Here is a 115,386-nt window from a genome sequence, read left to right as displayed (position 1 = left end):
ACTTCTGACCTTATGATGGAAGGAAAGTCATTGATGAAGCAGCTGAAGATGTTTGGGCCCAGGACACTGCCCTGAGGAATTCCTGCAGTGATGTCATGGAGCTGAGATGATTGACCTCCAACAACCACAACCATCTTCCTTAGTGCTAGGTATGACTCCAACTAGTGGAGAGTTTTACCCCTGATTCCCATTGACTCCAGTTTTGCTAGGGCTTCTTGATGCTACACATCGTCAAATGTGGCCTTGATGTCAAGAGCAGTCACTCTCACCTCACCTCGGCTGTTCAGTTCTTTTGTCCATGTTCAAGCCAAGGCTGTTGTGAGATCAGAAGCTGAGTGACCCTGGTGAAACCCAAACAGTGAACAGGTTATTACTAAGTAAATGCCACTTGAAAGCATTGTTGATGACCCCTTCCATCACTTTACTGATGATGCAGTGTAGACTGATGGGCAATAATTGGCCAAATTAGGTTTGTCCTTTTTGTATGGGACATACCTGGGCAATTTTCCACATTGCCGGGTAGATGCCAGTGTTGTAACTGTACGAGAGCAACTTGGCTAAGGGCGTGGCAAGTTCCGGAGCACAAGTCTTCAGTATTATTGCTGGAACATTGTCAGGGCCCATAGCCTTTGCCGTATCCAGAGTCTTAAACCATTTCTTGATATCAAATTGGAGTGAATTGAATTGGTTGAAGTCTGGCGTCTGTGATGCTGGGAACCTCCGGAGGAGGCCAAGATGGATCATCCACTCGGCATTTCGGGCTGAAGATTTTTGTGAACACTTCAGCCTTATCTTTTGCATTGCTGTGCTGGATTCCTCCATCACTGAGGATGGGGATATTTGTGGAGCTGCCTCCTCCAGTGAGTTGTTTAATTACCCAGCACCATTCAGGGCTGGATGTGACAGGGCTGCAGAGTTTAGGTTTGATCCGTTGGCTGTGTCTATCACTTCCTGCTTACGCTGTTTGGCATGCAAGTAGTGCTGTGTTATAGCTTCACCAGGTTGACACTTCATATTTAGCTATGCCTGGTGCTGCTCCTCATCTAAGGAGGCTTGCTGAGTTCCTGCAGTGCATCTTGTAGATGGTACACACTGTTGCTACTGCACGTTGGGTGCTGGAGGGAGTGAATGTGAAAGGGGTGCCAATCAAGTGGGCCGCTTTGTCCTGAATGATGTCAAGCTTCCAGTCTTGAGTTGCTAGATCTGTTCAAAACCCATTCCCTTTAGCGCGGTGGTAGTGCTACATAACACGATGGAGCGTATCCTTAGCGTGAAGATGGAACTTCATCTCCACAAGGACTGTGCAGCGGTCACTCCTATCAATACTGTCATGGACAGATGGATCTGCGGCAGGCAGGTTGGTGAGGATGAGGTCAAGTATGTTTTTCTCTCTTGTTGGTTCCCTCACCATCTGTTGCAGACTCAATCTAGCAGCTATGTCCTTGAGGACTCAGCCAACTCGGTCAGTAGTGATTCTTCTAAGCCACTCTTGGTGATGCACATTGAAGTCCCCCTCCCAGAGTACATTCTGTGTCCTTGCCACCCTTAGCTTCCTCCAAGTGGTGGCCAACATGGAGGAGCACTGACTCATCAGCTGAGAGTGGGCAATATGTGGTAATTAGCAGGAGGTTTCCTTGCCCATGTTTAACCAGTTGCCATGAGACTTCATGGGGTCCAGAGTCAATGTTGAGGACTCCCAGGGCAACACTCTTCCTGCCACCTCTGCTGAGTCTGTCCTGCCAGTGGGACAGGACAGGGCTGGGTTTGCTATTGCCATTTCCAGTGCCTAGGTTGATGCCAGGTGATCTGTCCGGTTTCATTCCTTTTTATTGACTTTGTAGCGGTTGGATACAACTGAGTGGCTTGCTGGGCCATTTTAGGGGGTATTTAAGAGTCAACCATATTACTGCAGATCTGGAGTCACATGTGAGCCAAACCAAACGAGGACGGCCTATTTATTTCCCTAAGGGACATTAGTAAACCAGATGGGTTTTTACGACAATTGGCAATGGTTTTGTGGTCACCATTAGACTTTTTATTCCAGATTTTTATTGAATTCAAATTCCCCCATCTGCCATGGTGGGATTTGAACCCAGGTCCCCAGAGCATTACCCTGGGTCTCTGGATTACCACTATGCCACTGCCTCCCTCTACTGCATAATTCTATTAATATTTACAAATGTAGGTTTACAAATTCAGTTGGAGAATACAGTTAGAACCATAGAAATGTTACAGCACAGAAGGAGGCCATTTGGCCCATCTTGTCCATGCCAGCCCGAGGACACCCAGGTGCCCTTTCTAATCCCACCTTCCTGCACTCAGCCCATAGCCCTGCAGCTTACAGCACTTTAGGTGCAGATCCAGGTACTTTTTAAAAGAGTTTAGAGTTTCTGCCTCTACCACCAACTTGGGCAGTGAATTCCAGACACCCATTACCCTCTGCGTAAAAAAGTTCTTCCTCATATCCCCCCTACACATTCTGCCAATTATCTTGAATCTATGTCCCCTGGTTCTAGAATTCTCCATCAAGGGAAACTATTTTATCCTGTCCACTCTATCTATTCCCCTCATAATTTTGTACACCTCAATCAAGTCACCTCTCAGCCTTCTTTGTTCTAAGGAAAATAACCGCAACCTATCCAATCTCTCTTTAAATTGATAGTAAAAATTGATATGTTTTTAAAAACATACTTTAATAATTAAAATCACAATCTAATACACGGATAGTATTTAAGTAAATTGGAGTCCCATGCTGTACACAGGACTATAATGGCATTTTACTGGCCAACTGGGAGGAGGGTCTGATCTGGAGATAAGCACTGAGTTTTTTGGGACGAGGAAGAGCAGGAGCATTCCACAAAAATGATGTGCTTCCTGAACTCTGCCCACTTCTACACTACCCTATATTGTGCCAGAATGAGCGCTACATCGGGATGCTTATTCGTTTTGTTCTTAGAGGTACAACCAATGAAATGAACCAGGCATCCTGTTTCAGCTTAGTCAGGGGTGCAGTCCACATATTCTGCTGCCCAGTTAGCCCCCAGTTAAAGAGCACTCTTTGTAGTTAAGTGAGAGTAGCTATAAATAACTCTGATTTTTCCCTCCTCCCTTTTGGGAAAGCTTTCACTCAAGTTTTCTAGACAGCCTCTGTAAAATTGGGACTTTGGAGAACAGTTGAATTAAATTTCCTTCAAATCATTGCCTAGCATGTTGGTGAACAAGCCAATAGTCTAACAATTCCCAATTATCACTATTCACTGGAGTTGTTTAACCATTTTTGAACTAAAATTTGGCAATGCCCTACAATTTCTTACATTTATATGCCCTCTCCCCAAAAAAATGGAATTTCTAAATTGGTATTACTCAAGTGTGTACAGAGCCTTGACATGACATGTAGTTGTAGTAATTTTACGGGACCATTTTTTGCCCTTGAAAGTTGGAATTACATTCTATGCTGGAGATTACATCCATGTCCACTGGCACTCCTGCAAAACTATACATGGATTGAAAAGATGACCCGCCCCAAGTCACTTGTGCTCTGTGTTCCTGCAGACAGCTGTGTAATCCAAAAAGGATCCTTGTAGTTTATGTAAACAAATACAATGTTTTTGTTAATTGCTTTTACAGCAGTTGTTTTGTTGCTACGTGTCATTAGTTGTAGTTCAAAGTTGTTCACTATGTCATAGTATTGGTCTTTGCCTGCCCCAAGTCAGATCACAACTTTGTTTTAATGCTGTATCACTCTATGCTGTGACTAAAATACTACTGTTACCCATCCAATGAATACTTGACATGCTTGAGCTCAATGCCTAGGGAGATAATTTGGATGTCTGTAATTATCTAAGCCAACATCACATCACACAAAAACAGAATTACCTGGAAAAACTCAGCAGGTCTGGCAGCATCGGTGGAGAAGAAAAGAGTTGACGTTTCGAGTCCTCATGATCCTTCAACAGAACAGATCACACACAGCCCAAATGTGCTTAATTATATAAATGCAATTTGATTTCCATAATTCAACATGCAATTGTTAATTTGTTCCTTTGTGACATGCAAGATGGTTTGATGGAACTGGTTGATCTGTCAATCAAACTAATAATGTGCACCTGAAATCTTAATATTCACTTTAACCACATGTAAAACAGTCACTGGACTGACTCCTGACCCAGCTGTGCTGACCGCCTCTTCTCAACTTGATCTTTAAGCACAAAAGTCTCTGCTCAGGTATTGCTCTCCATGACTTCCAAAACAGCTCTACTCATCTCCCTCTTTAAAAATTGCTCGGTAATCTCCAATTACTGATTCATTTCTAACCTTTTAAAGATTGAATATGTCATCACAATCTTTCAGTTCAAATACCTTCAGTCTGATTTCCATCCTGCCCACAAGTCCTCATCCTACCTAGTCAAGGATATTCTGTGTAGCTTTAATCATATTATCTCTCATAATCTGTGACTTTTCAAACAATCAACCACCGCATCTCCTTCACACCAATTCCAACTTGGTGAGCCCACCTTTCCATGGTTTCATTCCTACATATCCCAATGTTGCATACACATTGCCTGCAGTGGAGTTTTCTCCCATGCTCATATCTGGTTTGCCCAAGCTTCAATAAGACGTAGGAGCAGAAATAGGCCATTTGGCCCATCAAATCTGCTCTGCCATTCAATGAGATCATGGCTGACCTGGTAATCCTCAACCCTACTTTCCTGCCTTTTCCCTATAACCTTTGATTCCCTTATTGATTAAAAATCTGTCCATCTTAGCCTTGAATATACTTAACAACCCAGCCTCTACTGTCCTCTGTAGTAAAGATTTCCACAGATTAACTACCCTCAGAGAAGCAATTCCTTCTCATCTCTGTCTTTAAACGGGCAACCCCTTACTGTGAGATTATGCCCTCTGGTCCTAGACTCTCCCACGAGGGGAAACAACCTCTCAGCATCTACCCTGTCAAGCCCCCCAAGAATCTTGTATGTTTCAATAAGGTCGCCCCTCATTCTTCTAAACTAGAATGAGTACAGGCCCAAAACCCACTCAACCCCTCCTCATAAGTAAATCCCTCCATACCTGGGATCAACCTAGTGAACCTTCTCTGGACTGTCTCCAATGCCAGTACATCTTTCCTTAGATAAGGGGGCCAAAACTGTTCATACTATTCTAGGTGTGGTCTAACTAGTGCCTTGTATAGTTTCAACAAGACTTCCCTATTTTTATACTCCATTCTCTTTGAAATAAAGGCCAACATTCCATTTGCCTTCACTATTATCTGTTGAACTTGTTATGCTAGCTTTTTTGGATTCATGCATGAGAATGTAAGAAATAGGAACAGGAGTAGACCATTCGGCCCCTTGAGCGTGCTCTGCCATTCAATAAGATCATGGCTGATCTTCTTGTGTTTCGATTAACCTTTGATTCCCTTGCCTAATAAGAACCTATCCACTTCTGCCTTAAAAATATTCAATGACCCCATCTCCACCACGTCCTGAAGCAGAGAATTCCAAAGTCGCACAACCCTCAGAGAAAATAATGATTTTCATCTGTCCTAAAACAGCGACCCCTAATTTTAAAACAGTGCCCCCTGGTTCTGGACTCACCCACAAGAGAAAACATCCTTTCAACATCCAACTTGTCAAGGCTGTTCAGGATCCTCTATACCTCAATCAAATCATCCCTCACTCTTCTAAACTCCAATGGAAACAAGCTCAGTCTGTCCAACCTTTCCTTAAAAGACAGCCCACTCATTCCAAGTATCAATCTAGCAAACCTCCTTTGAACTGCCTCCAATGTATTTACATCCTTCCTTAAATAAGGAGACCAAAACTGCACACAGTATTCAAGGTGCAGTCTCACCAATGCCCTGTATAACTGTAGCATAACATCCTTACTTTTATGTTCAATCTCTCGCATAATAAAGGATAGCATTCCATTAGCCTTCTTAATTACTTGCTGTACCTGCATACTAACTTTGTGTGACTCGTACTAGAACACCTCGATCCCTCTGCACCTCAGAATTATGCTGCCGTTCTCCATTTAAGTAATACTGTGCTTTTTTGTTCTTCCTGCCAAATGAAACAACTTCACATTTGCCCATATTAAACTCCATTTGCCAGCTATTTGCCCACTCATTCAACCTATCTATATCCATTTGCAACTTCATGCCCTCTTCACAACATACTTTCCTTTCTATCTTTGTGTCATCTGCAAATTTAGCCATCGTGTCTTCACTCCCCTCATCTAAGCCATTGATGTAAACCGTAAAAAGCTGAGGGCCCAGTACTTATCCCTGTGGGACTCCACTCATCACATCCTGCCAGTCGGAAAAAGACCCACTTATGCATTCTCTCTGCTTTCTGCCAGCCAGCCAATCTTCTATCCATGCGAATATATTACCGACTACACCATGCGCTTTTATTTTCCGTAATAATCTTTGATGTGGCACCTTATCAAATGCCTTCTGGAAATCCAGGTGCAGGATGTCTACAAGCTCTCCTTTATCCACTGCGCACATTACTCCTTCAAAAAACTCCAATAAATTGGTTAAACATGATTTTCCTTTCACAAAACCTTCCCTATTGCCTTGAGCTCTTCTAAGCGCCCAGCTATAACCTCCTAAATGATCGATTTTAATATCGTTCCCATGACAGACGTCAAGCTAACTGGCCTATAGTTTCCTGTTTTCTGCCTCCCTCCCTTCTTGAATAGAGGGGTTATATTTGCTACTTTCCAATCTGATGGAACCTTTCCCGAATCTAGCAAATTTTGGAAAATTAACACCAGCGCATCAACTACCTCATTAGCCACCTTTTTTAACACCCTAGGATGTAGTCCACCAGGACCTGGAGACTTGCCAGCCTGCAGCTCCATCAATTTACTCAGTACCGTTTCCCTAATGAGTTCAGTTTCACCAAGTTCCTTTCTCCCAGTCACTTCCTGATTTGCAGCTGTAACTGGAATGATTTTTGTGTCATCTATAGAGAACACAGAAGCAAAATATTTGTTCATTTCTTCCGCCATTTCCTTATCATCCACTATTAACTCCCTGCTATTACTCTCTCGAGGACCAACACTCACTTTACTTACTCTTTTCCTTTGTAAATACCTGTAGAAACTCTTACTATCCATTTTTACATTCCTAGCTAGCTTCCTCTCATACTCTAATTTCTTTCTCCTGATTAACCTTTTAAGCATTCTCTTTATATTCCGTTCAATGATCTGTCTTGCCACTCATCTTTGCAGAGTTGTATGTTTTTCCTCAAGCTTGATGCTTTCCTTAACATCATTCATTAACCACAGATGGTGGGTCCTCCCCTTAGAATTTTTCTTTATAGTAGGAGTGTACTTATTCTAAATATTCTGAAATATCTCCTTAAATGGCTGCCACTGCTTCTCTATTGATCTATCCTAGTTTCCCGCTTCACTTCAGCTAGCTCAGCTTTCATCCCCACATAGTTGCCCTTATTTAAGTTTAAGATACTAGTCTTAGGCCCACTCTTCTCCCTTTCAAACTGGATGTAAAATTCAATCATATTGTGGTCGCTGTTACCTAGTGGTGCCTTTACTCTGAGGTCATTAATTAATCCTGTCATGTTACATAATACCAAGTCTAACATAACCTGCTCTCTGATAGTTTTTTTAGAGCAGCATGTTCTGGAACCAATCTCAAAAGTATTCTAAGAACTCCTCATCCAGACTACTACTGCTAATCTGATTTTTCCATTTTATGTGTTGATTAAAATCACCCATGATTATTGCCCTCCCTTTATCACAAGCACGCAATATTTTCTCTTGAATACTTTGTCCTGCACTGTGACTATTGTTATGGGGCCTGTAGACCACTCTCACTAATGACTTTTTCCCACTGCTATTCCTCAACTCCACCCAAACCAATTCTACATCCTGATCTCCTGAACCAAGGTCATCTCCTGAACCAACAGCATTGCACCAATGCCCTCTTGGATTAACATTGCTACCCCTCCACCTTTATCTAGCTTCCTTTTCTTCTTGAATGTCTTGTACCTTTCAATATTAAGGACACAATTTTTGTCGTCCTGCAGCCACGTCTCCGGAATTGCTCTCAGATCATATTTATTTATTTCAATTAGGCCATCAATTCATTTACTTTGGTATGAATGCTACTTGCATTCAGATAGCGAGCCTTCAGTTTTGTCTTTTTGTTACCTTTGTAACACCTAGTCATGACTGTTGATGTTTTCTTAGGTTTTTTCTCTCTGAACCTTCCTGCCATTCTTTGACCCTCATTTCTCATATTACTATTTTGCTCTCCTGTCTTGACTCTACACCTTGAATTGCTACCTCTACCGAAGCTTGATCCCTCATCCCTTGTTTAGTTTAAAGCTCTCTCTACTTTCCTAGTTATGCGATTTGCGAGGACACTTGTCCCAGCGTGGTTCAGATGTAAACCGTCCCAACAATACAGCCCCCACTTTCCCCTGTGCTGATGCCAGTGCCCCACAAATCGGAACCCACTTCTCCCACATGAGGACTCACAAATCCCTCTGTGCTGCAGTTTTTCTCCATTTAATTAATATTCAGTCCTTCTATTCTTCCTGCCAAAGTACATAGACTCAACTTCTCCCACATTATGGCCTGGGTTTTTCAGTCGGCAAACGGGCTCGGTGGGAGCAGTCGCGGAGCTGACCACCGCCCGTGATCGGCTCCGTGCTGCCATTTTATGTGGGCGGGGCTAATTAAGGCCACCCAGGGTAAGATGCGAGCCCTAGCACTCACGCCACCTATGCGGGCAGGGGGAGGAGGGATAGTCGGGGCCAGCGCTCTTTTGCGTATGTGCACGGAAGAGCACTTCAATCTCTTTCAGGCAAGGAGCTGCCTCAGGGAGATTGCAGAGCTTTTGAAATAAATAAGTGGTTTAAAAATTTAATTAAACATGTCCCCTCACATGTGACTGTGTCACATGAGATGGGACACGTTTTTATATTTCAGAACATTTTTGTTCTTGTGGATGAGGTTTCCTAAAGAACGCGAAGGCCGCTTGGCTTTTTCGCCTGCCCGCCGACCTTAAGGCTGGACAGGCAGCGTAAACAATTATATTAATTAATTTGTTAATGGCCTTAATAGGCCTACCAGTTATTGGCAGGCGCACAGCTGACTCTGGCGTGCGGTCATCGAACAAAACATCGAGAGACAGCGCGATGACGTTGGAAAGCACGCCCGATGTCTTCGCATGTCATTTTATGCAGCGGCATGTTGGGCCCACCCTCACACCCCGACTGAAAAATTCAGGCCTATATCCCATCTGCCAAGTTTTTGCCCACTCACTTAACCTGCCTTTTGCTCCTGTAGACTCTTTTGTGTCATCCTCACCACTTGCCTCCCCACCTATTTTTGTGTCATCCGCAAGGTTACCCTCATCCAAGTCATTAGTATATATTGTAAATAACTGTGGCCCCAGCAATGATCCCTGTGCCACTCCACTATTTACAGGTTGCCATCCTGAAAATGCCCCCTTATCCCAACTCTCCGTCTTCTAATAGTTAGTCAATCCTCTATGCTAATATACTACCCCCAACACCATGGGCCCTTAACTTATTAAGTAGCCTTATGTGCAGTATCTTATCGAATGCCTTTTGGAAATCCAAATATATTACATCTACTGGTTCGAAACGTGACCTCTCCAATTCCTTGTATACACACTGCCTTTGAGAAGCAGGGCCACAAGCATGTGTATTAACACTATTTTACTTTGCCCACTCAACTGCTATCATGGTGCTATTTGACATCAATTTCGTGGATGACTCATAGCTTCCAACTAAACACTGGCAAGACCAAAGCCATCCTATTTCTTACCAGAAACTGGCCTGCCCTTGCTACTGACTCGGGCTAAATCAGATGAAGACAACATAAAAAAAGTGACCAAAAGCTTGTCAAAGAGGCCAGCTTTAAGGAGAACCTTAAAGGTGGAGGCAGAGGGATTTAGAGAGGAATTTAAAGAATCTGATCCTGAAAGGGTTGGGCTAAGGATGCACAAATGGGAGCAACCAGGAAGGAAAGATTGGGACAGGGAAAGTTGTAGCACTATATGAAGTAACAGAGATGGAGGTGGGCAGAAACAGGGGATTGGAACACAAGAGTGAGATTTTAAATTGGAGGACTGTGAACAAATGGCAAATTGTGATGTTTCACAATGCAAATCCTTCAGAACAGTTCAGTTGAAACATACACATCCAAAATGTCAAAACCTGCCTTTCCTCTGCAGATGGAGGGGGATTTAAAGGTCTGTTTTGATAAAATAAAATACAATGATTTTCTCATAAAAGAAAAATGCATTGAACTTGCTTTAGAATCAAATTTAATTTTTCATTTGGGTACAATATATATATAAAGAAGACAGCATTAAAATACTAGAAACAGAACATTCCTATGCTCAAAGGAATTTATGTAAAGCACTTTAGCTAAAGCTAGTGAGTGCATTAAGAGCCAATTTTGTAGAAATCAATTGCTACAGTTCAAATGAACTGAGCAAGACAGGCTGTTTGAAATACGTTTTGATGGGAAATGAGTATAGCACCCCCTGTTGTTCATTTGCCATAATCTATCAAAATTATTAATTTTTAGTGTCAAAGTTTATTCAGGGTTTCCATGTGATGCTACATTATAACAGCAATATTTTTGTCAAGAATCTAAATATATTTATCATAAATTTTAAAAAAATCTTTACTGGTTCAAATTTCCTGAAACCAACATCAGCTTTAGCTCTCCTCCAATGACTTGTTGGAACAAATGTCTGCACTCACAATGTTGAAAAACAGTCTCAGTAATTCTGTAGTTTTACTTAACCTGTAAAATAATTATTTCAACATCTTTTGCATATAATTGCAACACTATTCTACACAAACCACACTTCAATGTCTCACTCTACAATCAAGGTACATAAGAATACAAGAAGCAAGAGACCACTATATGGCTCCTGGAGTCTGCTCCTCCATTCATTAAGATTGTGACTAAACTTCAACATCAACTCCACCTTCATGCCCTATCTCCATATGCCTTGATTCCCTTAGTGCCCAAAAATCTGTTACCTTAGTCTTGAATATACACAGTGACTGAGCATCCATCCATAGCCCTCTGTGGTAGAGAATTCCAAAGATTCATAACCCTCTGAATGAGTCAACCCCTTATTCTGAGATTGAGATTCCCATCTTAATTCCCCAGCCAGGAGAAAATCTCCCAGCATCTACTTGATCAAGCTCTCTAAGAATTATATACATTTCAATGAAATTATATCTCATTCTTCCAAACTCCCATAGAATATAGGCCCATTTTACTCAATCTCACCTCATAGAACAGCCTTCTCATCCCAGAAATCAACCTAGTGAACCTTTGTTGCATCCCATCTAAGGCAAGTATCTCTTTCCTTAGATAAGACCACCAACGTTGTACTCCAGGTGTTCTCTCACCAAAGCTTTATGTTGCAACAAGATTTCTTTACTCTTATACTCCAATGCCTTTGCAATAAAGGTTAACATACCATTTGCTTTCCTAATGCTTGCTACGTTTCATGTTCAGGGGCCCCCAAATCCCTCTGGATATCTACTTTTTAAAGGGTAAATACTAGCAATGGGTTTGTTTTTCCCATTTTTCTAATTTAAGTGGATGTTTTCACATATTCCCACATTATACTTCATTGCTATGAACTTGCCCAGTCACTTAATTAGTCTAAGTCCCTTTGCAGCCTCTTCCCGTTCTCCTCTCAGCTTGATTTCTTAACTATTTTCTATCAGCAGCAAATTTACTTATATTGCACTCAGTCCCCTAAAAGTCATTGATATAGATTGTAAATAAATGAGGTTCAAGCACTGATCCTTGTGGTACTTCATTAGTTACACCCTGCTGTCCTGAAAATGACCTTCTAGTCCTTTGTTTTCTGTTAACCGATCCTCAATCCCATGAGTCCTAACCTTGTATAACAACCTGTGTGGAACCTATCAAACACCTGGTGAAACTCCAAATATACAACATCTGCAACATCTTCCCCTCATCTACCCTGCTAGTTATACCCTCAAGACCTAACAGATTTGTAAAACATAATTTCCCTTTCATAAAACCGTGTTGACTTTGCCTAAGCATATGATCTTCAAAGTGCCCTGCTACTTTGTTCAAAATAATTTTTTTCTACTACTACTACTGTCAGGCTAACTGGTCTATAGTTCCCTGTATTTTTAACATCTCCTTCCTTTCTTGAATAGGAGGCTTACAGTTACTACCTTCCAATCTAGGGGGAGCATTCTAGAATCTAGGGAATTCTGGGTGAACGTTTAAAACTCACTTTATCCAATTCAGGGTCACAGCGAGTCAGAGCCTATCCAGACGGGCAATGGGTGCTAGGTGGGGTACATCCAGGACAGCATGCCAGTCTATCACAGGGCACACACACACACACACACACTAAGGGGCAATTTAACCATAGGCAATCCGCCTAACCAGCACATCTTTGGACAGTGGGAGGAAGCCAGAGCACCCAGTGGAAACCCACACCGACACAGGGAGAAAGTGCAAACTCAGTCACCTGAGGTCAGAATCAAACCTGGGTCTCTGGAGCTGTGAGGCAGCAGCGCTAACCACTGCACCACCATGTCACCCTCAAGTTTATAACAATTAATTGTAATTAAGTTTCATTTATTGAGCCCATATTTATCCCAAACAAAAATCTTGGGAGTTCAGGATGTGTCTTGATACCATTCAATCTTTATCCTTGCGTGTATCATCCTAAGCCCCTGCCCACATCAGTCATATCTTGGAGGTCAATCACACAAACATATATATCACCTAAATGATGTTCAGAATTTCACCTTCATTTACTTCCACTTTGATAACAGTCCCTCATATGCTCAAGTCAGTTTTAGTGTACAGATTGCAGCCAAAACAAAGTAGTCATAAAGCAGAGACAGTAAGCATGGACTATCCCAATTAAAAGTTGCATGCACCTATCACCTTGTTGAAGGCCTGCAAGGTCAGCTGTTGCAAGGTATTGGAGGAGTGTGCACATTTTAATAGATTATCACTTCTACAATGTTGGTCCTGGTTTGCCACGAGCTGATCAAGTTTTCTTTCATGGAACGGGTATGCTGCAGAAGCAATGCTTTTGTGTGCTGCTGCTTCTCCATAATGCTGTTGCCATGGTTACAGATGACATTCAGTACCTGATGGAGAGAGTGAGCACACAGCTGCTGGGTTTATTTTTAAACTTCAGGTCACTTGGAGTTGGAATACTGCTGCATGCATGAAATGGATTCTACATTCCACACACACTATGTAAACATCCAACAATATGTTGCACATATATGGTGCACAATAGATTCTCCCTTTAAGTCACCTGCTCTAACAGAACAGATTTGCTTATGGCATCGTGAGAAAGCGAAGTCTTTACTTATTCATGATTTAAACACAGCTAACAGTGACTCAAATAATTTTACTATTAAACTGGTTTAAATGTGGCCTTCTTCAGTAGAAGAAAATCAGTATTAAACCGTTTCCTACTTTAGCATCAACTTCAGAGCTAGTCCCATTTTCAATTACAGCAGATCACATTATTATATCACATTATACAATTAATAATTCAGGAATATCAATATGCCTTTTAAAATTTTAAAAAGCTACAAGATTCTCAACTTCCAGCAGGATGATTTACATCAACATTTCTCAAAACTCAGTTTTGTCTTGACAAAAGAGTGTTCCTCTTTGGCCAGAGATAGTAAATAACTAAAGTTCTTCATTAATTAAACTTGGTTTAAAATCCCTTGATGGAACAGATCCACTCTATATTGAATTACCAGCCACAGCAAAGTTTCTTTATGGCATGAGTCACTCGAATTTCTAATTCAGACGGTGGTTTATTGAATTTCATTATAACACTTCATGAAATATTGTTTCACTGCAGATGACCATCCACTGCAATCATGATTATCAATGATACGTACATTTTTTTTGAATATTCTAATTATCTCAATTACCTTCTTTCTATACTAACCCACATGTTGTATGTACAAGTCAACAAAGCAATATGGAGGTCATGATCAAATATAGACGAGTGTTTGTGGGAGATGTTTATTGCACTAGTTTCTGGAACCACATTTATCATGCGCTGATGAGGCTGGGTGAAGATCCACACAACTGCATTATCAGCAGGTTTCTTCAGTCTTACTCAACAGCAATATTTAAATGAAAGCATATCTGTTATCAGTTTCTCCATACACAGCATAATTGAGGCAGACCTTGAACATGATAATGGCAGTACATCAGAGGTATGTGAATACACTGGCGCAATAAAGTGGGAAAAAAGAACCACCTTCAATGTGTTATGCAAACGGTAAAGTTTGATTGCACCCTTAACTGAACCACTTGACTGACAATGTTATTATGGGAACAACACTTGACAAACTTCAGAAATATAACAGCTGAGTTGAGTCACCTAGAAGGCTCAAGAAAGAACAAACTTCTAATGTAGTCTATCATGAAATATTTAATGTTTCAACAAACGCTGAAAATACAGTGATGCTACACTGAATATTTCATCATCAGTGTCAAAGGCAAAGTATTAACAAACAGGAAATAAGGTGTAGATGCAGATTTTGATCCTGAGAATTTTGAGTGTGACACTGGAGGATGAGGAGAATGATTAGCACAAATCACAGTAAATTTTGCAAATCTAATTAAACAAGAGTCAAGCCAAGTAAATGAAACTAAATTTAATGTGGAGAAATATTGTTAGATACAGTAAAGAACACCTTTTGCGACTTCCTTGTTTGTGTTTTCATTTACCTGTGCTTTGAACGATGCATCGCCCATCACGAACAATGTTCGCTTATCCATATTTGAAATGTTCAAATCTCTACACTGATTCTTTGACAGGTACACCCTTTGAGCACAGCTCAAGCGTGGGATTGGTTAATTTACTACGAGAGAGTAGGAATAGACTAAATATTAGGTGATTTGTCTTTTCTGAGAGTAGTGAGGCTCTGGAATATAATACAGGCTGGTGTGGTAGTTGCCCACTCTCCGAATACTTTCGGAGGGAACAGGACTAGTTCCTGCCAAGGACAGAAATCACATAAAACGGACTTTAAGAGTCTTTATAAATCTTTGTAATCCTTGGTTCATGTGGCCACATTGGCTGGTTTCAGTGACCTGAGTGGGGGGATTGGAGAGGAATTTTCCAGGATATATTTTACCCCTTGTTGGTCCTGGGTTTTTCTCTTCTCCTTGACCATGATTTTTAAATGTGTTGTGGATAAACCTGCCAGTGCTGGAAATTGGAAACAAAAAGCAAAAATTGTGGGGTATACACAGCAGGTCTAACAGCTTCAGTGAAGAGAAACACAGGTTATCGTACTGTAATTGCCCAAACCAATGCTGCCCTCGCATTGCTGGAGCCTATCCAACTGAGTCCCATTGAAAAGTATGTTCCTCCTTCGTGATTTCGCTGTTTACAAGGTTTCACTGGAACGTAACCCCCTGCGAACGGTGAGACTTTACGTTTTTGAGTATATTGTATGAATATAGGTATTTGTATCAAATTTGTGGCATTAAAATTGTTAATTAAAATGTGAGAAAGAAAGTAATTAAGTGAATTATTGAATGAAATCTGTTGGATTTTAAAAGGCTTCAAATAAATTACTTCGTAGAAACATTTTTGTGGTCTGATTTTCAGCTTTAATACCTATCTCATTCAGTCCATATGCCTGTAGGGCAAGTATATCAGCTTATTACTTCATAAAGCATTTTACCTTATTTTTAAAATATTTTTTTAACTTTCATCCCTTTATTTCCATGAGATAGGGTGGGTAGCTTGTATAAAGGTAAGTTTAAAACCAACAAACAAAATATGTCCAATCAGCTCCAGCTTGATCCACTAATTGTTAGCCATGGCTCAGTGGTAACACAGACCTTCAAAGCACAAGGTTGTAGATTCAAGTATCACTCCAGAAGACTAAGCAGATAATCTAGGCTGATACTTAAGCGCAGTTTTATTAGAGGTATCATTTGCAGCTGATTCGCTAACCCAAAGCTATATCTGCACTCTGAAATGAATGCAATGTCTCAAAGAGGAGCAGGGGAGTTTTTCCCAGTGTGCTGGTCAATATTTATTCCTCAGTCATCAGTAAAATAGATTATCTGATCATTGTGGGACTGCAGCTTTACATAAACTGGCTGCTACATTTCCTGAATTAAAAGTGACTAAACTTCAAAAATACTTCATTGGCTATAAAGCATTTTTGGGATGTTCTGATATCATGAAGGGTGATTTTTCACTTCATTTTCACTCATGCTACTCTTTCTATTGTTTACCATTTTAAAGATACCATGGAAGGCGATCAACCTAAACATACCATGAACATCAAGGTCTTTGTAGCACTATTTATTAACCCATATCTTTGTATATAGAGAATAGTTAAAAAGACTTCATATGTGCAGTGTTAACAAAATCTGTGGTAGTGATGAAAGAGTAAATGTGTGATATCCCCTGGACCTGTAGTGATATTTTTGTTTACATGTATCCACAGTTTCTTAAAGAAGCCTCTTAAATCAGCAATTAGTTCTGTGCATCATCACACTAATACTTTTCATAAATAATGCCAAATTCATCTCAATTCAATGGTCATTAAAAACTATCTAAAAGAGATTGTATACTTTGTCATACACTTTGTAGTTCCCTGTGCACTAGGGTTATACCAGGGTTCCTAATGTAATACCGTTACTAGTGTATTTACATAAACCCCAGGGAGTGACTAGTTCAAGAAAATGAATCCAGAGATGCACTCTAATACAAACAGGATATCTTACATGCAGTTATTCTTTTTACAAAGTGCTTTCAGTTCTTGCTTGCGTATAACAGGGAAATCTATTTTCGAATTCTGTCACATTTGTGGACAGTGCTGTTTGATCCACGCTGCTTAATTTTTCTAACTATATTGATCTTCTGTTTTGAGCCCTGTAATTTATATACATGCAGTGGGATAGTTTCTTCAACAATGTGAGAGAGTATACACAAAATACGTAAAAACAGACAAATTTATATCGCTTTTAAAAGTTTCTTTTTAATCCTTTTCTTCCTCATCCTAAATATAATGTGAAACACAGTAGCAGGGATCAAAATTCACAGTAATCCAGTAGCTCCAGGCTACCAAAATATCTCTCAAGCCACTGAATTATGAATATCAGAAGTCCAGTTGGCTACTCAGTTCTAATACATGACATTCTAATGAACATTTATTCTCTTTTCTACAAGCCCACACAAAAGATAAAACATCATTATCTTACTCATACACTGCTCTCACAGAGCAGAACTAGGTGGGTGTACACGTTCTTAGAATTGATGGGGCAGGGGTAGAGATCTTAGTGAGGTTAGTAACTGTTACAAACAGAAATTTGGAGTGTTATGAACGATTTCCTCACAGATCCCATCCCGCCACCCCCCCCGCCTCCACATCTTTTCTCTACCACTACTTTGGCGTTTGGGTTTCCCAACAATACACCTGTGTAATTACTCCTCCTCAGAGCACAGTTTCAAAGATGTAACATGGTTATAGAAAAGGTACAAAAGAAGGATTTTTAATATTGCATCATCATCTTCTCCTCATGCCGTGTCTACATCCTTATCTAAACTGATTGTATGATGTAGAACCTGGTGGTCCCATCCTGCAGTGCTGAGCAGATCAGAATTCAGAGGTGACCAGCATACACTACGAACAAAGTCCTTGTGTGATTTATTCCTAAACCTAAAAAATAATTTTGAAAAGGATCAATTTTTATGTTCTACTTAATTTATGTACAAAAAAGATTTTTTTTTGCTACCAGTTAAAGTAATATATTTCTGCACAGACTGCAGGTTCTTTAGTCACTTACACTTCTGAGAGGTTGATGTCAACAACAGCCAGCGAACAGTCCTCACTGACTGAAGCCAAAAGGGGAGAGCTGCAAAATAAAAGGTGAAACGTCACTCATTACAAGGCAAAAGGCTTTTATTTATATCTCTCTTATTTTCTCAAACGTTAGCTGAACAGCAACCCTATGTGCATTGAACATCCCCTGCAACTTTTAATATAGGTTTTTGTCAAAGGTCTGGAACAATAATTTTCTGTGGACTTGTGTGAAATATTGAATGCACTTAAATAGGACATTGCTTATTTTGGCCAGAGAACACTTACCGTTAATCCTAAAATTTTTCTTCTCTGCATAAGTGATATTACTGCTTTGATGTTCTCAAGTTTTAACTTATGAGGGAAAAAATGCCAGGAGCGACTTCGCTGTAACTCATAGCACAGCAAAACATGGCAGTATTTTATAAAATAAAAATAAATCCTTACCACTAACTAGTTCCAGCTGTCCTTTTATTAATACAAAACAGAAGTCAGAGAGGTGCAGAAATATTCATTCACTATAAATCTTTTAGCAAGCTATCCAATATTTATGAAAATAGCAATCAGATTACCTGTGAGAGGAAAACTGTAGCCCAGAAACAGTCCGCGAATGTACTGCTGATGTCTGAATGGAATCAGCCTGTTTCTGTAAGTTTTTTACACCAACAATTCCATTTTCAGTTCCTATTAAATTAAAATTAGCATTAGAAAACTAACAGAACTACAATGTTGCTTTCTGAATAGATCCTACACAGATTGAGAGAAAAAAAAATTAAATATGCGGCTTATAACTAAAAGCAGTATTAAAGATATATGTTGACCAACATATTTTAAGTTGTGAAAAAAAGCATTATCTTTTGTTAAAAAAAAGTCGATAAAATATTTAAAAGGAAAACAGCCTATTACCATAATTGCCCTCACATATTAAAGTTATGAGTTCTATTAAGTATAGAAGCAAACTGTTTTATAACAAATATAAAATGGCCTAGATTCTAAAGGAAATCAGATCATTTAAGTACAAGATAATGTAGATTAAAAACATCTCTAAAACATGAGTCAGAGATTTGCTGATTATTGCAGAAATAAAATGTCATTTTACACAACCTAAACATTTTACAAGGTATTAATTCCCCAATTAGATCAAGTATTAAATGTGGTTAATCAAGTGTGTCAGGAAGTGCAAATTCTGAAAGGTCTTTGGAAACTCAGGCCCGATTGGTCTGACTGAGAAAATAATGACCAAAAAATGGTAATTCTCAAATTTAATTCTTTACACTTTTGAACAAGGAATTGTTTCTTCTCACAAATGCAAATTCACAATTAAATAATTTAGTGAATTAACACTGTCAAACAAATTGGGTAGATGTTATGTTGTCACAAAAACAACAGCAATGGATAATTAAAAAATAACAATTTAAACAGAAATGCATATATTCATAAGTGAATAGCAATAATGAATTTAACAGTGCATATTCACCAAGAGTCTAGCACACCAGGATTAGTTTACCGGAACTTTTTCCTTTTGTCTAATCACACACCAAAAGCTTATCTTTCTAATTGCCTAACCTCTATTAATGCAGATTGATTTTGAAAAGAAATAAACAAGCACAAATTGTAGATTTGGAATCACATTACCAAAAGCAAAGACTTGTTCTTTCTGTGGATGCCATGTAACAGTGGTTGGAGAACAGCGCAATATTCCCATTTCTGAAATCAGATTTAACATTTAGAAAAACTTGTCATGAACTGGATTAACAGTTAAACTCAGAATACAACAGAACTCCACTTCCACGCGTTGAAATTAGCCTATCTGAATAATTCCTTCTGAGGACATTAAAATTGTTAAAACCCTATGCCTTTCATTCTTCCTTTCCATTTAAAACCCAAGCTTGGCATTGGCTAAGCACTACTTCCCAATTTATCCTTCTGCTTTTTTCATTTGTAACACAAACTTTGGTCCTGCTTTTAGAATTCTCAATAGCAAAATAACAGACCGCAAATCCAAGAACTGCTTGCACTGGTCTCTCTTTATTCCGTTTACAATCAAGTCTAGAGTCAATCTATTCATGATGAAAGATGTATGGATATTGCTCAAATAGTTCACAATAGTGCAACAAACTCTGCTATGGTCAATCTCCACTTAAGCTGAGGAAAACAGTAATTATCATTTTATCCAACTACGGAACTTTGCAATATTTTGCTGGCAGTTTTGTATTTAGAAAACCATTAATGCAAAATTAGTAACCAGGGATGGGGAGGAGGTTTCTACATATATGACCTAGATATTAAAACATCCCAACCTGTCTTGTAGGCAGTATGAACTAACATGAAATGCAGATAGCAAGACTGGAAGCTGAAATTACTATTGATCAAACACAGACATCACTAAATGGAGGTAAGATACACACCAATCCGCAATGCTGGTTTGGAATTTCTTCTGTCCCATAGTAAAAGTCTCCTGTCCTGAAAGAGGAAAATCAATCGAAAAAGAGGGATTGTTTTATTTAAAATATTTGTTGAGTTATATCCCTGTTGGCAGACAGGGTTCAACTAAGGCAGGGGTACACAAATAGCACACCAGAATCAAAACCTACAGTGTTATGGGGTTTATTATTTGGACATGCAAAAAATTCGACTCATACCTTTTATAGACTAATTTTGATAACCCTTTTGTTTGCATTTAAATTTTAAAATTATTTTATTTTCTAAGCAGAACTTCAAAAGGTAAGAAACATAATGAAGTTTTTGTTTGGTGGAATATTATTAGCTCCCATTACTATGTTATTCTAACATGCACTTTGGATCTCAAATTAAATCCCTTAGTACATAATCAAACAGTTTGATTCTTAATTCAACTAGACAGGAGTTGACATGCAAACTTATGATGTTAAATCAGAAAACAATCATAATTCAATTTGTATTAGTCCTCACTACGTTAGAGCAGAACATACTTTTCTGTCCACCACATATATTGATGGTTACCTTTCAAGAGATGACAGCATACATCAAAATGCTAATTAAACAGTTAATCTGATTATAATTTTAAATACCAATAGATTTCAGCAAAGTTAAAAATGCACAAGTAAGCATGAAAATAATTTAAACCATGTAATTATAACAAAAGTTGTAAGGTTATTGTGGAACTATGTCTTTAAATTTAGGCTAAAATAAAGGAAATCATATGACCTATTCTGAAGTCTGCCTGACAGTAAGCATGGGTGGTTTGCTTGTTAAAAGTTCAAAGGAAGGCAGACTTGACTGGATGACCGCTTTGCGGAACACCTTCGGTCTGTCCACAAGCATGACCCAGACCTCCATGTCGCTTGCCATTTCAACACACCACCCTGCTCTCATGCCCACATGTCCATCCTTGGCCTGCTGCAATGTTCCAGTGAAGCTCAACACAAACTGGAAGAACAGCACCTCATCTTCCGACTAGGCACTTTACAGCCTTCCAGACTTAATATTGAGTTCAACAACTTCAGATTATGAACTCGCTCCTCCGTCCCCACCCCTTTTCCGATCCCCCCCATTTCTAATTACTTATATTTTAAAAATATATTCTTCTTTTCCCATCTATTTTCATTATTTTTAAATGTATTCCCATCCACTGTTTCATCTCCACCTTTTAGCCTATTTTGATCCCTTCCCCCCACCCCACCCCCACTAGGGCTATCTGTCACTTGCTCGTCCTGCTTTCTACCCTTAATGTCACCATTAGCACATTTCTTAGTCAATATCACCGCCGTCAATACCCCTTTGTCCTTTTGTCTATTACACCTTTGGCAATCTCTTCTTTGCCTCCAGCTGTCACTGGCCCTCTATCCAGCTCTACCTGTCCCACCTCCCCTCAACCCCACCTCATTTCTATTTTTCCTCAGTTCCGATGAAGCGTCATATGGACTCGAAACGTTAACTGTATTCCTCTTCGCAGATGCTGTCAGACCTGCTGAGTTTTTTCAGCTATTTTTATTTTTGTTTCAGATTTCCAGCAACTGTAGTATTTTGCTTTTATCTTATATTATTTTACTGGGAGGAAGGTGCAAGGTATTTATGCCTGGAGAAGATGGCAGCAGTTTCCGAGTTCCCAATGGGTAGATTACAAGCCTCCTAAAGTCCCAGAAAGGTGTTATAGGTGTCGGCTTATAAACAGTTGTGATGTAAACTGTCCATTTACTACTAAGGTGAAAACGTTGGAGTCAAGAATAGCTAATCAGTACGTCTATCTGGATATAAAGTTAATGTATTGCACATTGTTATGGGGAAGAGGGCAGGGGAAGCCATTTTTGAGATCAGGTTACAGGTTCTCTACAAATCAATGAATATCATAGACTGACAGGAGTTGGCCGTGGTCAGAGAGAAGAGGCTGCTTGGCTGTGTGAACTACCACAGATGTATGTGGGAGAGAGACTGTATCTCATCGAAAAGACATCACTCAGACACCTAAGGGTTCTGGGAGATTCGTTCTGGTGTGGCAGAAGGGAAGGATTATCAGGGCAGGTTTTACTGCTGGTAGAGGATTTATGAAACTCTGAAAACTAAGGAAAGAGCCTGGAGGCAGTCAATGTCACTACCTGGCAAAATGGTAACATGGGAACCCACTGGAAACTGGGAGCAACTAGGGTCTGCTTGCTATGGGGACTGTAATTCCATGGAGAGTGCAATGTGTGGCAAGTATAAAAGGGGCTGTTTAAAATACATTGCCTACAAAATTAGTGTTCAGTCAATAGTGTTTTAGTCATTTGTTGCAATAAAGATCATAAAATGTAAAATCTTGTCACTTAATACTTTTCAGCTATTAACTGCAAGTTTGAAGTTCTTTTTAAATGTTATTGGTCTCTATAGAGATTTAACACTTTTGCCAGTGACAAAATATTCCTCCCCACATGGATTTTTTTTTTAAAAGCCCTGTGTTATGTATTTCCTCAATATAAAATGTTTTCTGTGCCACGATGCACCATATAAGCAATGTAGCTGGAAACTTAAAACTTAAAGCTTCACAATTAGGCATGATAGGTAAATAACACACATATGTACAGTACAGTGCTTAGCCATATTGAACAATCAAATAGGAAGATCCTAAATCTACACTAAGTTATGGATGCTAGCCAAGGCAGCAGTGAGATCATTAAAATTGGCCTCAGCTGAGGAGAGGGTGGAGGAGGAAGCAATCCAGGATACTCAATTCGCATCACTACTAAACATTCCCTGCTGATGAGAGTAAACTGATTTGAGTGTCTGCGAGGAGACAGGAAGGTTGGACAAGGACAGATTCAGTCTTATGACTAAATGAGCTGCCAAATTGCAGTCTTAGTTCGCATGTGAAGAATGATCACGTGTCTGAACACGATCAGTGCCACTGAAACCATACAGCATTATGAATTATCACTTGAGGGGAAAAAAGAGAGAATAGGATTTGGCTGTCAGTCCCTTGTGCCTGTTCTACCATTTTATTAGATCATGGCTGGTCTGTACCATAAACCCATTTGCCCAGCTTTGTTCCCTGTCCTTTTATACCCTTACTACCAATAATCTGTCGGTTTCTGGCTTCACAGTTGCAGGCGTTCCATCATCCACACCCTGTTTTTGGTGTAGGCAGGAGTGAAAGAGAGAGAGAGAGAGAGAGAGAGAGAGAGTGTGTGTCTACGCTACTATTCGCTCCCTGCATGAAAAATTGCTTCCAGATTTAACTCATAAATAGTCCAATTCTAATTTTAACATTATACCCCCTTGTTCTGGGTTATTCCACCAGAGGAAATATTTTCTATGTATCTATCCTATTAAATCCTTTTTTCATTTTAAAGAACCAGATGGATCATCCTTCAACTGTCTAAATTTGAGGAAATACAAACCCAAGTTTATACAATCTATTCTTAGAATTTAACACTTTCAGCCCCTCCAAGGCCAATATATCCTTTGAGAGGTGGTGCTCAAAATGGAAAGCAATGCTCCAGATCAGCACTGGCAAATGCCCTGGACAACCAAGAAACATAACTTCTTCACTTTTGTATTATGGCCAACTTGAGTTTGAGTAAGTTTCTCCACTTTTCTAAGCTTTTCCCACTGAATCTCTATAGTTTTACCCATCAATAATTAAGCCCAGTTTATTGCAAGTCACTTCATGTCTTCAAAGTTTGAATTGCTTAAATTTAAAATCCTAGTTTGTGACTTGCTCTTCTCCCTCAATCCTGGTATCAAATTGTATCATATATTGTCACTATTTGCAATGAGGGCGGATGGTGGAGTTGGTGAAAACAATAACTCGATCATGCACATTCATTGCAATGAGCACGCTGTTTAGAAGTAATTGCAGCCAGCAATGTACCAAAATATATGGGTCAGATTTTGAGGCCATCAGCAAAGCAGGAGCACTCACCACTGACCTTGATGATCTGTGGCATGGTTTTCCCTTTTCCTGCCAATCATAATCTGGCATACAATAGTAATGATGTCACAGCAGGCAGGTAAATAGCTAATCACATTGAAGTAGTCACACAGAAAAAACAGGAAGTTGAAAGCATCAATATCCTTTACTTTTAATCTTCAGACAGTGAACCAAATTATGAGAATTTTAGGTTTTCAATCCAAAGATAAACAAACTGTAAAAAAAAGTTTTTTTTTTAGAAGTGGGACTTATGGAGAAATTTGACATTTCATAAAGAAATATAAAATTAATTTTTCAGGGTCAGTGAAGGCATTTGGTATTTCAATGAAAACCCAGTTACACCTCATTCATCCCACAGATTTTTTACTGCACAATAGTGGAAGTCCTTGCCAATTGAATTGATTTCCATCAATTGGAGAAATTCTGGTGTGGTGGGAGGGGATGGTTGCGTGAGGGCAAGGGCACCTCAACAGTGAAACCTCTGGAGAAGTGTAGGATCACTGACTTCAATTTTTGGATTTCCACATTATTTTATTCATGTGTGGCCCCCAGAAGTTGCTGTCAGGTTAAGTGATGATGGTAAATGTCGACAGTTGTGACATCATTACCTCATACCAGGGTTCCTAGCATCACAGATGCCAGTCTTCAGCCAATTCAATTCACATCATGTGATATCAAGAAATGGTTGAAGGCACTGGATACAGAAAAGGTTATGGTCCTGGCAACATCACAGCTGTGGTACTTAAGCCTTGTGTCCTAGAACCAGCTGTGCCCCTAGCCGTGCTGTTCTAGTACAGCTACAACCCTGACATCTACTCAACAATATGGAAAACTACCTAGGTATGTCATGTCCACAAAACAGAACCCAGCCAATTACTGTCCCAATGATCAAAGTGAGGAAAGGTGTCATTCATAATGCCATCAAGCCGCGAATATTCAGCAGCTTGTTTATTGATACTCGGCCTGGGTTCCGTCGGGGCACTCGGCCTGGGTTCCGTCGGGGCACTCGGCCTGGGCTCCGTCGGGGCACTCGGCCTGGGCTCCGTCGGGGCACTCGGCCTGGGCTCCGTCGGGGCACTCGGCCTGGGCTCCGTCGGGGCACTCGGCCTGGGCTCCGTCGGGGCACTCGGCCTGGGCTCCGTCGGGGCACTCGGCCTGGGCTCCGTCGGGGCACTCGGCCTGGGCTCCGTCGGGGCACTCGGCCTGGGCTCCGTCGGGGCACTCGGCCTGGGCTCCGTCGGGGCACTCGGCCTGGGCTCCGTCGGGGCACTCGGCCTGGGCTCCGTCGGGGCACTCGGCCTGGGCTCCGTCGGGGCACTCGGCCTGGGCTCCGTCGGGGCACTCGGCCTGGGCTCCGTCGGGGCACTCGGCCTGGGCTCCGTCGGGGCACTCGGCCTGGGCTCCGTCGGGGCACTCGGCCTGGGCTCCGTCGGGGCACTCGGCCTGGGCTCCGTCGGGGCACTCGGCCTGGGCTCCGTCGGGGCACTCGGCCTGGGCTCCGTCGGGGCACTCGGCCTGGGCTCCGTCGGGGCACTCGGCCTGGGCTCCGTCGGGGCACTCGGCCTGGGCTCCGTCGGGGCACTCGGCCTGGGCTCCGTCGGGGCACTCGGCCTGGGCTCCGTCGGGGCACTCGGCCTGGGCTCCGTCGGGGCACTCGGCCTGGGCTCCGTCGGGGCACTCGGCCTGGGCTCCGTCGGGGCACTCGGCCTGGGCTCCGTCGGGGCACTCGGCCTGGGCTCCGTCGGGGCACTCGGCCTGGGCTCCGTCGGGGCACTCGGCCTGGGCTCCGTCGGGGCACTCGGCCTGGGCTCCGTCGGGGCACTCGGCCTGGGCTCCGTCGGGGCACTCGGCCTGGGCTCCGTCGGGGCACTCGGCCTGGGCTCCGTCGGGGCACTCGGCCTGGGCTCCGTCGGGGCACTCGGCCTGGGCTCCGTCGGGGCACTCGGCCTGGGCTCCGTCGGGGCACTCGGCCTGGGCTCCGTCGGGGCACTCGGCCTGGGCTCCGTCGGGGCACTCGGCCTGGGCTCCGTCGGGGCACTCGGCCTGGGCTCCGTCGGGGCACTCGGCCTGGGCTCCGTCGGGGCACTCGGCTGGGCTCCGTCGGGGCACTCGGCCTGGGCTCCGTCGGGGCACTCGGCCTGGGCTCCGTCGGGGCACTCGGCCTGGGCTCCGTCGGGGCACTCGGCCTGGGCTCCGTCGGGGCACTCGGCCTGGGCTCCGTCGGGGCACTCGGCCTGGGCTCCGTCGGGGCACTCGGCCTGGGCTCCGTCGGGGCACTCGGCCTGGGCTCCGTCGGGGCACTCGGCCTGGGCTCCGTCGGGGCACTCGGCCTGGGCTCCGTCGGGGCACTCGGCCTGGGCTCCGTCGGGGCACTCGGCCTGGGCTCCGTCGGGGCACTCGGCCTGGGCTCCGTCGGGGCACTCGGCCTGGGCTCCGTCGGGGCACTCGGCCTGGGCTCCGTCGGGGCACTCGGCCTCGGCCTGGCTCCGTCGGGGCACTCGGCCTGGGCTCCGTCGGGGCACTCGGCCTGGGCTCCGTCGGGGCACTCGGCTGGGCTCCGTCGGGGCACTCGGCCTGGGCTCCGTCGGGGCACTCGGCCTGGGCTCCGTCGGGGCACTCGGCCTGGGCTCCGTCGGGGCACTCGCCTGGGCTCCGTCGGGCACTCGGCCTGGCCTCGTCGGGGCACTCGGCCTGGGCTCCGTCGGGGCACTCGGCCTGGGCTCCGTCGGGGCACTCGGCCTGGGCTCCGTCGGGGCACTCGGCCTGGGCTCCGTCGGGGCACTCGGCCTGGGGCTCCGTCGGGGCACTCGGCCTGGGCTCCGTCGGGGCACTCGGCCTGGGCTCCGTCGGGGCACTCGGCCTGGGCTCCGTCGGGGCACTCGGCCTGGGCTCCGTCGGGGCACTCGGCCTGGGCTCGTCGGGGCCACTCGGCCTGGGCTCCGTCGGGGCACTCGGCCTGGGCTCCGTCGGGGCACTCGGCCTGGGCTCCGTCGGGGCACTCGGCCTGGGCTCCGTCGGGGCACTCGGCCTGGGCTCCGTCGGGGCACTCGCCTGGGCTCCGTCGGGGCACTCGGCCTGGGCTCCGTCGGGGCACTCGGCCTGGGCTCCGTCGGGGGCACTCGGCCTGGGCTCCGTCGGGGCACTCGGCCTGGGCTCCGTCGGGGCACTCGGCCTGGGCTCCGTCGGGGCACTCGGCCTGGGCTCCGTCGGGGCACTCGGCCTGGGCTCCGTCGGGGCACTCGGCCTGGGCTCCGTCGGGGCACTCGGCCTGGGCTCCGTCGGGGCACTCGGCCTGGGCTCCGTCGGGGCACTCGGCCTGGGCTCCGTCGGGGCACTCGGCCTGGGCTCCGTCGGGGCACTCGGCCTGGGCTCCGCCGGGGCACTCGGCCTGGGCTCCGCCGGGGCACTCGGCCTGGGCTCCGCCGGGGCACTCGGCCTGGGCTCCGTCGGGGCACTCGGCCTGGGCTCCGTCGGGGGCACTCGGCCTGGGCTCCGCCGGGGCACTCGGCCTGGGCTCCGCCGGGGCACTCGGCCTGGGCTCCGCCGGGGCACTCGGCCTGGGCTCCGCCGGGGCACTCGGCCTGGGCTCCGCCGGGGCACTCGGCCTGGGCTCCGCCGGGGCACTCGGCCTGGGCTCCGCCGGGGCACTCGGCCTGGGCTCCGCCGGGGCACTCGGCCTGGGCTCCGCCGGGGCACTCGGCCTGGGCTCCGCCGGGGCACTCGGCCTGGGCTCCGCCGGGGCACTCGGCCTGGGCTCCGCCGGGGCACTCGGCCTGGGCTCCGCCGGGGCACTCGGCCTGGGCTCCGCCGGGGCACTCGGCCTGGGCTCCGCCGGGGCACTCGGCCTGGGCTCCGCCGGGGCACTCGGCCTGGGCTCCGCCGGGGCACTCGGCCTGGGCTCCGCCGGGGCACTCGGCCTGGGCTCCGCCGGGGCACTCGGCCTGGGCTCCGCCGGGGCACTCGGCCTGGGCTCCGCCGGGGCACTCGGCCTGGGCTCCGCCGGGGCACTCGGCCTGGGCTCCGCCGGGGCACTCGGCCTGGGCTCCGCCGGGGCACTCGGCCTGGGCTCCGCCGGGGCACTCGGCCTGGGCTCCGCCGGGGCACTCGGCCTGGGCTCCGCCGGGGCACTCGGCCTGGCTCCGCCGGGGCACTCGGCCTGGGCTCCGCCGGGGCACTCGGCCTGGGCTCCGCCGGGGCACTCGGCCTGGGCTCCGCCGGGGCACTCGGCCTGGGCTCCGCCGGGGGCACTCGGCCTGGGCTCCGCCGGGGCACTCGGCCTGGGCTCCGCCGGGGCACTCGGCCTGGGCTCCGCCGGGGCACTCGGCCTGGGCTCCGCCGGGGCACTCGGCCTGGGCTCCGCCGGGGCACTCGGCCTGGGCTCCGCCGGGGCACTCGGCCTGGGCTCCGCCGGGGCACTCGGCCTGGGCTCCGCCGGGGCACTCGGCCTGGGCTCCGCCGGGGCACTCGGCCTGGGCTCCGCCGGGGCACTCGGCCTGGGCTCCGCCGGGGCACTCGGCCTGGGCTCCGCCGGGGCACTCGGCCTGGGCTCCGCCGGGGCACTCGGCCTGGGCTCCGCCGGGGCACTCGCCTGGGCTCCGCCGGGGCACTCGGCCTGGGCTCCGCCGGGGCACTCGGCCTGGGCTCCGCCGGGGCACTCGGCCTGGGCTCCGCCGGGGGCACTCGGCCTGGGCTCCGCCGGGGCACTCGGCCTGGGCTCCGCCGGGGCACTCGGCACTGGGCTCCGCCGGGCACTACGGCCTGGCTCCGCCGGGGCACTCGGCCTGGGCTCCGCCGGGGCACTCGGCCTGGGCTCCGCCGGGGCACTCGGCCTGGGCTCCGCCGGGCACTCGCCTGGGCTCCGCCGGGGGCACTCGGCCTGGGCTCCCGCCGGGGCACTCGGCCTGGGCTCCGCCGGGGCACTCGGCCTGGGCTCCGCCGGGGCACTCGGCCTGGGCTCCCCTGGGGCACTCGGCCTGGGCTCCGCCGGGGCACTCGGCCTGGGCTCCGCCGGGGCACTCGGCCTGGGCTCCGCCGGGGCACTCGGCCTGGGCTCCGCCGGGGCACTCGGCCTGGGCTCCGCCGGGGCACTCGGCCTGGCTCCGCCGGGGCACTCGGCCTGGGCTCCGCGGGGCACTCGGCCTGGGCTCGCCGGGGCACTCGGCCTGGGCTCCGCCGGGGCACTCGGCCTGGGCTCCGCCGGGGGCACTCGGCCTGGGCTCCGCCGGGGCACTCGGCCTGGGCTCCGCCGGGGCACTCGGCCTGGGCTCCGCCGGGGCACTCGGCCTGGGCTCCGCCGGGGCACTCGGCCTGGGCTCCGCCGGGGCACTCGGCCTGGGCTCCGCCGGGGCACTCGGCCTGGGCTCCGCCGGGGCACTCGGCCTGGGCTCCGCCGGGGCACTCGGCCTGGGCTCCGCCGGGGCACTCGGCCTGGGCTCCGCCGGGGCACTCGGCCTGGGCTCCGCCGGGGCACTCGGCCTGGGCTCCGCCGGGGCACTCGGCCTGGGCTCCGCCGGGGCACTCGGCCTGGGCTCCGCCGGGGCACTCGGCCTGGGCTCCGCCGGGGCACTCGGCCTGGGCTCCGCCGGGGCACTCGGCCTGGGCTCCGCCGGGGCACTCGGCCTGGGCTCCGCCGGGGCACTCGGCCTGGGCTCCGCCGGGGCACTCGGCCTGGGCTCGGCTGGGCTCCGCCTGGGCACTCGGCCTGGGCTCCGCCGGGGCACTCGGCCTGGGCTCCGCCGGGGCACTCGGCCTGGGCTCCGCGGGGCACTCGGCCTGGGCTCCGCCGGGCACTCGGCCTGGGCTCCGCCGGGGCACTCGGCCTGGGCTCCGCCGGGGCACTCGGCCTGGGACTCCCGCCGGAGGCACTCGGGCCCCTGGGCTCCGCCGGGGGCACTCGGCCTGGGCTCCGCCGGGGCACTCGGCCTGGGGGCTCCGCCCGGGGCACTCGCCTGGGCTCCCGCCGGGGCACTCGGCCTGGGCTCCGCCGGGGCACTCGGCTGGGCTCCGCCGGGGCACTCGGCCTGGGCTCCGCCGGGGCACTCGGCCTGGCTCCGCCGGGGCCACTCGGCCCTGGGCTCCGCCGGGGCACTCGGCCTGGGCCTCCGCCGGGGCACTCGGCCTGGGCTCCGCCGGGGCACTCGGCCTGGGCTCCGCCGGGGCACTCGGCCTGGGCTCCGCCGGGGCACTCGGCCTGGGCTCCGCCGGGGCACTCGGCCTGGGCTCCGCCGGGGCACTCGGCCTGGGCTCCGCCGGGGCACTCGGCCTGGGCTCCGCCGGGGCCACTCGGCTGGGCTCCGCCGGGCACTCGCCTGGCCCGCGGGGCACTCGGCCTGGGCTCCGCCGGGGCACTCGGCCTGGGCTCCGCCGGGGCACTCGGCCTGGGCTCCGCCGGGGCACTCGGCCTGGGCTCCGCCGGGGCACTCGGCCTGGGCTCCGCCGGGGCACTCGGCCTGGGCTCCGCCGGGGCACTCGGCCTGGGCTCCGCCGGGGCACTCGGCCTGGGCTCCGCCGGGGCACTCGGCCTGCTCCGGGCCTCGCCGGGGCAACTCGGCCCTGGGCTCCGCCGGGGCACTCGGCCTGGGCTCCGCCGGGGGCACTCGGCCTGGGCTCCGCCGGGGGCACTCGGCCTGGGCTCCGCCGGGGCACTCGGCTGGGGCTCCGCCGGGGCACTCGGCCTGGGCTCCGCCGGGGCACTCGGCCTGGGGCTCCGCCGGGGCACTCGGCCTGGGCTCCGCCGGGGCCCTCGGCCTGGGCTCCGCCGGGGCACTCGGCCCTGGGCTCCGCCGGGGCACTCGGCCTGGGCTCCGCCGGGGCACTCGGCCTGGGCTCCGCCGGGGCACTCGGCCTGGGCTCCGCCGGGGCACTCGGCCTGGGCTCCGCCGGGGCACTCGGCCTGGGCTCCGCCGGGGCACTCGGCCTGGGCTCCGCCGGGGCACTCGGCCTGGGCTCCGCCGGGGCACTCGGCCTGGGCTCCGCCGGGGCACTCGGCCTGGGCTCCGCCGGGGCACTCGGCCTGGGCTCCGCCGGGGCACTCGGCCTGGGCTCCGCCGGGGCACTCGGCCTGGGCTCCGCCGGGGCACTCGGCCTGGGCTCCGCCGGGGCACTCGGCCTGGGCTCCGCCGGGGGCACTCGGCCTGGGCTCCGCCGGGGCACTCGGCCTGGGCTCCGCCGGGGCACTCGGCCTGGGCTCCGCCGGGGCACTCGGCCTGGGCTCCGCCGGGGCACTCGGCCTGGGCTCCGCCGGGGCACTCGGCCTGGGCTCCGCCGGGGCACTCGGCCTGGGCTCCGCCGGGGGCACTCGGCCTGGGCTCCGCCGGGGCACTCGGCCTGGCTCTGCCGGGGCACTCGGCCTGGGCTCCGCCGGGGCACTCGGCCTGGGCTCCGCCGGGGCACTCGGCCTGGGCTCCGCCGGGGCACTCGGCCTGGGCTCCGCCGGGGCACTCGGCCTGGGCTCCGCCGGGGCACGTCGGCCTGGGCTCCGCCGGGGCACTCGGCCTGGGCTCCGCCGGGGCACTCGGCCTGGGCTCCGCCGGGGCACTCGGCCTGGGCTCCGCCGGGGCACTCGGCCTGGGCTCCGCCGGGGCACTCGGCCTGGGCTCCGCCGGGGGCACTCCGGCCTGGGCTCCGCCGGGGCACTCGGCCTGGGCTCCGCCGGGGCACTCGGCCTGGGCTCCGCCGGGGCACTCGGCCTGGGCTCCGCCGGGGCACTCGGCCTGGGCTCCGCCGGGGCACTCGGCCTGGGCTCCGCCGGGGCACTCGGCCTGGGCTCCGCCGGGGCACTCGGCCTGGGCTCCGCCGGGGCACTCGGCCTGGGCTCCGCCGGGGCACTCGGCCTGGGCTCCGCCGGGGCACTCGGCCTGGGCTCCGCCGGGGCACTCGGCCTGGGCTCCGCCGGGGCACTCGGCCTGGGCTCCGCCGGGGCACTCGGCCTGGGCTCCGCCGGGGCACTCGGCCTGGGCTCCGCCGGGGCACTCGGCCTGGGCTCCGCCGGGGCACTCGGCCTGGGCTCCGCCGGGGCACTCGGCCTGGGCTCCGCCGGGGCACTCGGCCTGGGCTCCGCCGGGGCACTCGGCCTGGGCTCCGCCGGGGCACTCGGCCTGGGCTCCGCCGGGGCACTCGGCCTGGGCTCCGCCGGGGCACTCGGCCTGGGCTCCGCCGGGGCACTCGGCCTGGGCTCCGCCGGGGCACTCGGCCTGGGCTCCGCCGGGGCACTCGGCCTGGGCTCCGCCGGGGCACTCGGCCTGGGCTCCGCCGGGGCACTCGGCCTGGGCTCCGCCGGGGCACTCGGCCTGGGCTCCGCCGGGGCACTCGGCCTGGGCTCCGCCGGGGCACTCGGCCTGGGCTCCGCCGGGGCACTCGGCCTGGGCTCCGCCGGGGCACTCGGCCTGGGCTCCGCCGGGGCACTCGGCCTGGGCTCCGCCGGGGCACTCGGCCTGGGCTCCGCCGGGGCACTCGGCCTGGGCTCCGCCGGGGCACTCGGCCTGGGCTCCGCCGGGGCACTCGGCCTGGGCTCCGCCGGGGCACTCGGCCTGGGCTCCGCCGGGGCACTCGGCCTGGGCTCCGCCGGGGCACTCGGCCTGGGCTCCGCCGGGGCACTCGGCCTGGGCTCCGCCGGGGCACTCGGCCTGGGCTCCGCCGGGGCACTCGGCCTGGGCTCCGCCGGGGCACTCGGCCTGGGCTCCGCCGGGGCACTCGGCCTGGGCTCCGCCGGGGCACTCGGCCTGGGCTCCGCCGGGGCACTCGGCCTGGGCTCCGCCGGGGCACTCGGCCTGGGCTCCGCCGGGGCACTCGGCCTGGGCTCCGCCGGGGCACTCGGCCTGGGCTCCGCCGGGGCACTCGGCCTGGGCTCCGCCGGGGCACTCGGCCTGGGCTCCGCCGGGGCACTCGGCCTGGGCTCCGCCGGGGCACTCGGCCTGGGCTCCGCCGGGGCACTCGGCCTGGGCTCCGCCGGGGCACTCGGCCTGGGCTCCGCCGGGGCACTCGGCCTGGGCTCCGCCGGGGCACTCGGCCTGGGCTCCGCCGGGGCACTCGGCCTGGGCTCCGCCGGGGCACTCGGCCTGGGCTCCGCCGGGGCACTCGGCCTGGGCTCCGCCGGGGCACTCGGCCTGGGCTCCGCCGGGGCACTCGGCCTGGGCTCCGCCGGGGCACTCGGCCTGGGCTCCGCCGGGGCACTCGGCCTGGGCTCCGCCGGGGCACTCGGCCTGGGCTCCGCCGGGGCACTCGGCCTGGGCTCCGCCGGGCACTCGGCCTGGGCTCCGCCGGGGCACTCGGCCTGGGCTCCGCCGGGGCACTCGGCCTGGGCTCCGCCGGGGCACTCGGCCTGGGCTCCGCCGGGGCACTCGGCCTGGGCTCCGCCGGGGCACTCGGCCTGGGCTCCGCCGGGGCACTCGGCCTGGGCTCCGCCGGGGCACTCGGCCTGGGCTCCGCCGGGGCACTCGGCCTGGGCTCCGCCGGGGCACTCGGCCTGGGCTCCGCCGGGGCACTCGGCCTGGGCTCCGCCGGGGCACTCGGCCTGGGCTCCGCCGGGGGCACTCGGCCTGGGCTCCGCCGGGGCACTCGGCCTGGGCTCCGCCGGGGCACTCGGCCTGGGCTCCGCCGGGGCACTCGGCCTGGGCTCCGCCGGGGCACTCGGCCTGGGCTCCGCCGGGGCACTCGGCCTGGGCTCCGCCGGGGCACTCGGCCTGGGCTCCGCCGGGGCACTCGGCCTGGGCTCCGCCGGGGCACTCGGCCTGGGCTCCGCCGGGGCACTCGGCCTGGGCTCCGCCGGGGCACTCGGCCTGGGCTCCGCGGGCACTCGCCTGGGCTCCGCGGGGCACTCGGCCTGGGCTCCGCCGGGCACTCGGCCTGGGCTCCGCGGGGCACTCGGCCTGGGCTCCGCCGGGGCACTCGGCCTGGGCTCCGCCGGGGCACTCGGCCTGGGCTCCGCCGGGGCACTCGGCCTGGGCTCCGCCGGGGCACTCGGCCTGGGCTCCGCCGGGGCACTCGGCCTGGGCTCCGCCGGGGCACTCGGCCTGGGCTCCGTCGGGGCACTCGGCCTGGGCTCCGCCGGGGCACTCGGCCTGGGCTCCGCCGGGGCACTCGGCCTGGGCTCCGCCGGGGCACTCGGCCTGGGCTCCGCCGGGGCACTCGGCCTGGGCTCCGCCGGGGCACTCGGCCTGGGCTCCGCGGGGCACTCGGCCTGGGCTCCGCCGGGGCACTCGGCCTGGGCTCCGCGGGGCACTCGGCCTGGGCTCCGCCGGGGCACTCGGCCTGGGCTCCGTCGGGGCACTCGCCTGGGCTCCGCCGGGGCACTCGGCCTGGGCTCCGCCGGGGCACTCGGCCTGGGCTCCGCCGGGGCACTCGGCCTGGGCTCCGCCGGGGCACTCGGCCTGGGCTCCGCCGGGGCACTCGGCCTGGGCTCCGCCGGGGCACTCGGCCTGGGCTCCGCCGGGGCACTCGGCCTGGGCTCCGCCGGGGCACTCGGCCTGGGCTCCGCCGGGGCACTCGGCCTGGGCTCCGCCGGGGCACTCGGCCTGGGCTCCGCCGGGGCACTCGGCCTGGGCTCCGCGGGGCACTCGGCCTGGGCTCCGCCGGGGCACTCGGCCTGGGCTCCGCCGGGGCACTCGGCCTGGGCTCCGCGGGGCACTCGGCCTGGGCTCCGCCGGGGCACTCGGCCTGGGCTCCGCCGGGGCACTCGGCCTGGGCTCCGCCGGGGCACTCGGCCTGGGCTCCGCCGGGGCACTCGGCCTGGGCTCCGCCGGGGCACTCGGCCTGGGCTCCGCCGGGGCACTCGGCCTGGGCTCCGCCGGGCACTCGGCCTGGGCTCCGCCGGGGCACTCGGCCTGGGCTCCGCGGGGCACTCGGCTGGGCTCCGCCGGGGCACTCGGCCTGGGCTCCGCCGGGGCACTCGGCCTGGGCTCCGCCGGGGCACTCGGCCTGGGCTCCGCCGGGGCACTCGGCCTGGGCTCCGCCGGGGCACTCGGCCTGGGCTCCGCCGGGGCACTCGGCCTGGGCTCCGCCGGGGCACTCGGCCTGGGCTCCGCCGGGGCACTCGGCCTGGGCTCCGCCGGGGCACTCGGCCTGGGCTCCGCCGGGGCACTCGGCCTGGGCTCCGCCGGGGCACTCGGCCTGGGCTCCGCCGGGGCACTCGGCCTGGGCTCCGCCGGGGCACTCGGCCTGGGCTCCGCCGGGGCACTCGGCCTGGGCTCCGCCGGGGCACTCGGCCTGGGCTCCGCCGGGGCACTCGGCCTGGGCTCCGCCGGGGCACTCGGCCTGGGCTCCGCCGGGGCACTCGGCCTGGGCTCCGCCGGGGCACTCGGCCTGGGCTCCGCCGGGGCACTCGGCCTGGGCTCCGCCGGGGCACTCGGCCTGGGCTCCGCCGGGGCACTCGGCCTGGGCTCCGCCGGGGCACTCGGCCTGGGCTCCGCCGGGGCACTCGGCCTGGGCTCCGCCGGGGCACTCGGCCTGGGCTCCGCCGGGGCACTCGGCCTGGGCTCCGCCGGGGCACTCGGCCTGGGCTCCGCCGGGGCACTCGGCCTGGGCTCCGCCGGGGCACTCGGCCTGGGCTCCGCCGGGGCACTCGGCCTGGGCTCCGCCGGGGCACTCGGCCTGGGCTCCGCCGGGGCACTCGGCCTGGGCTCCGCCGGGGCACTCGGCCTGGGCTCCGCCGGGGCACTCGGCCTGGGCTCCGCCGGGGCACTCGGCCTGGGCTCCGCCGGGGCACTCGGCCTGGGCTCCGCCGGGGCACTCGGCCTGGGCTCCGCCGGGGCACTCGGCCTGGGCTCCGCCGGGGCACTCGGCCTGGGCTCCGCCGGGGCACTCGGCCTGGGCTCCGCCGGGGCACTCGGCCTGGGCTCCGCCGGGGCACTCGGCCTGGGCTCCGCCGGGGCACTCGGCCTGGGCTCCGCCGGGGCACTCGGCCTGGGCTCCGCCGGGGCACTCGGCCTGGGCTCCGCCGGGGCACTCGGCCTGGGCTCCGCCGGGGCACTCGGCCTGGGCTCCGCCGGGGCACTCGGCCTGGGCTCCGCCGGGGCACTCGGCCTGGGCTCCGCCGGGGCACTCGGCCTGGGCTCCGCCGGGGCACTCGGCCTGGGCTCCGCCGGGGCACTCGGCCTGGGCTCCGCCGGGGCACTCGGCCTGGGCTCCGCCGGGGCACTCGGCCTGGGCTCCGCCGGGGCACTCGGCCTGGGCTCCGCCGGGGCACTCGGCCTGGGCTCCGCCGGGGCACTCGGCCTGGGCTCCGCCGGGGCACTCGGCCTGGGCTCCGCCGGGGCACTCGGCCTGGGCTCCGCCGGGGGCACTCGGCCTGGGCTCCGCCGGGGCACTCGGCCTGGGCTCCGCCGGGGCACTCGGCCTGGCTCCGCCGGGGCACTCGGCCTGGGCTCCGCCGGGGCACTCGGCCTGGGCTCCGCGGGGCACTCGGCCTGGGCTCCGCCGGGGCACTCGGCCTGGGCTCCGCCGGGGGCACTCGGCCTGGGCTCCGCCGGGGCACTCGGCCTGGGCTCCGCCGGGGGCACTCGGCCTGGGCTCCGCCGGGGCACTCGGCCTGGGCTCCGCCGGGGCACTCGGCCTGGGCTCCGCCGGGGCACTCGGCCTGGGCTCCGCCGGGGCACTCGGCCTGGGCTCCGCCGGGGCACTCGGCCTGGGCTCCGCCGGGGCACTCGGCCTGGGCTCCGCCGGGGCACTCGGCCTGGGCTCCGCCGGGGGCACTCGGCCTGGGCTCCGCCGGGGCACTCGGCCTGGGCTCCGCCGGGGCACTCGGCCTGGGCTCCGCCGGGGCACTCGGCCTGGGCTCCGCCGGGGCACTCGGCCTGGGCTCCGCCGGGGCACTCGGCCTGGGCTCCGCCGGGGCACTCGGCCTGGGCTCCGCCGGGGCACTCGGCCTGGGCTCCGCCGGGGCACTCGGCCTGGGCTCCGCCGGGGCACTCGGCCTGGGCTCCGCCGGGGCACTCGGCCTGGGCTCCGCCGGGGCACTCGGCCTGGGCTCCGCCGGGGCACTCGGCCTGGGCTCCGCCGGGGCACTCGGCCTGGGCTCCGCCGGGGCACTCGGCCTGGGCTCCGCCGGGGCACTCGGCCTGGGCTCCGCCGGGGCACTCGGCCTGGGCTCCGCCGGGGCACTCGGCCTGGGCTCCGCCGGGGCACTCGGCCTGGGCTCCGCCGGGGCACTCGGCCTGGGCTCCGCCGGGGCACTCGGCCTGGGCTCCGCCGGGGCACTCGGCCTGGGCTCCGCCGGGGCACTCGGCCTGGGCTCCGCCGGGGCACTCGGCCTGGGCTCCGCCGGGGCACTCGGCCTGGGCTCCGCCGGGGCACTCGGCCTGGGCTCCGCCGGGGCACTCGGCCTGGGCTCCGCCGGGGCACTCGGCCTGGGCTCCGCCGGGGCACTCGGCCTGGGCTCCGCCGGGGCACTCGGCCTGGGCTCCGCCGGGGCACTCGGCCTGGGCTCCGCCGGGGCACTCGGCCTGGGCTCCGCCGGGGCACTCGGCCTGGGCTCCGCCGGGGCACTCGGCCTGGGCTCCGCCGGGGCACTCGGCCTGGGCTCCGCCGGGGCACTCGGCCTGGGCTCCGCCGGGGCACTCGGCCTGGGCTCCGCCGGGGCACTCGGCCTGGGCTCCGCCGGGGCACTCGGCCTGGGCTCCGCCGGGGCACTCGGCCTGGGCTCCGCCGGGGCACTCGGCCTGGGCTCCGCCGGGGCACTCGGCCTGGGCTCCGCCGGGGCACTCGGCCTGGGCTCCGCCGGGGCACTCGGCCTGGGCTCCGCCGGGGCACTCGGCCTGGGCTCCGCCGGGGCACTCGGCCTGGGCTCCGCCGGGGCACTCGGCCTGGGCTCCGCCGGGGCACTCGGCCTGGGCTCCGCCGGGGCACTCGGCCTGGGCTCCGCCGGGGCACTCGGCCTGGGCTCCGCCGGGGCACTCGGCCTGGGCTCCGCCGGGGCACTCGGCCTGGGCTCCGCCGGGGGCACTCGGCCTGGGCTCCGCCGGGGCACTCGGCCTGGGCTCCGCCGGGGCACTCGGCCTGGGCTCCGCCGGGGGGCACTCGGCCTGGGCTCCGCCGGGGCACTCGGCCTGGGCTCCGCCGGGGCACTCGGCCTGGGCTCCGCCGGGGCACTCGGCCTGGGCTCCGCCGGGCACTCGGCCTGGGCTCCGCCGGGGCACTCGGCCTGGGCTCCGCCGGGGCACTCGGCCTGGGCTCCGCCGGGGCACTCGGCCTGGGCTCCGCCGGGGCACTCGGCCTGGCTCCGCCGGGGCACTCGGCCCTGGGCTCCGCCGGGGCAACTCGGCCTGGGCTCCGCCGGGGCACTCGGCCTGGGCTCCGCCGGGGCACTCGGCCTGGGCTCCGCCGGGGCACTCGGCCTGGGCTCCGCGGGGCACTCGGCCTGGGCTCCGCCGGGGCACTCGGCCTGGGCTCCGCCGGGGCACTCGGCCTGGGCTCCGCCGGGGCACTCGGCCTGGGCTCCGCCGGGGCACTCGGCCTGGGCTCCGCCGGGGCACTCGGCCTGGGCTCCGCCGGGGCACTCGGCCTGGGCTCCGCCGGGGCACTCGGCCTGGGCTCCGCCGGGGCACTCGGCCTGGGCTCCGCCGGGGCACTCGGCCTGGGCTCCGCCGGGGCACTCGGCCTGGGCTCCGCCGGGGCACTCGGCCTGGGCTCCGCCGGGGCACTCGGCCTGGGCTCCGCCGGGGCACTCGGCCTGGGCTCCGCCGGGGCACTCGGCCTGGGCTCCGCCGGGGCACTCGGCCTGGGCTCCGCCGGGGCACTCGGCCTGGGCTCCGCCGGGGCACTCGGCCTGGGCTCCGCCGGGGCACTCGGCCTGGGCTCCGCCGGGGCACTCGGCCTGGGCTCCGCCGGGGCACTCGGCCTGGGCTCCGCCGGGGCACTCGGCCTGGGCTCCGCCGGGGCACTCGGCCTGGGCTCCGCCGGGGCACTCGGCCTGGGCTCCGCCGGGGCACTCGGCCTGGGCTCCGCCGGGGCACTCGGCCTGGGCTCCGCCGGGGCACTCGGCCTGGGCTCCGCCGGGGCACTCGGCCTGGGCTCCGCCGGGGCACTCGGCCTGGGCTCCGCCGGGGCACTCGGCCTGGGCTCCGCCGGGGCACTCGGCCTGGGCTCCGCCGGGGCACTCGGCCTGGGCTCCGCCGGGGCACTCGGCCTGGGCTCCGCCGGGGCACTCGGCCTGGGCTCCGCCGGGGCACTCGGCCTGGGCTCCGCCGGGGCACTCGGCCTGGGCTCCGCCGGGGCACTCGGCCTGGGTTCCGCCGGGGCACTCGGCCTGGGTTCCGCCGGGGCACTCGGCCTGGGTTCCGCCGGGGCACTCGGCCTGGGTTCCGCCGGGGCACTCGGCCTGGGTTCCGCCGGGGCACTCGGCCTGGGTTCCGCCGGGGCACTCGGCCTGGGTTCCGCCGGGGCACTCGGCCTGGGTTCCGCCGGGGCACTCGGCCTGGGTTCCGCCGGGGCACTCGGCTTGGGTTCCGCCGGGGCACTCGGCTTGGGTTCCGCCGGGGCACTCGGCTTGGGTTCCGCCGGGGCACTCGGCTTGGGTTCCGTTGGGGCACTCGGCTTGGGTTCCGTTGGGGCACTCGGCTTGGGTTCCGTTGGGGCACTCGGCTTGGGTTCCGTTGGGGCACTCGGTTTGGGTTCCGTTGGGGCACTCGGCTTGGGTTCCGTTGGGGCACTCGGCTTGGGTTCCGTTGGGGCACTCGGCTTGGGTTCCGTTGGGGCACTCGGTTTGGGTTCCGTTGGGGCACTCGGCTTGGGTTCCGTTGGGGCACTCAGCTCCAGAGTTCATTACAATGTCTTGGTACAAACATGGACAAAAGAGCTGAATTCCAGACGTGAGGTAGGAGTAACTGTCCTTGACATCAAGGCAGTGTTTCACCAAACGTAGCATTCCTGAGATACTGAAATAGTCCATGCCCATATGTAGCAAAACCCGAGCAACATTCAGGCCTACTTTCCACTTAAGTGCCAGGCAATGATCATCTCCAGCAAGAGAAAAATTTGCATTAACAGCACTGTAACACCCACCACAAGCATCCTGAGGGATACCACTGGCCAAAATCATAACTGGACCAGCCATATAAATACTGTGGCTTCAAGAGCAAGTCAGGGGCTGGGAATTCAGCAGCGAGTAATTCATCACCTTTTGCCCAATGTCTATCCACCATCTACAAGGCACAAATCAGAAGTGCTGGAATACTCTCCACTTTCCTGGATGAGTGCAGCTTCAACAACACTCAAGAAGCTTGACACCATCCAGGACAAAGCAGCCTGCTTGAGTGGCACCCCCATCTACTACCTTAAATATCCATTCCTTCTACTACCATGCACACTGGCAGCAGTGTAGACCATCTACAAGATGCACTTCAGCAACTTGTCAAGGCTCCTTCAACAGCACCTTCCAAACCCACAACCTCTACCACCTAGAAGAACACCAGACACAAGACAATACAGCCAATAGCAAGGTCCTTCCAAGTCACACACCAACCAGACTTGGAACTATATTGCTGTTCCTTCAATGTCGCTGGATCACTATCCTGGAACTCCATTCAAAACAGCACTGTTGGTGCATCTACACCATTTGGATTGCAGCATTTCAAGATGGCAGTTTAACACCACCTGCAAGGGCAATTAGAGATTGGTAACAAACATTGCCAGCAACTCCACAACATGAAAGAAAAATGTCCAGGCCATGATTAAGTTTGTCCACACCCACAATGAAAGAAAGAAAAAGTCAAATTACTCCACACAGCGGGAGCCTACGTGGACATTTACTTACTAAATGTGCACCTGCAATTGCACTGGAGAAGGATCAGATCCTGTGAGTCACAAAGTTTGTTGGTTTTCTCAGATTTGTACAATACAACAAAATTTGAATGCTCAGAAAGACACTCAATACTTAATATGTATCCCTCATTTTAAGGGAATATTTCTACTTGACTGGTAGGCAGATTGACTTTAGATACTTAAAATACTATTTACTTTACCTGAGCACAAGAGAGGAAGAGATTCTCATTGCTTGGGCAGGCAGATACACACATCACAGGCCCTGAATGAGCTGCATTCAGAAACGAGATTATAATCAGTTAATGAACAACTCTTGATTTAAGTAGGTATTTTTATATAAAAAGCAATTTTGATCATAGCAAATCCACTTCTGTTGCAAAATTTGAATTTAACATTTACACTATTTATTTTTCTCAAACATTCCTGCCAATATGAAATAGCATATCATCTGACTTACCACAATGTCACTGAAGATCAGTTAGTTTAAATGTGAAAATAGAAATTTTGATTGCAGTTGATAGCTACACCAGTAAACTGTTGACTACAAAGCTTTTAGAACTGACCAATGTTTTAATGCCCAAGTGTTTTATACCTTTTAATCAAGTGTATATATCATGTAATAATAACAACTTTCCAGACAACTGAAATTAAACTGATTGCTTCCAATCATAACTTTGTCCTTCTAAGCATTAAAAATAAGTTCTGTAAATCTCAACTCCCTTTTATCAATTAGTAATGAAAAACAATTTATCTGGTGGGAGTTTATGCTCAATGTATGGCATCATGTTATTCTAAAAGTAACGTTCCTGCCACACAAGTCCCAGACAATGGGCATTTCCAACAGACCGCATCTCATCACCTGAGGGGGATGGGGGTTGAGGGGTAGAAGAACAATTAGCATTAAGCATTAAACTTAACTTGGTCAGCTGCTTAAATACTGTGGCTGCAAGATAACATAAGATGCTGGGTACTCTGAGGTGTGTAACTCACATGACATAATACTCCCCATTTGCAGGGCTGAGTGCAGCTCCAACAACACTCCAGGAGCTTGACACCATCCAGGACAAAGTAGACTACTTGATTGGCACCCCAACCATCACCGGAAAAATTCGCTCCCTCCAGCACTAGTGCACCTTGGCCACGGTGTACACCATCTACAAGATTCAATGCAGCACTTCACCAAGGCTTATTCAACAGGGCCTTCCAAACCCACAACCTCTATTGCCAGAACAGGTGTGGGAAAAGAGTCTACAGCCTTTGAGATATTTTTTATCTGGCCCTGAAGCTGCATTGCATTATAATATTTATTTAAGTATTTGAGCTGAGAAACAGGGATTTTGAGGGCAAAAAGAAATCAAATTATTTGCTTTTCTCTATGAGTGTCTGTCTTTGGGCCACTTCCTGTGGTCAGTGAGCAGCAGTTGGAGAACTTTTTGCGAGCGAGTAACAATCAGCTCCCAGGTGAGAGGAGGGGAGCATGCGTGGAAAACTGAGAACAGTACAAAGATTTACAATGTGAGTAACCCTCTCAATCCTGTTGAATTTGTGCTGAGCGCTGAAACAGATCTAACTTAAGAGTTTGAAGTGCTAGTGAGCATAGCATAGGTAGGTCATTTCACTGATATGGCAAAAAGCATTTATGACATTCTGTTAAAATATATTTTATAACTGATGTTCGATAGAATGTGATTTGTTTCTTACCTATAATTTTTAAAACTATATCTCCTCGAAGTTTATAACTCTTTAAACTTTTCTTTGGTTTACAAAATTTTTACATCAGTGGTTAAGTTTCAGTTTTTATGACATACCAATGGCTAAGTTAAGTTTTGGGTACACCTTAGCATGTTAATAAAAGCTATTTTCATTAAGAATGGAAATGACATGAAAGGGTTCTTCATACAATGTCATATCAACTTTTGTTAGCTGCTAACAATTTGTTTTGTGTGTGCAATCCTCAAAAGCTCATCAAAGCTTTTGTGGCCATCCATCCCAAATAGCTGCTCGCCCCTGGCCTGGAAGGTCAGACGGGAACACCATCACCTCCAAATTCCCCTCTAAGTCACAGAAGTCCTCATTTGGAAATTACCATTCCTTCATTTACATTGGGTCAAATTCCTGGAACTCCCACCGGAAGTGTACCTACACCACAAAGACTGCAGCTGTTGAAGGCCCCAGTTCATGACCACCTTCTCATTAGGGATGGGCAATGAGTGCTAGTCTTGTCAGTGAAGTCCACGTTTCAGGAACAAATTAAAACAAATTTCTATTGTTTTCCTTTCAAGTAAATCAGTGACGATCTCTTTTAAATGTAAGTTTGCACGTGCCTTAAGCTCATTTCAAAGGGTAAGTAGATTTTAATAGTAAATGCTTTGCTAATCTTACCTAAATCAGGAAATACTGTATATAATTTTGTTCGGTACAATAATCAAATAATACGTGAGGAAATCTATATTGCTGGTTTTTGTGGGTTTTCTGAGTGGAGGCCATGGCCTACAACTGCTGGCATGCTCAGCAGTTCCAGCGCAAGCATAGAGCGCAGCAGGAAGACAGGTTGGTGCATGCTCAGTTTCCAGCATTCCGTTGACAGCTGTAGGGATTGGGCAGTGCACTTGCAAAGGGTTATTATGCAAAACAATGACCATGGTACTGGGGTGTGGCACAAAAAAGAAGCCCAAAGTGACTGGGAGTCGGAAGCAGACCAAGAGGGTCAGCTCCACGCAGCTGACGTGCTGCCATTAGCTCCATGCTGCTGAGGGGGCTGGGGCTCAGAAGCCCCGGGAGCAGTAGTCATTCTGTGCAGCTGAAAGGTGAGCTCAGGGAAGCTAAGGAGCAGTGGTTGCTCAGTCCTGGTGAGAGTTGGGGAGCTCAAGGAAGTCCAGGAGCAGTGCTGTTCTGTTCAGAGCAGCTAGAGAGTTGAGATCATGCCCATGATTAGATGTGGGACACAGCCTTGTAAATCCAGTGAGGGTCAGTCTCAGGAGAAGAGAGTGAGCAACTGGGAAACGAGCAGTCATTGGGGCAGTCTGAGTCAGAGCTTCTGTTGAGGGAAATCAGAAGCTATATTCATGAAAGGGGAGCTACTATCCTTCATTAGGAAGACTGCGTAAAGGATTTATGTGACTCTCAGTGATCAATGACATCTGGATGGGTTTAAGAACTCGTGGGACTTGTCTCGGGCGTGCGTGCTATTTAATGTGCAGTTTGTGGTGTGTTTGATCACAGTTTGCCTGTGAATTCATGTTTACTGTAATGAAACAGCAGTTTATTAAAGCTGAGCTATTTAAACTATCATAGCCTATATTTTTAATTGGTATGTTTGAGATGCAACTCTAAATTCAGGAATCAGACCCCCAGCTCTCAGAGGTTTTACATTAAACTAAATGAAACATTTTATTAAATTGCAACACATTAAACACGTACACATGGCTACAAATTACTATTATCATAACTTTTAAAAAAATCCCAGACTAATCTCCATTAAGGCAACCCCATAGATTTTTAAGCAGACACCAGGCAAAGCATTTTTACCTTATAAATTCGAAATGAGGTTCTTTTCACTTTGCTTCCTGTGGAGACAGTTGGAGGCTACAGCTGCTTTTGATCTCACATTGCCTCTGCTCTTCACACACAAAACAGTTATCTTGTTATACCTAGCACAGCCCATTGAATGTAAATTCTCATCGTATCACCAGCCTCTTTGAATCCACCTCGTCTAACAATAAAAACCCCTTTCATAGAACCAATTTTATTAGCAATATAAACATATTGCCTGGTCTCTGCTCACTAGGTGTCAGATTTCAACAAAAAAACTGCGGATGCTGGAAATCCAAAACAAAAACCGAATTACCTGGAAAAACTCAGCAGGTCTGGCAGCATCGGCGGAGAAGAAAAGAGTTGACGTTGAAGAGCTCTTTCCTGGACTCGAACTCAAGTTCTGTCGAAGGGTCATGAGGACTCGAAACGTCAACTCTTTTCTTCTCCGCCGATGCTGCCAGACCTGCTGAGTTTTTCCAGGTAATTCTGTTTTTGTGTCAGATTTCACCCTGCTTCTTGGATGCTCTATTCAAAAAAATGCAAATGCACTCTACCTCTTTTACATCTCAAAACTAGTGCACATCAAAGCACCCAGACTAGCTGGCTTTAATCCAATTAAGACACACCCACAGGCTAAACCTCTATTTTAGAAGAAAAATATTTTCCAATAATATTATATACATTAATAGCTTCAAGGCATTAACCCCATGTTAATCCTGGATGTTAGAGTATAAGATTGATAGCATTAACTGCTTTGTTGACTCTTGCATAGTAAAATTTCTTCTGTTTGTTTAAAACTGTAAATCTTGTAGCTTTATTCCCTTAATAAGTAATTGGGATTTCAAATTTTGTCTACTTTACAACAAAGGTTACTGGTCCCTAACTGAATCCTAACAAAATTGCAGGTCTTGTCCAGGACCAGGATTGTACCATATGTTTATTGTGCAAATCTTTGCCAGCTGTGCATGATTAACTCATCTTTTGACAAATGGGTTTCTCAAAGTATAACGAACATGTGTTCCATGCAAAACAAAAACAGAATTACCTGGAATTACCTTCGAAGGGTCATGAGGACTCGAAACGTCAACTCTTTTCTTCTCCGCCGATGCTGCCAGACCTGCTGAGTTTTTCCAGGTAATTCTGTTTTTGTTTTGGATTTCCAGCATCCGCAGTTTTTTTGTTTTTATCATTTACAGTGCTACAAAAATATCAACTACTATTGAGATGTCAGCAAAGCATTAAAAACAATTGCATGACGGGTTCAAGAAACACTTAGGAGTGACAAAATTGCTAGTCATATCTGTTATTGCTCACCTTGATAAGAGATCAACACGGTACTCTGTTCTAGGTCCCAAATCTTCACACTAATAAATGAAAGTGTGTTGTTAATACAGGTTAAGATAATTCTTACTCAGTGTATCCTGACTATTTTAAACATTTTGGGCAGTTGTGTGCAAATTTTCATTGCTTGTTAGGAATATAAGTTAGTGATAGAAAATTATACAAGCGATCTTGTTAAAAAAAGCTTACAAGTTTGCCTATTGTATTCTATGAAATAAAGACTCAAATATTGTGGCAGTTTTAAATCCTGCAGATTTACATTGATTTGTTATGCATGAATACTGGCAAGGTTCCACAGCCATTACTATCAATTCTTAGTGTATTTATATTAAGTCTGATTTCTCATATGTAATATCTATGCATCATCACTTGCTCTAAGAGATTAACGAAATTAAGCAATTGAATATAAAAATTGGAAGGAGCTCGGATCAGTGAACAATTCAAGCTCCAAGCCTTCTTTGCTCATTTGAAACTCACAGGCAATGTGTGATAGTGATGGATGAGTGTCAGCAAAGCATGTTCAGAAAAGCATGGTTAGACAGTGCAAGAAGGATGCTGTTACAAACCTGCAATCTAGACTGCTGCTAACCGCCTGTGTTTCACCAGGCAGTACGCTCACTTTAGTAACAATGTCATCGTGCTCATATTTACAGAACTTGCTCACCATCACGGTCTCACTCTCAGCCACCTCCCACAATTCTACAGCACCTGCAGAGAGTAAAATAAAGGAACAATGGAATTAAGTGAAGACTAGACTTCTTCCAGCACAAGGTTCAAATTGCATGATGTTTTTCAAGATGGGCAATAAATGCTGGTCCTGAAAGTAATGCCCACACCCTTTGAATGAATAAAAAAAATGCTTGGAGTATTAAACATCACGGAACACATCAAATTCACTTTCTACATTAACTATGATGGTGTATACTCAGTATAAGATAACTCTGAAACAAATGTGATATAAAGCAGTCAAGTCAGCTTAATTGTCTGCACACACCAAAAAACACTTAGTTTTCCAGCATTTAGATATTCATATCTCTGCCCCAAAACTCAATCAACTTAGAATCATTTTTGAAAGTATATAAATACTTATGGTCAATCAATAAAGATGATACTGATTATTGTGCCAACTACTGATTTGAAAAGGAAGATAAAATGGTACAGGGCAAAGCAAAGTTGTACTAATAGAAGCTAAATGGTCTCCTATGCAGTAATTTCTATTGCTCAAAAGTACTAAAAACACAGCCTTACCAGAATCAGATGCTACAAGGATTTCTCTGCCAGATACCCAGCATGTATCCACCACCCCTGCCTGTGTCTGGACACCAACCGTGCAGAATCCTTCATTTGGGGCCTTGAGTGGGTCTTTGAACAACCAAACAGAGCCCAACCAACTGCGCCCAGATAATGTAGATGCTCCAAGTAACAGGGCTCCATCTGTAATGAATACCAGATACAGCAACTTAACTTAGATCTGAGCATGAAAAACATATCTGTTAATTACTATGCTGCAACATACAGATGAATGAATAATGAAACAAAATGATTGCAGCTATATGTACACATGTGCAAAATGAAAAGGAAAAATTCATGTTTGATGTGCAACACTTATTCCTAACTGAAAAAGGAGCAGCGGGGAGGGGGGGAGAGAGTGCAGATGCTACAATCACAGTAAAGAAGCAATAGATTGAAGGACCAGTCACTTTTGGCAAGAATGGACTAATGGAATAAACAACCAGCTCAATGAGGCAACATAAAGGCACCACAAGGTCATGCAAATAATGAAGTTGTTAAAAAGACCTGAGAGAGGCCAACAGAAATAAAAATGCAAAGAAAATAGAAAGAAAACAGAAAGTTGAGATTCTCCCGCCTCCCCCCCACCTTCATCTCCACCCCCTCCCGCCTCCCCCCCACCTTCATCTCCACCCCCTCCCGCCTCCCCCCCACCTTCATCTCCACCCCCTCCCGCCTCCCCCCCACCTTCATCTCCACCCCCTCCCGCCTCCCCCCCACCTTCATCTCCACCCCCCCCCACCTCCCCCCCACATTCATCTCCCCCTCCCGCCTCCCCCCCACATTCATCTCCCCCTCCCGCCTCCCCCCGACCTTCATCTCCCCCTCCTGCCTCCCCCCCACCTTCATCTCCCCCTCCTGCCTCCCCCCCACCTTCATCTCCCCCTAACTGTCTCCACCCCCCCCACCTCCCCCTCCATCTCTCCCCACTTCCCCCCATACCTCCTCCCTTTCCATCCCTCGCCATCCCCCCTTCCCGCCCCTCTCCTCCATCCCCCTCCCATCGTCCATCCCCTGTCCCCTCCATTCACCCCCTGCCTTCCCCCTCCCCATCCCCCCCTCCGCACCCCCATCCTCCTCCCTCACCTCCATCCGCCCCTCCGCCCCACCCCTCCATCCCCCTCTCCGCCCCACCCCTCCATCCCCCTCTCCGCCTCCCTCACCCCCCTCTGCCCATCCCCCCCTCCACCTGCCTCCCCCCCTCCGCCTCTTCCCCTCCGCCCCCCGCCCGTCCCCCCCTTCCCCTTCCGCCCGTCCCCCCTTCCCCTCCGCCCCCCGCCGCCCGTCCCCCCTTCCCCTCCGCCCCCCCTGCCCGTCCCCCCTTCCCCTCCGCCCGTCCCGGGCACCCCCCTTCCCATCCGCCTCCATCTCCCTCTCCTCCGTCTCCAACCTCCCCCTCCGCTCAGCAGGGTCCAACCGGCCAACGCAGTGGTCGCCGCGGTAACAATTACCACAACTTTCATTAAATCGCAATTTCCAGAAGATCAGCGGTTCATGCAGCTGGGAACAGCCGGTGAAAGATTCTCCCCCCGCCTCCCGCGTTACCTTTCCGGTAGTGAAGCGCGTCCAGGTGCCTCTCCATACAGGCGGGCGCATTGGGCGGGATCCCCCAGCGATTCTCCATCACCGGCGGCTCGGCTTCTCCGAGCGCCGCGGCGGCTCCGCGTGCTTCCGCTTGACCCCTGACCCCGCGCGCGCGTTCGCCGCCTCTCGCGAGACCAGGGCCGCCATTACCCGGCCTGCTCTGCGCGCCCGCTTCCCTCCCCGGGCTCGGCGGCTGCCATTTTGGGTGAGAGGTCGGTGGCGGAGAGGGAGGCAGGAAGTCTGCCCGGGAACCTCTTGCTTGCCCTTGTATCTCCTTACAGGAGCGGGCAATCGTTAACAAGAAGGGCGCGCACAGCACTCGAAATCATGTTGTCCCGCGTCGTTCTGACTTCTGGTAAGGGAAAAAGTATGTTAGAGATGCTGGTTCGGCTGGACAAGGACATGGGGAGGGTAGAGAGAGAGAGGATCCCGTTCCGAGGGCCTACGGATACCTTGGTGCTCATTCTACAGCAACATTGCGATATACTCCCGCTTCCTGACGGACCTGGTATAGAGCCCTTAGTACTGGGGCCTGGATGTTCGTGTCCTCTAGGCAAAGTCAGACGCCTTAATGCAACAGCCAGCTTAAAGGTCACAAGGTGGCCACCTTCTACACCCAACCAAACTAATCCTCACCAGTTGGGTGAATATGGTTGTCTCAAGTAGATATCAAGCTGACCACATTTGCAACACCTCATGCAATAGAACTTCGTTAGAAGAGTTAACTATCTCATTCTCCGCGTAGTCGCTTATGTTTGTTTTTTCCTAACTCTTATTCGGTCCCCTTTTAAGGTTATTGTGCATTCTAATCCCACTTGGATACTTGAAATGGGAGACAGTTGTGTAAAGTTCCCTCCCTCTACAGTGAAAACTCAAAGAAATTTCAAGTCAAAATTAATTACTTAGTCTCCATTTTAAATGAGGGGTCAAGTAGACTTAAGGTTTGTTTTTGCTATTCTTCCTGTGCAGCACATTTAACCAACAAAAATCCAAATACTAAGCACCTATTTACATTTTTAAAAAATGCTTGCATTAAGATTCAGCATCTTATCATCCCTGGGACATGATATTCAATCCAGCATTGGGGTGAGTATCTGTTGACTGTAAGGGCCCCATGTGAAGTGAGTTTAGGTTGGTACCAATTCTAGCAGGAGGAAGATTGCCAAAATTTCATCCATGGGTATGTTTGAATTAGCAGTGTCGCTGATTCCACAACGATAGTTGGTGTGGAAAATGGAAATGGCAGATTGAATCTGTGTTCCTCAGACTTTGATAGTACAAAGCTGCATGAAATGGGGTGGTTGCATTTTCTGTGTTGATGTCTATCACACTGAATCATAAAAGATGTATTTTTTTTAAGGTATGTTTTATTTGATAATGCATTTACTGACTAATTTGTTCAAGTCTTAAGCATTTATGTGTAATCCTTTTTCAGCTTCGACTCTGAAGACATCAGCACCTATCAGCGCCAGGTTAGTAAAAGGAGTTTCTTATATTGAGTAATCATTGATGAGATTTATCAAAATGACAGTTATGAGACATTGCAATCAATTGGACATGACCAAAATATTGTAAAACTATAATTGTTTAATTTCTTATTTCAGTGTATCAGTTTTCATCCATCTTATTTTACCTTGAGAACCCATATTCTATCCTAATTTGGAAAAAACTGATGAAATATTGAGGCTGCTTTTTTTCTGAAGGAATGAGGTTTATATAAATTGGAATTATGTGTCTCTCCATCCAGGGAGTGCTTTCGAGGAAATAAAAATATAATGATGTTTTACGCTATGATAATTTGCTAATATCTGTCTGAAATCTACAAACTGTGTAGCGTTGTTGATTGATTCTTTTTCCCAGTTTATTGTCAGTATCCAGGACTTTTCATACGAGCCATCAGTCTCGGAGACCAGTGCCACCCCTTCCCGAGGAAGGAGGCAAGGTACGCTATGGTCTGATTCCAGAAGAATTTTTCCAGTTCTTTTATCCCAAAACCGGGGTAACAGGTCAGTCCATAACTTTGCAAATTCAGTGGATTTGTAGTAAGTTCCTTGAGTGGAGCATAAACATTGGTATTGACTGGTTGGGTCAAATGGTCTGTTTGTGTGTCCTACATCCTATGTGATCCTCTGTTTTTCAAAATTGCTCTATTTATCCTTTTTGTATTGCATTAAAATACTGCTTCGCATTTGTAAGAACAGTCTTTGTGAATATTTTATTCTTGGATCAGAGCTATAATGTTAGTGGTCCAACTTAATATTTGGAAAAAAAATTTCTTACATAAATGAGCAACAGAAGCGCTCTTTCAAATTCATTAATCACCTGCAGGTTGATAGAACTTTATCCAAAGTGTAATTAACATGATAAGCATGATCTGTGAAAGCAATATTTAATGTTATGGAGTTGAAAGTGTTGAGCTATTAATGCAGGCTAACACTGGATTGTGCTTTGGACTTCATGTTCTCTGTGCAACTTTGTATAGAAACAGAATTCATGTACCATAAGTTCAAAGCAGGAATCTGCTGAACGTTAAATCTAAGATGCCTTCTATAGATAAATTGTATTCGAGTTATTGTAAAAATTTGAATAGCCAGAATAAATTTTCTACCTTTGGTCCTAAAATCATTGTTAATAGTGACCAATCTTTGAATCTTCTTATTTGGTTTTTCTCCGTAGGCCCTTACATATTTGGCACTGGGCTGTTGACTTACCTTCTATCAAAGGAAATTTATGTCATTAACCATGAAACAATTTCAGCTATATCAATTGGCATTGTTATCCTCTATGGTGTCAAAAAGTTTGGCAAGGATGTGGCAAAATTTGCTGACAAATTGAATGAGGTAAGTGTGTTGAGATTCAGTGGCTGTGCTTGGTACAAAAGCTGGATATCAGAACATAAATTGGAGCAGGAATAAACCATTTGGCCTCTTGAGCCTGTTCTGCCATTCAGTGCGATCATTACTGATCTATCTCAACTCCACTTTCTCACCAGCTCCCTATATTTCTCGATTCCCTGAGAGAACAAGATCGATCTTGACAAGGTTGAATTCTGTTCGGTCATGATGCTTTAATCTAGCAAAGCACATGAAATGTGTTGAGAATTGTGTAAAAAGGAGACTTTTTTTGTTTTCTGGAATTGTATAAACACATTTAGGAAAGTGGTTAAAGGAAAGCTAGTGATATCTCCAGCCGTTGGTTAAATGTTACCTTCAAAAAAAATTTTTGAACATATCCCTTTTCTAAAGTTCCTCTAATACTGAGAAAATTCTCACTATATTTAATGCTTTACAAAATACTTAGGATTCAGCTTCATGCTATATAGTCTATTTTGCTTGACATTAACAGACCAAAGTTGAAAAAGCACAAGAAGTGAAAGATGCAGCCATAAACAGTCTGGAGGAAGCTATCAAACAGGAGACGAAAGAACAATGGAGAATAGAAGGACGTCATCACCTTTTTGATGCAAAACGGGTATGAATATATTTTGTTTTATTGGTCCAATATGGTCCAGTTTTAATTATTGATATTGATTGGCACAATAGCCTTGTCACTTGCCACAGTTTTGAATTTGGTAAATGAATGATGTCCTATTCGCCAGTGATGTAGCCAATGTTTAGCCCTTCTCCAACATTACTAACACATGCTTTCTGATAGTTTATTATAGTGTTTATCAAACCTTTATTTGTGCAAATTGTTGCATTTGTGTGTAGTATAACAGTGGCTACACTTCTAAAGTGCTATATATGCAAGTTCTTTCTTTAAAAAGAATTGCACAGCCTAAGTTAAGTGGTGGTAACAATTTTCATGTGGTACCTGGGTTATGCTGCAGTTTAGATCAGCTCGAAAATTGCCAGAGTTCTCTATTGTCTATCACTGAACTCGAGAACCTGAGAATAATTTGACAAATGTCCTGCTGTACTAATATAAATTCATGTTCCTGTGAAACTCACATGTTTGTCTGATAGGTGCAGAATGAACCCAGATAAGTGGAACTAAACCTCTAATACAAGCTGGAGGTAAACCATAAATATGAAAAGCTTATATTAGGGAAATGAGTTGCATTTGTGAGACTTTGAGTTACAAGGAGGTGATAGCTGCTGCAGCTAGCTTGTTGTATTTTTGAAGAAAATCCTAAAAGCTTTTGGTTTTTGACATAAATGTAGAAAATGGCTATGTGTTATTTTGTCATAGGTCACTTAATATCAGGCTTCCCAAAAACTTTGCAGCAAATCAAACACTGTTTCTGCAGCTGGCACAAGCAACAGAATATAGATTCTGTGGCAAATCTTATTACCATTTTATATGACTGTATTAGAAACAATGCCAAATGGATTATTTTCTTTATGTCGAGCATTTTAAATTGTTTTGAAAAGTAGCATATTAACCACCCCAAAACTATTCCTGCATTCTAAGACTTCTAACTGACTTTAATTTCTTTTACTGCTTGCCTATTGTCTTGTGCTAATACCAGTTCTGCTCTTTAACCTTCTCATGAGTTCTACTCAAGCAATTTATAGGTTATTCTATTTTTCTTACCTATCCTTTCTTTTCTGCTTCCTTCCCTTTTTGTTCTGTAATGTCTTGCAGTTCTGATGAAAGCGTTTGCACCCAAAATGTTCCCATCTGATGCTGTCAAACCTGCTGAGTGTTCACAATATTTCTGTTTTGTGTACCAAATAGGGGCAGGGAAAGATCCTACAGTGGCCTATGAAAAAGGGAGCATTAAATATCATGGCTAATGTGTATATAGAATTATGAATTTCTACCATTGACTATAGCATTGTGTCACAAATGCGATCAGAAGGAACATAACTGCAAGCATTTGGACAGTTTTTATCTGTTTGCAGAATAATGTTGCAATGATGCTAGAAACCAACTACCGTGAACGACTGCACATGGTGTACAATGCAGTGAAGAAACGCCTGGATTACCAAGTCAGTCTCCAGCATCTTCAGCGAAGGCTTGCACAAGAACATATGGTTAACTGGGTGGAGAAGAGTGTAATCCAGAGTATCACACCACAGCAGGTAGGTAGAGAAAAGTGATGAAAGATGTTGGCTTTCATAGACTGTCATGATAGAGTTGAGCTGAACAGCTGTAGAGCCTGTGGGAGTTGTACATCAATTATAGAGCTACCAAACCTTCGGAATACAAGAAGACGATACATGTATCCAGTTTACAGCAAGCATGTGGATGAGATATGTCATAGTACCCAATGCGCTTGAAACAGACAACTTTTATTTAATGTTCAACAGATGTATCTAAATGATGTTTGCAGTTGATTATCCCTCAGTCGATTGGTGGTTTCATTTGATATTTTGCTAATTTTTAATTTTCCAAATTTCAAAAGAAATGTACTGTTTACATTTCCTGAATCTTCCTCTTGATTTTTTTCCCTGGCCCACCTCTCTTGAAGAAGAGCCTTGTGTTAGGCTATAGTTCTAAAGCACCTTGGTACCTGTACAATATAGGGAATTGAACCATGAGCTTCAGATAAAACATGGGAGTCACCTTTATGTTCTCTTGCAATTCAGATGTCCAGAATGTGTTACTAGATCAGTGGGAGCTCTGGCTTTTTCCTTTTCCTAGACCAGCATCCACCTGGCTGGGACTGACTGACAGGGATCTTCCTGGATCACCATTGTGCCACATATTTTATCTTTGCATTCTTAAGATTCCTAAGTTGGTTTTTACTTTTTCTTTCATATGATGGCTTAAAAGAACACAACTCTGCTAATATTTTGCATTTTTCTTCGTAGGAGAAAGAGAGCATTGCCAAATGTATCTCCGACCTCAAAATATTGGCCAAGACAGCACAAGCAAAGTTTTAGCCTTGATGCAGAACTACTGACATAAAACTCATCTGGAGATATGTTCATGTAAATGTAGTTTTGAAATGTGTAATCTAGACTTCCAATAAACTGAAGTGTTCTTGTAAACTGGAGAAGAAACATTAAATCCAGTGCTGATAAATCTACAGTTAATATTGCTCCTTTCAGTTATTTTTCATTACTCTGTTTCAAGTGAATTCAAAAATGCTATCTGCAGAATATTTATTATAATTTTTGTCATGCTAAGATCATTTATTGTCAAGTACAATGTCATTCTAAATTACTAGTAGTAATTAATTTATTTTATTTTTTCATGGGTTGTGGGCATCACTGACGAGGCCAACATTTGTTGACCATCCCTAATTGCCCATGAGAAGGTGGTGGTGAGCCACTTTCTTGAACTGCAGTCCATTTGGTGCGCATACTCCCACAGTGCTTTTAAGGAAGAGAGTTGCAGAATTTTGATCCAACAACAATGAAGGAACAGTGATATAGTTCCCAGTCAGGATGGTGTGTGGCTTTGAGGGGAACTTGCAGTCAATGGTGTTCCCATGTATCTGGTGCTGTCGAAGGACCCTTGGTACGTTGCAGCAGTGCATCTTGTATATAGTACTGCTGCCTGTGCATCAGTGGTGGAGTGAGTGAATATTTAAGGTGGTAGGGTGCAGATCAAGCAGCCTGCTTTGGCCTAGATGGTTTCAAGCTTCTTGAGTGTTTTTGGAGCCGTACCCATCCAGAAAAGTGGAGAGTATTCCATCACACTCCTGACTTATGCCTTGCAGATGATGGGGACAGGCTTTGTGTAGTTAGGAGCTGAGTTACTCACCACAGAATTCCAGCCTGTGACCTTCTCTTGTAGTCCAGTTCAGTTTCTAGTTAGTGGTAACCCCGCCCCCCCCTCCAAAAGGATGTTGATGATAGGGGATTCAGCACTGATAATACCATTAAATGTCATGGGGAGATGGTTAGATTCTCTCCTGTTGGAGATGGTCATTGCCTGGCACAAACATTACTTGCCATTGTAAGCCCAAGCCTGTATGTTATCCAGGTCTTGCTGCATATTGACACGGACTGCTCAATATCTGAGGACTCGTAAATGTTTTCGTGATTTTAAATTCCCATCACTGATCCTATCCATAATGCTGCATAAATCTTGGTTTGACATTTTTGATATTGACTGCTCTGCTCAGCTAGTCCAAAATCCTGCCACCTGTATATGCAGGATTTGTTACTGGGTCCCTTATGGCAGCAGTTGAATAGTGTAATCAAAACGGTGGCAAGACTCCAACTGACAGGAGGCATTGGAAAAATGGAATAGATCCTGGCAAAGAAGATAGTTTACAGAGGATTTCTCCAGTTTAAACAAAAAGACTAATGGTATCCACCAAAACTGGTCTGCCTGTCTGAACTAAATTTGTAAAAATGAAGATATGATTAAATTTGTGAATATTATTTGTTATTCCCAGCAATATAAGGCCAGTCATTCAACCTTCTGTAGTATAATTTCAAATTTTCTAGTTGGACTAATAAAATTAAAAAAAAATGTCTTATTTTTAGTGGCTATTTATCCGATTGGTGCCATTCTCAGTCTGAGGCATAAGGTTGTGTCTTCACTTCATGTTTTAAATCACTTAATCTAGCTAATACAGTGAAACCTCGGTAAATCAAACTCAGATGACACAAAATTCCACTTGTGCTGAAGATATTAACCATCCCTGCAGGCAGAATAGCAAAAGCCCAAGAACAATACCCATGGTTAGCCAAAATTCTGTAGTAGTTGATCCAATTTTGCTGAAATTCTTTGCGAAAGAGGTGCTTCCGAGGAGCAAGCAAACCAGCCTCTTCTGCTGGTTTGTTACCACAATGACCAATCAGAGCAGAGTGGTTAGACCCCTGCGTACTCAAATATGAAATGTTAAACAAGCTGTTTCACAGCAAGATTACTCTGGAGTGACGTGCAAAATGTACGAGTATGATGAAACCTGAGAGAAAGTTAAAAGTGTCAATCAGAGAGAAGGTGAACTTGAAGCAAATGGAAAACCATGGCATAAAACAAAAGCAGGCATTACGAAAGAGTGGAAGATTTTGCCATCAGGTTTGTCAACCATTCTGAAAGCCAAGGAGAACATTTTGGAACAGTTCCATAAACAGGCATTCACTCCAGCAAGAATGGGGATGGGAATAGCTACCTATCCCAACAGCTGTCTTGAAGAAAACAAAAATAGCCGGAAAAACTCAGCAGGTCTGACAGCATCTGCGGAGAGGAACATAGTTAACGCTTCGAGTCTGACTTCATCAGAACTAAAATATAGAAATGTGATGAAATATAAGCTGGTTGAGCGGGGTGGGACAGGTAGAGCTGGATAGAAGGCCAGTGATTGGTGGAGGCAAAGAAGAGATTGCCAAAGATGTCATAGACAAAAGGACAAAGGGGTGTTGACGATGGTGATATTATCTAAGGAATGTGCTAATGGTGACATTAAGGGTAGAAAGGACAAACAAGTGGCAGATAGCCCTAGTGGGGGTGGGGTGGGGGGAAAGGGATCAAAATGGGCTAAAAGGAGATAAAATGGGAAAAGAAAAATATATTTTAAAAATATAAATTATTGGAAAAAGGGGGTGGAGAGTCTTGAACCTCTTAACCAGAATTTCAGGACAGCCCTGCTGGGATTTGACTCGAGTTTACTGTATTTCAGTACAATATTGTGCCATGCTATTGTCGGCGATGCTGCCCACTTTCAGTTGAGTTCTATATGTCAGTTTAAACTGGTCATAAAGAATTTTAAAAGTTTAACATTTGTCTCTCAACCAACACTACTAAAACAAGTTAACTGATCTTTTATCTCATTACTGGTTTAGGGATCTTGCTGTGCATTAATTGGTTACTTCATTTACCTGCATGACTACAATGACTGTCTGCAGCGCTTCAGTGCATCTGTTTATTGTATATGACTGATGCTGTTGTAGACAGGTATATGCTTTATCATTTCTGAATTTTATAATGTTCTTAGCTTTACAGTAACTATGATATGAAGAATTTTCTATTTGCCGATTTTACAAAGTTATGTGAAGTATTTAAGCTATCAAAGGTAGAAGCTTTTGCTCAGGCTATTGACAAGATTGGACAAAGTTAGCTTCCAATAATGATTGTGGGCTACATTTTCTGCTTTGGGCATATCAGTAATACAGACACAAATCGTGCTCGAAATTGCATCACGGGCATACAAATATATGAAATAGGAGCAGAAGTAAGCCGTTCGGCTCCTTGTGCCTGCTCCACCATTCAATAAGATAATTTCTGATCTGTTTGTGTTTCAATTTCTATGTTCCCGTCTACCCCAGATTACTTTTGAATCCCTACCCTAACATGAATCTATCTACCTCTGCCATAAAAATTTTCAGTGACTCTGCTTCCATTGCCTCCTGAGGCAGAGTTCCAAAGCCACACAATCCTCTGATAGAAAAAAATTCTCACCTCTGTCCTATAAGGACAACCCTTAATTTTAAACCAGTACACCCTAGTTCTAGATTCACCCATGAGAGGAAGCATCTTTTCCACACCCACCTTGTCAAGTCTTATATACTTCAATCAAGTCACCCCTCACTCTTCTAAGCTCGATTGGAAACAAGCCCCAGCCAGTCCAAACTATGCTCATAAGACAACCCACTCATTCCAGGTATTAAGCTAGTAAACCACTGAACTGCGTCCATCATATTTACATCCTTCCTCAAATAAGGAGACCAAAACTGCACACACTATTTGAGATGCAGTCTCACCAATGCTTTGTGTAACTGAAGTGCAACATCCTTACTTTTACATTTAATTCTTCTCATAATAAAGGATAGCATTCCGATAGCTTTCTTGATTATATGCTGTACCTGCATACTAACGTTTTGTGACTCATGCACAAGGACACCTAGATCCCTCTGAATGCTGCAATCATTAATACCCCTTTTTAACCCTGTCAAGGTGAACAACTTCATATCTTCCCACATTATTCTTCATTTGCTGGATTTTACATTCAGTCAACTTATCTATATCTGTCTGTCAACTCTTTGTCTTCTTCAAAACCTACTTTCCTACCTATCTTTATGTTGTCTACAAATTTAGCTACCATGCCTTCACTCTCCTTACTGTAGGCATTGATGTAACTTGAAAAAAGTTGAGGTTCCAGCCCTGTGGAACCCTGCTAGTCACATCAATCAGACGAAGACCGATTTATGCATACCCTCTGTTTTCTGTCACCTAACCAATCCTCTATCCAGGCTAATGTTACTCCCTACACCATGAGCTTTTCCGCAATAACCGTTGATATGGCACCTTATTAAATGCCTTCTGGAAATCCAAGTACAGTATGTCTACAGGCTCTCCTTTATCCACAGCACACCTTCAAAGAACTATAATAAATTGGTTAAACATGATTTCCCTTTCAAAAAACCATGTTGACTGTTCCTGATTACCTTTTGTTTTTCTAAATGCTCAGCTCTTCAATGATTGACTCTAACACCTTCCCCACAGCAGACGTCAAGCTAACTGGCCTATAGTTTCCTGTTTTCTGCCTCCCTCCTTCTTGCTACTTTCTGATGGAACCTTTCCAGAACCTAGTGACTTTTGAAAAATTACCACCAACACACCTACTACTTCTTTAGCCACCTCTTTTAAGAGCCTAGGATGGAGTCCATCTATATCTCCCAATTTTTATTTCACTTTCTGCACATACTTTAAATCTAATTTATATTTAATCACTTGGTACAATAGAACTTGTGTATTGCTGATAAAAGAGATTATACTGTCAAAACCCTTTGTCTTACATTCATCAGGACAGACATTAGTATACCAAATTTCAATGGGAAGAACCATTTATACCACATGAGAAAAGGGTGCTGATTGTGCTCTGGTTCAGGCGTTGCCATAGATAATGCACCAGAGAACAGTTACCCCCCAAGCTTTTGTTTAAATTCAGAAAAGGCAAGTTGACTCTAGTCAAGGCACTGCCCTGAATTTCAGTGCTGGTGAGATGCCAGGTATGTAGGTCATATGTCTAAATGATAGGTGGATTGTATCAAACAGCATATCCCTTTGGCTATTCACATGAGGCAGAGTACTGACCATACTCGAGCAGCCCGTGTTTGTAAAACTCAGAATTTACTGTTGTCCTCGCTGGGGAGAGTGCTCTGTAATATCCAGCCCCACTGTTCCCCGAGCCGCGACAAATGCGAAAAGTTTGACCAAACCACCAGATTGTCCCAATTCTACCTAACTGTTTAATTTAGGTTAACAGAATACGAACAGCAAGTTTGTAAACTTAATAAGTAAATAACTGTTTACTGAACTTTAGTTTATTGTCTTTAACTAATGGCAAAAGAAAAGAAACATGAACTGCTAATTTCTAACACTATAACTTAAATTCTATCCCCTTCTTAAATCCAAATGTGCACACACACACACATACACACACACACACACACGCATACAAGACACATAAAACACACAACACATGGATTTTAAGGGTGGGATAAAACAGTTCAATAGCACCAATCGGAATACAGGATTCGATGGGTTAATTTTGATCAAAGTCTTCCAAATTCCTTTCAGGTCTTGATGACACAAGGTGGTCTTCCAGCACCTTCAGCATTTAGTTCACTGGTTGAGCATTTGCCTCTCAACATCTCTAACAGTGATTTTCTGCTTTACCTCGTAACAGGGGTCTTCAGAGAGAGAGAGAGAGCAGGTTATAGAGATATCAGAAGAAAAAGCCAGCTAGCTATTATTGTGGGATTATTGGAATCCCCCACACACAGGAGAAAGAGGTTTCAGGCTGGGAGCTATTCGACTGCACTGCTCCTCACACAAAACCTGGTCAGGAGCCAATTAAAACGTTGTTGCCAGATAGCTTCCTTGGTCCAGGACTCCTTTCCAGTATCATCCTGCCTTTCATGGCACACACTGTTCCAGGACTGTAACACTGTATATATCTCTCATCCTGTTCCGGTGGACATGTCTTTCAACCTGTAGCCACTGTAATTTTAATCCAAAGTCCAACAGAAAATAAAAAGATATGTTCTTTACAACAGTTCAACAGAAATAAAAAGATTTGTTCCTTACACTGTCCAGCATTAAATGGGATTCCACAATGGGACAGCACTTACTGAACAATCCCAAGTTTGCTAAGAATTGCACTAACAACAAATTTAAGATTATCAATCAAGCTCACAATGTGGCCCTATTACGCTCACTATAAATGACGTGCAAGGAAACAGTGTGATAACGGCATGGCAAGTGATTCAGAGGCCGTCCACCAGCGAGACAGTGTGTCTCCTGTGGCTGCATAATTAATGAGGCAGGAAGTGGACGATACAACGCAAAAACCTGCCATTGCAACTGGTGGGTTAAACGCCTTTTTTTACGCCCTCTACTAAACTTAATGCAAATCTGGGTCAATCCTGCCCATTGTCTTTGCAAGATTGAAAGCCTAAGTTTCTTCAGATCTTCCTCAAACCTCACATTTGATTCTACTTTACACTTTTTCCACTGTTTGAATGTATTCCTTTGACTCTGCAACCAGAATCAGACACTAAAGGTACAATCTGGCTAGGACACAATACAGTTTCATTAGGACTTTATTTGACTTAGATTCTAAGACTTTGGTTATATAGTGTAGCATACTATTAGCATTTATCATTTAATCATATTCAAGAGACAAAGGGTGTAGAAAATATCCCTATGTGCTAACAGTTGCAATCTATTTAGCAATAATTCAGAAACTATCATCATTTCTCATTCCGGAAGATTGAGAAAGGAAACATAAAAAAAAAATCAGAATCCAAAATTGGGAAGTGAGAGAATACTGTCCCTTAATTTCGGGCAGAATATGGATTTTAAAGCTATGTTACTAGTCGTGTTGATAGCAGGTAAGAAATTAAAGATAATGGTTTTCTATGTAAATATCAATAAGCATTAAAGCAGAGAAAGGCAAACTGCCTACCACTTTTTAAACTTCAACTTTTTAGAACTTCCTCATTGTTCAGTTTAGAGATTTTGTGTGTACGGTTTAATCACCAACGAGTAAATCAGGAGTTATTTGTTTTCCAAATTCGCTATTTTTGCCTTTATAACTCAGTATAAGCCAAGATGACAAAATAAACTCTAGTGTTCCCAGTTAAGCCTATGATCCATGCTTTGCCTCAACATCGGGGATTGGCACCTCAGAAGATAGGAAAATAATCTTAATTTTTTTTAAAGTCTCTGAATAGAGACTGAATAGAGTATAAAAATAGGAAAGTTTTGTTGCAACTGTGCTAAGGTTTTGGTGAAATCGCACCTGGAGTACCGTACACAGTTTTGGCCTCCTTACTTGAGGAAGGATGTAGTTGCACTGGGGGATGTTCGGAGGAGATTCACTAGATTGATTCCAGAGATGCGGGACTTGTCTTATGAGGAGAGATTGAGCAGTTTAGGCCTATACTCGCTAGAGTTTAGAAGGATGAGAGGAGATCTAATTGAGGTATATAAGATGCTAAAGGGGATAGACAAAGTAAGCCTGGATTGGACGTTTCCCCTTGTGGAGCATTCTAAAATGAGAGGCCATAGTTTTAGGCTAAGGGGTGGTAGATTTAAATCAGAGGTAAGGAGGAATTACTTTTCTCAAAGGGTCATGAATCTGTGGAATTCACTACCTCAGAGTGCAGTGGTTGCCAGGATGCTAAATAAATTTAAGGAGGAGATAGACAGATTTTTAATTAGTAAGGAGTTGAAAGGTTCTTGGGAGAGGGCAGGAAATTGGAGTTGAGGCCGAAATGAGATCAGCCATGATTGTATTGAATGGTAGGGCAGGCTCGAGGGGCTGAATTGCCTAACTCCTGCTCCTAGTTCTTATGAAGAAGTCTAGAAGACTGAAATGGTATTGGATTGGCATTCAAACTTATGACAGGGGTTCAATCTTTATCATACTAAGTAACACTTGGGAAAAGTTAACTGACACATCTTTTCCTTCCTCCTGTCATATTGCAAACTTATTTCCAATTTAAATACCAGCAGGTTCCTGTAAGCTAAGAGGACCAACAGTGATCAATGGAATTCTGGCAGAAAGAGTCACTGTGCAGTTGGGATATGACCAAGAAGATGAAACTTATACAAAAAGCTGGTGTAAAGTGATTGACGGCAAATGCATTAATATCACAGATACTGCTGGATACGTGAATGAACTGTACTTGGGAAGAGCATCCATCACTGATGATAAAAGAAGTAGAATACTTTCTATAACCCTGCAGCAAATGAGAAAGGAAGATGCAGGACAGTACGTCTGTGGAATACGTTTGTCTCAGCAGAAATACAGATCGTTCTGGGTAGAATTAAAGGTTTTAGAAGGTAAAGTGATATAGAAATAACAGCAGTGGTATGTGCAAAAACATCAAACAATAATACATGATAAAAGTCCATATTGTGAAAAGTATCTATCTATTTACCATACAAATGTTTCATGCTGGCATGTAAACCTGGAGTAAGCAAAGTGTTCACTTTATGTTCCGTTTTAGCATAAAATTCTTGTTCGTTTAGCCATATATCAACCACAAAGAGTTGAGGTGTGTTTTGGAGAGTTGGCGAGAAGCCAAAGGGATTTAAGCATGAGGACCATTTTAAGTCTGAGACAAAGTAGTAGGATACAGTTCCCATACCACATGAGCAGCAATTAAATTTGATTTAACCTAATTTCAACTGATCTTAGTTACTTTCACAGATATCCAGATACAGATATCCAGATTCAGCTGACATCTTTATGCGATTTAAAATAGTTAGAAATACCCTGCTATGGCCAGAATCTTAAATCTGGACTATCACACAAAATTTGATATTGCTATTAGTTGTAACCTAGTCCTTATATTTCCTTTGTAGCTTACCATAAAAATCTCTGAACATCCACTTACCATAGAAAAACAATGACAGGGTCAAAAATAATTCAACCTTAATATATTTGAAATGGAAATCTGGTTGAATCCAACAGCTTGAGTAGGAACTCTATTTTCAGTGGACTGGTAGCAGTATTCATCAAAGATCACATTAGAATACTACTCCAACAACTACTTACATTTAAAATGCATTGCAAATGCAATGAAACACCCCAAGGTCCTTCACAGAAGATGAATAGAAACTTCAGCCAGGAAAGAAGAGAAGTGGGAATGACCAAAAGCTTGTTGAAGAGATGGAGTTTGCAGAGGTTTTACAGAATAGAATGGTAAAGGGGCCTGAGAATGGAATTTCAGAGAGAAAGAGAGAGTCTCAGTTCTTAAACAATTTTTGCCAATGATGGGATGAAGGGAAAAGGAATGCAAAAGAAGCAGGAATCAGAGCAGCAGAAATTTTGGAACATTGATGCAAGAGTGGGCCATTTTGCCCTCTGAGCCTGCTTCGCCATTCGATAAGAACATGGCTGACCTGGTTTGTGGTCTCAACTCCTGTTTGCTCCCACAAAATCTTTGGCTCTCTTGTCCATCAAAAATCTATCAAATTCAGCCTTGAATTGATTCAATGACACAGCCTTCACTGCTTTCTGAGGAAGAAAATTCCATGGACTAATGCTCCTCTGAGAGAAACAAAATTCACCTCATCTCTGTCTAAAAGGGAGACCTCTTATTCCTAAACTGTGTCCCCGAGTTCTAGCCTCCCCTACAAGAGGAAACATCCTCCTGGGATCCACCCTATCAAGTCCCCTCAGGATCTTATAAGTTTCAATATGATCACCTCTCCTTCTTCTAAACTCCAATGTGTATATGCCCAACCTGTTCATAAGGAGATGTAAAGCTCAAGAAGGGTGTGGCTGTGGGATGGCACTGAGACCATGGAGGAGTTAAAAGACAAAAACATGGATTCTTGACTTAGAGATTTTTAGGGATGGGCAAATTTAGTCAGTGCACATTGGGGTGATGAACAAACTAAATTCCTGAGGGACAGGATACGTGTCATAATTTTTTTAGGTAAAATACAGGTTATGGAAGATGAAGGTTGGTGACCAGTAAGGAGTGACTTGGTTTCGTTAAGTCTTTAACGTATAAGAATTTCAATGTTTAAAGAGCTGAGATGGGGGTGGAGTTTGGTGACACTGGGGAAGTGAAAGTACATCTCTGTGGCTAGAAAGGATCTGATACCTGAAGTTGAGTTTGGTTGAACAGTTCACCAAGGTTGCCGTTTGGTCCGGCCTGAGAGAATGTTAGAAATAAGGATGATAAAAGGATAAAGTTTAAACTATTTGGCTAAAGCTGAGTAACAAGAAGGGAGCTACTATTCTATTGAGTGTTTATTAACTTGAACAGTAGAAATGAGGTCGAAGGATAGAGGTGCAGATAAACTTAAGAAAAATGCAAGAAATTACAAAGTCACGTTCATGGTTCTGCGCCCATCTCATTAAAGCTCCCTGTCTGAATCCTCTATTGAAATGGCACAAGCCAAATGCACAAATTATATTCTCTGTGCCTGCTATTATGGTGCATTCTTACCCATTAAACCCTTTTTCACAGCCAATTCTTGTCCTCATCTACATGCTTCTCCTTGGCAACTTCATCCGAATACAGGGAATCAACAATTACATGTATGATGATAATACCAAACTATTTATCACTATCACCTCTTGCAACTCCCTCACAGAGTGGAATTTAATGCCCTCCCCTGAGGTGAGGGGGCATTTAATTGGGTCAGAGGTATTGAGTGGGGACCCTTCTGCCTTCCTGCCTCCGCCACCAATCAAGGTTGTCTAATGCAATTAATGTCTGCTTAATTGCCTCTTCCCACCACTTCTGGCATTCAGCCAGCAGTGTGTGGCACAGCCACCACACAGGAAGCCCAAAAAGCAAAGACGACACAGGTGCCTGAGAAAGGCTGTCCCTCATTAAAAGGCACTCAGTGCCTGTTCAAGGGACCCAGCATCAGGGAGTTGGGAGGGGCAGGAGGATGGCACTGAGAGCCATCCCCTGCCCTTGCTGCCTACCCCTCCTACCCCCTCCCATGACACCCACTCCAGGACCCCATCCCATTCTCTCTCAACCCTGGTCTGGGTTTCCTTGCTGGGCCCTGGGTGTGTGTAACACTGGCAGCTACCAGTGGTCCTGCAGTGGCACAGCTTACAATGGACAGCTGCCAGGCTCTGTTGGCCAGCAGCTCTTGGAGGCAGGATTCCCACCCCTGGGGGTCCTTGATCATCGGGAGGCTTGCCGCTGACCACTTAAGTGCCTGGCAAGCACTAAATATGGTGGGTCTTCCACAAAGGAAGTAACGTGGGTCTTTTGCCAGTTCTCCAACTGGCAGACAAGACCGCTGCTACCTGGATTATATAATGCCCACTCTCTCTGTCTGCGTGTCTGACACTTGGGCCTGTATTTTCATCACTGAGGTGGGTAGGGGAGTCAGGAAAATTCCTGACTCGACCCACTTGCTTCGGGATAAAGTGCCTACCAAGGCAGGAGCTTCATTGCCAGGGTGGCAGATGAAGGCTGGAGTCAGTTCAGCCAACCTGGGAAAGAGGTTGGGGGCATCCACAGGGGCTGCCGGGTGCGGAGGCAGGCTGTTTAAAAGGGACTTCATCCCAGTTAAAATAAAAATAGAAAGGGTCTTCAGCCCTCACACACCATCACCACCCAAACATTCCCCATGACCCAACCATGCCACCTCATACCCCCAGCCATTCCCCTATGGCCTCTCATAACCCCCATGTCAAGCTATTTCCATGCCCATTCAACTGCAATGTATAGAAGCAATTAACCCTATAGTGACAGTCGGATATGTAAACAAAAAAACTTTTTAAAAATGGTCATTCACTGCTAACTTTCCACTTTCTTAAAAAACCCTCCTTTTTACTACAGGGCAATTAAAAGTTTCAATCATCCAAACCCTTTAAAGTTTCAATAGCTGAGACTGCAAGCACTTGAAACCTCTTAATCCTGAGTAAATAAATATTGTGAAATTTGACAGCAGACAGAGATCAGAGAGCCAGAGCTGTCAATCAAGCAGTGTTTACCCTGAGGTTCAGGTATTTTAGAACTCTAATGGATGTCTAGCCGAGAGCCCAGAAATCCTTTAGAATTCATGGAGTTGTGGGTTTGGAGGGTACGAGGTTGTTCGGAATCCAATACTAAACTTACAGTGCATTGTGAAACTGAAGTAATACATAAATTACCTTCACAACTGGATAATTGAATAGCTGTCACTTTATCAATGAAGTATGCAGAATGAACATTCAATAGATTGAATAGTTCTAGCAGTGAGCAGGATTGGAAAAATAATGAGTTTCAGTACCCATGATTTCTACTGTATTAGATTATATGTGACTCATCAGTAACATGCCAATCAGCATTGATGTCTCTATTTACTTCAACAGCCCCTCTGACATCAGCACCAAGTTCAACAATAACAAATCTTAAATCTCCATTAAGGTATGCTTTGTGTCAATTTAGATTGGTGGGTAAATCAACATAGTACTAAGTCAACTTACACTTATCTCTACAACGTAAGAGAACAGAATTCCTTGAATCATGTACAGTAACATATAGACTTCTCATTGTTTAATTGGTAAGTACTTACAGTGTATGTTACCTCTCTCTCTGTATTTGTAGCTCCTCCAACCAGGAGATCTGCTGTCATGGTATCTGTCCTGCACTATCCTCATACATCTACTGTAGCTCGTCTGCAACCACTCTGTGACGTCCATCATCCAACTATGCCTAGGTCAACCCCTCTTTCTACTGCCCTCCACTTTTCCCTCTAGAAGAGATCTCTGTAGCTTTTCAGCTCTGATCAAATGGCTGAAATACTGACATCTTCTTATCTGGATGTCACTATTTAAGAGGGGAGGCAATGATACAGTGGTGTTGTTGCTGGACTAGTAATCCAGAGACCCTAAGTAATGCTCTGAGGACCTGGGTTTGAATCCCACAATGAGATTTATCAATAAAAAAACTGGAATTAAAAGTCTAATGATGACCATGAAATTATTGTCAATTGTAAAAGACCATCTGGCTCACTAATGTCCTTTAGAGAAGGAAACCTGGTCTGGCCTACATGTGACTCCAGACCCACAGCGCTGTGGTTGACTCTTAAATGCCCTCTGAAATGGCCTAGAAAGCCACTCAGTTGTATCAAACTACTACAAAGTCTCAAAAAAGGAATGAAACCAGACATCTGGCATCAGCCTAAGCACCAGAAACAACTGCAAACTCCGCCCTGTTGACTCTGCAAAGTCCTCCTTACTACCACCTGGGGGCTTGTGCCAAAATTGGGAGAGCTGTCTTACAGACTAGTTAAGCAGCAGCCTGACATAATCATCCTCATGGAATCGTAACTTACAGATAATGTCCCAGGCACCACCATCACCATCCCTGCAAATGTCCTGTCCCACCAGCAGGACAGACCCAGCAGAGGTGGCGGCACAGTGGTATACAGTCGGGAGGGAGTTTCCCTGGGAGTCCTCAACATCGACTCCAGCCCCCATGAAGTCTCATGGCATCAGGTCAAACATGGGCAAGGAAACCTCTTGCTGATTACCACGTACCACCCTCTCTCAGCTGATGAAACAGTGCTTCTCCATGTCGAACATCACTTGGAGGAAGCACTGAGGGTGGCAAGGGTGCAGAATGTATTCTGGACAGGGGGCTTCAATACCCATCACCGTGAGTGGCTTGGTAGAACTACTATTGACCAAGCTGGACGAGATCCAAAAGAAATAGCTGCTAGACTGGTTCTGCGGCAGGTGGTGAGGGATCTAACAAGAGGGAAAAACATACTTGAACTCATCTTCACCAACCTGCCTGCCACAGATGCTCCTGTCCATGATCAGTATTGGCAGGAGTGACCACCGCACAGTCGTTGTGGAGGCGAAGTCCCACCTTCACATCGAGGATACCCTCCATCGTGTTGTGTGGTACTACCACCGTGCTAAATGGGATAGATTTTGAACAGAGCTAGCAAATCAAGACTGGGCATCCATGAGGTGGTGTGGGCCATCAGCAGCAGCAGAATTGTACTCGAGCACAATCTGTAACCTCATGGCCCAGCATATCCTCTACTCTACCATTACCATTAAGCCAGGGGATCAACCCTAGTTCAATGAAGAGTGCAAGAGAGCATGCCAGGAGCAGCACCAGGCATACCTAAAAATGAGTGCCAATCTGGTGAAGCTATAACACAGGACTACTTGTGTGCCAAACAGCATAAGCAGCAAGTGATAGACAAAGCTAAGCGACCCCACAACCAACAGATCAGATCTAAGCTCAGCATTCCTGCCACATTCAGTCGTGAATGGTGGTTGACAATTAAACAACTCACTGGAGGAAGAGGCTCCACAAATATCCCCATCCTCAATGATGGAGGAGCCCAGCATATCAGTGCAAAGATAAGGCTGAAGCATTTTCAAAAATCTTCAGCCAGAAGTGCTGAGCGGATGATCCATCTCAGCCTCCTCAGGAGAACCCCAGCATCACAGATGCCAGTCTTCAGTCAATTTGCTTCACTCCACGTGATATCAAGAAACGGCTGAAGGCACTGGATGGTGCAAAGGCTATGGGCGCTGACAATATTCCGGCAACAGAACTGAAGACCTTTCTGCGCCCCTAGCCAAAATGTTCCAGTACAGCTACAACACTGGCATCTACCCGGCTATGTAGAAAATTGCCCAGATATTCTTGTACACAAAAAGCAGGCAAATCCAACCCAGCCAATCACCGCCCCATCAGTCTACTCTTGATCATCAGTAAAGTAATAGAAGAGGTCAGCAACCCTATCAAGCTTGGCAATAACCTGCTCACTGGCGCCCAGTTTGGATTCCACCAGGGCCACTCAGCTCCCGACCTCATTACAGCCTTGGTTCAAACATGGACAAAATAGCTGAATTCCCAAGGTGAGGTGAGAGTGGCTGCTCTTGACATCAAGGCCACATTTGATAGAGTGTGGCATTTAGGATCCCTAGCAAAACTGGAGTCAATGGGAATCAGGGGGAAAACTCTCCACTGGTTGAAGTCATTTCCAGCATAAAGGAAGATGGCTGTGGTTGTTGGAGGTCAGTCATCTCAACTCCAGGACATAACTGCAGGAGTTCCTCAGGATAGTGTCCTAGGCCCAACATCTTCAGCTGCTTCAGCAATGACCTTCCTTCCATCATAAGTTCAGAAGTGGGGATGCTCGCTGATGATTGCAAAATGTTCAGCACCATTCGTGACTCCTCAGATACTGAAGCAGTCCATGTCCAAATGCAGCAAGACCTGGACAATATCCAGGCTTGGGCTGACAAGTGACAAGTAACATTCGCACCACACAAGTGCCAGGCAATGACTATCTCCAGCAAGAGTGAATCTTACCATCACCCCTTGACGTTCAATGGAATTACCATCACTGAATCCCCCACTATCAACATCCTGGGGGTTACCATTAACCAGAAACTGAACTGGACTAACCATATAAATGCTGTGGCTACAACAGCAGGTCAGAGGCTAGGAATCATGCAACAAGTAACTCACCTCCTTACTCCTCAAACCCTGTCCACCATCTACAAGGCACAAGTCAGGAGTGTGATGGAATACTCTCCACTTGCCTGGATGAGTGCAGCTTCCGCAATACTCAAGAAGCTTGACACCATCCAGGAAAGAGCAGCCCACTTGATTGGCTCCACATCCGCAAACATTCACTCCCTTCACCACCATGGCACAGTAGCAGCAGTGTGTACCATCTACAATGTGCACTGCAAAAATTCACCAAGGTTTCTTCGACAACACCTTCCAAACCCACGACTACTACCATCTAGAAGGACAAGGGCAGCACATAGATAGGAACATCACCACCTAGAAGTTTCCCTCCAAGTCACTCAGAATCCTGACTTGGAAATACATCGTCATTCCTTCAATTCTTTGGGCCATGTCATTAACTGGCAAAGCTTTAGTTAACCAGAACTTTGCAAGGCCAATCCTACTAAATGCAGTCTGCTCTATTCTTCTGAGGTATTTTTTTGGAACTGTTTCAAAAATATATTTGCGATTTTGAATCTGTTCAAACATATTCTGAGAAACTTCATGAATGTCTGCATAATGTGTGTACTTCAACCAAATTCTACATAGAGTTTCTTCAAAGAAGGTGTTATCCTTACACCAGTTTGTAGAAAGGTACAACATTCATATAGTTTCTTTAGTCTCGCTTGCTGTTGCACTGCAGTTTCAGGTTTAATGTTAGTGAAATAAGCTTGTGTCATATTTCTATACTGTAATTTGATAATGCCTTCTCTAAAGAAACTGTAAATCTTACTTCTTAATTTGCAGCCTTCCTATGAAATGGAACTTTGTTTTCTTAGCTGTGGTCCTTTATTTGTCCTTGAAACTTCTTGCTGCTGTCATCATTTTTGTGGTGCTACTGAAAAAGCACAGAGGCAATGGTGAGTTATAGTCACTAGATATCAAATATCAAATCATTTACTGACTTTAAGATATTTAACAGAAATATGTTAATAAACAGCTAAATTAAGTGCTTCCACATAGCGCAAGCTGAAGTACAGCATAAGATAGTGCAATTCTTTTCAATAACCTTCCTTTTCTCTGAAAAGTGCTGACATGTGCTGTGTCACATGTGGACACCAACAAATCATTCAGTACCTTACCCAAATTTTAGCATTCCTTCTCGCAAATGGCCAACTCAACACTGATTTAGAATTTCTTTAGTCCTTATAACTTATTTCTACATTGGTCAATGTCTCTACCCACTATCAGAGAGCTATTAAATTAATCTGTATTAGTAATTAATTAGTAACTAAATTAGTAAATTAGTCTGAAACTGCTTAAAATAACTGTTTATTTAACTGTTTAATTGCTTTAAGGTGAAATTGCAAAATGTGATTGAAAAAGGACATAAATCGATAGATTATTTCCTTCAAGTAAGTAACCATTTTCTTTGTTTGAAACTTTATGGCCAGAATTTTACACTTAGTGGGTGGGCATGTGCCTGACCCGAACGGATGTGAAATAGCACGAGATGACATCGGGCGAGCATTCCGATGTCATCTCGCACGCGAGCAATCTTCAGGTCGGCGTCCGCACGCGTAGATGTTGGAGCTACGCCCACCAACAATTAAAGGGTCACTTAAGGCCATTAAAAAGGCAATTGATCCCGATTTTATGCTGCCCATGTGATTTTTGCGCTTGTTGCACAGGCGGACAGTCAGCCCACTTTTAATGAAACCTCATCCACGGGTGGGATAAAAAGGGTCAGCAGCATTGCCAGTGTGAGTAGTGAGGAGTTTAGGAGAAAGTTTGCTGCTGGTTGCTTTTGGATTTTGATAGTTTCATCTCTGTTCTGAGCTTCAGTCTTAGCATTTCTAGGCTTCATTTCAGGGCTCATTGGTGTCTCCAAGGCCCCTGGAGGATTTTGACCATGTGGACCCTTCCAGGCACCAGACAGCCTTCTATAATCCTGATAATGGGGATTGTATTCTCTGCTGGTGGCACATCCTCTGAGGAGGAAGAGAGGGGCAGAAGGGAGAGGAGGCCAGGTGTCCCTATGTAGCTTCCAAAGGAGCAATCTGTGGGAGGAAAGGCACAGGCACAAGGGGTGCAGGGCCAGCAAGTAGTCCAAGGCAGAAGGGGACACAGAAGACACCACTATCCTGTTGCCAGGGTTTACAGGCAGTTGCAGCTACCTCAACATGTCTGAAGCGCAATGCCGAAGGAGGCTCTACCTCTCCAGGGTGACTGTAACCTCCATTGGTCAGATGATTGGACCTGAGGTCACCTCCGACTGTATGGGTGGACGCCCCACGCCAGTGGCTGTGAAGGTCACAGTGGCCCTCAACCTCTATGCCTGTGGCTCTTTCCAGGGGTCAGTGGGGGAATCTTTATGGAGCGTCAAGCTGGTGACTGATGCTCTGTTCAGGTGGGTAATGTCACTTATTCATTTCCATATGGGCAAGGCCAGCCAGTCTGAGCAAGCCAGAAGGTTTACAGTGATTGCTGGGTTCCCCAGCATCCAAGGTGCAAGGTGCATGCACACATGCAGCCATCAATGCACCAGAGGAGTCATCCAGGTGCCTTTGTTATGGGGAAGGGCTTCCACTCGATGAACGTCCAGATAGTTTGTGACTACAAGACCCAGATTCTGCAAGTCTGTGCAAGGTACTCTGGCAGCTCTGATGTCACTTATATCCTCAGACACTCACAGGTGCCAAGGCTGTTCACTGCTCCAGTTGGACTGGATGGCTGGCTGCTAGGTGACAAGGGCTAGCCAATACTCAAGATCTATTGTGTGAGTAGAAGCTCTCAACCTGCAGCCTCATGGCCCCAGTCTAGAAAACAAATTATCATCACTGTTCTATTAGGGAGGGAGGCAGTAGCTATTGGTTCCCTGAACATGTACAAGTAGTTAATAAAAGCAAAGTACTGCAGATGCTGCAAACCTGAAATAAAAGTAGTAAGTGCTGGAAAAACTCAGCAGGTCTGGTAGCATCTGTGGAGAGAGAAACAGAATTAACTTTTTGAGTCCAATATGACTCTACTTTGGAACTTCTATTGGATTTGAAATGGTAACTCTGTTTCTCTCTCCACAAATGCTGCCAGACCTGCTGAGTTTTTCCAGAACTTTCTGTTTTTATTACAAGTAGTTCACGTAGTGCTAGCCATTAGGGATAACAACTTTTATTGGTCTATTACTTGAATGGCATTTTTAAAAATTCTCTCTTCCTGCTGCTGCCTCGCACAATTACATTTCAATTTCCTTTAGGTGAGATGGGGAAGAATGTGTGGACCTTTCCTGCGGTTGACACCAATGCTAAATCTGCACTTATCTAATGACGTCAGATTTACTTTTCTTGAAATTGATGTTTGCACAGGCAGTAAGTAACAACACCTGTGATTGGTTGGTTGTATATATTCAAAATCAGCATTTTTGACTGTTGTGCGATTTTTAGCAACATGATTTACAATTGCTTTAACATCTGGTTATGAATTTCCACTATTCCAATTATAAGTTGTGGCGATACATCACCAACTGATTTCCCCCCCCCCCACCCCACCCATCCCCCCAGAGGGACTGAATGGCCTTCTGGAACCATTGCTGTACGGCATTGGATTAAAGTATGTTTCCAAATATCACTCACCATCTAATCCATAGCCCTCTTATTTCAGGAGCAGTAAAATATTCTACAGTTTAATATATTGATTTTCTAGTCTAGAAGTGTTCCACCAGCATCTTGAGCCACTTATGGGCTAAGATACCAGTGGTATTAATGACTTGTTTAATGGTATTAATGATTTGCTGTTTGCTTACACAATCCAGTTTGAGGCGTATAAAAATAATAAAAGACACAATCAGGTATAAGTAAAATATTTCAGATGAATGTTTTGGGAAAACTCAGCAAGCACCTGTGGCGATAAAAACCAGGTTAACATTTCAGGTCAATGACCTTTCATCTGACTCCTCCCCCCACTCCCCGTGCTTTTTTAAAATATTCATTCATGGGACGCGGGTGTTGCATTTATTGCCCACCCCTAATTGCCCTCATTCAGAGGGCATTTAAGAGTCACATGGTCTTCCTGTAAGAGTTTTCCAGGTCTGGAATTTACATGTAGGCCAGACCAGGTAAGGACAACAGATATCCTTCCTTAAAGGGCGTTAGTGAACTAGATGGATTTTGACAACAATGGATTTATGTTTTTTTTATTGAATTCAAATTCCACCATCTGCCATGGTGGGATTCGAACTCAGGTCCCCAGAGCATTACTCTGGAAAGAGCTTTAACCTGAAAAGGGAAAGATTTCCCTTTTCTCTTGTCACAATTTGTAGGAGTTCTTTTGTTTTCAAGTGATGGTCCTTTACAAAGCCTGTATAAATGTTTTGGAGCCCATAAGCTGTAGGAAGGTCCACCCTTTCTCTCCTTTTGTGTAAGAGTATTAAGGATTTTGTTTAAATGTGAAAAATATTTTTTGTCCAGTTGTGTTTGGAAAATGGTCTGAGGGGGAAAAAGACAAAATGTAATGTGATTTTTCATTGGCATGTGATATTTGTTTTAGGTTGTCCATTTTCTATTGTGTTTAGTTGCTAAAAAAATTGGTCTGAATTAAATTGGATTATTGAACTGGACTAATTTGTATTAAATTGTCAAAACCAGACCCTTACTGTGGCCACACTGAAATTCTGGATATTTAATTAAGGATCTCTAATTTGGGATATGAGGCCATCACATATTAAAGTTGGCAGTTTTAAATTTCTTAAATGTTTAATGATTTGAGTTGGACATTTGGGACATTGAATGTGATTTTGCTTTTTTAATTATCTTTATTGTACTGGAAAATCTTGGGTTTAGAAACCTCTTTGAAAGCATTAAGTTTGAAAACAATTGGAGCTTAATTTAAAATGCTGTCTTACCAGATGGGAATGTTCTATTTCAAATTAATACTGATGTTACTAATGATGTCTGCTGCTGTAACAGATTTTTAATTCCAATGAATAAAAAAAATGTTGCAGTTTTTAAAGATTGCCAAGACTTGGGAAAAGAAAGTAAAATGGAATTTGACGCTTTTTTGATTAAGGAAGCTTTTTAAAAAGAGCTAAATGGCACAATTGCATATGATGATATCTTATAGCCTTACAAAAGCCACCTTTTCCACTGACAACTGCTTTTTAAGTTCACCACAAAACAACCTTTGCATTACTGAATGGAGGTCTAACATTGGGCATTGTTATATTTTCAGTTTCTAAATTGACTGAAGGAAACTGAATTGGCAAATTGACCCGTTATACTCCTAAGCATAACTATGAGGATTCTCTGTTTTACTTTCCTTTAAGAAAAGGACCATGATTTTTCAGACCGCTTGAATATTGATAGCACATCAAAGGATCCACCAGTTTTAAAAAATTAGGACCTTACCTGCAAACGTTGACAGACATCAAATGTCACAGCTCGGGGATGATTTGGACTGAAGCCTTTACGTTTCAAAGACCATTCATTGTCACTTGCTACCTTCAAGACAGAGTGGTCGAAAAGAGTAGATATAGAAGTTACCCCCAAACTAATTACAAGCACTTCTATCACTGATGTAAAGGAAATGAGCTTGGGCATCAATTGTTTCTGAAATCGGACTTGATATGAGAAGGGCAATTTATCTGGCATTTAAGAGAATAATCAAATTTTCATACATACGGACATACATATGAGCAAGGAGCTGAAGTAGGCCATTCAGTTTTTTGAACCTGCTCCGCCATTTAATAAGGTCATGACTGATCTGATTGTAACCTCAAATCTGCATCCCACCTACCCCTGATAACCTATCACCCTCTTGCTTACCAAGGATCTATCCACCACTCAGAATCACAGAATCACACAGTGCGGAAGAGGCCCTTCGGCCCATCAAGTCTGCACCGACATGTGAGAAACACCAGACCTACCTACCTAATCCCATTTTCCAGCACTTGGCCCATAGCCTTGAATGTTATGATGTGCCAAGTGCTCTTCCAGGTACTTTTTAAAAGAGATGAGGCAACCCACCTACACCATCCTCCCAGGCAGTGCATTCCAGTCTGTCTTAAAAATATTCAAAGACTCTGCTTCCACCACCTTTTCAGGAAGAGAATTCCAAAGACTCACAACCCTCTGAGAGTAAAAATTTCACCTAATCTCCATTTTAAGTGGGCAATTCCTTATTTTTAAACAGTGATCCCTAGCTCTAGATTATCCCACAAGAGGAAACATCCTCTCGACATCCACCCTGTCAAGACCCCTCAGGATTTTTTTTATTATTCATTCACGGGACGTGGCTTCGCTGGCTGGGCCAGCATTTATTGCTCATTCCTAGTTGCCCTTGAGAAGGTGGTGGTGAGCTGCCTTCTTGAACCACTGCAGTCCGTGTGGTGTAGGTACACCCACAGTGCTGTTAGGAAGGGAGTTCCAGGATTTTGACCAAGTGACGGTGAAGGAATTGTGATATATTTCCAAGTGAGTGACTTGTAGGGGATCTTCCAGGTAGTGATGTTCCTATCTATCTGCTGCCCTTGTCCTTCCAGATGGTAGTGGTCATGGGTTTGGAAAGTGCTGTTGAAGGATGCTTGGTTAATTGCTGCAGTGTATCTTGTAGGTGGTACACACTGCTGCTACTGTGCGTCAATGGTGGAGGGAGTGAATGTTTGTGGATCTGGTGCCAATCAAGCGGGCGGCTTTGTCCTGGATGGTATCAAGCTTCTTGGGTGTTGTGGAAGATGTACCCACACAGGCAAGGGGATCCTGACTTGTGCGTTGTAGATGGTAAACAGGCTTTGGGGAGTCAGGAGGTGAGTTACTCGTCACATGATTCCTAGCCTCTGACCAGCTCTTGTAGCCACAGTATTTATATGGCTACCGATACGTACCACCCACCCTCAGTTGATGATCTTATATGTTTCAATCAAGTCACCTCTTACTCTTCTAAGCTCCAACGGATGCAAGCCTAGCTTGTCCAACTTTCCCTCATAAGACAACCCACTCATTCCAGGTTTTAGTCTGTTAAACCTTCTCTGAACTGCTTCCAATACATTTACATCCTCCCTTAAATAAAGTGACCAATACTTTACATGGTACTCCAGATGTGGTCTCACTAGTGCTCTGTATAACTGAAGCATAACCTTCCTGCTTTTGTATTCAATTCTCCTCGCAGAGGGGACAGACCCAGCAGTGGTGGTGGCACAGTGGTATACAGTCAGGGGGGTGTCCTCAACATCGACTCTGGACCCCATGAAGTCTCATGGCATCAGGTCAAACATGTGCAAGGAAACCTCCTGCTGATTACCACGTACCGCCCTCCCTCAGCTGATGACTCAGTGCTGCTCCATGTTGGACACCACTTGAAGGAAGCACTAATGGTAGCAAGAACACAGAATGTACTCTGGATGGGGGACTTCAATGTTCATTACCAAAAGTAGCTCCGTAGCACTACTGTTGACTAAGCGCCAAGTCCTAAATGACATAGCTGCTAGATTAGTGGCAGGTGGTAAGAGAACCAACAAGAGGGAAAACATACTTGACCTCATCCTCACCAACCTGACTGATGCAGATGCATCTGTCCATAACAGTATTAGTAGGAGTGACAGTTGTTGTGGAGACGAAGTCCTGCCTTCACACTGAGGATACCCTCCATTGTGTTGTGTGGTACTACCACCATGCTAAATGGGATAAATTTCAAACAGATCGAGCAACTCAAGACTGCGCATCCATGAGGCACTGGGCCATCAGCAGCAGCAGAATTGTACTCGAACATAATCTGTAACCTCATGGCCCAGCATATCCCCCATACTACCATTACCTTCAAGCCAGGGGATCAACCCTGGTTCAATGAAAAGTGCAGGTGGGCATGCCAGGAACAGCACCAGGCATACCTAAAAATGAGGTGTCAACCTGGTGGAGCTATAACACAGGACTACTTGCGTGCCAAACAGTATAAGCAGCAAGTGATATACAGAGCTAAACGATCCCACAACCAATGGATCAGATTTAAGCTCTGCAGTCCTGCAACATCCAGTCATGAATAGTGGTGGACAATTAAACAACTCATTGGAGGAGGATGGAAGATGGTGGGTGACCCAAGTCATTTCCCCATCCTCAATGATGGAGGAGCCCAGCACATCAGAACAAAAGATAAGGCTGAAGCAATTGCTACAATCTTCAGCCAGAAGTGCCAAGTGGATGATCCATCTCGGCCTCCTCCAGAGGTCCCCAGCATCACAGATGCCAGTCTTCAGCCAATTCAGTTCACTCCACATAATATTAAGAAACGACTGAAGGCAGCAGATACTGCAAAGGCTATGGACCCTGAATATATCACATTTCTATCTAATCATTGAAAGCCAAGTTTTCACCTACATGTTATGGCGTAATTTGTTGATAGATGGGGCTATAGTGTAAGCAATCAAACAGTTTCTTTCATCAGGCACATGTATTTGAAGAATTGTTTGACGCAACAAGCAAATTATACTGAAGTATAGTGTATGACCTATGCTGTATGATTCTATAAACACAACTCAATCTAAATCTAGAGCTCTGGCTAAGCTATGTAGAGCACTAGTCAATTTAGATGATTACAATAATTTAGCATCAAGTAGGTTTTACATAAAGAGATCATGGACAAGTAAACAGAAGATGCACAATAATGCTTGGAAGCTTATATAAAATATTTTCTGCCCATTGTCTATAAATAGATGCAAAATATAACCCAAATTAGCTATAATAAGGTAAAGCTTAACACATCTGATATCGTATATCTGTATACCAAAATGTAGTAGTGGCTTCATTCACAAATCAGTTTGGAGAAATTGTTATATGTATCTGGATCATGTCAGAATGTATCCCTTTTCAGACCTGCATTCAAAAGCTGTTACTGCTCGTAAGTCTCCATCATGTTTTAAAGTGAGGTTATCTTGCTTATCAGCTGATGCCAGTGCATGCTGCACTGCTAGTGCATGGTTCTGAAGGAAAGACCAATAATGGGATAAGGAAACAGGTGAGCACATGTATTTAGGATGAATGGATGATAAACACCAATATAGACTGGTTGAGACAAATGGGCTGTTTCCATTTGGTAATTGCCATGTATGTAATCTGACAATCAGGCTTAAGTTCCTTGCCTCTTTCTCAAAGCTTCACATCTTTTTGGTCATCTGGTGGCCTTGTCATTTTGAGTCTTGAGTTCAACACTGAGGGGTCTCATTAAGTACTCAAGTAGTTCAGCACTGGGCCGATTCATCCTGAGATGTGCTTGAGACTCCTGTAGGATTATCTGACATTGTGACCTCTGGGAACAAATGTTAATACCATTGCTGTCTGTAAGATTCTTCCCATTGATGTATGATAATATTATACAAATCACTTAAGAATTGTAAGACTGTAATCTTGTCAGAAACAAATGTAAAGGCCTCCTCGACCAAGGTTTTAGTCATCTAGCCTAGCATTGCCTTATCTGGCTTGGTGTCAAGTTTTACTTAATGCCCTTATGAAGCACCTTGGGACATTTTGCCATGTTGAAAATGCAATATTATTGCAAGTCCTTGTTGATTACAGGGAAATCTAGGGCCATTACTTGTTGCTTTCATGGCCAGAATTTTTTGCTCATCAGGTGGGCGTGCGCTTGGCCCGAGCAAGTGTAAAATGACACCAGGCGAGCGACAAGACATCATCACGTGATATTTCAGTCGGTGGGCGTGTGCAAGAGTTGGCAGCGCATCCGCCAACAATTAACAAGCCTGTTAAGGCCATTAAAATTATAATTGAATTTAATTTTTTGCTGCCCTTACGGTTGGCAGACAGGTGAAAAGGCCAAGCGGCCTTTGGATTTTTTAGGAAACCTCATCCATGGGCAGGATGTGGTTTCCAACAGCTATTAAAAATTAAATAAAAATGTTAACATTTTAATAATAACATGTCATGTGACAATCGCATGAGGGGACATGTTTTCTAACATTTTTAAATTCTCTACTTTTATTTTTTTCAATCTGCATCTCACCGAGGCAGCTCTGAGCCTCAGGGAGTTTTTCCTGTGCGCATGCGTGAAATTCCCAGTTCACCCTCCTACCTACCCCCCTCCCCTCCCCCACACAGGCAGCGTTGAGCACTGCAGTGTGCAATTCACGCTGGGTGGGCCTTTAGTGGTTCACCAACGTGAAATCGCAGTCGGGCCCTAGTCGTGGGCGGCGGTCAGCTTCCCGACCACTCCCGCTCTCCCCCACTGAGCCCACCTGATGAGGGCAAAACCTGGCGCATGTTACAGATATTGACAGTGAGCCCTTAGGACGTAATTCAGAAATTCCTCCAATCGTAAGGGTGGAATTTGATTCCTGAGGACATAAATGTGTTCCATCAACTTTCCCATTCTGCTAAGTCCAGTGATATTTTATAAAACAGATTTTGATGTTTTTCAATTCAAATCTTAAAATTCCAAAAAGAAAATTCCCTGCCCCAGATACTTGGCAAAAATTCTTGATTATGAAGATGTTGGTCTCCCATACAATGTTACTTACTTCAAGGCAAGAAGTTAGTTTCTCCTTCATGTTCTGTCATCTATACTCAAGACAAGCATGCGCTGCTTTGGTGGTTTTGAGGAGCATTGATGGAGACAACAATTGGTGGAGCAGGAGTGGGCAGATATCTGCTTGACAGTTTCCAGTGTCATTATTTGTAGCTTTCTGAGGTACACTATACTCACTAAATGCTCCCCAACTGGAATCTAATATATAATATATATATATATATAGGAGGCATTGCTGAGAAGCTAGGAAATCTATTTTTTACCTGCAACCATGTTCAATACTGATAGGAGTTTCATCCTGATAGTCATACTGATGGGAGATTAAATCCATCTGTAGACACACCAATAATCCTGAATCCCTTCTATATTTGCTGAAGATTACAAACCATTGGACCTGCTGACACAACATTTTGTTAGTTTCACTTGTATAAGGAGGCATGAAAAGTCAGGACTGAGAGCAGTCTGTATATTTGATATATAAATATTTATCTCTCAGGTATTTTGATCATCTCATAATTTGGAAAAATTCCAATTAGGCCTCCCTTAATTGACCATTTATATTTTCCAACTTAATTGCACACCTTTTCTTCAACTTTGATCTTTTTTTTTAGAGTACTGTTCATTGAAATTAGAAAATTCACCAAACATTGAGTTTTTTCCTTACTGAGGCATTATACTGTTATAGATCGTGATGGGAAGAGTGAGCAGTTAATTCTAGCCCCATTTCTCCACAGGCTGCAACTACAGTTTTGTTTTTTCCAATAATTTATATAGATTTTTCTTTTCCCACCTATTTCCATTATTGTTAAATGTATTTCCACCCATTGTTTATCTCTACCTTTTAGTATTCCCCCACCCCCACTAGAGCTATCTGTACCTTATCTGTCCTGTCTTCTACTCTTAATTAGCACATTCCTTTAGATAATATCACCACCTTCAACACCTCTTTGTTCTTTTGTCTGTGACAGCTTTTGGTTATCTCCACCTATTACTGGCTGCTTGTCCCAACAACCCCCCACCCCCCCTCCCACCCCCACCTAACCTTAACCAATTTATATTTCACCCCTTTCCTATTTTTACTTAGTTCTGTTGAAGGGTCATGAGGACTCAAAATGTTAACTGTGCTCTCCTCCACCAATGCTGCCAGACCTGCTGAGTTTTTCCAGGTGTTTCTGTTTCTGTTTTGGATTTCTAGCATCCGCGGTTTTTTGCTTTTATCACTATAGTTTAAATATTTGATTCACTCTCAAAACTGGCCAATTGTTTACCTTTGATTCTGTTGTTCTCAGCATAAAAAGGTTCTAACCAGGCTTCTTTCAGTAAACACAAAAAAAAATGATTTATCAGAAAACAAACTACCTTTTAAACAGGTTATAAAACTGTTTAGAAGTGTAACGATTTTTCCCTTTTTAAAAAAAAACAGATATTCGAACCCCCATACACCCACTCACAAACACAATCCCCTGCATGGAAACGTATCTTTAAGAGAATAAAGTTTGAAAAGACATCGACACTGTTGATCGAACATAATGCTGATCACAATAGATCTGGAAGTTCTTTTAAATGGATTTTTGGTGAAACTGTCCTTGATGAGTCTTACTTATCACAACTTTGCAGACTTTCAAAAAAAACAAATGAGTTATTCTGATGAGACATTTCTGATGAAAGTTTAACTCACTCTAGATTGCATGTAACACAAAAGTGGGACAGAGAGAGAAAAAGAGAGAGAGCCTTCTTGCAGCCTGCTTCTCAGGCACACACACACTATCTCACTGAATTAAAGTATCAAATGTTCCAAGGATACTCCTCTCACGCCAGGTGTTTTTAACATTTAGCCTGGCAGCAGCACTTCTTTGTTAACTTGGATATACAAAGTATCTCTTCTCTCTCCAGGTGTCCCCTGCTGGACATCTTTCTGTTGACCCATGGTTTCTTATAGAATGGCATATTCACAGCCCAGAATTGATTTTGCAGACTTTTAAAAATAATTCAGGAGGGTGAATGTCCAAAATTCAATGACCTTCAAATTTTCCAAAAACAGCTTCCTCATAATACCCTCTCTTCAGTGAGGCTAATGTGACCTTAACTGTGCATGGTTTAGAGAAGTTTATGATAACACATCACACAAGGACTGAATGTTGGGTGACAAGACTCTGATCTAGTTGAATAAAGGTCTCTGAAATATCAATGCGATGGGCTTAGCACAGAATGATAAGAAACATTCCACATATTATCTCATTGACAACTGAAACTGAAAATGACATCATGAAAGACATTAGGAAATGAGCTTAACTGTAAAAAGAAAAAGAGGAAGTACCACACCTCTGTTCCGGAAATACAAGGAACACCCATTAGGAGACGTCATACTGGAAATTACACAATAAAACACAGCACATCTCAATAGATGAAATTGTTGCCAAACTACATCAGAAGTGATTGGAATGCTGAGGAACAAATTGGTTTACTTAGCCTCTGACAAAATGTAAAACACTCTAAAAACTCCATCACCTACCATAAGAAATATTGACCAATAAACTGCTGCAGGAAATAAGGGGACAATACTGCAGTTACCTGTCATATGACCAAAATCTTTTTCCTTCAGGGTTAATGCTGTCAGAATGGATTCTACCATTTTACATTCTTTTGGCTTCCAGCACCACCAGTAAGCAGTCAGCTTCATCGCTGGTTCCTTTCAGAATTTCCTGTCCTCTTGCAGAAGATTATAAACTCACACCCTTCTCAGGGCAAGTCATTTAGGGTGAGTTGTTCTCCTTGTCAATCCCATGAATTCCAGAATAATCCTGGAGTGCAAAGATAACCTCCAGTTTCTTTTCTCTATTGCATCTTCATTATTTCATCTTCTTAAATCCTTCTACCCTATCTCCTCCACCTTCACCAACAGTAAGTGGGAGCTGCCCATGGATTTCTTTGCCACTAAGGTCAAGATCATCCGATTAGCTGACTCTGCTGTCTTCCTCCCACGAGCCCACCACAAACCTACTCTAAAGTTTCCCCCGCTTCCCCCTGTCCTCACCACACCCCATAATCCTGGCCTTGAACTCTTGTCTTTCCCTCATTTCTCTCCTTGTGCTCCTCCTGCGTTCTCCAAGCGTATCTTGCCCACATCTTGGTCCCTCGACCCCATCCCAATGAAACGACTGACCACTCAACTTCCCCCATGTTAACCTATATTCTAACAGTTCTCTCTAATGGGCGTTACACATCTCTTCTTTAAATCTGCCGTCATCACTCCCTCCTCAAAAAGCTAACTTCTGACCCCTTTGTCCTTGCAAACCACCACACAATCTCCAACCTCACTTTCCTTTCCAAAGCCCTTGAACGTGTTCTCATCTCCCAAGTCCATTCCCATCTTTCCCAGAACTCTGAGCCCTCCAATCAGGCTTCTGCCACCCAGAAAACCCTGATGGATTGGCCTGGAGCCTGGTGCAGGGAGGGTGGGGAATGGGGGGGGGGGTTCCTTGTCAGGCACTCTATGCCCAACAGAAGCACCCAGCTGTGTAAACTGGCCACCCGAAGTAAGACCTCCCTCTGCCCTTCAAATCCCCCCCTCCCCCAATGCCTCACCAGGGCATCTCTATCTGGTCCCCAGCGAACCTACTGCACTCACCTGTTTCCTGTGTAGAGCTGCTGGCCTCTGATTGGCCAGCAGTTCTCAGAGGTGGGACATCTGCCCCCACCACGAGAATGGTTCCATGGATGAGAAGCTTCAGTTATGTAGATAGATTGGAGAAGCTGGGACTGTGCTCCTTGGAGAAGAGAAAGTTGATAGGAGATTTGATGCAGGTATTCAAAATCATGAGGGGACTGGACCGAGTAGATGGAGAGAAACTATCCCCATTGATGGAAGAATCGAGAATGAGGGGGCACAGGTGTAAGGTAACTGGCAAAAGAACCTTTTTTAAGCAGCAAGTGGTTAGGATCTGGAATGCATTGCCTCAGAGTGGGGTGGAGGCTGCTTCAGTCGTGGCGTTCAAAACGGAATTAGCTCATTATCTGAAAAGAAAAATATTGCAGAGCTACGTGGAACAGGCAGGGGAGTGGCACTAGGTGCGTTGCTGTAGCTGAGAGCAGTTGCAGACAAGATGGGCTGAATGGCCTCCTTCTGTTCTGTAACTGTTCTGTGATTCTATGAAGAGATCCTGGGTCCATGCACTCGTAAGATAAAGCTTTCTCTTTCCTCTGTCTCATCTCTCTGAAGCACTTCCTATTAAAATCACAATGACAGTGGTAGCAACAAATCCATTCAAACCAGTCAGGAGTTCACAAGAAGTCTCTGGTTAAAAATTTTCACAACAAATTACTGTCAGATCCATAAGCCAAAACTTCCCATAGACTCGAGAGCAGGATATTAGATGTCCAGTTATTTCCTGAGAGAAGCTGAAGATACTTTTAATTATTGTTAGAGAGAGCACCTTCCAGGCTATTCCCACTCAAGATTCCTGGGTCTGATTTAGAATTGGTAAATAGGATGCAAGACCATTTGTAAGGGATGCTTGGGCAACAAAATAAGTGCAGGATCCTAATTAGCATGTTTAAATAGATGCTGTGGAAGGGTCATGAGGACTCGAAACGTCAACTCTTTTCTTCTCCGCCGATGCTGCCAGACCTGCTGAGTTTTTCCAGGTAATTCTGTTTTTGTTTTGGATTTCCAGCATCCACAGTTTTTTGTTTTTATCTCTGTGTTTAATTGACTGCCACTCCTCTTCAAGAAATGCCTAACTTGAAGAAGTTTTGTTCCTCTCTGTGACAAGATTTCCGTATCTCTCTTTTGCCTTGTTCACCTTCACTGCTTTCCATTTCTCTCCTGACAGTTCTGTGGAAGGGTCATGAGGACTCGAAACGTCAACTCTTTTCTTCTCTGCCGATGTTGCCAGACCTGCTGAGTTTTTCCAGGTAATTCTGTTTATGTTTAAATAGATACCTGTCAACTTCAAATGGGTGGACTGGATGCTGAAAAGAGACCCTAAGTTCAGTGAACGAAATGAGCGTGTGAGATTGTGAACCGACTTTCAATGCCTTACCACTTATTTTTTTAAGGTAAAATGAGCATTCTCAAGATTAAAGTCTCCCCTCTCCAGTATTGTTCCTGAAGTTTGCATTGAGCTTCATTCAAATAGTTTAAGAGGCCGAAGGCCCAAATGTCACAGTAGGAATAGGACGGCATCAGAGAGCCCTGGATCTCTGGTGTGGAGACGTTATAAGCACACATACAGAAATGAGAGACAAAAAAATACCTATCAGCCCATTCAGCTTTATACACACAATTATTATCCTTCCATTCACTCTCTGTCCACCTTGACTCGTGATCTGGGAGAGGGGATCAACCAGATAAAAACCCAAATCAATTAATGGAAAAAATGGAAACTTTCTCTCCAACCATCTTAGGAAATTAAAATTATTACAGGAGATAACGTTGGTCCTGTTCCATGTCACTTGCCAGGATGTTTTTTCTCTCCTAATTCAGTCTCTTCTGATCTTCCGACCATCAAAACATCTGTCACTACTGCATAAGTGAACCTTCACCTTTACTCTCATTTGAACCAAATCATTCACTGTTCAATCTTGAGCATACCTAGCATACAACATTGTCTCATCTAGCCATATATGGCTTGACCATATTTAGCACAACTATGTGTAACTCTTTTTAGCCATATTATCCTATGAGAAGGTGAAAATAACTCCCAGGCTTCTTTTCTTGATGGTTTGTCCTCATAACATCACTACTCCCCCAATCGCCCCACCAAAGCAAATACTTCCTGAATTTCTTTGGGTGGAATTTTCCATGCCCGCTGGTGTTGAGCATGCTCAGCAGCGCAAACAGACAATATGGCGAGAAGGCCAGAAATCAGTTTCATGACTTCGTGAAATCAGTTTGCCATCATCCACTCAGCCAGCTACGCTTCCCACCATTGCATTGGGAACCTCATTGTAATACAACTGCATATCATGATAAGGCCAGCTCGTTGGAATCATCAACACCCCACACCACCCCCCCCCAACCGCACCCCTGCTGGATCATCCACCCATGTCGGCATCATTGCACACCAATGTGTTTCACAACAGCATATAAAAGGTGTGCATTTGGCAGGCTGCACTTTGAGGGAAACTCGGAGGTGAGTGCACAGTAATGTTGCGGAGTGCTCATGGGCACCGCCTGTTGGACTTCAAGGTTGAGGCACGTTGTGGAGTGCAAGGGCTGTCCTGCAGTTGAGGCAGCTTGGGGGGCAGGGGGCGCTGCAAGGACTGCTCTGCAGTTAAAGGTAGTGCGGCGTGGGGGCGAGGGAAGGGGTAACGCATTAGAGAAACCTTGTAAAACGTGACCATTTCTCTGTAGCTGAGACAGTTCAGATGCAGCCACATTGACATGCGTGGAGTCAGGTCTCTAGCTTATCTGCCCACTCAGAGGCATCCATGTGCCACCAAATGCTCCAGAGCTTTTCATCCCTCAGGCACAGACTGCAAACTAATGAGCCTTTTAGTGGACTGCAGAACAATTGGACGATTGTGTACGTTGTACAGTCTCCTTGCAAAAGCTGGCCATGGAGTAGTCACTGATGGAGGCACTCACAGCCCCTTGCAATATCATCATTCAGGTTTGGACCAGTCTCCCCCATGGTTCAAGCTAACAGTGCAGCCTTGCAATGTGGGTTAGGAGAATGCCTGTGCCTGAGCTGAGAGCACAGCGTACAATCAAGATGCTGCCAATCAGTCAGATGGAGTGGGGCGGAGGTGGGGGGTGTTTCAGGCAGCCATGCAGTGCACTAAACTCTGGCCATCCACATGGTGGCCAATGCTCTCTGGGATGCGTTAAGGGGCTTTCAAACTTAACCAAGAGATGTTCTTAGAACACACAAGCTAACCCATGCATCTCTCTCCCTTACATCCTGAAGGGGGGAGTATAATCATGATCATGGAGGCTGGTGAACTAGCTATATGCCTCATGGTGTACAGAGAGGGAAGATGATGGAAAAGAGATCGACTGAGGTGCCTGGCTGCACAGAGGGAGGAACAACATCCTCAGGAAGAAGAGGCAGCTGGGGCTCCCACACATGTCACCAAAGATCCACAGCGAGCCATCGCTGATCAGCGCCTAGCAGCACCAGGGTCAATAGAAGCCACCTTTCACCCCTGTAGATGACCGAGAACCTGTGTCATTGAAGACTGTGCATGTCCAGGGAGCTGGTCGGTCACATCTGACAAGATTTGGCACAAAAGGGACATGGAGGGCACCCACTGCCAGTGGCCGTCAAAATGACAGTGGCACTCAATTTTTATGGCAGTGGCTCCTTTCAGGGCCCCACTGGTGACCTCTGTGGGATATCACAGGCCTCCACTCACAAATGCATCCATGTGGCCACGGATGCCATCTTCATGAGGGCACACAACTTTGTGCATTTCACCTGGGACTGTGTGTGCAGTTGTTGGAGAAGAAAGTCTAAATTTTTATTTTGTACAAACCTAATTTAGTTTGTAGTTTGTAACTGGCATTAAACTGAAATCTACAGTTTAAATTCTGCAGTTGCCAGCCATAAGCAGGGTTTTTTCAAGGATACGATTGAAAGAGCAGCTTATTTAAGAACCAGCTGAAACAGGATGCTCATTAAATTGCCTTTGCATTAGGAGCATATATAAATTGCCAACCTAGTGTGATTTAGCACTTGAGTGTGACTTACAATATAGTGCCGGAGTTCAGTGCCTCAGCGAGTGCGACTTACAATACAGTGCTGGAGTTCAGTGCTTCAAGGTGTGTGACTTACAATACAGTGCTGGAGTTCAGTGCTTCAGGGTGTGCACCTTATAATAGTGTCGGAGTTGAGCGCTTCAGGGTGTGCACCTTTCAATAGAATGCTGGAGTTCAGTGCTTCAGGGTGTGCGCCTTACAATTGGGGTGCCGGACTTCAGTGCTTCAGGATGTGCACCTTACAATACAGTGCTGGACTTCAGTTCTTCAGGGTGTGTGCCTTACAATACAGTGCGGAGCTGAGTGCTTCAGTGTGTGCACTTTACAATACAGTGCTGAAGTTCAGTGCTTCAAGGAGTGTGACTTACAATACAGAGTCGGAGTTGAGCGCTTCAGTGTGTGCACTTTACAATAGAATGCCGGAGTTGAGCGCTTCAGGGAGTTAAGCGGAGGAAGGGAAAGATGTGTTTGGTTGCTTTTGCCTAAACCTTTTCAGCCTCCAGGAATTGATTCTGGCTCTGCTAGAGGAGAAGAAGCTGGTTAATTGGTGAGTATCTGGTAAGTGATTAAGGTTTATTCCATTCATAAGGCTCAAAATAGAATATTTTAAGCGAGGGGAGAGTGGGAGAGGATAAAAGGCACAGATTGAGAGGCCTAACTGCAGTGAGACCAGTAGCGGAGTGACATCACGAACCGCAGCGTGACGCAAGTGCAGGGAAAGCAGCCGATTGGTGAGTAGGATTGGTGAGTCTTTAAAGTAAAAATAAGGTCTTTAGTTTGTGTTTAGGTGTCTAGTCTTTTTTTCTCTCTTTTTATTAAAAATATCTTGTTAAGTATAAGATTGATACAGGTATAAAAAAATTATTACAATAAAGTGTAAAGATTGAAGATATTAGAGTAATTAATTAACTAAATAAAATACGATAGTGATGGCAGGATGGGTGATGCAGCATGTGGGGACTGCTGGACATCAAGGTGATCCAGAGCGAACACATCTGTAGTAAGTGTTGGAGGCTCGAGGAACTTCGGATCTGAGTTGAGGAGCTGGAGTCCCAGCTGCAGACATTGCGCTACATCAGGGAGGGCAAATGTTACCAGGACACTTTGCTCCAGGAGGTGGACAGACGCCTTAGATTAGGAATGTCAAATTTGTCTGTCATCAGGGACAGGAGGGTGTGATTGCAGGTGAGGCAGGTATGGTGGCCCAGGGGGTAGTGTTTAAGGAACCTCGGTCCCTGCAATTGTCCAACAGTTACGAGGTTTTTGCAAGCTGTGTGGACAAGAGCAGGGACTGCAGGGAGGATGAGCGAATTGGCCATGGCACCATGGTACAGGGAGCCATTCAAGTGATGGGAGGAAATAGGAACGTAGTAGTGGTAGGAGACAGTATAATTAAGGAGATAGATACTGTTCTCTGCAGCCATGAGCGTGAGTCCTGAAGGCTGTATTGCCTGCCCAGTGCCAGGGTTAAGGACATCTCCTCATGGCTGGAGAGGAACTTGGAGTAGGAGGGGAGGGATCCAGTTGTCATTGTTCATGTTGGTACCAATGACACTGGACTAGAAAGGAGGTTCTGCTGAAAGAATTTGAACAGCTAGGAGCTAAATTAAAAAGCAGAACCTCCAAAGTAATAACCTCAGGTTGACCTGAGCCAAGGGCAAACTGGCATAGGGTAAATAAGGTCAAGGAGTTAAATGCATGGCTCAAAGATTGGTGTGGGAGTAATGGGTTTCAGTTCATGGGCACTGGCACCATTATTGGGGTATAAGGGAGCTGTTCCGGTGGGAGAGGCTTCACTTGAGCCATGTTGGGACCAGTGTCCTGGAGAATCAAATAATTAGGGCTGTAGAGAGGTCTTTAAACTAAATAGAGTGGGGGAGGGTTCTGGAGAGGGAGACTTTGCTTACAAAGCAAAAGAATAAGGCAGCATTGCAGGTCAGCTATTTAGGTGATGCTACCTAGAGTGTGACAGGAAGGGACAGAGTGTACAAACATAAGAAAACAGCAGCAAATAGGGTCAAAGGCGGAAAAGATGGTAAAAGGCAAAATTAATGGTTCTTTAATGCACGTAGCATTCGGAACAAAATAGATGAATTAACGGCACAAATAGAGGTTAACGGGTATGCTCTTATAGCCACTAAGGAGACATGGTTACAAGGAGATCAAAGCTGGGAAGTAAATATTCAGGTATGTGACTTTTTGAAGGGACAGGCAGGAAGGAAAGGGTGGCGGGGTAGCTTTGTTAGTACGAGATGGAATAAGTATGTTAGCAAGAAATCATCTTGGATCACAAGATGTAGAATCCATATGGGTTGAGGCAAGAAATAACAAGGGGAAGAAGACACTGATGGGGGTAGTCTATAGGTCCCCTAACAATAGCTACACTATAGGACAGAGAATAAATCAGCAGATAATAGGGCATGCAAAAAAGGCAGTACATTAATCATGGGTGACTTTAATCTTCATGTAGATTGGAAAAATTAAATTGGCAGAGGTGGCCACAAATAAGAAATCATGGAATGTATTCGGGACAGTTCCCTAGAACAATACAGTGTGGATCCAACCAGGGATCAGGCTATTTTGGATCTGGTAATGTGTAATGAGGCAGGTTTAATAAATGATCTCAGAATAAAAGATCCCTTAGGAAACAATGAGCATAACATGGTAGAATTTAGCATTCAGTTTGAGAGTAAGAAACTTGAGACAGAAACAACTATACTAAACTTAAATAAGGGTAATTACAAAGGAATGAGTGCAGAGTTGGCTGGAGTGGACTGGGAAAGGAGCTTAATAATGGCAGATGTTTAAGAAAATAGCTCATGACTCACAACAAAGGTATATACCAGTGAGGAAGAAGGATTCTAGGAAGGGGATAAACCAACCATGGTTAACCAAGGAAGTTAAGGATAGTATCAAATTGAAAGAAAAAGCCTAAAATGTGGCAAAGATTAGCGGTAAGCTAGAGGATTGGGAAAGTTTTAAAAAACTAATAAAAGATGAACAAAAAAATAGCGAGGGAGAAAATAAACTTTGAGGGTAAACTGTCAAGTAATATGAAAACAGACAGTAGGAGCTTCTTTAAACATATAAAAAAGGAAGAGGGAGGCCAAAGTGAACATAGGCCCCTTAGAGAATGAGGCTGGAGGAATAAAAATGGGTAATCAGGAAATGGCAGGGAAGTTAAATAAATATTTTACATCAGTCTTCATGGTAGAAAACACTAATAGCATTCCAAAAATACTAAATAATCAAAGGGGAAAAGGAGGGGGGAGGAGGAAATAAATACAATAACTATCACTAGAGAAAAAGTACTAGGGAAACTAATGAGGCTAAAGGCTGATAAGTCCCCTGGACCTGATGGGTTGCATCCTAGGATATTAAAGAAAGTAGCTACACAAATAGTGGATGCAGCGGTAGTAATCTTCCAAGAATCCTTAGATCCCGGATAAGTCCCAGAGGATTGAAAACTGCCAAAGTAACACCTTTATTCAAAAAGGGAGGGAGACAAAAAACAGGTAACTATAGGCCAGTTAGCTTAGCATCCGTCATTGGGACAATGTTAAAGCCTATTATAAAGGATATAATAGCAGAGCATTTCGAAATTCATAATATAATCAAGCAGGGTCAGCATGGCTTCATGAAGGAGAAATCATGCCTGACAAATTTATTAGAGTTCTTTGAGAAGATAACAAGCAAAATAGATAAAGGGGAACCAGTAGATATAATATATTTGGATTTCCAAAAGGTGTTCGATAAGGTACTGCACATAAGGGTACTTAATAAGATAAGAGCCCAGGGTGTTGGGAGTGGTATATTAGCATGGATAGAGGATTGGCCAACTACTAGAAGACAGAGAGTTGGGATAAGGGGGGGCATTTTCAGGATGGCAACCTGTAACTAGTGGAGTGGCACAGGGATCAGTGCTGGGGCCACAATTATTTGCAATATATATTAATGATTTGGATGAGGGAAGTAAATGTACTATTGCCAAGTTTGCTGATGACACAAAAATAAATGGGAAGGCAAGTGGTGTGGATGATACAAAGAGTCTACAGAGGGATATAGACAGGTTAAATGAGTGGACAAAAACTTGGCAGATGGAATATAATATGAGAAAATGTGAGATTATGCACTTTGGCAGGAAGATTAGAGAAGCTGAATATTATTTAAATAGAGAAAGACTGCAGAAGGCTGCAGCACAGAGAGATTTGGGGGTCTTCATGCATGAATCCCAAAAAGCTAGCATACAAGTTCAGCAGGTAGAAGGGAAGGCAAATGGAACGTTGATTTTTATTTCAAAGGGAATAGAGTATAAAAATTGAGAAGTCTTGCTAAAACTATACTAGGCACTAGTTAGACCATGCCTAAAATACCGTGAACAGTTTTGGTCCCCTTCTCCAAGGAAAGATATATTGGTGTTAGAGGCAGCCTGAAGAAGGTTCATTTGGTTGATCCCGGGTATAGAGGGATTTTCTTATGAGGAGAGGTTGAGTAGGTTGGGCCTGTACTCATTGGAGTTGGAAGAATGAGAGGTGGCCTTGTTGAAACATATAAGATTCTTAGGAGGCTTGACAAGGCAGATGCTGAAAGGAAGTTTCTCCTTGTGGGAGAGTCTAGGACAAGAGGGCATAATCTCAGAGTAAGGGGTCGGTCATTTCAGACAGAGAAGAGGAAGAATTTCCTCTCTCAGAGGGTCGTAAATCTGTGGAATTCTTTACAGCAGAGGGCAGTAGAGGCTGAGTCGTTAAGTATATCCAAGGCTGAGATAAACAGATTTTTAATCAGTAAGGGAATCATGGGTTATGGGGAAAAGGCAGGAAAGTGGAGTTGAGGATTATCAGAGCAGTCATGATCTAATTGAATGGCAGAGCAAACTTGATGGGCCAAATAGCCTACTTTTGTTCCTACGCCCTATGGTCTTGTAATCTTATGGATTTGCCCAGATTTCAGGTTTTCTACAGGTACAGGGTGCCATCGACTGCACTCATGCGGTTCTCCGATCTCTGCTGCAACGAGCAGTCAACTATGTAAACCACAAGGGCTCTCATTTGCTGGATGTTTAGCTGGTGCGTGACCACCACAAACGTATACTACAGGGCTGCGCACGGTTTCCAGAGAGTGCCCATGACTTCTACATTCTCAGTCGGTCACAGATCCCTGATGTCTTCCAGGATCCACAGAGGCTGCAGGGATGGCTCCCCGTGGACAAAGGCTACCCATAGAGGCTGATGACACATGTGTGATGGCCTCAGACTGCAGCCGAGTGAAGGTATAATGAGGCTCAAGCTGCAACTCGTAACCTGGTGAAGCAAACCTTCGAGGTGCTGAAAATGAGGTTCCAGTGCCTGGACTGATCTGGTGGAGCACTGCAACATAGACCACAGAGGGCATCACATATCGTCATCACCTGCTGCGCCCTTTACAACCTGGCGCTGCAACAGATAGAGGAGCTGGCTGAAGAGGAGTTGGAGGAACTGGAGGAGTCCTCCAATGAGGAGGACATTGACAGGGATGAGGGTGTGCCACAACTTTCTGGCAGCAATGACAAGCACCATTGAGGTGCAGGCATCACTAATAAGTCCAGGGAGTGTGAGGCCAGACCATCACTGGTCTGAAGCCTTCACAAAGCACAGGGAAGAGACCCTGGACTGAGACACTGCCTTTATCTTGTGCAAAGCGGTTTCACATCTGAGTGACATGAACACAGCTCATCAGAACAAGGAGCCATAGGCAGGGAGACATCTTGGGTGTGTATTTACAATGGTGAACATTATTTGCAAGTGATTAACACCTATGCCTAGGCTGTGCAACTACATCTTCTTAACTTTCCTAATCCTACATCTTGGTACTCCCCGGCCATCCACAGTGGAGGCGGAGGCAGCCTGCTGACTGCTATGCCCTGTATGTGATGACTTTGGTGGGTGTCTTCTGGAAGGCCGAAACCTGGAGGGCCACGGTCTGCTTTCAGGGTCATGCTGTCTGGAGGTGGCACCCTCCACAGTCTGTAGAGCTGGAGCTGCTGAGGTCACAGGAAGAGGGGATTTGGATGGGCTGGAGACTCCCGGAGTCACCTGTATCCCTGGGGTGTACACCTGCTGATCCTCTGCCCAATGGGTGCCTGAAAGCCCCTGGCTGACCCCCTGAGGAGAAGGGGCAGCTGGAGTTAGATCGAGCTGCCCCACACCCCTCCCACTTACACACTGTTGGGGGCCAACTATGGTATCAGTGATGGAGTTCAGTTCATGCAGCAGTGCTGGAGTGAGGTCCTGGACCAAGGTCTCCATTTCAGCTGCCATCCTGCCAGTGTTGACCTTGGTGCATTGGCGTGCCGGCACTATCACCTCAGCCTGAAGGCGGACAGACTCCTCCATCGTGCCTTGCAATCTGAGGAGGGCAGCGGACACCCCTTCCTGATGTTCCCAAGCTTGTCTTTGCAGCTCCAGCAACTGTGACATGACCAAGTCCAGCGGCTTGTCACCCGGCTCTGACTCAGTGAATGTTTGGCCTCCAGCAGTCCTCTGAGTGCTGGGTACCTGGGAAGTTCCTGCTGCCACCTGCTGTGGATCAGAAAGTGCGATGTGCTCATCAGATTGTGGTTCTGAGGCCACTCTAAAGTTTGCTCCCATCGAGGTGTGTGTCTCTGCACTGGTGGAGGGTATGGATGAGCACTGTGATGGGACTGTGGAGGGGGTCTCAGTAGATTCCTCTTTTGAGCTGCCCTCGGGCCTTGATTCAAGGCCCTGGGTTGTGGACACCGTCAGCTGTTTCCCAGATATGCCTGCGAAAGCAAGGAGAGATAATCAATGCATGGCTGCAGACTGTGGAACAGTACACATGGCTCACAGCATGGTTGTCTAAATGTTGCATTGCTGGATCCTCACTTGGTAAAGCACAGCCGACCTCACCACCAGCACAGGAACAGTCAGATAGATACCTGCCAGCTAGCTGGATGGCTCTGTTTTCAAAGTCCGTGAGGATCCTGATGTGAGGCCTTCCTCCACCAGTAAGTGACCTCTCCTTGTTGTTGTGCACCAGCTTGTCCTGCGAGATAGAGTTGGAGAGAGTGTAAGTGGAGTACCTGCCAGGCCAGATGATAAGTATACCTGGCCAGTGTGGGAGGTGAGTGGCTCCATGGACAGGATGAGGAAAATGATGGTGTGTGTGAGAGAGTGAATGGTGATGTCCCTTGAACTGGCAGTTAGTGAGGGCCCTGTGGGTGTGTGATGAGTTTGTGAGCGTGTGAGTTGAGAGTGATGAGAGGAGTGACTTACCCTGGTGGAACAGAGAAGATCATTCTTCCTCTTGTGGCACTGGGTGGCTGTCCTCTTCTGAAGGGTGTTGGTGCTGACAACCGTTGTCACCACCTCACAAGCCAGATTGTTAATGCTGCTGCCCATCCTGCAGCCAGGGTGGGGGTAGAGGACTTCACTGTGGGCTTCCACTGCGTCCAAATGATGCTTGAGGGATGCGTCACTGAAGTGGGGGGCTGCAGTTATTTTGCCTTTTGGGGCCACGTCTTCTGTTTAGCAGTCCCGGGCTGGAAGCACTGAGAGGTGTGCATGTGGCTGAGATTTAAATATGGCGCCCAGCATGATGAGGGGGCGAGGTGATGACATGGCGGGTGAATGAGAGCCTGCCCACCATCGAAATGGCATGTTTCCTGGAAATGCATAATTAATGCGGTGGGTTTGGGACGATACGGCATGGGAAGCCATCATTTACCCACCCACCAACAAACTTAGTGCAAAACTGGAATGATTCTGCCCTTTATTTCTAAGCTTGAGTGGCTTCTGTTTCTCCACAGATGCTGCCTGACCTGCTCAACATTTCCACCATTTTCTGTTTTTATTTAAGATTTTAAGCATCCAGTGTTTTGCTTTGATCTCTATTTCTACTTCCCCTTCCTCTCCCAGCTGCTCTTGACTTCTCTTCAGCCTCCCATCCACTCTATTCATGATCCTGTATCACTCTGCCATTTCTCCACCGTCTCTCCCCACCTCCATTCTTTGCGAGCTCATCTCTTCTGAAACCACCCCTATTTCCCTTGATCTTCTTACCTCTCAGCTCCTGCGCACTCAAGTGCTATTTTCACCCTCCAGGCTCAAGCACTGTTCTTTTCCCTTTCAAAACTGCTATTATCATCTGTTCACAAAGCCTGCAGTCATTCTATCCTTTTGCTCTGACTGCTCATCCATCTGTCTTTTCTCTCTAAGGTTCTTGAACATGCTTGGCCTTCCAAGTTTGTGCTTGTTTTTCTGGTTATGTTTGTTCAGTCCAACTTCTCCCCCGTCCACAGTACAAAGGCTACCAAATTATTTCTTCTATAAGTGTGACCACAAAACTTATCTCTCCTGGTTCTCCGCAACCTCTCTGCAGTTTCTCCTCCATTCACTGTTCTCCATTATCTAGTTGTAGGGACTATTTTGTTGTGGTTTCACTTTAACCTGCCTGAATACAATCTCTATCAAGGCATTATCTTCCCACCCCACAAAGTAACCTATAGGCCCTCTTATCTTCCTAATTTATATGCTTCTTCTTGCTAGAATCATCTGTAGGCAGATATCAGTTTCCAAAGGTAGGCCTTATCATCCCATGAATTCACCTGATCCCATGATCAATTCTGTGGTATCAATTCTATCATGGGATCTGAAGGCAGGACATGAATGATCAAACTTTTATCTAACTGAATATCGGGAATATTGAAACCATCATTTTTTGATCCAATTGCCACTGGCTTGATTCCCTGCTCCAACTATTTGCTTAGATTAGTCCAAACATTGAAAAACCTTAATGTTTTGTTCAACCCAGTATTGAGATTCCAGCCCAGACTGCACATAACCAAAAATGCTTAAGCTACTTATATACGATTGCATGCCTCTGTTAGACTGATACCTCATAGTTCTCCCAGTTCAGTCCTAAGAAAGGCTCAGACTCCAGAGAAAAATTAACTTTAAAGATTTATTGAACATATTTGTGATTACAAGCAAACACATATGTTTATTACTCTAACAACCAGTGGGCAAGAGCATCAACAATTCAGGTCAGGTCTTGAACAGAAGTAACAGAGGCACATTGCATTTTACATTTATATCTTAATTATAACAGGTTTACTTCGGTCACAGGATATGATAGCACTGTATGTTATCCCTTTCTCTGAAACCACCATAAGCTGTTAGATATGAGGCCATAGCTCTTATTGCTTCTCAAGATTGCTAAATCTTATTTTCCATGCTGGTAGATATTATCCCAGTTCATTTATATTATATTTAGACTTATTTATTCCATGGTAACCTCCCCCTCCTACTAGGCTATTTCAATGTATACACTCTTAAAGTCATGTAATAGATAAGATCTATCTAAACTAAACACCCCAATTCTCTATAGCTAACTTTGGTCAACATTGCAGTTGGTTAGATCTATGATAATTGCTTTTAATTCTGTATATATTGCATAAGCAACCTGTTCTGTATATTCAGTAGAATTCAGCCATTCTCTGTTGCTAGTCTGCTGATTCTCTGTCCTTTGCCAGTAGGTCCCTGAAACATGATTTCTTTTAACTTTTAACTTGTTAACTTATACTACACATAACCTCCAAACCTGTACATCACCCATTGCTGCTGAAATTTTGATCTATGCTTTTACAAATTGTTAGATGCTATTTATTATTGTCCTGTGCCTACACACCAGAGGAATTGCATTTCTGTGAATTAATGGGTAATGGTCTTTACATTGTTTATTATATCCCTTCTGTAACTTACACTCATAAAAACATGGAGCTTTTATAATTTCATAGCATGTTATTTCAAAAGCACACCACAGAATAATAAAGCAAGATTCAAAAACAATATGTTTATACTATTATGCATTGACCTCAATAAGCATAGTTAACAATAACAATACAATGTGTACTTACTAGACTTTTTTTCATGTGTAGACATGAAATACAGAATCTTAAACCTGTTCTAACAAAAAGACTGAAAAGTGTCTTCAGAAATAGAATTGCATTCAATGTATATCCACATGACAAATGTACTATATTAAGAATTCAATAAGCATAAGTTTATCCAAAAACTGAAAGTAGGAGTACACACATCTCTCGTTACATTCACTACTTAGAGGCAAATAATTCCACGTCATATCACTTTGTGTATACTGTTGGTAATATACCAAAACTCAGCATAAAGTAAAACAAAAAAATTAAAACACTTTAGTGTTCTCATGATGATAGGGTGTCAAGGACTTTACACAAGCATTATTTGACAATTAAACATAGAAAATCAATTCTGAGGTGTTCATCAATGAGGTGTTTCTTGGTGCTCAGTATCTTCTGTTCCTCTGTACACTGTGAGGCAATGCTTAGTTCTGGTGAGATTGTTCCATCCATTCTATGAGAATATTAATTTCACCAATGGCTTTAACAGCAGCTGCCCTTACAGCCAACTGCAAAAGAATAGAGATTTATTAAGTAACACGTGACACTAACTCTAGATAACACAACAACTCAAAAGAGAGAACTTATCCACTGTTGCTCTTTCTCTGTCATTGTGGAAGATCAGATAATATTGGCCATGGATTCACCCTGTCCATGGATACTGTCAGACTTACATGCAATCTGGCTGGGGTTGCTCAACAGGAGCTGTAGCCTGGTATAATGGGTACCAGAACCCAGTTCTCCAACTTCCCAAAGTGACCCTGTTATCTTAACCGTGGAGTGTTTTGTATGGGCACTGAGAGAAGGACAAACATGAAGATTGGGTTCTGTTTAAGGCTCCTTATTTGGAATTCAACATCAGCATTCAGCATCACTCAAGCCAAGGCCAGAACTTTGTTTTGTGCTAAATTAATTTTAAGGAGTTATGTAGAATGCGATATTTACGCTCTGTTTATTTTGCACGAATTTTCCAGTCTTTTGAAGTGCTCAGCAATCAGCGCTACATAATGGGAACCAAATATTATCTTTACTAATGCAATGAAAGAGATACCACATACATTTTCAAAGGTATTTTGAATGTTCTGTATCTTAGTTCTGGAATTTTCTCCGCAGTGGCACTTCATATCTGCATGCTGTGCAATGAAGAAAATCATAACAGTTAAAGAACCATTCAGAACACAATTGGTACAGAATGATGTTTCAACACTAAATATAATCTTGAAACTACGTTCATAATTGCCACTATGTGCAATAAACAATTAAAGACACGTGACATTTCTTCTGGCCTTGTCACTTACACATTGGCGCAGATCTCGCTTGATGCTGAGGAAGGAGTTGGCCAGGATGTTCGTCCTCCTCTCGATAAGGGAGCTGGATGGAGCGTGATGTTTGAAGACAGTCTCCACATAGAACCTCAACATGTGGCGCAGAAAACAGCAGCTCTCCTCTGCCTGTAAACGAGAGGGGGGACAGTCCGGTGAGAGAAATGGGGAGGAAAGCAGCTCGCCTTGGAGTCTCTAATTCTATAGGCAAGGATGTAATTTAGATACCACTTTAAATATGTGCTGTGGCTGTCTTAAGTAACCACTCGGTAATCCTCATAAAATTAATGGTAGATGCCACAAAACAGACGAATTGATAAAGCACACGACCGCTGACTGCTATATAACAAATGTGTCTATTTGGATTGGTGACATTATTAAGCACAGCATACATTCGATTACAAGGGTAACTTGAACGATAGGTTCATTGGTGAAATAGGTGGAGCCAGTACCTGAATGCCATGTAAGGTAGATTTGGTTAGAATCCTCACATCATCAATTATATCTTCCGCTTGCTATGGAGAAAGAAATAGAGAAAGGATATTTTCCAATTGGCAGCTGCGAATCACAACAAAGGATCTGAACAGGGCGATGGAGTTAGGGCAAATCTTTACTTACTATTCCCTGTCTGATATCTGAGAATGCCCGTTGGATTTCGGGCAAGTTAGCGGTCAGTGAGCATCGACCAAAATGCAGTCTCTTGGCCTGAGAAAGGTTAGACTGACAGACGAAAACAACCAGGGAGAAGAGAGTACCGAGACCTTTCATCGTGAACCGAAACCTACAATGTAAATCATAAATAACCAAAAGCTTGGATGCTTGGAGATTAAAGATACCATAAGATGTAAAAACAAACTTTATTCAACGGGAATGAACATGCATTTCATTAAATGTAGATTATTTGAAACAGGAGAAACCTCTGGGTTAGTTCAAAGTTTCATTGCCACAGTTGTCTTGATTATAATTACAACGAATTCAACTGCGAAATTTAATTGAAGTCTCCATTTGTCATTATATCGTCCAGGATCGAATTTTTTGTTTTTATCTCATGGATATTTAATTGGCGTCAGTGAACGTTAAAAGCTCAACCGTTAATCCACGAAGCGTTTATAAAATTTGGAAAAATTCCGTCTATGAATGTTGTGTTAATCTTGAGATTCGTCGGTTTCTTGCAATGACGATGGTTATAATTAGGGAACTCAATCATAGAGTTCAATTTGTTTATACCCGGTGTTCTACTGTACAATAAAAAGATGTAGCACGGAATTATGAAGCATTTTATTTAAATATAATTTGATTTATTATATTCCCATATTTTATATATAAATATATTCATATTATCTCAGCGTCCGAAAGCACTTTGCAACAAAAAGGTTACTTCTGGCGCTCTTATTAAGACAAATCATTAAAACTGAAAAAAATATTTCACAACTGTTTCCAATCTGAAGCCGATAAACTGACGATTTTCTTGGACAGTCCGGTTTTATTCTACTGAAGCATTTTATTTCAGTATATCTCACAAGACGCACGACACACATTACTTAGCCGAAAATCGTGATTTGAAATTGTTGTCCCTTTGAAATAATTCTATAAAAGAGACCGACCTTGATCCTACAACAGTTAAGGAACATTTCCCACAAGAGGAACAGAGCACGAACATTTGGATAGAGTGGAGCTTACCTGAGTGTGTTGGACCCGGCTGTTTTCTCCCCTTGTCCAGATGTGCTGATCTCGCCACCGTTTGTCGCTTTTTAAATACACCTGCACAGTAGGGCGGGAAATTTTCATTTCCTCAGTACTTTGCATAATATTGCGCTTGATTTCACCTGTCATGATTTACCGATGGCGTGAAATTGAAATCACTATCTTGGATTTACAGCAACTCTTGTTTTTCAAAACATTTTCACTTCCCTTTTAGCAGAAGAAAGTATCTCTTCCAAATGTTACCATGGTTAGAAATAAATCAAATAGAAACTGGGAGAAGAGATGTGAACTGCAACAGTTGTAGCACATTTACACAGGAAAACATCGGACTTACAAAGATTTTATCTCGTCTGGCTAATCCCAGAAGTATATCTTTCTCAATCACCCACTCCCTAAAAACTCTGTACAAATCTCCCTTTATTTTCTCTGCACCATCTCCCTTCACCGGCTGCCCAATGAAGCTGCCCAGTGTGATCCCTTTTCATGACAACATGAGGTGTAAGGTTAGCTATAACAGGGAAACATCATAACCTTTTGTGATCCACAATTGGGGTCAAACAGGGTTGTGTTCTGACACTGAAACTCTTTGGCATACTTTTCTCTTTGTTGCCATCATATTGCTTTCATTTCGTCTACAGAGGGTGTCTACTTACATACCAGAGCCGATGGACAACTGTTGAGCCTTTCCCCTCTGCAATCCAAGACCAAAGTGCACCAAGTCCTCAGCAGAGAGCTGCTCTATGCTGAAGATGATACATTAGCATTCCATACTGAGGAACACCTTCAGCAGCAAAGAGACAGGGTCTCCCATGCCTGTAAGGAGTTTGGTTTGAGCATCAGCATCAGGAAGTCCAATGTCATGGTCCAAGATGTTGCCATGCAGCCATCTATCAGCATTGACAATGTGTTGCTGGAGGTTGTTGATAGCTTCACATGCCCAGGCTCCACAATCACCCGTAATCTGTCACTTGATGCTGACTGAATATTGCAAAAAGCTGCAGCTATTATGTCCAAGACGAGAGTGTGGAACAACAGCAACCTGATCAAGAGCAACAAACTGTGAGCTAACCAAATCTGCATCCTCAGTGTACTCCTCTAGAGCAGTGAGACCTGGATAACTAATGCTAAGCAGAATAAAAGGTTGAACAGTTTCCACCTTTGCTGTCTCAGACATATCCTTGGCATCCCTTAGTGGGACAAGGTCACCAACACACAGGTTCTGGAGAACAATAATTGTCTCAGCATACACTCATTACTAAGTCAATGATGCCTGTGATTGTCTGGCCATGTTCATTGGATGGATGATAGCTGTATGCCCAATGATCTTCTGTATGATGAACTGACCACTGGTCATGACCTCCTGTGCATCCATACCTCCACTACAAGGATTCCTACAAGCACGATATGAAGATGGAGGGCATTGACACAGACAACTGAGAGACAGTTGCCCATGGCTGAGACCTCCTGAGGCTGACTTCCAGAGGAGTATCGGAAGAGGTGCACCTTGTCAAGCCAATGCCTTTATCTGCAGGAAATGTGGCAGAGACTGTCATGCCAGACTGGGGCTCCTGAACCATACTAGTCAATGTTTAACACAAAGTTGACAACTAAGGTGCAAGCCATTGTCTCACAAGATGGATGGCTGCCAGGAAGGCTGCCTTCATTGCCTCTCTGCTAGGCTATTCCACACTATAATCCCTCTCAGTGAAAATAATTAATTGAAATTGCTGGAATGGCGCATCGCACAGGAGCGATGTTAATTGGACTTTTTACCACTGCCTTCAAATCACACCATATTTGTGTCACAAATTGCTGGAAATGCAATGTTGCATGAAAGTAACAATGTCACATTATAGGTCCTCACAAACACCCTGACCAATGGTCTACTTAATGAATGAAACAGAAGGATAGAGAAAGAAACAGATTAAATGGTGGAGAAGGAAATAGGATTAATTAGAATCAAATCAGAAACAGAAACATAAATATAGAGAGGGCCAAAAGACAGTGGATTATGAGAGGGAGAAAAGAGACAGAAAGGAAAAGTAGGGGGAGATGAGATAAATTCAAATTCTTCTTTTTTTGTCTATATATTTTACTCACATCAAATTGAGTTGGAAAATGGAACATTTTTCCTTTATCCTCTCAATTTCATTATCTAATATTATCAGGTTAGTTATTAGGTTGGCCTGATGCAAAGTGAATCCCCATTAGAGAAAGCAATTGAAGAGGATGCTGGTAAAATTAGGTGAAGTAGGCTGGGAGGAGGCTCTTTTGGAGCATAAACATAGGAAACCACCTGTTAGGCTGAATGGCATGTATCAGTGCCATAAATTCTATGTAATCTATGGAAACTATATAAGAAAAAAATTCAAAAGAATAAGCAGAAGTCAAGGATGTTGTAACCAAGTTATACTTGGGAATTGGTGTATTGGTTTTGAGAAGTTATGAGTGAAAAGGAGAGTAGGTACGAGAAATATACAAACATTCTTGAGTCATGAAGTACTGAATGAGCATGATCATGATTAAAACTATGGCAATTATTTCATAGCAACACAGTAACAACCTGTGGACCAAAATGACATATTTCTCTGCTGTAAATACTTTGTAATAGGAGATTCTGGATATTAAAAAAACTAGGGTCCATATCATGTAACTACCACCTAAGTAGTTACATAACACAACTAACAGGGCTGTAGACTGCAAGCAAGACTTCAAGTTGACCAGAATTGGAGGCAATACATTGGAAGCCCTTGCTAGAGACTGGAGTGCCTGGAGACATGCAGTCAGGAAGGGCGTGGCAAAACAGAGGCAAAAAAAAAACAAATCGTGGAAAAGAGAGCCCATGCCATAAGGACAAAACATCAGTCGACCTCAGGCCAACACTATTCATCTGTGCCAGCTGCAGAAGGGACTATCACTCATGAATCAGCCTCTACAACCACAACAATGTTCAATACAGAAGTGACATACACCCTGGGCACAGTCCATCATCTCTCAAGATGAATGGATGCCATCTACGTCATCAGGTTGCAAGAAAGGCATAAAAATATTGCCAATTCAGGTTTTCTTTTAAAAATTTCTAGAAACAATTTACACCTGTGGGATTGATACTCCACAGATCGAAGATTGTGTGGTATGTCAGAACCATAAATCATATCATTACCAGGGGCCTCATGACATGCATTACTTGCCTGAAATTCCTGCAACCCCAAAATTAACTGGCAATCTAACCATAGCATTGAGGTACAGGGTCCATTCAGTTTGGGGACATAAAAAGGAATATAGCAATGGTAGGGGACAGTAGCTGCTATTCTTTGCAGCCAATAGTGTGAGTCCAGAAGGCTGTGTTGTTTGCCCAGTGTCAGGGTTAAGGACATCTCCTTGGAGCTGGAGAGGAATTTGAAATGGGAGGGGATGGATACGTTTGTTGTAGTTCAGGTAAGAACCAACAACTTAGGTATGACTAAGCAATAGATTTTCTGAGGGAGTATGAGCAGCTGGGCAGTAAATTAAAAAGCAGAACCACAAAGGTAGTTATTTTTGGATTACTACCTGAGCCACAAGCAAATTGCTATAGGGTCAATAAGACCAGAGAATTGAATGTGTGGCTCAAAGATTGGTTTGGAAAGAATGGATTTCAATTCATGGGGCAGTAGCACCAGTACTGGTGAAAGAGAAAGCTGTTCCACTGAGACGGGCTTCATTTGAATTATGCTGAGGCCAATGTCCTGGCGATTCAAATAACTAGGACTATGGATAGGGCTTTTAAACTAAATAGTAGGAAGGAAAGTTTCTGTGAGGGGAAATTTAGAAAGTTAAGGGGAAATGACAAGGCAGTGGTGCAGGGCAGTGAAGTGGGTAATGATAACCAAAGTGTAACAGGAAGGGACAGAGCATACAAACATAAGAGCGTACCAGCAAATAGGGTCAGAGCAGGAAAAAGTGATAAAAAGACAACATATCATGGGTTCTTTATCTCAATCCTTTCAGCATTCGTAACAAGATAAATGGATTGATGGCACAGTTAGAAATAAATGAGTATGATCTAATAGCTGTTAGAGACATGGTTGCAAGGAGACCAAGGTTGGGAAGTGAATGTTCAGGAGCATTTGACATTTTGGACGAATAGGCAGAAAGGGTAAGGAGGTGGGGTGGCTCAGTTAAGAAAGGATGTAATCAGTACAGCAGTGAGAAATAATCTTGGTTCAGAAAATCATGATGTAGAATCAAAGGAAAGAAGTCACTGGTGGGAGTAGTCTATAGGTGTCCCTAATAGTAGCTACACTGAAGGACAGATATAAATCAAGGAATAGTGGAATGTTGCAAAAAAGGAACTGCAATAATTGTGAGTAACCCTAATCTTCATATAAATTAGACAAGTCAAATTGGCATAGGTAGCTTTGAGGACATGATCATAGAGTATATTCAGGGCAATTTCTTGTAACAATATGTTGTGCAGCAAACCAAGTTACAAGCTATTTTAAGCCTGGTAATGTGCAATGAGGATTAATTAATTACCTCATATTAAAGAATTCGCAATGGAAGAGTGATCATAGCATGGTAGAATTTCACTTTCAATTTGAGGGTGAGAAATTTCTGTCCGAAACGAGTGTCTTAGACTTAAACACAGTCACAAAGTTATGAAGACAGAGTTGGCTAAAGCGGACGAGGAAAAGGATTAAGAGGTAAGATGATAGAGAAGCAGTGGCAGACATTTAAGAAGATATTTCATAATTCTCAACAAAGATATATTCCATTGAAAAAGAAAGGCTACAAAGAGGATGCACCATATATGGCTAGCTAAGAAATTTAAGTATAGTATCAAGTTGAAAGAAAATGCATACAATGGTGCAAATATTCGGGGTAAGATAGAAGATTGGGAAAATTTAGAAACCAGCAAAGACTGACTAAAAAAATAAAGAGAGAGATAATAGATTGTGAGAGTAAACTAGCAGGAAATATGAAAACAGGTACTAAGAGCTTCTACAAGAACATAAAAGGGAAGAGGATAGCTCAAGTAAACTGGTGCCTTGGAGGGTGAGACTGGGGAATTAATAATAGGAAACAAGGAAATGGCAGAAACTTTGAACAAGCATTTTGTTTTTCATGATAAGAAACACTAAAATCCCGACAGTAGTAGAAAATCATGGAGTAAAAGTGAGGGAAAAAATTACAACAGTTATTATCACTGGAGAAAAAGCACTTGCAAACTTATGGATTGAAAGGCTGACAAGTCCCCTGGACCTGATGACTTGTATTCTAGATCTTTAAAAAGTGACTGCAACGATAGTGGAAGCATTGGTTATAATCTTCCTAGATCCTGGAAAATCCCAGTGGATTGGAAATGCGCAAATATAATGCCCCTATTCAAGAAAGGAGGGAGACAGAAGACAGGAAACTAAAGGCCAGTTAGTTTAAAATCGGTCATCAGGAAAATGTTGGGATCCATTATTAAGGATGTAGTAGCAGGATATTTAGAAAATCATTATACAATCAAGCATAGTCAACATGATTTTATGAAAGAGAAATCATGTTTGACAAACTTATTGGAGATCTTTGCAAATGTAACAAACAAGGTGGATAAAGGAGAACCAGTAGATGTTGTGTATTTAGATTTCCAAAAGGCTTTTGGTAAGGTGTCATATAAAGGTTACAGAACAACATAAAAGCCTGTGATGTTGGAGGTAATGGGTGGAATTTTCCATGCCCATTGGCATCGGGCATCATGGCAGGTATGAATGGACAATACGGCAGGAAAGCCAAAAATTGGTTTCATGACGTCGTGAAACTAGTTTGCAATAGTTCGCCCCACTCATCAATAGCAGGTCACATTTCCCACTGCTGCAAGCCAGGAGCTCCATTTTAGTACATCTACATATCATTATAAGCCCAACTCTTGGAATTATCCCCCCACATCAAAGTTACCACCCACGCCAGCGGAAAAACATGCCTTGACAAGTGTGACGTGCAGAAGTCAGGACTTAGCGTCGGGGCCTTGTGCACATCATGGACATCCTCAGAGCAAAAGGTGTTGGAGCCCTACAGCAACCAGACCCTGGAAGAACATGCATCACTTGCTGGGTGGATTCTCATGGACATGGCTCTGCCGTGAAGCAGCTCACAGAAGGTAGAAGGTCACCATTGAGGGTCTGCTTCAGGACATTGGTCCTGAATGTCTTGGCCATGGTCTACAATGGATGATTGTCAAGGGGGTAGAGATGAATGTCCAGTTGTGAGTGGGAGAGGAAGGTGGGTCAGGGGGTGAGGCTGGGTGGGAGAATGATGGTTTCAGGGCGGTGAAGGGCCCTGGAAATTTCGGATGCATTGATGGTCATCTTCCAAAATTCTATAGACTCTGGAGCAGCTCCTACAGATTTGAGGGCGGGAAATGTAACCCCACTATTTGAAAAAGGAGGGAGAGAAAAAACAGAGAATTACAGATCAGCTAGCCTAACATCGGTAGTGAAAAAAATGCAAGAGTCGATACAAAAGACATGGTGACAGAACACTTGGAAAGCATTAACGGGATTAGACAAAGTCAGCATGGGTTTATGAAAGGGAAATCACGCTTAACTAATCTACTGGAGTTTTTTGAGGATGTAATTAGTAGAATAAATAAAAAAAACAGTGGATGTGGCGTATTTGGATATCAGGAAAGCTTTTGATAAGGTCCCACGTAAGAGGTTAGTGGGCAAAATTAAAGCACTTGGGATTGGAGGTAATATACTGGCATGGATTGAAAATTGGTTGACAGCCAGAAACAGAGAGTGGGAATAAATGGGTCTTTTTCCAGGTGGCAGGCGATGACTAGTGGTGTACCGCAGGGATCAGTGCTTGGGCCCCAGCTATTCATGATATATATAAATGACTTAAATGAGGGAACCAAATGCAATGGGCAGGATCTTTCCCTTGGCTGGGGTGCTTGGCAGGGGCGAGTGAGGGTGATCAGGAAGCCGACCACCGGCCCCAAATCGACTCCGCACCGCAATTTCACACGGGTGGGCCAATTAAGGGCTGCCCTTCGTGGATCGTGAGCAGCAGTACTGAGCGCTGCCTGTACATGCAGGGGGAAGAGGGAGAGCCGGGCCTAGCGCATAGTTCGCGCACGCACGAGAAAGAGCGTTTCAATCTCCCTGAGGCACGGAGCTGCTTCAGGGGGATTGAAGAACTGTGTAAAAAAAACGAAAAGAATAAAAATAATAAAACATGCCCCCTCACGTAACTCTGTCACATGAGCTGGGACGTGTTTTTATTTTAAAAATAAAGTTTTTATTTAATGTTTATTTGCTTTAGGAAACCTCATCCTGCACATGGCTTATGAGGTTTTCTAAAAGACGTAAAGGCTGCTTGGTCTTTTCACCTGCCCACCAACCGTTAGGTTGGATGGCAGCGTAAATTTGAATTTACTTAGATTGTTAATGACCTTAATAGGTTTTTTAATTATTGGTGGGCACGATGCCGACTCAGGCATGCGCCCGCCAAATGAAATATTGTGAGACTGCGCGATGATGTCGGAATGCATGCCCAATATCATCGCATGTCATTTTACGCTCGGGCATGTTGGGCGCGTGGCGGAGCCCAATATTTCCAAGATGACATAAAACTGGGCAGAGTTGTGAGATGTGAGGAGTAAGCATGGAGGCTTCAGGGTGATTTAGACAAGTTGTGTGCATGGGCAAACACATGGTAGATGCAGTATAACATGGATAAATGTGAAGTTATACGCTTTGGTGCAAGAACAAAAAGGCAGAGTATTATGTAAATGGTGATATATTGGGAAATGTGGATGTACAAAGGGATCTGGGTATCCTTGTACACCAGTCAATGAAAGTAAATAGGCAGGTGCAGCAAGCAGTTAGGAGGCAAATGGTATGTTGGCCTTCATTGCAAGAGGAGTTGAGTTCAGAAGTAAGGATGTCTAACTGCAGTTAGACAGGGCCTTAGTGAGACCACACCTGGAGTATTGTGCATAGTTTTGATCTCCCTACCTAAGAAAGGATATACTTGCCATAGAGGGAGTGCAGCGAAGGTTCACTAGGCTGATAATGGGGATGGCAAGACTGTCATATGAGGATAGATTGGTTCAACTGGGCCTGTATTCACCAGAGATTAGAAGAATGATAGGGGATCTGAGATTGAAATGTATAAAATTCTAACAGGGCTACACAGACTAGATGCAGGGAGGACGTTTCCCCCTGGTTGGGGAGTCTAGAATCAGGGGCCACAGACTCAGGATATGGGGCAGGCCATTTAGGACTGAGATAGGAAAAATTTCTTCACTCAGAGGGTGGTCAACCTGTGGAATTCTCTACACAGAAGGCTGTGGAGGCTGGGTCACTGAGTATATTCAAGAAAGAAATTGATAAAACTTTGGATATTAGGGGCACCAAGGGATACGGAGAGAATGCGGGAATATGACATTGAGACAGAGGATCAGCCATGATCATATTGAATGGTGAAAGGGTCGAATGGCCTACTCCTGCTCCTAGTTTCTATGTTTCTATAAAGTGACAAAATGTGTTCACCCATGCAACCACTTTTCCAGGCCTAATACTTCTAGGTGCTGTCCTGATACTGCAGTCGGGGTGGAGACAGCCCGTGCAATGGTTGGCCCTGTTGCCTCTGATAACTTTGGTGTGCATCCTCTACAGAGTCGAGGCTTTGAGGGCCCCGGCTTGCTTTGGCTGTCCTCCTGTCAGCTGGCTATTCCCTCTGCGGTGACACAGGGTGAAATTGAGGAGGTCACAGGCAAAGGGGACTCGGTGGGAGAGGTCAGTCTTTGAGATTCCTGAGTGGATGACCCAGGGGTGTCCATCTGCCACTCCTCATCCCTTCAGGTGCCTGAGAGCCCCAGCCTGAATCCTTGAGGGGAAGGAGCACCTAGAGGATGTCAAGGTGCCCCATTCCCCTCACACATTGCCACTGCAGGAACTCACCCATGGCTAATGCAATGGAGTGCATCTCCGCATTCTGCTGGACCAGGATCCCCATGGCATCCGCCATCCTTCACGTGGAGACCTCTGTGAGCACACACGTGGGCACCATTTCATCAGGGAGCAGGTGAATACAATCCCCCGACTCGCCACTCTGTTGAGAGCTTCCATCAGCTCTGTGTGATGTTCCCCTGCCTTCCGTTGTCTCTGCACAATGAGTTGAAAGGCTGAATCCAGAGGCTTGTCATCTGACTCGGACCTCACAGATGCCTCTTGCCCAGCAGTCCTCTAAGTGCCATGGAGCTCGGCTGAACCTGCCTCCTCCTGCTGCAGACTCACTTTATTTTATGTGCCCTCCTCCTTCAAATTTTCCAGCGAGGGGCCTTAAAATTCATCCCAGTGACTTCAATTTTATTTTCTTACCACTTTACACTCTGGTGCACTATTACCATTAATCACTCTGTCCTTTCCTGACCCAATCAGCTTTTCTTTACCCACATTGATATACTCTTCTATTGTCTCAACTTAGATCTTTTGATTTCTAAATCTCCTTTCACCTGAATCATCCTCCTCCTCTGTAAGTTTAAAACATTTTTTCCCTATTCTGTCAATACTTGCTGGTACACTCCTATGTTTATATGTTCTGTTCCTTCTTGTCACACGCTGGTTACCATTACTCTGCACAATTGCCTTGTCCTTGCCCTTTAGCTTTCCAAATCTCCCCTCTCGTGAAACTTCCTCGCCCACCCCCCTGTCCCAAACCCATACAATTTAGTTTAAAACCCTCTCTATAGCCCTGGTTATACAAATCACCAGGGCATTGGTCGCATTTCAGTTCAGGTGAAGACCAACCCAAAAGTGCAGCTCCCTCTTTCCCAGGGCTCGTGCCAGTGCCCCATGAATCGAAACCCATTTCTCCCACACCAATCTTTGAACCACACGTCCAATGCTCTGATATTCCCAACAGCAGTGGCCAGTTGAAGCTAGTTAAAAAGTAAGACCAAAGGGCATTAAACAGTCCAGTGATGTACTCCAATTTGTGTGTGATTTTACATTCATTCTTATGTTATTGAGTTCCTGCAGAAATTTGAGTGTACCCACACCCACCAGCTGGAGATGGCAAGAAACCCTCCATTGCTACTGTTGTAGGCAGTATGGATGCCCACCCTTGTCGTTACTGCGCCACTGTGCGTGTTCAGAGACCTCGACAGGAGATCATTCAAGACCTGGCTTCAATGGTTCGAGAACTTCTCATCCAGTTTTACAAAATGACCACAATATCAGGCACATACGGGGCACAGAGATAAAAACAAAAAGCTGCGGATGTTGGAAATCCAAAACAAAAATAGAATTACCTGGAAAAACTCAGCAGGTCTGGCAGCATCGGTGGAGAAGAAAAGAGTTGACGTTTCGAGTCCTCATGACCCTTCAACAGAACTAGGTGAATTCAAGGAAGGGGTGAAATATAAGCTGGTTTAATGTGTGTGTGTTTGGGGGGCGGGGGGCGTTGGGTGGGGGGAGAGAAATGGAGGGGGTTGGTGTGGTTGGAGGGACAAGCAAGCAGTAATAGAAGCAGATCATCAAAAGATGTCACAGACAACAGAACAAAAGAACACATAGGTTTTGAAGTTGGTGATATATATCTAAACGAATGTGCTAATTAAGAATGGATGGTTGGAGAATTAAGGTATAGCTCTAGTGGGGGTGAGGGGAGCATAAAAGATTTAAAAATATTTAAAAATAATGGAAATAGGTGGGAAAAGAAAAATCTTTATAATTTATTGGAAAAAACAAAAGGAAGGGGGAAGAAACAGAAAGGGGGTGGGGATGGAAGAGGGAGTTCAGGACCTAAAGTTGTTGAATTCAATATTCAGTCCAGAAGGCTGTTAAGTGCCTACATGGAAGATGAGGTGTTGTTCTTCCAGTTTGCGTTGGGCTTCACTGGAACAATGCAGCAAGCCAAGGACAGACATCTGGGCAAGAGAGCAGGGTGGAGTGTTAAAATGGCAAGCGACAGGGAGGTTTGGGTCATTCTTGCGGACAGACCGCAGGTGTTCTGCAAAGCGGTCGCCCAGTTTACGTTTGGTCTCTCCAATGTAGAGGAGACCACATTGGGAGCAACGAATACAGTAGACTAAGTTGGGGGAAATGCAAGTGAAATGCTGCTTCACTTGAAAGGAGTGTTTGGGCCCTTGGACGGTGAGGAGAGAGGAAGTGAAGGGGCAGGTGTTGCATCATTTGCGTGGGCATGGGGTGGTGCCATAGGTAGGGGTTGAGGAGTAGGGGGTGATGGAGGAGTGGACCAGGGTGTCCCAGAGGGAATGATCCCTATGGAATGCCACCAGGGGGGGTGAAGGGAAGATGTGTTTGGTGGTGGCATCATGCTGGAGTTGGCGGAAATGGCGGAGGATGATCCTTTGAATGCGGAGGCTGGTGGGGTGATAAGTGAGGACAAGGGGGACCCTATCATGTTTCTGGGAGGGAGGAGAAGGCATGAGGGCAGATGCACGGGAGATGGGCCAGACACGGTTGAGGGCCCTGTCAACGACTGTGGGTGGAAAACCTCAGTTAAGGAAGAAGGAGGACATGTCAGAGGAACTGTTTTTGAATGTAGCATCATCGGAACAGATGCGACGGAGGCGAAGGAACTGAGAGAATGGGATGGAGTCCTTACAGGAAGCGGGGTGTGAGGAGCTGTCGTCAAGGTAGCTGTGGGAGTCGGTAGGCTTGTAATGGATATTGGTGGACAGTCTATCACCAGAGATTGAGACAGAAAGGTCTAGGAAGGGAAGGGAAGTGTCAGAGATGGACCACGTGAAAATGATGGAGGGGTGGAGATTGGAAGCAAAATTAATAAATTTTTCCAGGTCCAGACGAGAGCATGAAGCAGCACCGAAGTAATCATTGATGTACCGGAGAAAGAGTTGTGGAAGGGGGCCGGAGTAGGACTGGAACAAGGAATGTTCCACATAGCCCATAAAGAGACAGGCATAGCTGGGGCCCATGCGGGTACCCATAGCCACACCTTTTATTTGGAGGAAGTGAGAGGAGTTGAAGGAGAAATTGTTCAGTGTGAGAACAAGTTCAGCCAGACGGAGGAGAGTAGTGGTGGATGGGGATTGTTCAGGCCTCTGTTCGAGGAAGAAGCTAAGGGCCCTCAGACCATCCTCGTGGGGGATGGAGGTATAGAGGGATTGGATGTCCATGGTGAAGAGGAAGCGGTTGGGGCCAGGGAACTGGAAATTGTTGATGTGACGTAAGGTGTCAGAGGAATCACGGATGTAGGTGGGAAGGGACTGGACAAGGGGTTAGAGAAGGGAGTCAAGATAACGAGAAATGAGTTCCGTGGGGCAGGAGCAAGCTGACACAATCGGTCTACCAGGACAGTTCTCTTTGTGGATTTTGGGTAGGAGGTAGAAGCGGGCCGTCCGAGGTTGGCAGCTATCAGGTTGGAACCTGTGGGAGGAAGATCCCCAGAGGAGATGAGGTCAGTGACAGTCCTGGAAACAATGGCTTGATGTTCAGTGGTGGGGTCATGGTCCAGGGAGAGGTAGGAGGAAGTGTCCACGAGTTGACACTCAGCCTCCGCGAGGTAGTGGTCAGTGCACATACTGGGCACAATTTGTCAATTGTGGAAACTCCAGGCCCATGTGCCAGGGGCAATATCTTGAAAATAAAGCGTAAAATATAAATTTATTTTAAGAGGTTTTTTAATTTCTCCTATAAAATCACTGCATTATTACAATTCCAGTAAAGGTGTCATGGTGTCGCACAATGCAGAACCAAACAAGTAGATGTGATGGAAAATCAGTTGAACATGAATTAATCAGAACATGTAAATGTGGGAAGCACCTGGAAACTTACTTCATTAATAAGCTGCTGCCCTGAATTTCATTTAACTTCCTTTCTCTCCCTTGTCAGGCATGTCCTTACTTAAATTTTATTACATAATCTGTTGACAGCCCCTCCTATTTCTACTTCAGAGTTGCCTCTCCCCACTCTCACAAGGTCTGTTACACTTTCTCTGTGTCTCTTAAACTTCTTTAATTTGTTGCAGGATTCTCTTTATCAGAATCTGTTAAAACCACTTCAGCCCAGTTCCTCGGCTCATAATCCAGTAGAATTTGAGTACAAAGTGTGCCACGGCAGTTTTGAGAATTTGAATTAAATTTTTAATTTGGAAACCAAAAGCTGTTAGCTTCAAGGCTGCTTTTCCTTACTACTTTCAGATTGTTGTAAAAGTCCATTTAGTTCACTAACATTTTTTAGTGAAACTGCCATGCTTAACTGGTCTGATTTATATGTAACCAAGTCCCACGCTGATGTGAGTGCCCTTAAATGTCCTCTGCAATGGCCTCGCAAATCACTCAATTACTACCATCTTCATAGGGCAACACGAAATGGGCATTAAATATTGGCTTTGCCAATGACAATGACACCTCAGGAATGATATAAAAAGAAATCTTTTAACATCATTGTTTTCCTCTGAGGCCTTTCACAAAGCATTTCAGTTTTTTTGTCCTATTTGCGATGTTTCCTTCAAATCTCTTTCCTTCGCTCATTTTTAAATAGTTCTCAGCTGCAACTTATTCCGTACTGATTAAGGGCTGTTTGAAACATTAACTTTGCTCTCTTTATAGATGCTGACAGACCTGCTGGGCATTCCCAGCATGTTTTATTTTCGTTTTACTGTTTTATAACTTTTTACATTGTGCCGTTTCCCATCTCATGGAATGATTCACACAATGCAATCTACCACGTGCGCATAAAATTAAGCATCAAAACAGAAATATATTAAAATAGGCAGAATGAAGATCAAATATATAAAACTTTTTATTTATATTTAATTATGTAGTTAAGAATCATGAAAATAATGATTAATTTGTATTAATATCCTAAAAGAATAAATATCCTAATAGATTATATAGACAACATGACATGAAGTAAAGATACTTCACATGATATCAAAATGGTTCCAAGCTAAAGGGGCGTTTTCACTGTAAGTTATAAGAGTGGCTTAATTCCAGGAAAGCTAGGGTAACCTGTTCTGAAAATTCTGCTCAAGTTATATCATGCTTGTCTTTAGTAAAAGTGTGTGCTGCTGAAGACTATCTTATCTGTTGTACCATGAATTTATTTGTTGCTGTCGTTACTAGTTTTCAATAAAAGTTAATTCGTTTTT

At 46.9% G+C, this 115,386-nt stretch overlaps 4 protein-coding genes across 6 annotated transcripts; 2 read left to right on the top strand and 2 right to left on the bottom strand.

Annotated features, from left to right (window-relative positions):
• Window positions 1-17,055: 17,055 nt before the first annotated feature.
• LOC121281802 (methylosome protein 50-like) lies at window positions 17,056-48,880 on the bottom strand. The gene is made up of 10 exons (XM_041194804.1): window positions 48,745-48,880; window positions 47,158-47,343; window positions 46,476-46,617; window positions 45,883-45,932; window positions 41,235-41,305; window positions 20,306-20,360; window positions 19,533-19,604; window positions 18,470-18,581; window positions 17,884-17,952; window positions 17,056-17,756 (listed from the first exon to the last, which is right to left on the bottom strand). Exons 1-10 carry the CDS (start codon window positions 48,821-48,823, stop codon window positions 17,615-17,617), a joined length of 978 nt encoding a protein of 325 aa, XP_041050738.1. The 5' UTR covers window positions 48,824-48,880; the 3' UTR covers window positions 17,056-17,614.
• A 60-nt stretch (window positions 48,881-48,940) lies between these two features.
• On the top strand, window positions 48,941-54,767 carry atp5pb (ATP synthase peripheral stalk-membrane subunit b). Its single transcript, XM_041196001.1, has 7 exons — window positions 48,941-49,138; window positions 50,219-50,255; window positions 50,644-50,789; window positions 51,460-51,623; window positions 52,129-52,254; window positions 53,631-53,810; window positions 54,543-54,767. The coding sequence occupies exons 1-7, from the start codon at window positions 49,111-49,113 to the stop codon at window positions 54,612-54,614; spliced, it is 753 nt and encodes a 250-aa protein (XP_041051935.1). The 5' UTR covers window positions 48,941-49,110; the 3' UTR covers window positions 54,615-54,767.
• A 6,672-nt stretch (window positions 54,768-61,439) lies between these two features.
• LOC121282530 (CMRF35-like molecule 1) lies at window positions 61,440-73,587 on the top strand. Of its 3 annotated transcripts, none has more exons than XM_041196261.1 (6): window positions 61,440-61,526; window positions 62,797-62,982; window positions 66,980-67,034; window positions 70,902-71,014; window positions 71,453-71,509; window positions 73,348-73,587. In XM_041196261.1, exons 1-5 carry the CDS (start codon window positions 61,487-61,489, stop codon window positions 71,473-71,475), a joined length of 417 nt encoding a protein of 138 aa, XP_041052195.1. In that variant the 5' UTR covers window positions 61,440-61,486; the 3' UTR covers window positions 71,476-71,509; window positions 73,348-73,587. The 3 variants fall into 3 exon arrangements, with proteins under 3 accessions (XP_041052195.1, XP_041052194.1, XP_041052193.1); XM_041196260.1 differs by having other exon boundaries at window positions 62,653-62,982; XM_041196259.1 differs by having other exon boundaries at window positions 62,650-62,982.
• A 25,083-nt stretch (window positions 73,588-98,670) lies between these two features.
• il19l (interleukin 19 like) lies at window positions 98,671-100,335 on the bottom strand. Its single transcript, XM_041196106.1, has 5 exons — window positions 100,186-100,335; window positions 100,020-100,082; window positions 99,544-99,696; window positions 99,304-99,378; window positions 98,671-98,754 (listed from the first exon to the last, which is right to left on the bottom strand). Exons 1-5 carry the CDS (start codon window positions 100,333-100,335, stop codon window positions 98,671-98,673), a joined length of 525 nt encoding a protein of 174 aa, XP_041052040.1.
• Between the last annotated feature and the right edge of the window lie 15,051 nt (window positions 100,336-115,386).

The sequence above is a fragment of the Carcharodon carcharias genome, chromosome 9 (assembly GCF_017639515.1).
Source record: "Carcharodon carcharias isolate sCarCar2 chromosome 9, sCarCar2.pri, whole genome shotgun sequence".
Taxonomy (NCBI): Eukaryota; Metazoa; Chordata; class Chondrichthyes; order Lamniformes; family Lamnidae; genus Carcharodon; species Carcharodon carcharias.
Note: the sequence above shows the minus strand (reverse complement) of the source record. Positions and strands in the feature narration are given on the sequence as shown.

Bases quoted from the DNA above. Each gene is read 5' to 3' on its own strand.
- LOC121282530 (XM_041196259.1), top strand. From the start codon at position 61,487: ATGGATTTTAAAGCTATGTTACTAGTCGTGTTGATAGCAG. The intron at 61,527-62,649 runs GTAAGAAATTAA...TTTAAATACCAG, and splicing joins ACTAGTCGTGTTGATAGCAG to CAGGTTCCTGTAAGCTAAGA. The intron at 71,015-71,452 runs GTGAGTTATAGT...AATTGCTTTAAG, and splicing joins GAAAAAGCACAGAGGCAATG to GTGAAATTGCAAAATGTGAT.
- il19l (XM_041196106.1), bottom strand. From the start codon at position 100,335: ATGAAAGGTCTCGGTACTCTCTTCTCCCTGGTTGTTTTCGTCTGTCAG. The intron at 100,083-100,185 runs GTAAGTAAAGAT...CTTTCTCCATAG, and splicing joins CAGATATCAGACAGGGAATA to CAAGCGGAAGATATAATTGA. The intron at 99,697-100,019 runs GTACTGGCTCCA...TCTCGTTTACAG, and splicing joins CTACCTTACATGGCATTCAG to GCAGAGGAGAGCTGCTGTTT.
- LOC121281802 (XM_041194804.1), bottom strand. From the start codon at position 48,823: ATGGAGAATCGCTGGGGGATCCCGCCCAATGCGCCCGCCTGTATGGAG. The intron at 20,361-41,234 runs GTAAAGTAAATA...TTCCTCTTTCAG, and splicing joins TCTTCCTCTCTTGTGCTCAG to GACAGGAGACTTTTACTATG. The intron at 18,582-19,532 runs GTAATGTGATTC...TTAATTTAATAG, and splicing joins AGAACAAGTCTTTGCTTTTG to GAACTGAAAATGGAATTGTT.
- atp5pb (XM_041196001.1), top strand. From the start codon at position 49,111: ATGTTGTCCCGCGTCGTTCTGACTTCTG. The intron at 50,790-51,459 runs GTCAGTCCATAA...TTTTCTCCGTAG, and splicing joins TCCCAAAACCGGGGTAACAG to GCCCTTACATATTTGGCACT. The intron at 51,624-52,128 runs GTAAGTGTGTTG...TGACATTAACAG, and splicing joins TTGCTGACAAATTGAATGAG to ACCAAAGTTGAAAAAGCACA.